At 43.4% G+C, this 144,179-nt stretch overlaps 1 pseudogene; it reads right to left on the bottom strand.

Moving 5' to 3' along the window:
• Nucleotides 1-134,057: 134,057 nt before the first annotated feature.
• Nucleotides 134,058-134,531, bottom strand: LOC101045205 (large ribosomal subunit protein eL29-like; annotated as a pseudogene).
• Nucleotides 134,532-144,179: the final 9,648 nt, after the last annotated feature.

The raw sequence follows: 144,179 nt of genomic DNA, 5'->3' as shown, positions 1-144,179 counted from the left end.
CTGGTCTCTACCAAAAATACAATAATTAGCTGGGTATGGTGGCATGTGCTTGTAGTCCCAGCTAGTCAGGAGGCTGAGGTAAAAGGATTACTTACTTGAGCCCGGGAAGTTGACGCTGCATGAGCTGTGATGATGCCATCATGCCACTGCACACTCCAGCCTGGGTGACAGCAAGACCCTGTCTCAAAAAAAATTACCAATCTAATTCAGACAAAAGTATGATAGTATGTGATGCTAAAACCAGGTGGGAATTTTTTTTTTTTTTTTTTTTTTTTTTTGAAAAAGGATCTTACCATGTTTCACCCAGGCTCACTGCAGCCTGGACCTCCCAGGCTGAAAGGATCCTCCCTGCTGCAGCCACCTGAGTAGCTGGGACTACAGGCACATGCCATGACGCCTGGCTAGTTTTTGTATTATTTTTTTCAGAGAAGGGGTTTTGCCATGTTACCCAGGCTGATCCTCTTGTAGGCAAGCGATCCTCCTGCCTCAGCCTCCCAAAGTGCTGGGATTATAGGCCTGCCACCTTGCCCAGTCAGGATACTCTTCTCTTCTTTTCTTTTTTTTTTGAGACAGAGTTTTGCTCTTGTCGCCCAGGCTGGAATGCAATGGCGCAAACTAGGCTCACTGAAACCTCTACCTCCTGGGTTCAAACAATTCTCCTGCTTCAGCCTCTGGAGTAACTGGGATTACAGGCATGCGCCACCACGCTTGGCTAATTTATTTTTAGTAGAGACGGGGTTTCTCCATGTTGGTCAGGCTGGTCTCAAACTCCCAACCTCGGTGATCTGCCCACCTTGGCCTCTCAAAGTGCTGTGATTACAGGTGTTAGCCACGGTGCCTGGCAGGATACTCTTTTCAAGAAAAAATTGGCCTGGGAAGATGAAGTCTGGTTTGTACCCCTATTTCTGTCAAGCTCAATTCAGTGTCGAGAATGTTTATGGAAAATTAATGAGTATTCTGTCTGATGTTAAGTTCCCTATATCACCAAGACCTCAGTAAATAATCTATGTAGTGTCCCCAGCTAAAAAGGGGTGAGATTAAAGTGTAACGGGAAGTGTACAAATACAGTATATGCAAATACAGTAAATCCTCACTTAACATGCTCATGGAGAGGATCTTGGAAACCTACATTGTCTGTGAAGCCTCAAATCAATCAGGAGCAGAATCAGTAGTTGCCTGCAGGTGAGTTGCTGCCTTTTTGAGAACATAGTGAAAAAATATGTGACAAAGCTGCTAAATGTAGGAGTTACAGTTTGACAGTCTGAGAAATCTGTACAGTTCTATGAGGTGACATTCAACAATGGATCCCAAGATTCTCTTACTCCTGGAGAAATGAGAGAAGTGTCACTTAACCTGGACCATTCTCAGACAGCTATAGCTGTTTTTGTTGAAGTACTTGTAGGCCAAAAATAAAAATAATGAAATGGGGTTATAGGTCTGCTGTAATAGTCAGTTTGGGCTGCTGTAACAAAGTACCATGATCTGGGAGGCTTAAACATTTATTTCTCACATTATTGGAGGCTGGAAGTCTGAAACCAGGGTGTCAGCATGGTTTAGGTTCTGGCAAAGACCCTCTTCAGGGTTGCAGATGGGTGACTTCTTCCTGTACTCTCTTGCGAAGGAAAAAATAAGGCTAGAGAGGTTTCTGGGGTATCTTTTTTTTTGGAGATTGAGCTTCACTCTTGTTGCCCAGGCTGGAGTACAATGGCGTGATCTCAGCTCACTGCAATCTCTGCCTTCCAGGTTCAAGCAATTCTTCTGCCACAGACTCTTGAGTACCTGGGATTACAGGCATGTGCCACCACACCTGGCTGATTTTTGTGTTTATTTAGTAGAGACTATGTTTTACCATGTTGGCTAGGTTGGTCTCGATCTCCTGACCTCGTGATCCGCCCGCCTCAGCCTCCCAAAGTGCTGGGATTACTGGCATGAGCCACTGCGCCCAGCCTCTGGAATCTCTTTTACAAGAGCACTAATCTCATTCATGAGGATTCGACCCTCATGATCTACTGATCTCCCAAAGGCCATACCTCCTAATACCATCACATTAGGGTTTAGGATTTCAACATGCTAATTTTCAGGAGACACAAACATTCAGTCCATTGCAATATATAAGGAGCAAAATAGAGTAGGGAAACTAAAGTTGGTACCCGTGGGTTGAAAAGATATGCCATTTCTTTCTTTCTTTCTTTCTTTCTTTTTTTTTTTTTTTTTTTTTGAGACAGAGTTTCACTCTTGCTGCCCAGGCTGGAATGCAACGGCACTATCACAGCTCAGCAACCTCTGCCTCCTGGTTCAAGCAATTCTCCTGCCTCAGCCCCCCAAGTAGCTGGGATTACTCCACCACGTCTGGCTAACTTTGTATTTTTTGTAGAGATGGGGCATGCTCCACCACGTCTGGCTAATTTTGTATTTTTTGTAGAGATGGGGTTTTTCCATGTTAGTCAGGCTGGTGTTGAACTCCCAACCTCAGGTGATCTGCTTGCTTTGGCCTCCCAAAGTGCTGGGATCACAGGCGTGAGCCACCATGCCTGGCCATTGCAATTCTTTCTCACTCAAAAACATTTCATGATGGGCCAGGCAGGGTGGCTCATGCCTGTAATCTGAGCACTTTGGGAGGCAGCAGTGGAAGGATCACTTAGGGCCAGGAGTTTGAGATTAGCCTGGGCAACAAAGTGAGAGCACCCCCACCATGTCTCAGAAAAAAATAAAATAATTACCCCAAAAAATTGTATTATGTATTAGGTGATAAGAAACAGAAAAGGAAATAAAGGGAGTGAAGAAGTGCCATGAATTTAGTCGTTCAACAAATATCAAGACCCCATTATTTCCTGATTATTGTTCTAAGTTCTGAGGATTCAAGGGGGAACAAATCCAACAAAAATCCTTGCTTTCATTGAACTTTGAGTTTAATGGAGGACAAAAGTCAATAGTGTAAATAAGTCAGAGAATTCATATGTTGCACAGTGGTTAAGTGCTATGGTTAGAAATGAGCTGGGTGCGGTGGCTCATGCCTGTAATCCCAGCACTTCGGAAGGCTGAGGCGGGCAAATTATTTGAGGTCAGGAGTTTGAGACCAGCCTGGCCAACATCGTGAAACCTGGACTCTGCAAAAATACAAAAAATTAGGCCAGGTGCACTGGCTCATGCCTGTAATCCCAGCAATTTGGGAGCCCGAGGCGGGTAGATCACCTCAAGTCAGGAATTCAAGAACAGCCTGACCAACATAGTAGAGCTGGGGTTTGTCTCTACTAAAAATATAAAATTAGCCTGGCGTGGTGGCACATGCCTGTAATCCCAGCTACTCCAGAGGCTGAGGCAGGAGAATTGCTTGAACCAGGGAGGCAGTGGTTGCGGTGAGCCAAGATTGCGCCATTGCACTCCAGCCTGGGCAATGCCTCAGCCTCCTGAGTAGCTGGGAATACAGGTGCACACCACCATGCCCCACTAATTTTCTTTTTTTGTATTTTAGTAGAGACAGGGTTTCATTATGTTGTCCAGGATGGTCTCGATCTCCTGACCTCATGATCCGTCTGCCTCAGCCTCCCAAATTGCTGGGATTATGGGTTTGAGCCACCACGCCAGGCCTATATATATATATATATATATATATATATATATATATATATATGTTAAATATACATATATACACACACACACACGTATGTATTATTTTTTTTTAGAGGCGAGGTCTCACTGTGTTGCCCAGGCTGAAGTGCAGTGGCTATTCACAGGCACAATCTCAACACTGATCACCACGGGAGTTTTGACCTGCTCTGTTTCTGACCTGGGCAGGTTCACCCCTCCTTAGGCAACCTGGTGGTCCCCCACTCCTGGGAGGTCACCATATTGATGCCATACTTAGTGTGGACACCCGATTGGCATAGTGCACTACAGTCCAGAGCTCTTGGGCTCAAGGGATCCTCACACCTCAGCCTCCTGAGTAGCTGGGACTACATGCATGTGCTAGCCGCCTGGCTATTTATATATATATTTTTTCAAAGATGGGGTTTCACCATTATGGCCAGGCTGGTCTTGAACTCCTGACCTCAGGTGATCCACCCACCTAGGTCTCCCAAAGTGCTAGGATTACAGGCATGAGCCACTGCGCTCGGCCTCTTTTTTTTTTTTTAGCTCTTACACAGAAGAATATTTTTGTATATTTTTGTGGCAGGGGCTTGCTCTGTCACCCAGGCTGGAGTACAGTGGCGTGATTGTGATTCACTGAAGCCTCAACCTCCCTGGCTCCAAGTAGTCCTCCTGCCTCAGCCTCCTGAGTAGCTGAGATTACAGGTGTGCATGAATGCACCCAGCCAACTTGTTTTATTTTTTGTAGCAACAGGATCTCACCATGTTGCTGAGGCTGGTCTCAAACCCCTGGGCTCAAGCAGTCCTCCAGCCTTGGCCTTCCAAAGTACTGGGATTATAGGCATGAGCCCCAGTGCCCAGCCCTCAGAGATGTTTTAAAGTGTATTTCTAGAGCAGAAGAAATTCCTCTCTGAAGAGATCAAATTGTCATCATAAACGCATTAGTAGAAAATTCTCAGTACTTCCCCTGCTTTCAGTTGGGATTATGTTTAAACCATTTCAAGCTGGTATCTACTTGCTTACTGAGAATGTCAGATCAAACAGCAGATAGACCATAAGCCCAGACAGATGAGAAGGTGAAGGTAATTACGAAAACAGCAAGCATAATAATGGGTAACATTTATTGGGCACTTACTTTGTGCTAGGAACTTTTCTAAACATGTTATGGTATCTATTCATTTAATTTTCACAACATTCCAATGAGATAGTCATTATTATTGCCATTTTAAGATGGGGAAATAAATACAGAAAGTTAAGATATTTGAAAAGAAAATGAAAATTAAAAAGTAATTAATTAATGACAATTGAATGAATGAAATGTCAGCTGACTCCATTTTTGGACTTAGCCCACCTGCACCCACGTGAATTAAAAAAAAAAAAAAGAAAAAGAAGTGTCAAGAAGTTTCCTAGAGGAATAAACTCTTTTAGCTTTTTTTCTTTCCCTTTCTATTTGAATATAAATCAGAATATTGAATAAAAGAAAAAAATATTATCCCCTACTACTTATTTATTTAATATTATTTAACCATTCTATTGTCTTTCTATTTAATTATTTATTTATTTATTAGTAGAGATGGAGTTTCACCATGTTAGCCAGGATGGTCTTGATCTCCTGACATCGTGATCCACCCACCTTGGCATCCCAAAGGGCTGGGATTACAGGTGTGAGCCAGCATGTCTGGCAGGTTATGTGGTTTTTTTTGTTTTTTTTTTGAGACAGAGTTTCACGCTTGCCACTCAGGCTGGAGTGCGATGGCACAGTCTCAGCTCACTCCAGCCTCCACCTCCTGGGTTCAAGTGATCATCCTGTCTCAACATCACGAGTAGCTGGGATTATAGGTGAGCACCACCACATCCTGATAATTTTTGCATTTTTAGTTGAGACGGGGTTTTCTCCAAGTTGGAGAGGCTGGTCTCGAACTCCTGACCTCAGGTGATCCTCCCCATTTGGCCTCCCAAAGTGCTAGGATTACAGCGTGAGCCACCAAGCCCAGCCTTATTATGTGTATTAAATACATTTTTGACTTACAATAGTTTCAGCTCCTATGTTGAAATGGGTTTATTGAGATGTAACCCATCGTTTAAGTCCAGGAGCATCTGTGTAAGCATAAGGTCATAATATCCTTCACTACCAGCTCCTTTTTTTTTTCTTTTTTAAAGAACAGTGTCTCGCTATATTGCCCAGGCAGGTCTCGAACTCCTGGGCTCAAGCTGTCCTCCCGCCTCTGCCTCCCTAAGAGGTGGGATTACAGGCGTGAGCTACAGCATCCAGCTACCAGCTCCTTTTATAATAATTATTCAATTTCATGGGTGTGTAAAAATTTTTTTGTTTATACATACATACATTCATTCCTCTTCTCCCTTTCTTTTTTTGAGACCAAGTCTTGTTCTGTAGCCCTGACTGGAGTGCAGTGGCATGATCTCAGCTCGCGACAACCTCCGCCTCCTGGGTTCAAATTATTCTTGTGCCTCAGCCTCCAGAGTAGCTGGGATTACAAGTGTTTACCACCATGCCCAGCTAATTTTTGTATTTTTAGTAGAGATGGGGTTTCAGCACGTTGCCTAGGCTGGTCTCAAACTCCTGGCCTCAAGTGATCCACTTACCTCATCCTCCCAAAGTGCTGGAATTACAGGTGTGAGTCACTGCACCCAGCCTCCCTTTTTATTTTCACTTTGGAAGTATTAAAATGAAAAAAAGGAAGTCTCTTGGAATTGAAATCAAGGAAAATTATCTTCTCACTCAACATTTTCCCCAAAAAAACTTTTGAAGATTGTCAAAGGGGCTTTTTTTTTTAAAAAAAACTAGGCTTTGAATCTTGGATACTTACTCTTTTCTAGATGGATACAATAATCTGCTGGATATCAAGTAGTAGTACTTGTTGCTTATAAGAAAACAACTAAACTGGGGCTGGGTGTGGTGGCTCATGCCTATAATCCCAGCACTTTGGGAGACTGAGGTGGGAGGATCTTGAGGTCAGGAGATCGAGACCATCCTGGCCAACATAGTGAAACGCGTCTTTATTAAAATACAAAAAACTAGCTGGGCATAATGGCACACACCTATAGTCCCGGCTACTCAGGAGGCTGAGGCAGGGGAATTGCTTGAACATAGGAGGTGAAGGTTGCAGTGAGCCGAGATCGAGCCACTGCACTCTAGTCTAGTGACAGAGTGAGACACCGTCTTAAAAAAAAAAAAAAAAAAAAAAAGAGGCTGGGCTCGGTGGCTCAAGCCTGTAATCCTGGCACTTTGGGAGGCTGAGGCGGGTGGATCACGAGGTCAAGAGATCGAGACCATCCTGATCAACATGGTGAAACCCTGTCTCTACTAAAAATACAAAAAAAATTAGCTGGGCATGGTGGCATGTGCCTGTAATCCCAGCTACTCAGGAGGCTGAGGCAGGAGAATTGCCTGAACCCAGGAGGTGGAGGTTTCGGCGAGCCGAGATCTCGCCATTGCACTCCAGCCTGGGTAACAAGAGTGAAACTCCGTCTCAAAAAAAAAAAAAGAAAAAGAAAAAGAAAAAGAAAAGAAAACAACTGAATTTGCCATTTATTAGTATCTACTACTTGCAGATGCTTTATATATATGTGTGTGTGTGTGTGTGTATATATATATATGTTTGTGTGTGTATATATGTATATATATATGTGTGTACGTATATGTATATAGAGAGAGAGTCAGAAATAGGGCCAAAGTAATTTTAAATTTCTAGACGTTTGAATATCTAATAAAATAAAAAGTGAGATTTAAAAAAATCTTGTATACAGTGAAATCTTGCTTATGCCGTACACCATGAATCCAAAGAATGTATGATTTTATAAATTTAAACTAAAATGAAATTTTTCTGATTTATCCAGATAAGTTTTTCATGACACTTTTTTTTTGAGGCAGAGTCTTGCTCTGTTGCCCATGTTGGAGTACAATGGCAAGGTCTCACTCAGCTCACTGCAACCTCTGTCTCCGAGGTTCAAGCCATTCTCCTACCCTCAGCGTCCCAAGTAGCTGGGATTACAGGTGTGTGTCACCATACCTGGCTAGTTTTGGTATTTTTTTTTTTTTGAAAGGGAGTTTCCCTCTTGTTTCCCAGGCTGGAGTGCAATGGTGTGATCTCAGCTCACTGCAACCTTCGCCTTCCAGGTTCAAGCAATTCTCCTGCCTCTGCCTCCAAGTAGCTGGGATTACAGGCATGCACCACCACACTGGCTAATTTTTTATTTTCAGTAGAGACGAGGTTTCTACATGTTGATCAGGCTGGTCTCGAACTCCTGACCTCAGGTGATCCACTCACCTTGGTCTTCCAAAGTGCTGCTGGGATTACAGGAATGAGCCACTGAGCCCAGCCTTTTTTTTTTTTTTTTTTTTTTTTAGACAGTGCCTCGAATTGTCACTATTGTCACTCAGGCTGGAGTGCATTGGTGCAAACATGGCTAACTGCAGCCTCAACCTCCCTGGGCTCAGGTAATCCTCCCACCTCAGCTTCCCAAGTAGCTGGGACTACAGGAATGCAACACCATGGCCAGCTCATTTTTGTATTTCTTGTAGAGATGGGGTTTCACTATGTTGCCCAGGCTAGTCTCAGATTTCTTCTTGTTAGAGACAGGATCTCACCACCATATTGCCCAGACTTGTCTCAGAACTCCTGAGCTCAACTAATCTGCCCAATTTGGCCTCCCAAAGTAGTAGGATTACAGGTGTGAGCCACCACACCCAGGCTCATGACACTTTTCTTTGCCTACCAAGATTCAGTCCATTGGACCCTTAAAAAAGTATTTAAATATATTTTCATTCTTTTTTTTTTTTTTTTTTTTTTGAGACGGAGTTTCACTCTTGTTACCCAGGCTGGAGTGCAATGGCGCAATCTCGGCTCACCGCAACCTCCGCCTCCTGGGTTCAGGCAATTCTCCTGCCTCAGCCTCCTGAGTAGCTGGGATTACAGGCATGCGCCACCATGCCCAGCTAATTTTTTGTATTTTTAGTAGAGACGGGGTTTTACCATGTTGACCAGGTTGGTCTCGATCTCTCGACCTTGTGATCCACCTGCCTCGGCCTCCCAAAGTGCTGGGATTACAGGCTTGAGCCACCGCGCCCGGCTATTTTCATTCTTTTTAAACCTACTCTGAGATTGATGAAAGCTGAAATATTTGAAAATATTTAAGTCTTTCCTACATAAATCAAATTATACCAAAGAACACATTGAAAGTAATTTGCCTAATAATTTAACTGTAAGTTTTCTGTAGAACCTAAATATAATTGGTAATGTACTACACAGTCTTTTCTTTCCAGATTGTGTTTACACCATGACAAGCAGCACTTCTATTTACTAGGTAACAACAGAATTCCCCAACAAGGGTTTGACAGTGAATTTGGGGAAAGCAGAGCACAAAATGAGCAAATAAGATGGGCAAGGGTGCATGAAGCTGAGGCCAAGGCAGAATGGCAACACTGAACAACTGGGCCACCTCTGAGGCTGGAGAGGCTGTGCAGTCGCAGGCTGGGCGACTCAGGCTTAGTGGAAGCCATATGCTATCCAGAAGGCTGAGTCAAAACAAGCCTGCTGACTCGCCAGGCTGAGGAAATAGAAAACAGCTCAGGGTTGGCCTACAGAGGCAGTTAAGTGGGAGACAATGAAGATCACAGACTTAATTACCCAGGTGGTATTTGCATTCCTGTGATAGACAAGTGGACTCAACTCAAGAAAGCTATGGAGAAGAACTAAGATTTTATGAGGATAGCCAGTATAAACAGTTTCAGCCTCTTCCTCCCTCACCAGAATGCAAACCTCCCCAGCACATGCAAACTTTTCAGGTTTCTGGTTGAAAATAGAGCAGCCAGGAGGCCAAGAAACCCCTGCTATACACAGATTAGTCCAAAGGTTTAGAGAGCTCCCATCCACTGACTTTCTAGCATTTTCAAAATCCACAGTGGTCCACAATGACCTGTGTTCTTTTCTTTCCTTCTTTCTTTCTTTTTTTAAAATAAAGATGGGGTTTCACCATGATGCCCAGGCTGGTTTTGAACTCCTGACCTCAGGTGATCCACCCACCTAAGCCTCCAAAGTATTAGGATTACATGCGTGACAATGCCCGGCTCTGACCTGTTTTCTAAGTTGATGCTTCCACTCCATGGCTAGAAAAGACTGGAGGCAAGTCAATGGAGTTGTCACTCAGTCGTGTCATGAAAATTTGTACAATTTTTTTTTTAGACCAAGCTTCACTCTTACTGCCCAGGCTGGTGTGCAGTGACACAATTTCGGCTCACTGCAAACTTCACCTCCCAGGTTCAAGTGATTCTCCTGTCTCAGCCTCCCGAGTAGCTGGGATTAGAGGCATACGCCACCATGCCGGCTAATTTTTTATTTTTAGTAGAGACAAGGTTTCTCCATGTTGGTCAGGCTGGTCTCAAACTCCTGACCTCAGGTAATCTGCCCACCTCAGACTCCCAAATGTTCTGGAATTATAGGTATGAGCCACCATGCCTGGCCACAATCTTTTTTTTTTTTTTTTTTTTTTGAGACGGAGTTTTGCTCTTGTTACCCAGGCTGGAGTGCAATAATGGCGCGATCTCGGCTCACCACAACCTCCGCCTCCTGGGTTCAGGCAATTCTCCTGCCTCAGCCTCCTGAGTAGCTGGGATTACAGGCACGCACCACCATGCCCAGCTAATTTTTTGTATTTTTAGTAGAGACGGGGTTTCACCATGTTGACCAGGATGGTCTAGATCTCTCGATCTCATGATCCGCCCGCCTCGGCCTCCCAAAGTGCTGGGATTACAAGCTTGAGCCACTGCGCCCAGCCTAATCTTATCTTCTAGTAGGGTCAGCTCTGATGCTAGAGAAAGATACAAAGATAGAAAAGGTAGTCCTTGAAGTAAGTAAGCCTGAGACAGATCAGCAAGGGACAGTTGGAAGTTTAAACAGCTCCTCATCACCTTTCCATCAAAAGAGTTTATTTGTTCCTAATACCCCATTGAAAATGTAAAATGTGGCCTGTTGGGGCTTCCAGCCTCCTATTAACTTGTTACAGAGCTCAGCACAGCTATCTGGATGCTCTGGCTGAATCCTCATCATGAGAGATGTGAGTGCCCTTCCATAGACTGGAACCAGAAGGGAAGAACAAGCCTTCCCTTTCCTTTCAACCATGGTCTTTTCATACTCCAAAGCGGTTCTCTCCAGAGAGGACCCAGAGGACTGCAGGCAGCCCTAAGACCATTTGGGGCAACTCCTAGAAGAATTATCTTCTGGTCTCTTCCTTGAGGGAAGCAAAATTGAGGATTAAGTCAGTGTCATTTCTCCCTTACTGTTTTTCTCCCAGATGAATGATGTGGGTAAGAAGAGTGCTTTCAGGCATTTAAGCTTTAATGGGAGTGAAAGATTTGCAAGTGAAAGATATATTGCCACGTGAGGGTGGGGGCTGGGGGAAAGGTAGCTAAGGGAGGAAAAGAGGACCAATAAAGGACCCTAAAGGGCCAAAAAGAGAGCCAGTAACAGGGATAGAGTCAATGGAGCTTCCAAGACAAACTCTGCCTGTGCTGGAATCTAGAGAAAGAAGAAGAATCACATGCAGATCTAAAAAGGCAATCAGCCGGACGTCATAATGAGCTTCTCAGTAGGAGAGCATGAGAGAATTTGCTTTTATTGGCCTCAGCAAACATGAAACCCCCAGGGTCTTATGCATAACTTCATTGGTTGTTGAAGGCTGCCACCAAACAATTAATACTGTGGAAATAACTGGCATACAGAAAAACAAACAATATTTACTCAGGGGACAAGAACACCTTTATTTTTGAATTCCACATTTATATTTCAAATTCTGTTCCTACAGGAGACGTATGACTCTGCAATAACTTCACAAGGTGGAGAGATAGGTTTCAGCTCTACCAAAAAAAAAAAAAAAAATTCCACAGGACCAAACAATATTTTTATAAATGTTGCCACATAAAAAAAAAAAAATTGGAGTAGTAAAATGGGACAGAGAAACATGTTCGGAATCAGAAGTTCTGGATTTCCTCCCAGTTGTGCCCTTAATAGATGGAGCTCTTTGCCATTTATGATCAAACTACTAGAAGGTTCCTAATATCTTTCCTGGATCAATGATAATACTTAACTTCCGTATATTCTTTTCTTCTTGAAGATAAAAGCAGATAAAGAGAAGTGCAGAAATATTTTTTTGATAAGGAATTTTGTGAATGTGAAGTTTAAGAAAGTTTAAGGAAGCATTATCCATACTAATTCAGTCATTTATTCACATAAATAAATTTTTTTTTGAGTGCCACCATGTTTTATGTGCTGTACTGGGGCTGGGAAGTCAATGATTATTTCCATAGGCAGAAAAGGACTGAACAAAAACAATGTTTTTTTAATAATTGGACCCATAATAGTTTTAATCACACATTGTTTCATAAATTTAATGTTTAGGTTTGTTAAAATTTAATTGTTTAAATTTAAAAGTTTTATCCTTAACAAGTGGGGAGTTCATTTAGTTGTATTGTTGGATCTTTTTTGTTGTTAAATACCAGGGAGTTGTTATTTATTTATTTATTGAGATTCTGTCTCCTAGCTGGAGTGCAGTAGCATGGTCTCAGCTCACTGCAATCTCCACCTCCTGGGTTCAAGCGATTCTCGTGCCTTAGCCTCTCATAGCTGGGATTGCAGATGTGTGCCACCACACCTGGCTAATTTAATTTTTAGTGGAGACAGGGTCTCACCATGTTGGCCAGGTTGGTCACAAACTCCTGACTTCAAGTGATCCACTGGCCTTGGCCAGGCTGGTCCCAAACTCCTGACCTCAACTGATCCACCCACCTTGGCTTCCCAAAGTGCTGGGATTACAGGCATGAGCCACCACACCTGGCCTGGTTTTTGTTGTTGTTGTTTAAACATGGTTTAGCTTGGTCTCCCAAGCTGGAGTGCAGTGGTATGATCATGGCTCACTGCAGCCTTGACCATCTGGGCTCAAGCTATCTCACAGCCTCAGCTTCATAAGTAGCTAGGACCACAAACGTTCACCACCATGCCTGGCTAATTTTAAAAATTATGGGTGGAGACGGCCGGGCGCGGTGGCTCAAGTCTGTAATCCCAGCACTTTGGGAGGCCAAGGCGGGTGGATCGTGAGGTCAAGAGATCGAGACCATGGTCAACAGGGTGAAACCACGTCTCTACTAAAAATAAAAAAAAATTAGCTGGGCATGGTGGCATGTGCCTGTAATCCCAGCTACTCAGGAGGCTGAGGCAGGAGAATTGCCTAAACCCAGGAGGCAGAAGTTGCGGTGAGCTGAGATCGCGCCATTGCACTCCGGCCTGGGTAACAAGAGCGAAACTCTGTCTCAAAAAAAAAAAAAAAAAAAAAAAAAAATTATGGGTAGAGACAAGATCTCATCATGTTACCCAAGTTGGTCTTGAAATTCTGAGCTTAAAGGAGACTTCCACCTTGACCTCCCAATGTACTGGGATTATAGTCACCAGCCACCATTCCTAGCAATCAGGGAGTTTTTTCATTGAATAATCTTAGAAGAAGTCTTTGAAGAGTGTTCAGAATCACTTGGTTAAAAAAGTTTATTGATAGACCAGGTGCAGTGGCTCACACCTGTAATCCCAGCACTTTGGCAAGCAGAGGTGGGCAGCTCACCTGAGGTCAGGAGTTCGAGACCAGCCTGACCAACATGGAGAAACCCTGTCTCTACTAAAAATACAAAATTAGCCAGGTGTGGTGGCATATGCCTGTAATCCCAGCTACTTGGGAGGCTGAGGCAGAAGAATTGCTTGAACCCGAGATGTGGAAGTTGGAATGAGCTGAGATCACATCATTGCACTCCAGCCTGGGCAACAGGAGCAAAACTCTGTCTCAAAAAAAAAAAAAAAAAAAAAATTATGTATTGATAATCTGCTCCATGCCATGCTCTGTTGTAGGTGGTGAGGATAGGGTAGGAAATAAGTCAGTCAGAGCCCCTGCCCTCCAAGAACTCATACTTCTGGGTCCATTAAAATATGATAATTTTCAACTAGTATGCATTTATGCAATTAAAATTCTGGAGCATGCTTGTCAAGCTTCATAAGATGGGCCTGAAATTTTAAAAGTGATTTTTAAAAATAATTTAAGACTTTTCTTATTTAAACATTTTTTGACAAATTGCCACTTTTTCTAGCACTGCTGTTAGTGTTCATTTCAAGAAAATGAATGTGAGGTCGGGCACAGTGGCTCACGCCTGTAATTCTAGCATTTGGGAGGCTGAGGTGGGTGGATCACCTGAGGTCAGGAGTTCAAGACCAGCCTGGCCGTAATGGTGAAACCCATCTTTAAAAAGAAAAGAAAAAAAATGTGACCATGCCACTTTCTCTTCTCCTTCCCAGCTCTTTATCCCTCCCTCCCACCTCACACTCCAAAAAAATCCTTCCAGGCATGGTGGCTCATGCCTGTAATCCAGCACTTTGGGAGGCTGAGGTAGGAGGATCACTTGAGACCAGGAGTTTAAGACCAGCCTGGGCAACATAGCAAGACCCGCCATTTCTACAGAAAATACAAAAACTAGCTGGATGTAATGGTGTGCCTGAGCCAGCTACTGGAGAGGCTCAGGCAGGAGGATCACTTGAGCCCAGGAATCCCAGGAGGCTACAGTGAGCTATGATGGTGCCACTGCACTCCAGCCTGGGCAACAGAGTGAGACCCTGTCTTAAAAAAAAAATTCCTTCAGTGGCTACACATTACCTTACAAGAAAAGAAACCCCAACTCCCTAGCAAATCAGACAAGGTGCTTGGTGACTGGGCCCTCTCTCTCCTAGTCCTGTTCATGATGTCCACGTAGGCCACACTGATTGCTGTTTCTCAGAGTAACATGCTCTCCAGCTCTGGGTCTTTATGCATTCTGCTCCCTTGATCCAGAATGCTCTTCACCCCATCCCTCCAGGGTCTTTGCTGATTCCCTGGACTTGGTTCTTCCATGCCTTCCACAGTTACTGTGCCTACATCCATCCTGGGACTTGCCTGCTGCAGTGCAATGGCCCACTTAAACATCTATCTTCTGACCACAGGGAAAAGTTCCAGGGTGGTGTATGGGAACCAACATGTAGACAGCTTTAATAAAAGATATTTTGAGGAAATAAATGAAGTAATACATATATCTCTTAAGATAACACTCCAAGTAGGGTGAACAGCATGAGAGAAGGCAAGCAAGGTGAATTGAGGACTCTAAAAGGAATTCAGAATGGCTGAGCACATTCAGAGATGGGACAAAAAAGGAGAAGCAAGGATACTTTCAACCAGTGAGACAATTTAGACTTCATCCTGAGGACAATGGTGATTTATTAAAGGGCTTTAGAAAAGGGAGAAATTAGATTAGTATTTTAGAAAGAACATTCTGGGCCTGGTGTGGTGGTGTGCAACTGTAGTCCCAGCTACTTGGGAGTCTGAGGTGGAAGGATTGCTTGAGTCCGGGAGGTCCAGGGTGCAGTGAGCTGTGATCATAACAATGCACTCCAGCCTGGGTGACAGAGCTAGACCCTGTCTCAAGTTAGTGAAAACCAAAAACCAAAACCCAAAACAAAAACCATTCTGAAGAATACATTTGAAGCAAAAAAAGACTGAGGACAAGGAGCTATGTTATAGTGACTATTGCAGAAAACCAAGGGAGAGCTGGGGCTGGCTTGAAGTAATGGAGCAGCCTTGAGGATGGCAGGAAGTGGAAAAATTCAGGAAATGTTAAGGGATCAGAATTGTCAGAACTTGGTGGTTAATTGGCTGTGCATCTTCCCTCCCCAGTTGAGTGATAAACTTCTGAAGAGCAGAAATTCTGTAGTTTATGTCTTTGTATTCTATTGAGTTACCTATATTGCCTACCTATAGATGAGGTATTCAATAAATATTTGTTGAATTACTGAAAGAATGAATGAAACTTTATGGCTACTTGCAAAACAGCTGATAAATTCTTATTCTTAAAAATAAAACTGGGGCCCAGTGTGGTGGCTCATGCCTGTAATCCCAGTGCTTTGGGAGGTCGAGGCAGGTGGATCATGAGGTCAAGAGATCAAGACTGGCCGGGCACGGTGGCTCAAGCCTGTAATCCCAGCACTTTGGGAGGCTGAGGCGGGTGGATCACGAGGTCAAGAGATCGAGACCATCCTGGTCAACATGGTGAAACCCCGTCTCTACTAAAAACACAAAAAATTAGCTGGGCATGGTGGCGCATGCTTGTAATCCCAGCTACTCAGGAGGCTGAGGCAGGAGAATTGCCTGAACCCAGGAGGCGGAGGTTGCGGTGAGCCGAGATTGTGCCATTGTTCTCCAGCCTGGGTAACAAGAGTGAAACTCCGTCTCAAAAAAAAAAAAAAAAAAAAAAGATGGTGAAACCCTGTCTCTACTAAAAATACAAAAATTAGCTGGGTGTGGTGGTGGGCACCTGTAATCCTAGCTACTAGGAGGCTGAGGCAAGAGAATCGCTTGAACCCGGGAGGCGGAGGTTGTGGTGAGCCGAGATTGTGCCACTGCACTCCAGCCTGGTGACAGAGCAAGGCTCTGTCTCAAAAAAATAAAATAAAATAAAATAAAATAAAATAAAATAAAATAAATAAAAGTGGCTGGGCATGATGGCTCACAGCTATAATCCAAGCATTTAGGGAGGCTGAGGTGGGCAGATTACCTGAGGTCAGGAGTTCGAGACCAGCCTGGCAACATAATAAGACCCTCATCTCTACCAAAACATAAAAATTATTAGCCAGCCATGGTGGTGTGCAACTATACTCCTGGTTACTTGGGAGGCCGAGGCAGGAAGGAGGATCCTTTGAGCCTAGAAATTCAAGGTTACAGTGAGCTATAATCATGTCATTGCACTTTAGCCTGGGCAACAGAGCAAGGCCCTGTCTCTTAAAAAAACAACTTAAAAATACTTTTTTTCAGGCCAAGCATGGTATTTTCAGGCCAAGCACGGTATTTCAGGTCAAGCTCATGTCTATAATCCCAGGACTTTGGGAGGCTGAGGTGGGCAAATCACTTGTGGTCAGGAGTTTGAGACCAGTCTGGCCAACATGGTAAAACACTCTTTCTACTAAAAATACAAAAATTAGCCCAGCGTGGTGGTGCATGCCTGTAGTCCTAGCTACTCGGGAGGCTGAGGCAGGAAAATCACTTGAACCTGGGAGCAGGAGGTTGCAGTGAGCCAAGATCGTGCCACTGCACTCCAGCCTGGGCAACAGAGAGCAGCTCTGTCTCAAAAAAGGAAAAGAAAAAGAAAATATATATATATATATATATTTAAACTATATATATGGCCAGGTGCGGTGGCTCAAGCCTGAGGTGGGTGGATCACAAGGTCAAAAGATCGAGACCATCCTGGTCAACATGGTGAAACCCCGTCTCTACTAAAAATACAAAAAATTAGCTGGGCATGGTGGCACGTGCCTGTAATTCCAGCTACTCAGGAGGCTGAGGCAGGAGAATTGCCTGAACCCAGGAGGCGGAGGTTGCGGTGAGCCGAGGTCGCGCCATTGCACTCCAGCCTGGGTAACAAGAGCGAAACTCCGTCTCAAAAACAAACAAACAGGCCAACACACTATATCTATATCTATATCTATATCTATACATATATATATGTATATATATATATGGAAGAAAGGAGACTTATTCTAAAGCAAATGCTTAAACAGATCCCATTTCACACAATTTGTACAAAGAGAAAAAGTTTGTACCACCAGTCACTTAGAATGATATTATGTAAAGATCTCCTGTCCAATCAAATATAAAAGTATATGTATATTTAAAATATATTTAAATATGTATTCAAAATGTATTATAAATGTAGAAAAGTAGGCCGGGCGCAATGGCTCACGTCTGTAATCCCAGCACTTTGGGAGGCCCAGGTGGGTGGATCATGAGGTCAAGAGATCGAGACCATCCTGGCCAACATGGTGAAACCCTGTCTTTACTAAAAATACAAAAAATTAGCTGCACTCCTGTAGTCCCAGCTACTCGAGAGGCTGAGGCAGGAGAATTGCTTGAACCTGGGAGGCGGAGGTTGCAGTGAGCTGAGGTCTCGCCACTGCACTTCAGCCTGGCACCTGGTGATGGAGTGAGACTCTGTCTCAAAAAATAAATAAATAAATAAATATAGAAAGGTATATATTTACAAGTATATATATTAAAATACATATATATATTTGGAGACAGTGTCTTACTCTGTCACCCTGGCTGGAGTGCAGTGGTGCGATCTTGGCTCACTGCAACCCCGGCCTCCTGGGTTCAGGCGATTATCATGCCTCAGCTTCCTGAGTAGCTGGGATTACAGGCATGCACCACCACGCCTGGCAATTTTTTTCTACTTTTAGTAGAGATGGGGTTTTACTTTGTTGGCCAGGCTGGTCTTGATCCACCTGCCTGGGGCTTCCCAAAGGGCTGGGATTATAGCCATGAGCCATCATAGCTGGCCTGCAATATAAAAGTATATTATAGGTACATATGTTTTGAGAAATCTTGTTGCTTAGATATGTCAGAAATGTCAGAAGCAGTGTTCTGTGCTTTCTGTACAGAAAAAATTTGTATACTTTTCAGATTCCCTCTGCAAATCTTGTAACTCATAAAATATATATATATATATATATATATTTTTTTTTTTTTGAGACGGAGTTTCGCCCAGGCTGGAGTGCAATGGCGTGATCTCGGCTCACCGCAACCTCCGCCTCCTGGCTCAGGCAATTCTCCTGCCTCAGCCTCCTGAGTAGCTGGGATTACAGGCACGCGCCACCATGCCCAGCTACTTTTTTGTATTTTTAGTAGAGACGGGGTTTCACCATGTTGACCAGGATGGTCTCGATCTCTCAACCTCGTGATCCACCCACCTCGGCCTCCCAAAGTGCTGGGATTACAGGCTTGAGCCACCGCGCCCGGCCGTAACTCATAAAATATTGAACTATAATTCCTGAAGTTATAGGGCAAACCAACTCACAAAAAGATGTGCCAGGTATGGTGGAGGAGGTCATTACAGATAATCAATAACCCATTAATGGAAATCAGCAATAATCTTAACAGTTAACATAACAAACACATTTAGCCTATATAATGAATGCTTTGATTCATTCTTCAACTTTTACTTACTTATTTCCATAATCAAAAAAGTGATGGCAAAATCTTAAATTTTGAAGTTCAATATCCTGTCAAAACATTTTCAAACAAGGTCTTAATTAATCATATACACAAAAAAGAAACAAAATCAGGAAGACTAATTTGTCTTCAATTTGCATACCTCTTGGTAGTAAACTGGGAAAGGAATATCATTATAATTATTATTGTTGTTGTTATTGCCTAGAGACAGGGTTTTGTGCTGGAGTGCAGTGGCTCAATCACAGTTCACTGTAGCCTTGAACTCCTGGAAGCAAGTGATCCTCCCACCTCAGCCTCTCAAAGAGCTGGGACTACATGCATGCATGCACCACCATGCCTGGCCATTATTATTATTTTTTTGAGACAGGGTCTGGCTCTGTTGTCCTGACTGGAGTGCAGTGGCACAAACATGGTGGTTCACTGCAGCCTCGATCTCCTGGGCTCAAGGGATCCTCCTGCTTCAGCCTCTCATGTAGCTAGGACCATAGGTACCAGCCATCACACCCAGCTAATTTTTAATTTTTGTAGAGACGGGGTCTCACTTTGAATCCCAGGCTGATCTTGGACTCCTGGTCTCAAGCAGTCCTCCCACCTGGGCCTCACACAGTGCTGAAGTGCACGGGTGTGCCACTGATCTTGGCCTGTGCTTTCTTGAAAATATTGAAAGGCACAAGAAGAACCAAAGATGGAAACAATTTTAAACTATGACATTCAAATTTTAATTTTTTTTTTTTCTGAAACAGAGTCTCACTCTGTCACCCAGGCTGGAGTGCAATGGCACGATCTTGGCTCACTGCAATCTCTGCCTCCTGGGTTCAAATAATTATCCTGCCTCAGTCTCCCGAGTAGCTGGGATTACTCGGCACCTGGCACCATGCCCAGCTAATTTTTGTATTTTTAGTAGAGACAGTTTCACCATGTTGGCCAGACTGGTCTCAAACTCCTGACCTCAAGTGATTTGCCCACGTTGGCCTTCCAAAGTGCTGGGATTACAGGCATGAGCTACCATGCCTGGCCAATTTTATTTTATTTTTAATTTACACATAATTATACCTATTTGTGGAGAACAATATGATGTTTTGATACATATATACATTGTATAATGATCAAATCGGGGTAATTGGCATATCTCTCACCTCAAACATTTATTATTTCTTTGTGGTGAGAACATTCAAAATCCTCCCAAGAACTCGGGAGACTGAGGTGGGAGTATCACTTTATTTATTTATTTATTTTTAAAGACTAGTCAAGTGCAGTAGTGAGAAGGGGAGAAAGAGTAGAACCAGGAGTTCGATCTGTAACTGACTGTGAACAATCAATTGAGATAACTCACTACCTTTAGACCAGCCGGGAGTATCACTTTAATCCAGGAATTTGAGAACAGCCTGAGCAACATAGTGAGATAGCATATATTTCTTTTTTTTCTTTCTCTTTTTTGTTTTAGACAGGGTACTGGCCTATTGCCCAGTCTGGAGTATAGTGGCTTGATCAGAGCTCACTGCAACCTTGACTTCCTGGGATCCAGCTCTTGAGTAGCTGGAACCACAGACATGCGCTGCTATGCCTGGCTAATTTATTTTTTATTTTTTGTAGAGACAGGGTCTCCCTATGTCACCCAGGTTGGGCAAGATAACATTTCAAGGCTGGGCATGGTGGCTCGTGCCTATAATCTCTGCACTTTGGGAGACTGAGGCGGGTGGATCACAAGGTCAGGAGTTCAAGACCAGCCTGGCCAAGATGATGAAACCCTGTCCCTACTAAAAATGCAAAAAATTAGCTGGGCATGGTAGCATGTGTCGTAGTCCTAGCTACTCAGGACGCTGAGGCAGAGAATTGCTTGAACCTGGGAGGTGGAGGTTGCAGTGAGCTGAGATTGTGCCACTGCCCTCCAGCCTGGGCAACAGAGCGAGACTCCGAGGAAAAAAAACATTTCAAGAAGCAGCAGCATTGTGATTTAAAACTGTGGATGTCAGTGTGTGATTTTGAGTCCCAGCTCCTCTATTCCTCGCTCTGTAACCTTGTGCAAATTACCCACCCTCTTTGTGGCCCAGCCTCCCCATCTAAAATGAGGATAACAACAGGACCTATTTTGTTGTTGTTTTTTAATTCTTTTTTTTGTTGTTGCCAATCCCTCTCAAACACTGTTCAGAACAGGACCTACTTCAAAGGATCGTTGTGAGGATTGTTATTTAACATACGTAATACTGGTATTGCTTATATGAAGCTGCCTACCGCTTGGTAAGCACCCAATATTAAGTATTGTCATTAATACTATTTATCAGTCACTAAGTGTTTTCTGGTTGTCTATGTACAGTCCATGGTACCAGGCACTCTCAGGCATTCCAAAGACATGCTGCTTTCATGATTTGGTTTTTATTTGACTGATAAATAATAACCATGACAAGTGGTATTCAGATATTAACAAGATATTATATTTGTCACTTGACCAATATGCACAGTGTTTTCCTTGGTTTAAAAACAAAACAAAACAAAAATCTGTGAACAGAAGGGAACATTAGATGTTACTAGTGACCAGTGGTTAAAAAAAAAAAGGGGGGGGAATCAAAACAAAAAACAAACAAAAAAGAAAATTAAGTTCAATATAATTACCGAATAGGTAAGGCATGGTGGCTACGCCTGTAATCTCAATACTTTGGGAGGCTGAGGCAGGTGCATTGCTTGAGCCCAGGAGTTCGAGACCAGTCTGGGCAACATGGCACAACCTTGTCTCTACAAAAATATAAAAATTAGCTGGGTGTGGTAGTAGGTACCTGTAGTCCTAAGCTATTCAGGAGGCTGAGGTGGGAGGATCACCTCCTGCGTCCAGGAGGTTAAGGCTGCAGTGAACCATGATTGTGCCACTGCACTCTTGGCTGGGTGATAGTGAGACTTTGTCTCAAAAAAAAAAAAAAATTTTTTAGGCTGCGCGAGGTGGCTCACACCTGTAATCCCAGTACTTTGGGACGGTGGGTGGGTGGATCATGAGGACAAAAGTTCATGACCAGCCTGACCAATATGGTGAAACTCTGTTTCTACTAAAGATATTATTTAAAAAAAAAAAAAAAGGTAGCTGGGCATGGTGGCACACACCTGTAATCCCAGCTACCCAGGGGGCTGAGACAGGAAAATTGGAGAATCACTTGAACCCGGGAGGTGGAGGTTGTGATGAGCTGAGATCTCACCACTGCACTCCAGCCGGGGCAGCAGAGTGAGACTCTGTCTCAAAAAAAAAAAAAAAAAAAAAAAAAAAAATTATAAAAGATTACCAAATAATTATCCCTCAAGGTCAAAGAATAATTTTGTCATAGGGAGTGATTATCAGTCTCATCAAGTCACTCTGAAAGGAGATCCCAGCATTTGGGATTCATTTTCAGATGGTGTTTACAGTCTCTCCCTCTGGTGAGGAAATGTGTTTTAGGAAGACATTAAAAATCTTGAACATTATCTTTATAATTTTTATTCATTCAGATTTACACAGCTTGAAGTGCCACATTTGATATCTACAGCAATAATTATAAAACAATGTCTTTCTCTTTTTTAGAATGTCATGAGAAGGAAAAAAAAAGTATTTTCCCACTGAAGTCATAACCTTCTAATCAGAGATTCAGAACTTTATTACTCAGCACCTGTATCAGCAATAATGTTAAATTCTTTTTTTAAAAAATAAATAATTAATTAATTTTGAGATGGAGTCTCACTCTGTAGCCCAGGCTGGAGTGTGATTGCTTGGTCTGGGCTCACTGAAACCTCTGCCTCCTGGGTTCAAGTGATTCTCCTGCCTCAGCTTCCCAAGTAGCTGGAACTACAGGTGCATGCCACCAGTCCTGGCTAATTTTTATGGTTTTAGTAGAGATAGGGTTTCACCATATTGGCCAGGCTGGTCTTGAACTCCTGACCTTATGATCCATCTGCCTTGGCCTTCCAAAGTGCTGGGATTACAGGCGTGAGCCACCTCGCCCAATAAATAATGTTAAATTCTTTACAAGATGAAGAACAGACTAAAAGTAATTTCAGAGTTTTAAGCTGTATATTTGTATTGTTATTTTTATTTTGGAAAGACAACAAAATCTGTTGCTATATCATTTCATTTATTTATTTATTTATTTTTGTAGAGATGAGGTCTCCCTGTGTTGCCCAGGCTAGTCACTAACTCCTGGCTTCAAGCAATCCTCAAAGTGCTAGGATTATCTGCTTGAGCCATTTCACCTGGCCTATCATTATAATTCTCTTAACTTTGGCCAACAATATTAAATAGCTATTGAAGGACTAGAAACTCCCTAATGATATTATAATTCCAGAGTACCTTAAGGCAGGCAAAGAGCTACAGTTGTAATAACACTAATTAGGATAAAAACTATGTCAGTCTGCATCCCAGGAATAAAAAATAAATAAATAAAAACAAAGATAAAACCAAGATTTATTCTGATATTCCCCAGTTTCCGTATTTGCATTTGTTCCTCTGCCAGAACCACATGCTTGGATTTTTTTTTTGTAAAATTCTTCGAGGTCTCTCCTAAGTAGAGTAATTAGGTGATGTTTGAGCAGTGAGCCATGTTGCAGCAGTTGGGGTAGGGTGGAATGAAGACCGTGTGGTCTACCTGCATATGCATGACAGAGAAGACTCTCCAGAGCTTCAGGAGCTGATTATCCTCACAGCATAATGATATCTATAGGCAATTGAATCTAATTATCCTAAAAATAGTTAATAATCTGTAGCTAACGAGACCTGTAAATTCCCAGATCTAAAATAAAAATTCCTAGATCTAAAGTAAAGAGAATATAGTCTCAGGGAAATATAAAGGAGTGTGCCAACTAAGTAAATTTGTATTACAGACTGCTTGATAATTGGTGATGAATTATTTGGGGTTCATCTATTCACCATCATTATCTGAAACTTATACAAAAGCCTCCTAACCTTTCTAGAGCAGCTAGAAAGATTTTCTTTTCTATTCTTCTTCTTCTTCCCCTTTTTTTTTGAGACAGGGTCTTGCTCTATTGCCAAGGCTGGAGTGCAATGGCACAATCATAGCTCACTGCAGCCTCAACCTCCCAGGTTCTCCCACCTCAGCCTTCCAAGTATCTGGGACTACAGACACATGTCACCACACCAGGCTAATTTTTTTTTTTAGAAACGGGATCTCACTGTATTACCCAGGATGGTCTCAAACTCTTGAAATCAAGGAATCCTCTTGCCTTTGCCTCCCGAAGTGCTGGGATTACAGGCATGAGCCAACACACCAGGCTCAAAAAGATTTTAAGAAATCCAAATCTCAGCAATCGGAAATGCTCTGGATTGAGAGTTTCACAGCAAGCACAGCTGAACCCGGGATGGTCCAGCTCTGTGGGGAAGGGGCATCTGCCATTACCGAGGCAGTCCACCACTACGGAGGTAGTTTGCCTTTGCTGAGGCAGTCTGCCATTACAGAGAGAGTCTGCCATTATAGCGGTGAGCCACCATTGCTGAGGCGGTTCTAACTACACTTATATAAACAGGGCTACAGGGAAGATCACATGGCAGCTGGGCAGAGCCCACAGCAGCTCAGCAAAGCCTCTGCAGGCAGACAGTGACTAGGCTGTCTCCTCGCTGGGCAGGGCAGCCCCGAAAAAAAGGCAGCAGCACAACAGAAACTCATAAATAAAGCTCTAACTCCCTGGGACAGAGTACCTCGGAAAAAAAGGGGGGAGAGGATTTATGAGTTCTGCTTCAGCAGACCTAAACATACCTGCCCAGCAGCTCTGAATGAACACTGGAGCTCACAGCTCAGCACTTGAGCTCCTATAAAGGACAGACTGTCTCCTCAAGCAGCTCCCTGACCCCCATATATCCAGAGTCACCTCATAAAGGACAGCTCAGACTGACATCTGGCGGGTATCCTTCTGAAACAAAGATAGCAGCAGAAGAAACTGGCAGCAACCCTTACTGTTCTGCAGCTGCTGTAGGTGATCCCCAGGCGAGCAGGGCCTGGAGTGGATCTCAGCAGTCCTACAGCAGAGGGGCCAGACTGTTAGAAGGAAAACCAAGAAACAGAAAGAAATAACTTCGTCATCAACAAACTGGATGTCCACTCAGAGACCCAATCTGAAAGTCAACAACTACAAAGATGACAGTGGATAAATCCACAAAGATGGGAAGAAACCAGCACAAAAAGGATAAAAACACCCAAAACCAGAATGCCTCTCTTCCTACAAGGGAACACAACTCCTCACCAGCAAGGGAACAAGGCTGGATAGAGAATGAGTGTGATGAAATGACAGAATCAGGCTTCAGAAGGTAAATAATAAGAAACTTCTGTGAGCTAAAAGAACATGTTCTAACCCAATGCAAAGAAACTAAGAACCTTAAAAAAAGATTTCATGAAATGCTAATGAGAATAAACAACTTAGAGAGGAATATAAGTGAATTGATGGAGCTGAAAAACACAACATGAGAAATTTGTGAAGCATACACAAGTTTCAACAGCCAAAGTGACCAAGCAAAAGAAAGGATATCAGAGGTCAAAGATCAACTAAATGAAATAAAATGAGAAGGCAAGATTAGAGAAAAAAGGGTAAAAAGGAATGAACAAAGTCAACAAGAAATGTGGGACTATGTGAAAAGACCTAATCTATGTTTGATAGGTGTACCTGAATGTGACAGAGAGAATGAATCCAAGCTGGAAAATACTCCTCAGGATATTGTCCAGGAAAACTTCCCCAACCTAGCAAGGCAGGTCAATATTCAAGTCCAGGAAATACAGAGACCACCACAATGATATTCCTCAAGAAAGTAATCCCAAGGCACATAATCGTCAGATTCACCAGGGTTGAAATGAAGGAGAAAATGCTAAGGGCAGCCAGAGAGAAAGGTCGGGTTACTCACAAAGGGAAGAAGCCCATCAGACTCACAGCAGTTCTCTCAGCAGAAACCCTACAAGCCAGAAGAGAGTGGGGGTCAATAGTCAACATCCTTAAAGAAAAGAACTTTCAGGCCATGCCTGGTGGCTTATGCCTGTAATCCAAGCACTTTGGAGGCCAATGTGGGCAGATCACCTGAGGTCGGGAGTTCAAGACCAGCCTAACCAACATGGTAAAACCCCGTCTTAAAAAAAAATTATAAAAAGAAAAGAACTTTCAACCCAGAATTTCATATCCAGAATTTCATATCCTTCATAAGTGACGGAAAAATAAAATCGAACAAGCAAGTACTCAGATAGTTTATCACCACCAGGCCTGCTTTGCAAGACTCCTGAAAGAGGCACTAAACACAGAAAGGAACAACCAATACCAGCCACTCCAAAAACATACCAAATGGTAAAGAGCATCAACACAATGAAGAAACTGCATCAACTAATGGGCAAAACCACCAGCTAGCATCAAAATGACAGGATCAAATTCACACATAACAATATTAACCCTAAATGTAAATGGGCTAAATGCCCCAATCAGAAGACACAGACTGGCAAATTGGATAAAAAGCCAAAATCCATCGGTGTGCTGTATCCGCGAAACCCATTTCACATGGAAGGATACACAAAGGCTCAAAATAAAGGGATGGAGGAAGATTGAGATAGTCTTTTTTTTTTTTTTTTTCTGAGACGGAGTTTCGCTCTTGTTACCCAGGCTGGAGTGCAATGGCGCGATCTCGGCTCACCGCAACCTCCGCCTCCTGGGTTCAGGCAATTCTCCTGCCTCAGCCTCCTGAGTAGCTCGGATTACAGGCATGTGCCACCATGCCCAGCTACTTTTTTTTTTGTATTTTTAGTAGAGACGGGGTTTCACCATATTGACCAGGATGGTCTCGATCTCTTGACCTCGTGATCCACCCGCCTCGGCCTCCCAAAGTGCTGGGATTACAGGCTTGAGCCACCGCGCCCGGCTTTTTTTTTTTTTTTTTTTTGAGACAGAGTTTCGCTCTTGTTACCCAGGCTGGAGTGCAATGGCGCGATCTCGGCTCACCGCAACCTCCGCCTCCTGGGTTCAGGCAATTCTCCTGCCTCAGCCTCCTGAGTAGCTGGGATTACAGGCATGTGCCACCATGCCCAGCTAATTTTTTGTATTTTGAGTAGAGACGGGGTTTCACTATGTTGACCGGGATGGTCTCGATCTCTTGACCTCGTGAACCACCTGCCTCGGCCTCCCAAAGTGCTGGGATTACAGGCTTGAGCCACCGCGCCCGGCTGATGGAGGAAGATTTACCAAGAAAATGGAGAGGAAAAAAAGCAGGAGTTGCAATTCTCATCTCTAATAAAATAGACTTTAAACAAACAAAGATCAAAAGAGACAAAGAAGGACATTACATAATGGTAAAAGGATCAATGCAACAAGAAGAGCTAATGATCCTAAATATATAGGCACCCAATACAGGAGCACCCAGATATATAAGGCAAGTTCTTAATGACTTACAAAGAGACTTAGACTCCCACACAATAATAGTGGGAGACTTTAACACCCCATTGTCAATATTAGATAGATCAATGAGACAGAAAATTAACAAGGATATCCAGGACTTGAACTCAGACCTGGACCAAGCAAACCTAATAGACATTTACAGAACTCTCCACCCCAAATCCACAGAATATACATTCTTCTCAGTACCACATCACGCCTACTCTAAAACTGACCACATAATTTGAAGTAAATCACTCCTCAGCAAATGCAAAAGAATGGAAATCCTAACAGTCTCTCAGACCACAGTGCAATCAAGTTAGAACTCAGAATTGAGAAACTAACTCAGAACCGCACAGCTTCATGGAAACTGAACAACTGGCTCTTGAATGTTGACTGGATAAACAATGAAATGAAGGCAGAAGCTGGGTGCAGTGGCTCACGCCTGTAATCCCAGCACTTTGGGAGGCTGAGGCGGGTGGATCACGAGGTCAAGAGATCGAGACCATCCTGGTCAACATGGTGAAACCCCGTCTCTACTAAAAATACTAAAAATTAGCTGGGCATGGTGGCGTGTGCCTGTAATCCCAGCTACTCAGGAGGCTGAGGCAGGAGAATTGCCTGAACCCAGGAGGCAGAGGTTGCAGTGAGCTGAGATTGTGCCATTGCACTCCAGCCTGGGTAACAAGAGCGAAACTCCATCTCAGAAAAAAAAAGAAGTAAGGAAAGATCTAAAATCGACACCCTATCATCAAAATTGAAAGAGCTACAGGAGAAAGATCAGAAAAACTCAAAACCTAGCAGAAGACAAGAAATAACTAAGATCAGAACAGAACTGAAGGAGATAGAGACACAAAAACTCTTAAAAAATCAGTAAATCCAGGTGCTGGTTTTTTGAAAAGATCAACAAAAGAGACAGATCACTAGCCAGATTAATAAAAAAGAAAAGAGAATAATCAAATAGATGCAATAAAAAAACAATAAAGGGGATATCACCACAGATTCCACAGAAATACAAACCATCATCAGAGATTATTACAAACAACTCTATGCACATAAACTAGTAAACCTGGAAGAAATGGATAAATTCCTGGACACTTGCATTCTTCCAAGCCTAAACCAGGAAGAAGTCGAAACCCTGAATCAAGCGTCCCCAAACTACGGCCTGTGGGCCGCATGCGGCCCCCTGAGGCCATTTATCCGGCCCCCTGCCGCACTTCAGGAAGGGGCACCTCTTTCATTGATGGTCAGTGAGAGGAGCACAGTATGTGGCGGCCCTCCAACGGTCTGAGGGACCGTGAAAAAAGTTTGGGGACGCCTGCCCTGAATAGACCAATAACAAGGTCTGAAATTGAGGCAGCAATTAAGAGCCTACCAACCAAAAAAAGCCCAGGTCCAGATGGGTTCACAGCCAAATTCTACCAGACATACAAACAGGAGCTGGTACAATTCCTTCAGAAACTAGTCCAAACAATCCAAAAAGAGGGAATCCTTTCCAAATCATTTTATGAGACCAATATCATCCTGATACTAAAACCCGGCAGAGACACGGCAAGAAAAAAAAACTTCAGGCCAATATCCATGATGAACATAGATGCAAAAATCTTCAATAAAATACTGGCAAACCGATTGCAACGTCACATCAAAAAGCTTATCTACCATCATCAAGTAGGCTTCATCCCGTGGAAGCAAGGCTGGTTCAACATATGCAAGTCTATAAAAGTAATTCACCACCTAAACAGAACCAAATACAAAAACCGCATGATTATCTCAATAGATGCAGAGAAGGCCTTTGACAAAATTCAACAGCCCTTTATGTTAAAAACCCTCAATAAACTAGGTATTGATGGAACATATCTCAAAATAATAAAAGCTATGACAAACCAACAGCCAACATCATACTGAATGGGCAAAAACTGGAAGCATTCCCTTTGAAATCTGGCACTAGACAAGGATGCCCTCTCTCACCACTCCTATTCAATATAGTATTGGAAGTTCTAGCCAGAGCAATCAGGCAAAAAACAAACAAACAAACAAACAAACAAACAAAAAACAAAAAAAATCCAAAAAAACAAATAAAGGGTATTCAAATAGGAAAGGAGGAAGTCAAATGGTTTTTATTTGCAGACGACATGATTGTATATTTAGAAGACCCCATTGTCTCAGCCCAAAATCTCCTGAAACTGATAAGCGACTTCAGCAAAGTCTCAGGATACAAAATCAATGTGCAAAAATCACAAGTATTCCTATACACCAATAACAGACTTAAAGAGAGCCACATCAAGAACGAACTGCCATTCACAATTGCTACAAAGAGAATAAAGTACCTAGGAATACAGCTAACAAGGAACATAAAGGACCTCTTCAAGGAGAACTACAAGCCACTGCTCAATGAAATAAGAGAGGACACAAACAGATGGAGAAACATTCCATGTTCATGGTTAGGAAGAATCAATATTGTGAAAATGGCCATACTGCCCAAAGTAATTTACAGATTCAATGATATCCCCATCAAGCTACCAATGACCTTCTTCACAGAACTGGAAAAAAACCACCTTAAACTTCATATGGAACCAAAAGAGAGCCCATATAGCCAAGTCAATTCTAAGCAAAAAGAACAAAGTGGGAGGCATCACACTACCAGATTTCAAACTATACTACAAGGCTACAGTAATCAAAACAGCATGGTACTGGTACCAAAACAGAGATATAGACCAATGGAACAGAACAGAGGCCTCGGAGGCAACACAACACATCTACAACCATCTGATCTTTGACAAACCTGACAAAAACAAGCAATGGGGAAAGGAGTCCCTGTTTAATAAATGGTGTTGGGAAAACTGGCTAGCCATATGCAGAAAGCAGAAACTGGACCCCTTCCTGACACCTTACACTAAAATTAACTCCAGATGGATTAAAGACTTAAACATAAAACCTAACACCATAAAAACCCTAGAAGAAAATCTAGGCAAAACCTTTCAGGACATAGGCGTAGGCAAGGACTTCATGACCAAAACACCAAAAGCGTTGGCAACAAAAGCCAAAATAGACAAATGGGACCTAATCAAACTCCACAGCTTCTGCACAGCAAAAGAAACAGTCATTAGAGTGAATCGGCAACAGAATGGGAAAAAATTTTTGCAATCTACCCATCTGACATAGGGCTGATATCCAGAATCTACAAAGAACTAAAACAGATTTACAAGAAAAAAAACAAACAAGCCCATTCAAAAGTGGGCGAAGGATATGAACAGACACTTTACAAAAGAAGACATACGCCAGGCACGGTGGCTCAAGCCTGTAATCCCAGCACTTTGGGAGGCCGAGGCAGGCGGATCACAAGGTCAAGAGATCGAGACCATCCTGGCCAACATGGTGAAACCCCGTCTCTACTAAAAATACAAAAAAATAGCTGGGCGTGGCGGTGTGCACCTGTAGTCTCAGCTACTTGGGAGGTTGAGGCAAGAGAATTGCTTGAACCCAGGAGGCAGAGGTTGCAGTGAGCCAAGATTGTGTCACTGCACTCCAGCCTAGTGCCTGGTGACAGAGTGAGACTCTGTCTCAAAAAAAAAAAAAAAAAAAAAAAAAAAGAAGACATACATGAGGCCAACAAACATGAAAAAATGCTCATCATCACTGGTCATTAGAGAAATGCAAATAAAAACTACATTGAGATACCATCTCACGCCAGTTAGAATGGCGATCATTAAAAAATCTGGAGACAACAGATGCTGGAGAGGATGTGGAGAAATAGGAACACTTTTACACTGTTGGTGGGAGTGCAAATTAGTTCAACCATTGTGGAAGATAGTGTGGCGATTCCTCAAGAATCTAGAAATAGAAATTCCATTTGACCCAGCAATCCCATTACTGGGTATATATCCAAAGGATTATAAATCATTCTGCTACAAGGACACATACACACGAATGTTCATTGCAGCACTGTTTACAATAGCAAAGACCCGGAACCAACCCAAATGCCCATTGATGATAGACTGGACAGGGAAAATGCGGCACATATACACCATGAAATATTATGCAGCCATCAAAAACGATGAGTTAGTGTCCTTTGTAGGGACATGGATGAACCTGGAAACCATCATTCTCAGCAAACTGACACAAGAACAGAAAATCAAACACCACGTGTTCTCACTCATAGGTGGGTGCTGAACAATGAGAACACATGGACACAGGGAGGGGAGTATCACACACTGGGGTCTGTTGGGGGGAAATAAGGGAGGGATAGCGGGGGGTGGGGAGTTGGGGAGAGAGAGCATGGGGCGAAATGCCAGATATAGGTGAAGGGGAGGAAGGCAGCAAATCACACTGCCATGTGTGTACCTATGCAACAATCTTGCATGTTCTTCACATGTACCACAAAACCTAAAATGCAATAAAAATAAATAAATAAAAGAAATCCAAATCTAATCAATAATTTATCCTACCTAAAAACCTTCAGTGGAAACCCATTGTTCTTATTAAGCCCACGCATCTTAACAAATTTTGTCAAGTCAGCCTTCAAACTGCAGAGGTTTGTCCCCTCATTCCTAGGGGTCAGCCATGTGGGCCTTGTGGCTCCCCAAAGGTATGGAGCCTGTTGTTTGGGTAGGCAGTTGTCTCTGCCTGTAACACTTTCTTCATAATCTTGGCTACAGTAATTTTGCTTACCTTCAATTCTCACTTTAAAAGCCACTTCCCAAGAGAGACTCTCCCAGATTATCACCTCTACAGCGTCTCACACTTTAGTATTTCTTCATTCATCCCACTGCAGTCAAGTCTGTCAATGTCTTATCTCTTCTAGATTGTTTGTTTGTTTGCTTTTTTTTTTTTTTTTTTTGAGACGGAGTTTCGCTCTTGTTGCCCAGGCTGGAGTGCAATGGCGCGATCTTGGCTCACTGCAACCTCCGCCTCCTGGGTTCAGGCAATTCTCCTGCCTCAGCCTCCTGAGTAGCTGGGATTACAGGCACCCGACACCATGCCCAGCTAATTTTTAGTATTTTTAGTAGAGACGGGGTTTCACCATGTTGACCAGGATGGTCTCGATCTCTTGACCTCGTGATCCACCCGCCTCGGCCTCCCAAAGTGCTGGGATTACAGGCTTGAGCCACCGCGTCCGGCCAATCTCTTCTAGATTGTTAATAATGGCTATGTGTTTCTTCAATGTGCAATCCCAAGCAGAGTACCTGACCAAATAGTAGGTGCTCAGTTAATCTTTTGCGGAATGAATGAATGCATTTATTATGCACCCACTACATTCTACTACATGCCAGACATCTGTGCTAGGCATTGTGGGTGGGGGTAAGAGAGGAGCAAGACAGAGTGTTGCCTTCACAGGGATCCGACTTGCACACTACTATCACAGAGCAGAAGGGCTTGGAAGGCAAGTGGGCACCAGGTGCCTCGGGAAGAGGGAGGAGCAAAGTGCCAAGTCTCAGAAAACACAAAAACAAGCATTTCCAATTACAACGTATGAGTCTCCGAACAAAAACCTGCATAACATTATCTCCCTTGTTCCATCTCCTGACTGCCTCTGGTGGTTGGTATTCTTTTAGGGTTGGTAAAGGAACTTGCCCAAGGCCACAGCCAGAATTTGAATCCAGTTTATCCAGGTCTTCAAGCTCCAAAGCAGAAAGCAGACACACTTTGTCATGCACTGTTAACAATTTCAAAGGAGATCAAAATGGCCAAAAACATGTTTTTCCCATTTCTTTTTTTATAGGCCATTTAATATATTTTATTTCTGCCTTTTTTTTTTTTTTTTTTTTTTTGAGATGGAGTTTCGCTCTTGTTACCCAGGCTGGAGTGCAATGGCGCGATCTCGGCTCACCGCAACCTCCGCCTCCTGGGTTCAGACAATTCTCCTGTCTCAGCCTCCTGAGTAGCTGGGATTACAGGCACGGGCCACCATGCCCAGCTAATTTTTTTGTATTTTTAGTAGAGACGGGGTTTCACCATGTTGACCGGGATGGTCTCGATCTCTTGACCTCGTGATCCACCCGCCTCGGCCTCCCAAAGTGCTGGGATTACAGGCTTGAGCCACTGCGCCCGGCCTGCCTTTTTTTTTTTTTTTTTTTTTTTTGAGACAGGGTCTCACTCTCTCACTCAGGCTGGAGTGCAGTGGCACAATTTCAGCTAACTGCAGCCTTGACCTCTCAGGTTCAAGTGATCCTCCCACCTTACCACCCTACCTGGCCTGCTGCCCCAGTAGTTGGGACAACAGGTGTGCATCACTATGCCCAGCTAATTTTTAAAAAATGGCTTTGTAGAGAAGGGGTCTCACTGTTGCCTAGGCTGATCTCAAACTCCTGGGCTCAAGGAATCCTCCTGCTTCCACCTCCCAAAGTGCCTGGGTGACAGAGTGAGACCCTGACTCAATCTATTTTTTTTTTTTTTTTGAGACGGAGTTTCGTTCTTGTTACCCAGGCTGGAGTGCAATGGCACGATCTCGGCTCACCGCAACCTCCGCCTCCTGGGCTCAGGCAATTCTCCTGCCTCAGCCTCCTGAGTAGCTGGGATTACAGGCACGTGCCACCATGCCCAGCTAATTTTTGTATTTTTAGTAGAGACGGGGTTTCACCATGTTGACCAGGATGGTCTCGATCTCTCGACCTCGTGATCCACCCGCCTCGGCATCCCAAAGTGCTGGGATTACAGGCTTGAGCCACCGCGCCCGGCCCCCTGACTCAATTTAAAAAAACAACATACAAACAAAATCTATCTGTTCCTCTACATTCTTATTTTGCCTCATTTTTTCACACAAAAGGTAGCATACCATACACAATGTTCTGTACCTTGTTTTTTCCAGTTAGTGATATATCTTGAAGATCTTTCTTTTCTCTTTTTTTCTTGAAGATCTTTATCAGCACATCATTTTTTTTTTTTTTTTTTGAGACTGCAAACTCCACCTCCCAGGTTCAAGCCATTCTCCCTGACTCAGCCTCTCGGGTAGCTGGGATTACAAGCCCCCACCATTATACCTGGCTATTTTAAAATTTATTTTATTTTTAAAAAATTAATTAATTAATTTTTTGAGATAGAGTTTCACTCTTGTTGCCCAGGCTGGAGTGCAGTGTCATGATCTCCGCTCACCACAACCTCCGCCTCCCTGGTTCAAGGTATTCTTCTGCCTCAGTCTCCCAAGTAGCTAGGATTACAGGCATGTCATCACTCCTGGCTAATTCTGTATTTTTAGTAGAGACAGGGTTTCTCCATGTTGGTCAGGCTGGTCTTGAACTCCTGACCTCATGTTCCACCTGTCTCAGCCTCCCAAAGTGCTGGGATTATAGGCGTGAGCCACCATGCCCGGCCTACATTGTTATTTTTTGGGGCATAGTATTCTACTTGATGGATATACTGCAGTTTATTTAACCAGTTCCTCCTGAGGAACGTTTGGAATGCTTCCAATTTTTTGCTATTACAAACAATGCTGGAATTAATAGCCTTGTACGTAGGTCAATTAACATGTGTGCAATAAATCCACAGGATACATTTCTAGGAGTGATATTGCTGGATCAAAGGCTATATGCATTTGTGATTTTTTTTTTTTTTTCGGAGACAGATTCTTGTTGTCACCCAGGCTGGAGTGCAATGGCGCAATCTTGAATCCCTGCAACCTCCGCCTCCCAGGTTCAAGAGATTCTCCTGTCTCAGCTTCCTGAGTAGCTGGGATTACAGGCACCCAACACCACACCGGACTAATTTTTTTGTTTTTAGTACAGATGGGGTTTCACCATGTTGGCCAGGCTGTTCTCAAACTCGTGACCTCAGGTGATCCACCCACCTTGGCCTCCCAAAGTGCTGGGATTACAGGCATGCGCCACTGCAACCTGCCACATTTGTAATTTTGACAGACATTGCCAAATGTCCTCCATAAGGATTAACTCAATGTACATTCCTGACACCAGTGGATGAGAGCACTTGTTTTCCCAGAGCCTCTCAACACAGGGTTAACAAACATCTGGTTATTTGCCAATGTGATGAATTAAAAATGGCACCACAGCATTTTTCACATTATTAGTCAGGTTGAACATTTTTTTTTCATGTTTAAGAGTTTGTATTTCTTCTCTCTGAACTGTCTGTTCATATCTGGTGTTCATTTTTCTCTTTTTAAGTGTTTTTCTATGGGTTTGGTAGGAGCTTTTTCTATATCAGGAAGATTAGCTTTTGCTTGTGAGGTAAGGAGCAGCTACTTTCCTATAATACTGTTTTAAAAAATCTTTTATTTATTTTTTTTTAAAGATGGGGTTTCACTATAATGGCCAGACTGGTCTTGAACTCCTGACCTCAGGTGATCCAACCACCTCGGCCTCCCAAAGTGTTAGGATTACAGGCGTGAGCCACCGTGCCCAGCTGTTTTAGAAATTCTAATCAATGCAACAAGGCATGTATTAAATATGATGTAAAAATACTCAAAAGGATAAAGTTCCTGGTCAACAGAGTGGAAGGCAAAAAAACAAAACAACAAAACAAAAACAAAAAAACAAACAAACAAAAAACCCAGACTAGGTGCAGTGGCTTACACCTGTCATTCTAACATTTTTGGAGACTGAGGTGAGATCTCTTGAGCTTAGAAGTTCAAGACCAGCCTGGGCAACATGGCAAAACCCCATCTCTATTTTTTTTAAAAAAGAAAGAATTAAATTAAATTTTTAAAAATTGAAGTAAAGAAAAGGGCAATAATATCATTATTCGAACCTGATTATATAGCTAGTTTAAAATTGATTCAACTTAATAGAATTAATTTAATACCTCTAGGTAAAAGAAATGAAAAATACTGGTGGGTCCAATAAGAAGATGTAAGATAATACACTCTTTTTTTTTTTTTTTTTTTTCCCCAAGAGGGGGTTTCACAGTGCTGGTCAGGCTGGAGTTGAACTCCCGACCTCAGGTGATCCGCCCACCTTGGCCTCCAAAGCGCTTGGATTATAGACGTGAGCCACCACACCCGGCTGATAATACACTTTTTAACACCATTTTGATATTAGCAATTAAAAATATGATGAAAAATAGGGGGGGCACAGTGGCTCACGCCTGTAATCCCAGCACTTTGAGAGGCCAAGGTGAGTGGATCCCTTGAGGTCAGGAGTTTGAGACCAGCCTGGCTAGCATGGCAAAACCCTGTCTCTACAAAAAATACAAAAATTTTAGCTCAGTGTGGTGGTACATGCCTGCAGTCCCAGCTACTCCGGAGGCTGAGGCAGGGAGAATTACTTGATCCCAGGAGACGGAGGTTGCAGTGAGCTGAGATCACGCCACTGCGCTCTAGCCTGGGCAACAGAACAGGACTCTGGAGAAAAACAAACAGAAAGCCGGGCGTGGTGGCTCAAGCCTGTAATCCCAGCACTTTGGGAGGCCGAGGCGGGTGGATCACGAGGTCGAGAGATCGAGACCAACCTGGTCAACATGGTGAAACCCTGTCTCTACTAAAAATACAAAAAATTAGCTGGGCATGGTGGCGTGTGCCTGTAATCCCAGCTACTCAGGAGGCTGAGGCAGGAGAATTGCCTGAACCCAGGAGGCGGAGGTTGCGGTGAGCCGAGATCGCGCCATTGCACTCCAGCCTGGGTAACAAGAGCGAAACTCTGTCTCAAAAAAAAAAACAAAAACAAAAACAAAAACAAAAAACCCAGAAAAACAAATATGCATCCTTGTAGTATTCTTTTCCTGTGTTCTTACTTTTTTTCTTTTTACACATTGTAACTAGTTGTTCTAATTACAGATCATTATGACTACAGACCCAGTGGTTGATTTTAAGCCCTGCTGTGTTACTGCCCTGTCTCTACAAAAACAAATAAATTAATGAATAATAAATAAAATAAATACAAAAATTATCTGGGCATGGTGGTGCAGGTCTGTAATCCCAGCTACTCAGAAGGCTGAAGTGAGAGGACAGCTTGAGCATGGGAGGTGGAAGTTGCAGTGAGCTGAGATTGTGCCAGTGCACTCCAGCCTGGGACACAGAGTAAGACCCTGTCTCAAAAACAAAAATGAATAAACAAAAACCTCCAGCATGGGCCTAGACAGTACAGTAGGTATAGTTAATACTAAAATCTGAAATGAAAAAGATATCCAATACATTTATTCAGTTGTGGGACAGAAATTTCTCTTAATTTCTTTTCTTTTTTTTAGCACGTCAGCGATATAAAATTTTTTAATTTTTAATTTTAATTTTGTCTCTTTTTTTTTTTTTTTGAGACAGAGTCTTGCTCTGTCACCCAGGCTGGAGTACAGTGGCATGATCTCACTGCAACTTCCACTTCCTGGGCTCAAGTGATTCTCCTGCCTCAGCCTCCTGAGTAGCTGGGACTACAGGTACACACCACCATGCCTGGCTAATTTTTGTATTTTGTATTTTTTTTCGTTTTCTGAGATGGAGTCTCACTTTGGTGCCCAGGTTGGAGTGCAGTGGCACAATCTCAGCTTACTGCAACCTCTGGCTCCCAGGTTCAACTGATTCTTGTGTCTCAGCCTCTCAAAGTGCTGGGATTACAGGCTTCAGCCACCGCGCCCGGACCTTATTTTTTTTATTTTTAGTAGAGACAGGGTTTTGCCATGTTGGTCATGTTGTTATGGATTTCCTGGCCTCAAGTGATCCACCTGCCTTGGTCTCCCAAAGTGCTGGAATTACAAGCATGAGCCACTACACCTGGCCAATTTTTCCTTTTCGCTCTTTCTTTCTTTCCTTCTCCCTTTCTTCCTTTCTTCCTTTCTTTCTTTCTCTCTCTTTCTTCCTTTCTTTTATTATTATTGCTATTATTTTGAGATAGAGTCTTGCTCTTGTCACCCAGGCTGGAGTGCAGTGACACGATCTCGGCTTACTGCAACCTCTGCCTCCTGGGTTCAAGTGATTCTCTTGCCTCAACCTCCCAAGTAGCTGGGATTATAGGCACCCGTCACAGCGCCCGGCTAATTTTTGTATTTTTAGTAGAGATGGGGTTCCGCCATGTTGCCAGGCTGGTCTTGAACTCCTGACCTCATGATCCACCTGCCTTGGCCTCCCAAAGTGCTGGGATTACAGGCGTGAGCCACTTCGTCCAGCCAATTTTTTCTTTTTTAGTCTTTAGAGACAGGGTCTGCTTGGTCATCCCAGCAGGAGTACAGTGGCACGATCACAGCTTAGTCGAGACCAGGAGCCTCGAACTCCTGGTCTCAAGCAGTCCGTCCACATCAGCCTCCCAAGTAGCTTGGACTACAGGTGCAGGTCACCATGCCAGGCTGTTTTTAAAAACTTTTTGTAGAGACAGGGTCTCAGTTGTTGCCCAGGGTGACCTTAAACTCCTGGCCTCAATCATTTCTCCTGCCTCAGTCTCCCAAAGTGCTGGGGTTACAGGCTTGACCTTCTCTCTTTTAAAACACAAATCTCGGGCCGGGCGCGGTGGCTCACGCCTGTAATCCCAGCACTTTGGGAGGCCGAGGCGGGTGGTTCACGAGGTCAAGAAATCGAGACCATCCTGGTGAACATGGTGAAACCCCGTCTCTACTAAAAATACAAAAAATTAGCTGGGCATGGTGGCGCATGCCTGTAATCCCAGCTACTCAGGAGGCTGAGGCAGGAGAATTGCCTGAACCCAGGAGGCGGAGGTTGCAGTGAGCCGAGATCGCGCCATTGCACTCCAGCCTGGGTAACAAGAGTGAAACTCCGTCTCAAAAAAATAAAAAATAAAAAATAAAAATAAAAAATAAAACACAAATCTCACTTGCCTTCCAGTACATCATTCATGCCTGGGTTTCCTCCTACTCTGGTTTTCTTTTCCAGATCCTTCTCTTTTCCTAGACTGCTAAAAATCAGTTTTGAGGCTACTCTTCTAGCTCTACTCTTGTTTCCTTGGTGATTGGATGAAAGCCCCATGCTGATGAGTCCTAGGCTCTTCGTGACTCTTTTGAATGGCTCTCTGATTTAATCTCCTGCTGAACTGCTCTCCCACTCTCTCATTTCTAGACCTACTGCCAATCTCAGAGCATTTTCGCTGTTCCTCCTTCCATGGTTCCTCCCTTACTTCACTCAAATGTCTGCTAAAGCTCAAATGTTGTCTCTTCAGAGAGTCTTCCATTGATCATATTATCTAAAATGACACACACCACTCCAGACCTCCTCTCACCCCTTATCCTGCTTCACTGTTTACTTATCTATTATCAGTCCCCCTAGGAGGGCACAGACTTTTCTGTCTTGTTCACTACTACATCCCCAGGGCCTAGAACACTGACTGGCACATGATAAGCACTGTAAATGTTGGAATGAATGAATGCTGCTTCCTCTGGCTAGAATGCCATCCCATCTGCCTAATTCCTACTGCAAAAATAAAACTACTTGTCTTAATAGTCTTTTTTGTGCAGAGCATACAGCTTGATTACATTTAATTTTTTAGTTGACATTGACATACCTAGACCTCAGGATAAAAAATTTCTGTTTAAGCATTTTCTTTTCTTTCTTTTTTTTTTTTTTTTTTTTTTTTTGAGACAGAGTTTCGCTCTTGTTGCCCAGGCTGGAGTGCAATGGCGCGATCTTGGCTCACCGCAACCTCCGCCTCCTGGGTTCAGGCAATTCTCCTGCCTCAGCCTCCTGAGTAGCTGGGATTACAGGCACACACCACCATGCCCAGCTAATTTTTTGTATTTTTTTTTTTTTAGTAGAGACGGGGGTTTCACCATGTTGACCAGGATGGTCTCGATCTCTTGACCTTGTGATCCACCCGTCTCGGCCTCCCAAAGTGCTGGGATTACAGGCTTGAGCCACCGCGCCCGGCTAGCATTTTCTTAATTTTGTATGTAAAATGTATTTTTATACAGAGACATATTTACACATTATATATGTATATATCTGTGAATATATATAAAGTAAATATAACACAATGTTAACAACTGGTGACTGTCTGTGAAAGACATATTATTATTCAGTGTATGGTTCTTGCAACTTTTCCATAGATTTGAATTTTTTTCTTTTTTTTTTTTTTTGAGATGGAGTTTTGCTCTTGTTGGCCAGGCTGGAGTGCAAAGGCACAATTTTGGCTCACCACAACTTCTGCCGCTTGGGATCGAAGGATCCTCCTGCCTCCGCCTCCCAAATAGCTGGGATTAAAGGCATGTACCACTACGCCCAGCTAATTTTGTATTTTCAGTAGAGATGGGGTTTCTCCATGTTGGTCAGGTTGGTCTCAAACTCCCAACTTCAAGTGATCTGCCCGCCTTGGCTTCCCAAAGTGCTGCGATTACAGGTGTAAGCCACTGTGCCCAGCCTCAAAATTTTTTTAAAGTTAAAATATATGTCGGTCATGGTGGCTTTGCAGGGGTTGGGGGGACAGGTGTGAGAACTATTTGAAGCCAGGAGCTTGAGACCAGCCCATGCAAACTAGTGAGACTCTATCTCTACAAAAAAAAATATTTAAAAATTAGCCAGGGCCAGGCGCAGTGGCTCATGCTTGTAATTTCATCACTTTGGAAGGCTGAGGTGGGCGTATCACGTGGTCAGGAGTTCAAGACCAGCCTGGCCAAGATGGTGAAACTCTGTCTCTACTGAAAATACAAAAATTAGGCCAGGTGCAATGGTTCACTCCTGTAATCTTAGTACTTTGGGAGGCCGAGGCAGGTGGATCACCTGAGGTTGGGAGTTTGAGACCAGCCTGAATAACATGGAGAAACCCTGTCTCTATTCAAAATACAAAATTAACTGGGTGTGGTGGCACATGCCTGTAATCCCAGCTATTCAGGAGGCTGAGGCAGGAGAATCGCTTGAACCCAGGAGGCAGAGGTTGCCGTAAGCCAAGATCGCATCATAGTACTCCAGCCTGGGCAACAAGAGTGCAACTTTGCATCAAAAAATAAATTAATTGCCGGGCGCGGTGGCTCAAGCCTGTAATCCCAGCACTTTGGGAGGCCGAGGCGGGTGGATCATGAGGTCAAGAGATCGAGACCATCCTGGTCAACATGGTGAAACCCCGTCTCTACTAAAAATACAAAAAAATTAGCTGGGCATGGTGGCGCGTGCCTGTAATCCCAGCTACTCAGGAGGCTGAGGCAGGAGAATTGGCTGAACCCAGGAGGCGGAGGTTGCGGTGAGCCGAGATCGCGCCATTGCACTCCAGCCTGGGTAACAAGAGCGAAACTCCGTCTCAAAAAAAAAAAAAAAAAAAAAAAAAAAAAATAAATAAATAAATTAATTAATTAATTAAAAAAAATCTTTGTGTAGTCTGCAACTAAAACAAAAAAGAAAAAAGAGTGCAACTTTGTCTCAAATAATAAATAAATAAACAAATAAATAAATTAGCTGGGTGTGGTGGTATGAACCTGTAGTCCCAGCTACTTGGGAGGCTGAGGCAGGAGGGTTGCTTGAACCCAGGAGGCTGAGGTTGCAGTGAGCTGAGATTGCATCACTGAACTCCAGCCTGGCAACAGAGACTTTGTCTAAAAAAAAAAAAAAATTAGCCAGGTATGGCAGCCCCACACTTGTAATGCTGACTACTTGGGAGGCTGAGACAGGAAGACCGCCTGAGCACAAAAGTTCAAGGCTACAGTGAGCTATAATCTTACCACTGCACTCCAGCCTGGGCAACAAAGGTGATCCTGTCACAAAACAACAACAAAAGACAAAGCATATGTGTATTTTTATTTTAATATAATTTTTCTGTTGTTTTGTTTTGTTGAGAAGGAGTTTCACTCTTGTTTCCTAGACTGGAATGCAATGGCACAAATCTCAGCTCACTGCAATCTCCACCTCCTGGGTTCAAGCGATTCTCCTGCTTCAGCCACCTGAGTAGCTGGGATTACAGGCATGCACCATCATACTCAGCTAATTTTCATATTTTTAGTAGAGACTGGGTTTCTTTTTTTTTCTTTTTTTTTTTTGAGACAGAGTTTCACTCTGTCACCCAGGCTGGAGTGAAGTGGTGTGATCTTGGCTTAACGCAACTTCTACCTCCCAGGTTCAAGCAATTGTCCTGCCTCAGTCTCCCGAGTAGCTGGGATTACAGGCATGCACCACCACGTCCAGCTAAGGCGACTGGGTTTCTCTATGTTGGTCAGGGTGGGACTCCCTTAATTTTTCTATTTTATAGATGTTAGATTATTTTTAGAAGGCTCTAGTAATACACACACACACACACTCACTTAATAAATTTTAGAGTTCCCATTTCTGAAATTCTCTTTCCAGCATGGGTTGTTATTTTAAGGTTATTTTAGTTTTTATTTTCCTGACTACTATTTTCATATATGTGTTGATCACTTGAATTTCCTCTTTTGTGGCTATGTTTCCTCTTCTGTTCATATTCTTTGCCTCTTTTGCTTGCTTTACTTGTCTTTGTCCCTCCCTGTCTCCCTCTCTCCCTGCCTCCCTCTTTTCCTCCTCCCTCCCTCTCTCCCTCCCTCCCTCCCTCCCTTCCTTCCTCTCTCTCCCTTTCTCTTGCTCTCTCTCTCTTTTTTTAAAATGAAGTCTTGCTTTGTCACACAGGCTGGAGTCCAGGAACCAGATCTCGGCTCACTACAACCTCCGCCTCCCAGGTTCAAGGGATTTTCCTGCCTCAGCCTCCTGAGTAGCTGGGATTACAGGCAGATGCCACTATGTTTAGCTAATTTTTTGTATTTTTAGTAGAGACGGGGTTTCACCATGTTGGCCAGGCCGGTCTTGAACTCTTGACTTCAGGCGATCCACCCACTTGGGCCTCCCAAAGTGCAGGGATTACAGGCATAAGCCACCTCACCCAGCCACTTGTCTTTTTCTTATCAATTTGTAATATTATTAACTCTTTCCTGGTCATATATACTGCAAATATTTTTACCAGTCTTTTGATTTTGATGATAGTTTTTGCACTTTTTCGTTGTCATTGCTTGTCCCTCTGTGTAGTCAGATATATCTTTTTCCTTCTGTTTGTTTTCTGCAAATATACTCTATTAAATCTTTAAAAAAATTTTTTTAAGAGATGGAGTCTTGTTGCCCACCAACTCCTGGCCTAAAGCAATCTTCCTGCCTCAGCCTCCCAAATAGGTGGGACAGCAGCTACTGCTGTACTCTTAATGTAATATAAAGAGACAAGACAGAGGCCAGGCGTGGTGGCTCAAGCCTGTAATCCCAGCACTTTGGGAGGCCGAGGCGGGTGGATCACGAGGTCAAGAGATCGAGACCATCCTGGTCAACATGGTGAAATCCCGTCTCTACTAAAAATACAAAACATTGGCTGGGCATGGTGGTGCATGCCTGTAATCCCAGCTACTCAGGAGGCTGAGTCAGGAGAATTGCCTGAACCCAGGAGGTGGAGGTTGCAGTGAGCTGAGATCGCGCCATTGCACTCCAGCCTGGGTAACAAGAGCAAAACTCCACCTCAAAAAAAAAAAAAAAAAAAAAAGAGAGACAAGACAGAAAACTTACTTTTGTTCTGGGACTGTGCACCACCACACCCAACAGTCTTTTTCTTGTTGGGCTTCTGAGTTGGGCAGCTGCTTAGGCCTCTCTAACCATAAATTGATACAATTTTTTTTCCTATAACCCAAGCACTTTGTGAGGGTAAGGGGTGAAGATTGCTTCAGGCCAGGAGTTCAAGACCAGCCTGGGCAACAGACTGAGACCCCATTTCTTTCTTTCTTCTTTTTCTTTTTCTTTTTTTGTTTTTCAGAGACAGCGTCTTGCTCTGTCACCCAGACTGGAGGGCAGTGGCATAGCCGTGACTTACTACAGCCTCAAAGTCTCGGGCTTCAGTGATCCTCTGCTTTAGTCTCCTGAGTAGCTGGGATTACAGGTGTGAGTTGCTGTGCTTGGCCTAAATTTCTTTATGTTTTGTAGAGATGAGCGTTTTGCTACGCTACCCCTGGCTGGCCTCAAACTCCTGGGCTCAAGCAATCTCGTCTTGGCCTCCAAAGTGCTGAGATTACAGGTGTGAGCCACTGCTGACTATCATGCTTCTTTTTAACAACAAGGCTGGGTGCGATGGCTCACGCCTGTAATCCAAGCACTTTGGAGGCCAAGGCGGGCAGATCACCTGAGGTCGGGAGTTCAAGACCAGACTGACCAACATGGTGAAACCCCGTCTTATAAAACAACAACAACAACAACAAAAAACAAATATATGTGTGTGTGTGTGTGTGTGTGTGTGTGTGTGTGTGTATGCGCACACGCGCATATAAATATATGTTTTTGTTGTTATATTTGTTATATATATTCTTAAATATACATACATACATATATATGCATAGTGGTATATTATAACAAATATAACAAATTTGTTATATTTGTTGTATGTGTGCATATATAGAGATGTATGTGTATATATATGTGTGTGTGCGCATATATGTATATATATATGTGTAAATTAAAAATAAAAAGGCTTGAAAACTACGATCTGTAGATAAAACCAATGTTTAAATGCAAGATTACAAAATTGTGGGTGGGGCCAGGCACATTGGCTCACGCCTGTAATTTCAGTACTTTGGGAGGCTGAGGCAGGTAGATCTCTTGAGGCCAAAAGTTCGAGACCAGCCTGGGCAACATGGCAAAACCCCATTTCTACTAAAAATTAAAACAATTAGGCCGGGCGCGGTGGCTCAAGCCTGTAATCCCAGCACTTTGGGAGGCCGAGGCGGGTGGATCACGAGGTCAAGAGATCGAGACCATCCTGGTCAACATGGTGAAACCCCGTCTCTACTAAAAATACAAAAAAAAAAAATTAGCTGGGCATGGTGGCTCGTGCCTGTAATCCCAGCTACTCAGGAGGCTGAGACAGGAGAATTGCCTGAACCCAGGAGGTGGAGGTTGCGGTGAGCCGAGATCGCGCCATTGCACTCCAGCCTGGGTAAAAAGAGCGAGACTCCGTCTCAAAAAAAAAAAAAACAACAAAACAACAAAAAACAATTAGCCAGGTGTGGTGGCACATGCCTGTAATCCCAGCCTCCCTGGCTGAGGCATGAGAATCGCTTGAATTGGGGAGGCAGAGGTTGCAATGAGCTGAGATTGTGCCACTGCACTCCAGCCTGGGTGCCAAAGCAAGGCTCTGTCTCAAAAAAAAAAGAAAGAAAAATTAAAAACAAATAAAAAAACAAAACTGTGGCCAGGGATAGTGACTCATGCCTGTGATCCCAGTACATTGGGAGGCTGAGGTGGGAGGAGCACTTGAGCCTAGGAGTTTGAGACCAACCTTGAGCAACATAGTGATACCCCATCTCTACAAAAAAATACAAAAATTAGGTCAGGGATGGTGGCTCATGCCTGTAATCCCAAAACTTTGGGAGGCTGGGGCGGGCGGATCACTTACGATCAGGAGTTCAAGACCAGCCTGGCCAACATGGTGGAACTCTGTCTCTATTAAAAATACAAAAATTAGCCGGGCATGGTGGCACATGCCTGTAGTCCCAACTAATCAGAAGGCTAAGGCAGGAGAATCACTTCAACCTGGGAGGCAGAGGTTACAGTGAGCCGAGATGACGCCACTGTACTCTAGCCTGGGCGACAGAGCAAGACTCTGTCTCAAAAAAAAAAAAAAAAAATGAAAAATACAAAAATTAGCCAAGCATGGTGGCATAGGTAAGCCTGTAGTCCTGGCTACTCAGGAGGCTGAGGTGGGAGGATCACCTGAGCCTGGGGAGGTCAAGGCTGTGGTGAGCTGTGATCATGCCACTGCACTCCAGCCTGGGCAATAGCAAGAGACCCTGTCCCACAAAAAAAGAAAAAAAAAAGCTGTATATTTAATTTTGTTTTAAACTGATATTGTTTGTTGAACTTAAAATGATAAGGAGAATTTGGACATACCACTCTTTGCCCAAACTTTTCTCCTCCTCTGGTCTTTCCTCAATTGCTCCTTGTACTTGGGTGTTTGGGCCCTTCTCTTTTCTCCCTTTGGAGTCCCTTCTGGCTTCATCTCTTCATTCTTCATCCTGTAGCTCTTGGCCCATCACCTTGCTCATTCCTTTGCCTTTTCACCTGTAAGGGTGCCCAGGCTAAGCCAGTGCTTCCCATTATCCACAATAGCCGTTTAAAATCTCCACAAACCTCTGACCCACCCTTCCCTCCCTCCAAGAATGACCTCACCTCCAACTTTAGAGAAAACAGAGTCTTTGAAAGGAACTCCCCCGACTTCCTGCCTCCAAAATAACACCCTTTCACCTATTAAGGCTATTTTTTTTCTACCTATGCTGTGGATCACACTCTCCCCACTCCCATCCTCTTGGGCTTTGTGCAATTAATCATTCTCTCTTTCAGAATCTTGAACCTCTCTGGCTCACTAAACAGTCAGTTTATAACCCAACAGTTGGATCAGCTCAGCACAAAAGCTCCTGTTTGTCTATACCTAGGCACTTCTGTGATGCTCCTATACTCATGACCCAGCTGTTTTTCTTGTTGTCCTGGCTCCTCTTTGGCAAGAAGATTAAGTTTACTGAATAAGCAGTGACAAATAGCTAGAAGAAGCTTCTAGGCATATACTTCTTTGCAAGCTTTTTTTTTTTTTTTTTTTTTAAATCATCATGGAGTTGATGCTTTGGGCCATATTTGTGGAATGGAAGTTAGAAAAAATTCTTGAGAATTTTTCAACCAGTGGTTTTGGTTACACAGAGAAAGGTGGGGAGGGAAAAAGTGGAAAGACTTAACCAAGTCACTGAAAATAATATTGGAATAATTGTCAAGTATATACCAGGACAACAATAGAGAGGATGGTTTTACTTTCTGGATTTGTCAATGAGTCATAGGCATCTCTCTAGAAGCTTGTAATTATTAAGACCAGTTGGCAAGAACGAACAATTTGCAGAGACCCAAGGATCCAAAGAACCTACCAAATGACAGGGCTCAGAAACTGAACTTGCAGTTATCAACATCTCATAGACAAAGAAAAGATGATACATTATGTACAATGAGGACATCGATGTCCTTAATCTTTTTGAGAAGGCATTCAAACTAGAATCCATAAACATCGACTTAGCACCGGTGCCTGGTAATTTTTTTTCTTCTCTTCTCAACTCCTTTTTCCAAAATTTAAAAGATAAATGAAAACATTTAAGGCCTTTGTGGCCTTTAAGTTCCCCAGGTTTCATTCTCTACATTGCTTATATTGCCAAACTATTCACATTCATTTGCCCTGTCCTCCATTAAGTGCACTGAAGATTTGTCTTTCTAACTATTCCTTGACACCCTGGTAATAAGTAATGTTAGAAGGCAAGATACCTTGTTGATATTGAAATAGCCTCCTGCCAAAAACCTTTGCTAAATTAAGATTTAATCTTATGCCCTTAGCTTCTATACAAAGGTGATTATAAAAAAAAAATGTGCTTAGGCTGGGCATGGTGGCTCATGCCTGTAATCCCAACACTTTGGGAGGCTGAGACAGTGGACCACAAGGTCAGGAGTTTGAAACCAGCCTGGCCAACATGGTGAAAATTCATCTCTATTAAAAATAGCAACAATTAGCTGGATGTGGTGGCGGTATAGCAGGAGCAGCCGTGGGAAACGATCTCCCGGACACCGAATATTGGAGGAAGGAGTTTATTGCGCCGGGAGCAAGGTGGCGTATTTGCCTAATATCCAAGCTCACCTAACAAAGGAAGGTTCCTTCTTTATATAGGCTTACACTTTAGATGTTACAAGTGGAGGAATCTTAGGTTTATAGCTTAACATATGAAAAGGGTCTCAGTTTACAGTCTTAGGAATTACATATGAAAAGGGTTTCAGTTTACAGTTTTAGGAATTACATATGAAAAGGGCTTCGGTTTATAGTCTTAGGAATGAAAGGGGGAAGTTGATCTGAGATGCCTGGGTTTCCGTCTTCAGTGGGTACCTGTAATCCCAGTGATGTGGGAGGCTGAGGCAGGAGAATCACTTGAACCCAGGAGGCAGAGGTCACAGTGAGCTGAGATTGCGCCATTGTACTCCAGCCTGGGCAACAAGAACAAAACTCCATCTCAAAAAAAAAAAAAAAAGTCTTTTCAAATAAATGTTTCCTGTATCTTTTGCAAAGTCAAATCAAAGACATCCATTTATTCATTCACTTAACAAATATTGAATCCTGATCACATCCCCAGCCAGGCTGGGGATACAAACATGAATGAAACTTAGCTCTTGCCCTGAAGGAGAACACAACCTGGTAAGAAGCAGACACCTAAATAAATCTTGATATAGTGTTAGAGTGTCTGTAATTAGGAGAATACATAAAGTGCTATGGGAGCAAAAGAAGAGGGAATGAGTAGTTTTGCCTCAGGATAGAGGATGCTTCTCATAGGACTCATAAAAAGGTTGGATGGCCAGGCCTGGTGGCTCCTGCCTGTAATCCCAGCACTTTGGGAGGCCAAGGCGGGTGGATCACTTGAGGTCAGGATTTCGAGACCAGCCTGGCCAATATGGTGAAATCCTATCTCTACTAAAAATGCAAAAATTAAAAAAAAAAAAATTAGCCATGTGTGGTGGTGCACGCTTGTAATCCCAGCTACTCAGGAGGTTGAGACAGGAAAATCACTTGAACCTGGAAGTTGCAGTGAGCCAAGATCACACCACTGTACTCTAGCCTGAGTGACGGAGTAAGATTCCATCTCAAAAAAACAAACAAAAAAATTAGCCAAGTGTGGTGGTGTGTGCCTATAGTCCCAGCTACTTGGGAGGCTGAGGCAGGAGGATGGCTTGAGACCAGGAGGTTGAGGTCGAGGCTGCAGTGAGCCGTGATAGCACCACTGCACTCCAGCCTAGGTGACAGAATCAGACCCTGTCTCAAAAAAAAAAAAAAAAAAAAAAAGAAAAGTAGGTTAGGGCATGATATGATTTTAAAGAGCCTTGAGGTTTCATGGATAATGTTTGTAGGCCCTGGAGACACACTGTCCTGTGTAACCTCTTAACCATTTACTAGCTATGAAATCTTGGGTAACCTAATGTCCTAAGCCACATTTCCCAACTCTAAAAGAGGAATGCACTCATTCAATAGTATTCATCAAGCATCTACTACAGGCTAAGCACAGAATGATAATAATGCCACTTTATACGGTTGTTGTGAGGACAAGTCAATAAATGAAAAGCATCTTTTTTTTGTTTGAGATGAAGTCTCACTCTGTCGCCAGGCTGGAGTGCAGTGGCACAATCTTGGCTCACTGCAATCTCCATTTCCCGTGTTCAAGCAATTCTCCTTCCTCAACCTCCCAAGTGGCTGGGACTATAGGCAAGTGGCACCATGCCCAGCTAATTTTTGTATTTTTAATAGAGATGGGGTTTCTCCATATTGGTCAGGCTGGTCTTGAACTCCTGACATCAGGTGATCCACCTGCCTCAGCCTCCTAAAGTGCTGGGATTACAGGCATGAGCCACTGAGACTGATCATGCAAATCATCTTGAATGCTATCTGACCCACAGTAAGTGCTGGCTAAATCTTAGTTACTAGTATTGTTTGTTAAAATGTTAAATACCTTCATCTATGAGAAAGGGTATGCTTTTTATCCTGAAAACAATAGGGAGCCATTTAGGATTTCTAGGGAAGGAACACAATTGGATTTCATTCTAGAAAGATGATTGGCTACAGAACAGGATAGAGGGGGGAAGTCAGAGAAGAGAAATTGAAGATGAGAAGAATAATTCAAAGGTAATCTGGGCATGGTGGCTTGTGCTTGTAGTCTCAGCACTTTGGGAGGAGGAGTTTGTGAAGGAGGATCACTTTAAGGCCAAGAGTTTGAGACTAGCCTGGCAACAAAGTGAGACCCCATCTCTACAAAAAATTTAAAAATTACCTAAGGATGGTGGTGTGTACACCTGTGGTCACAGCTACTCTGGAGACTGAGGTGGGAGGATTGCTTGAGCCTAGGAGGTTGAGACTGCAGTGACCTGTGATTGTGCCACTGTACTCCTGCCTGGGTGACAGAGTGAGGCCCTGTCTCAAAAAGAAAAAGAAAAAGAAAGAAAAGGAAGGTGATTCCAATAGTGAGGGTTTGAGGACCTAACATATATTAGTGGTGATAGGATTGGAGATGAAGGTAGAGAACCGAACCGAGAAATGTTTGGATGAGAGAATTTACAAATGGATTTGGTAGTAGAGATGAAGATACAGAATCAAAGGTGATGCTCCCATTCTGGTTTGGATGATGGGATTAATGGTGCCATTAGCTGAGATAGGTAATGCAAAAAACTGAGCAGAGGTTGAAGTAAAGAATGATGACAGGGCTGGGTGTGGTGGCTCAAGCCTGTGATCCCAACACTTTGGGAGGCCAAGGCAGTTGATCACAAGGTCAGGAGTTTGAGACCAGCCTGGCCAAAATGGTGAAACCCTGTCTCTACCAAAAATACAAAAATCAGCCAGGTGTTAATTCAAGAACATGTAAAGTTTAAAAAAAAAAAAAAAATTAGCCGAGCATGGTGGTGTGCACCTGTAGTCCCAGCTACTCAGGAGGCTGAGGCAGAAGAGTCGCTTGAACCCGGGAGATGGAGGTTGCAGTGAGCTGAGATCGAGCCACTACACTCCAACCTGGGTGACAGAGCGAGACTTTATCTCAAAAGACAAAAATAATCCAAGTCATGGCACCAAAAAAAAAAAAAAAAAAAAAAAAAAAAAATTAAAAATAACAACAACAACAATGAAAGAATGATGACAAAGTGCCTACCTTGAACAATAGGAAAGAAATGTAGATTGATAGGTGAGAATAATAACTTTAATATGGCCTTCAATGTGAAAATAGAAAGAAGGAAAGAAAGAAAAAAGAACAGAAACAAGTCTGAACTTCAACAGACAGGGTGCTGTAGTCAGAGATTTGCAATTCATTTGGTGTATATGGGAATTGAATCAGGGAGTGAATGAGATCTTGCTTAGACAGGCTTGAAAAATACTAAGGTTTATACACATATGTATGCCTGTGTATATATAAAATGTTCGTCTCTATTTTACAGATAAGGAGATGAGGCACAGAGAAGATCAGTAACTCACCCAGCGCCAGGGTGGCGTGGCTAGTAGTTTGCCTCCCAGCGCTGGGCTTCTAAATGACCACTAAATCTGACCTCTATATGGCCAGATTGTTGGTTTTCTCCTTTAAAAAAAAAAAAAAATCAGAGACAAAGATGGGCGTGATGGCTCACACCTGTAGCCTCAGCACTTTGGGAGGTCAAGGCAGATGGATTGCTTGAGCTCATGAGTTCGAGACCAGCCTGGGCAACATAGTGAGTCCCCTGTCTCTACAAAAAATACAAAAATTAGCCAGGCGGCCGGGTGTGGTGACACACACCTGTAATCCCAGCACTTTGGGAGGCTGAGGCGGGTGGATTACCTGAGGTCAGGAGTTCCAGACCAGCCTGGCCAACGTGGTAAAGCACCATCCCCAAAAAACCTGTCTCCAAAAAAAAACTAAACCAGAAAAAAAAAAACAAAAAAAAACAAAGGACCAGGCACAGTGGCTCATGTCTGTAATCCCAGCACTTTGAGAGTCTGAGGCGGGCAGATCACAAGGTCAGGAGATCAAGACCATAGTGGCTAACACAGTGAAACCCTATCTCTACTAAAAATACAAAAAATTAGCTGGAGGTGGTGGCATGAACCTGTAGTCCCAGCAACTTGGGAGGCTAAGGCAGGAGGATCTCTCGAACCCGGGAGGTGGAGTTTGCAGTGAACCGAGGTCATGCTACTATACTCCAGCCTGGGCAACAGAGCCCATCCCCCCTGCCCCCCCCCCAACAAAAAAGAAACAAAAACAAAAAACAAAGAAAAATTGGCATGGTGGTGCACATCTGTAGTCTCAGCTACTCTGGAGGTTGAGTACTATATATACAGATACGTGTGTGTGTGAATATATATATATGTATATATAAATGTTTTTAACATAGTCATCACAGCTGAAGAAATCCTTAAAGATAATAGCAGAGTTTCCAAAAGCACTTCATAGTACATTTAGGCCCTTGAGGGAGATCTGTCTCCTCTAGGACAGTCTTTCTTCTAAGAGGATATTTCTTCTTGTTGTTTTTTTTTTTTTGAGACGGAGTTTCGCTCTTGTTACCCAGGCTGGAGTGCAATGGCGCGATCTCGGCTCACCGCAACCTCCGCCTCCTGGGTTCAGGCAATTCTCCTGCCTCAGCCTCCTGAGTAGCTGGGATTACAGGCACGCGCCACCATGCCCAGCTAATTTTTTGTATTTTTTTAGTAGAGACGGGGTTTCACCATGTAGACCAGGATGGTCTCGATCTCTTGACCTCGTGATCCACCCGCCTCGGCCTCCCAAAGTGCTGGGATTACAGGCTTGAGCCACCGCGCCCGGCCTCTAAGAGGATATTTCTAGGAATTAGGAGCAGGAATTTGGCCAACCTGGGTTCCCGATATTTCTATTGCCTGTAATGGAGTAAAGGGGAGAAGGAAAACATTTAGAAAGGGTGATAACAGGGAGCTGTTCTATTTTATTTTATTTTTGAGACAGGGTCTCACTCTGTTGCCTAGGCTGGAGTGCAGCAGCTACTTCTATTTTAGAAAGTTTGAATTTGAAGTGATGGAAGTACATCTGAGTGGAGATATACTTTTGGCTGCAGAAATTATTTTATGTACATATCTGAAGACTTGTATACATACATGTTCAAACCCTTTGACCTTGTAATTATTCTGTTAGAAGTTTTTCATACGGAACTTACTGAAAAGAGAAGGAAAACTGGAAAAGCACAATAATGAAAAAAGGAAACAATCTAATTGTTAATAACATGAAAACAGTTAAGTAAATTATCCGCTTGATATGATATAATAGATTATTATATGACTATTAAAATATAGTTAGGGGCTAGGCACAGTGGCTTGTGCCTGTAATCCCATCTCTTTGCAAATTCCAGCCCTTGGCTAAATCTGGAAGGCTGAGGGGGGTGGATCACCTGAGGCCAGAAGTTGGAGACCAGCCTGGACAACATGGCACAATCCCATCTCTACAAAAAGGTACAAAAATTAGCCAGGCCTTGTGGCATTTGCCTGTAGTCTCAGCTACTCAGGAAGCTGAGATGGGGGAATCAGTTGAGCCCTAGAGGTAGAGGTTGCATCGAGCTGTGATTGTACCACTGCACTCTAGCCTGGACGACAAAGTGAGGCTCTGTCTCAAAGGAAAAATAATAAATAAAATATAAATAAAGTAATTATACCAGCTTAACTCCCACTGGCAGTGTATAACATATCCTTTTTTTTTTTTTTTTTGAGACAGAGTTTTGCTCTTGTTGCCCAGGCTGGAGTGCAATGGCGCAATCTCGTCTCACTGCAACCTTCGCCTCCCAGGTTCAAGGAATTCTCCTGCCTCAGCCTCCTGAGTAGCTGGGACTACAGGCGCACGCCACCTCTCCCGGCTAATTTTTGTATTTTTAGGAGAGACAGGGTTTCATCATGTTGGTCAGGCTGGTCTCAAACTTATTTTTTAATTTAATAAACCTCTCCCCGCCCCTGGTCTCAAACTTCTGACCTTGTGATCCACCTTCCTCGGCCTCCCAAAGTGCTGGGATTACAGGTGTGAGCCACAGCTCCTGGCCTAACATTCTTATCAGCATGTGTTATTATATGATTATTTTTCCTTTTTGACCATCTTAAGGTTATAAAGTGTGTCTCCTTTTGGTTTACATTTTCAGTTCTGTGATTCCTAATAAAGTTGTGTGCATTTTTTCTTTTTCTTTTCTTTTTTCTTTTTTTTTTTTTTTTGAGACGGAGTTTCACTCTTGTTACCCAGGCTGGAGTGCAATGGCGCGATCTCGGCTCACCGCAACCTCCGCCTCCTGGGTTCAGGCAATTCTCCTGCCTCAGCCTCCTGAGTAGCTGGGATTACAGGCACGTGCCACCATGCCCAGCTAATTTTTTGTATTTTTAGTAGAGACGGGGTTTCACCATGTTGACCAGGATGGTCTCGATCTCTCGACCTCGTGATCCACCCGCCTTGGCCTCCCAAAGTGCTGGGATTACAAGCTTGAGCCACCGCGCCCGTCCTTCGTTTCTTTTTTTTAGGGGGGGATGGGGAAGAGTCTTGCTCTTGTTACCCAGGCTGGACTGAAATGGAGTGATCTGCAATCTCCGCCTGCAACCTCCGCCTCCTTGGTTTGAACGATTCTCCTTGCCTCAGCCTCCCAAACAGCTGGGATTACAAGTGCCCGCCATGCCCAGCTAATTTTTGGCATTTTTAGTAGAGACGGGGTTTCACTGTGTTGGCCAGGCTTGTCTTGAACTCCTGACCAAAGTACTGTAATCCCAGCACTTTGGAAGGGTAAGGCAGGTGGATTGCCTTACCCTCCCAAAGTGCTGGGATTTCAGGCGTGAGCCACCACGCTAGGCCTGGTGGGATTTTTTCATATGTTTATTGACTGTTCAAGTCCCTTCTATGAAATGCCTCTTTATATCTTTTGCCTTGGTTGGTTATATATCTTTTGTTTAAGCCTTTTGTAAGTACTGGGAGTGGAGGCTAAAAGGTTTTGCATAGGTTATGTTATGAATCCTTGCAATCTACTGCCTTGACTCCTGTTTTAGAGCAAGATATTTATATATGTTAATGAATCTTTGCTACTGTAAGCTACCTATCTATAGATTTCAAGAAGAAGAAACACATTTCTAAGTTTCCTAACCTTTAGCAAAGTGTAATGCCTCCACACCCAACACATTTATTTTAGGAAGGACCTTAATTCTGACTTTATTTCACAAATGTTATTTGAAAGCAGCATTAGATTTATCAGCTAAGGAGTTTTTTAAAAATCAAAAATAGCATGCATTTGAAAAAGAAGACAGTGGGCTGCTAGTAGTTTAGCCCCCTTGCTACTGTAAGTGTGAAACACAGACCAGCAGCATAACATCAACTGGGAACTCATTAGAAATGGAGAATCTTGAGCCTTACCCTAGATCTACTGAATCAGAATGTGCATTTTAAAAAGGTCTCCAGGTGACTCACTGGCACTTTTCAATTGCAAAAGCCTGGTTAGCTAAATGGTGGTAGACACTACATGTAGGATATGGTTGGCACTGGGGCTGAAAGAATGTCTTTGTTTTTTCAGTGTATATGGAGCCTGGCATTGTTAGGTATAAACGCTTGAATCTCTGAGGGGCCCATCTAGGTGAAATGGATCTGAGAACAAGCAAGTTACCTTGATCCGTCAGGCAGTGTTCTGGTCTTACAGCCCCAGAAAAATAAAATAGACTAAACAATGTGGCCAGAAATATATCTAATTGAGGTCTAACTCATTTTTTATTTTTTTCTAGAATGATCTATAATTGATCCAACTCTTCATTTTGAATGTATGATTCAGGCTGACAGTCTTACATTAACTAGATGGGTTTAACTAATAGGTTTTTGAGCCCTAGAAACTTAGAAATCATTTGTACCAACAATCTCACTTTACAGATGAGGCAAATGAAGAAGTGAGAGATCACACAGCCTTCAGTGGCAGGATGACAGTCCCAGTCTTGAGCTTTTGTCATTTAATCAGAGGCCCAGATTAGGAATTTCCCAATTCCCTAAATACATCTGGCCTGAGGTGGGTAAAATTCAGTATTTTTTTTTTTTTAATGATTAAAGGAATTAATATCTGTGAAAATAGCCTGGTAATTTAAACAACATAAACGGCAACTTTTTTTGGTTTTGAGACACAGTCTTGCTGTCACCCAGGCTGGAACAGAGTGGCGCCATAACAATCCACTGCAACCTCAACCTCCTCGGCTCAAACCATCCTCCCACCTCAGCCTTCCCAGGAGCTGGGACTCCAGGTGTGCAACACCACACCCAGCTAGTTTTTGTATTTTTTGTAAAGGCAGGGCTTTGTTATGTTTCCTGGGCTGGTGTTGAATTTCTGGGCTCCAGCAATCTGCCTACCTTGGCCTCCCAAAGTGCTGGGATTACAGGCATGGGCCACTGAGTCTGGCATAAAGCAACTTTCTTAGTGAAAAGATTCTATAACAAGCCAGGTGTGGTGGTTTATGCTTATTTATTTATTTATTTATTTATTTTTTTGAGATGAAGTTTTGCCTTTGTTACCCAGGCTGGAGTGCAATGGTGCGATCTTGGCTCACCGCAACCTCTGCCTCCTGGGTTCAGGCAATTCTCCTGCCTCAGCCTACTGAGTAGCTAGGATTACAGGCACGAGCCATCATGCCCAGCTAATTTTTTGTATTTTTAGTAGAGACAAGGTTTTCACACAAGGGTTTCACCAAGTTGACCAGGATGATCTCGATCTCTTGACCTCGTGATCCACCCGCCTCGGCCTCCCAAAGTGCTGGGATTACAGGCTTGAGCCACCATACCCGGCTTATTTATTTATTGTTAAGATGGGGTTTCGGCCGGGCGTGGTGGCTCAAGCCTGTAATCCCAGCACTTTGGGAGGCCGAGGCGGGTGATTCACAAGGTCGAGAGATCGAGACCAACCTGGTGAACATGGTGAAACCCCATCTCTACTAAAAATACAAAAAATTAGCTGGGCATGGTGGTGCGTGCCTATAATCCCAGCTACTCAGGAGGCTGAGGCAGGAGAATTGCCTGAACCCAGGAGGTGGAGGTTGCAGTGAGCCAAGATCGCGCCATTGCACTCCAGCCTGGGTAACGAGCGAAACTCCGTCTCAAAAAAAAAAAAAAAAAAAAAAAATGGGGTTTCACCATGATGGCCAGGCTGGTCTTGAACTCCTGACCTCAGGTGATCCACCCACCTCAGCATCCCAAAATGCTAGGATTACAGGCATGAGCAACCACGCCTGGCCGGTTTATGCTTATAAACCCATCTTTTGAGGAGGCCAAAGTGGGAGGATTGCTTGAGGCTAGGAGTTCCAGATCACACTGAGGAACATAATGAGACCCTGTTTCTACAAATTAACAGACAAAAAAGATTATATAACATTCAGCCAATCTCGATTGTTAAGCAGCAAAATAACTTTAATACCACCATCTTCAGTGCTCCTTTCTAAGTCCAGGGCAGTTAGAAAGTTTGGATCTAGGCCAGGTGTGGTGGCTCAAGTCTGTAATATTCCAGCACTTTGGGAGGCCAAGGTGGATGGATCACATGAGGTCGGAAGTTTGAGACCAGCCTGACCAACATGGAGAAACCCCATCTCTACTAAAAATACAAAATTAGCTGGGCGTGGTGGTGCATGCCTGTAATTCCAGCTACTTGGGAGGCTGAGGCAGGAGAATCCCTTGAACTCGGGAGGCAGAGGTTGCAGTGAGCTGAGATTGCGCCATTGCACTCCAGCCTGGGCAACAAGAGCAAAACTCTAAAAGGAAGTTTGGATCTAAAGAAGCATCTGGTAGGCTGGGTGTGGTGACTCACGTCTGTAAGCCTAACACTTTGGGAGGCCAAGGAGGGCAGGGATGGATCACTTGAGGCCAGGAGTTTGAGACCAGCCTGACCAACATGCCAAAACCCTGTCTCTACTAAAAATGAAAAAAAAAAAAAAAAAAAAAAAGCTGGAAGTGGTGGTGCAAGCTTGTAGTTCCAACTGCTTGTTGCAAGGGTGAGGCAGGAGAATTGCTTGAACCTGGGAGGCAGAGGCTGCAGTGAGCCAAGATCATGCCACTGCACTCTAGCCTGGGTGACAGAGCAAGACTCTGTCTAAAAACATAAATAATAAAATAAAATAGAAGCATGTGTGGCTCGGCGAGGTGGCTCACGCCTGTAATCCCAACACTGGGAGGCCGAGGCAGGTGTATCACAAGATCAGGAGTTCGAGACAAGCCTGATTAACATGGTGAAACCCCGTTTCTACTAAAAATACAAAAATTAAAACAAAACAAAACAAATAAATAAATACAAAAATTAGCCAGGCAAGGTGGCATGCACCGCTAGTCCCAACTACCTGGGAGGTTGAGGCAGGAGAATCACTTGAACCCAGGAGATGACAGAGGGTGTGGTGAGCCGAGATTGCTCCATTGCACTCCAGCCTGGGCCACAGAGCAAGGCTCCGTCTCAAAAATAAAAATATAAATAAATAAGCATCTGACACTCAGACTTCCCCACTATTCTTACCATATTCTATCCTAGAATAAAAAAAGAGTCCGGGCATGGTGGCTCATGTCTATAATCCTAGCACTTTGGGTGGCTGAGGTGGGTAGATCACCTGAGGTTGGGAGTTTGAGGTGAGCCTGGCCAACATGATGAAACCCTGTTTCTATTTAAAAAAAAACAAAAAAAACCAAACAGCTGGGCGCCTTGGCTCACGCCTGTAATCCCAGCACTTTGGGAGGCTGAGGCAGGTGGATCACCTGAGGTCAGGAGTTTGAGACTAGCCTGACCAGCATGATGAAACCCCGTCTTTAAAAAAAAAAAAAAATTAGCTGGGCATAGTGGTACATGCCTGTAATTCCAGCTGCTCGGTAGGCTGAGGCAAGAGAATAACTTGAACCCAGGAGGCAGAGATTGCAGTGAGCTGAGATTGCACCATTGCACTCTAGCCTGGGCAACAAAAGCAAAACTCGCCGGGCACGGTGGTTCAAGCCTGTAATCCCAGCACTTTGGGAGGCCGAGGTGGGTGGATCACGAGGTCAAGAGATCGAGATCATCCTGGTCAACATGGTGAAACCACGTCTCTACTAAAAAATACAAAAAAATTAGCTGGGCATGGTGGTGTGTGCCTGTAATCCCAGCTACTCAGGAGGCTGAGGCAGGAGAATTGTCTGAACCCAGGAGGTGGAGGTTGCGGTGAGCCGAGATCGCGCCATTGCACTCCAGCCTGGGTAACAAGAGCGAAACTCCGTCTCAAAAAAAACAAAAACAAAAACAAAAAAAACCCAAAACTCTGTCTCAAAAAAAAAAAAAAGGTAATACGTAATACAAAAAATTGGGGATGATAGTAAGAGGAGTAAAGGATTACATGCCTGTAATCCTAGCACTTTGGGAGGCCAAGGCGGGAGGATCCCTTGAGCCTAGGAGCTGGAGACCAGCCTTGGGCAACAGGGCATGGTGGTGAAACCCTGTAGCTACTTGGGAGACTGAGGCAGGACTGCCTGAGCCCAGGAGGTCAAGGCTGTAGTGAGCTGTGATTGGGAGTGAGACCCCATCTCAAAAAAAAAAAAAAAAAAAAAAAAGAAAAAAGAGTAAAAAATAAAATAAAAGAGTTCAAAGTAAAGATTTAAAAGTTTAACTCTGTAAAAAAAAAAAAAAATTAAAATATGTATTCACAAGGAATGCGGGGTTGAATGGTGGGGGGAGTTTAACTCTGGTGACTTCCTAATCCCTAAATTACATTGGTTTAAACTAATTTCATGGTAACGGCAGCGGCCCCACCTCCATCCAGAAAGGCAGACATGGAAGGACCCTATTGTTCTGGGTTTCCTTTCTTTGTCCACTCCCGGTCTCTGAACAGTCACATTAAGCCATCCTTCTCCTGATCTTTGGGATCTAAAAAAGACCTGGGGTCAAGTTTATGACAAATATTGTTGCTCCCCTGTTTTAAAACTTCCCTTTCCCCATAAGGAGTGTTACTGTGGTCAGTGGGGACTTCTACAACTAATAATAAACACAGATTCAAGCAGCTCAAAGGGATTCACACATACTTTTTAACAATGATGAAAGATACAAATAAACTGTCAGCAGTGGTCATCTCCCTGGAAAGGAGTGGGACTGGGTGGAGGGAGGTCAAGGGCAATTTAATCTTATCTGAATTGTTAGAATATTTTGCAAAGTGGTGGGGCATTTTGGCTTACACCTGTAATCTCAGAACTTTGGGCGGGTATGGCAGGAGGGTCCCTTGAGCCCAGGAGTTGCCTTGGGCAACAGGACAAGACCTCATCTATACAACAAACAAAACAAAAAATTTCGCTGGCTGGGAGTGGTGGCTCATGCCTGTAATCCCAGCATTTTGGGAGGCAGATGCGGGCAGATTGTCTGAGCTCAGGAGTTGGCGACCAGCCTGGACAACACAGTGAAACCATCTCTACTAAAATTAAAAAAATTAGCTGGAAGTGGCGTTTTCGGCCTGTAGTTCCAGCCTCTTGGGAGGCTGAGGCAGAATTGCTTGAACCCGAAACCAGAGGCGGAGGTTGAAGTGAGCCGAGATCTCTCCACTGAACTCCAGTATGGGTGAGAGATTGTGACTCTGTCTCAAACAAAATAAATAAAATAAAATAAAAACAAAAACAAACAAATTTAGCCACGCGTGGTGGCACACGCCTGCAGTCATCCCAGCTACTTGGGAGGCTGAGGCATGCGGACCTCCTGATCTCAGGAGATCAAGTCTGCAGTGAGCCATGATCGCGCCACTGTGCTCCAGCCTGGGCAACAGAGCAAGACTCTGGCTCAAGAAAAGGAAAAAAGAGGCAGGTTGCAGTGGCTCACGTTTGTAATCCCAGCACTTTGGGGAAGCCGAGGTGGGCAGATCACGAGGTCAGGAGTTCAAGACTAGCCTGGTTAACACAGTGAAACTCCATCTCTACTAAAAATACAAAAATTAGCTGGGTGTGGTGCCAGGCGCCTGTAATCCGAGCTACTCAGAAGGCTGAGGCAGGAGAATTTCTTGAACCTGGGAGGCGGAGGTTGTGGTGAGCCGAGACATTGTAGAGCAGCCTAGGCAACAAGAGGGAAACTCTGTCTCAGAACAAAACAAAACAAACAAACAAACAAACAAACAAAACCCTAGAAGAGTCTGGGCACAGTGGCTCATGCCTGTAATCCCAGCACTTTGGGAGGCTGAGGCAGGTGGATCACCTGAGGTCGGGAGTTTAAGACCAGCCTGACCAACATGGAGAAACCCTGTCTACTAAAAATACAAAAATTAGCCAGGTGTGGTGGCACATGCCTGTAATCCCAGCTGCACTGGAGACTGAGGCAGGAAAATCACCTGAACCCAGGAGGCAGAGGTTGCAGTTAGCTGAGATTGCACCATTGTACTCCAGCCTGGACAACAAGAGTGAAATTCCATCTCAAAAACAAAACAAAACAAAACAAAACAACCCTGGAAGAAAACCTAGGCAATACCATTCAGGACATAGGCATGGGCAAAAACTTCATGACTAAAACACCAAAAGCATTGCAACAAAAGCCAAAATTGACAAATCGGGTCTAATTAAACTAAAGAGCTTCTGTACAACAAAAGAAACTATCATCAGCTGTGAACAGGCAATCTTACAGAATGGGAGAAAATCTTTGCAATCTACCCATCTGACAAAGGTCCAACATCCAGACTCTACAAGGAACTTAAACAAATTTACAAGAAAAAAACAAACAATCTCATCAAAAAGTGGGCAAAGGACATGAACAGACATGTCTCAAAAGAAGACGTTTGTGGCCAACAAATATATGAAAAAAAGCTCATCATCGCCGGGCGCGGTGGCTCAAGCCTGTAATCCCAGCACTTTGGGAGGCCGAGGTGGGTGGATCACAAGGTCAAGAGATCGAGACCATCCTGGTCAACAAGGTGAAACCCCATCTCTACTAAAAATACAAAAAATTAGCTGAGCATGGTGGTGTGTGCCTGTAATCCCAGCTACTCAGGAGGCTGAGGCAGGAGAATTGCTTGAATCCAGGAGGCGGAGGTTGCGGTGAGCTGAGATCGCGCCATTGCACTCCAGCCTGGGTAACAAGAGCGAAACTCCGTCTCCAAAAAAAAAAAAAAAAAAAAAGCTCATCATCACTGGTCATTAGAGAAATGCAAATTAAAATGATAATACGATACTATATTGTGTCAGTTAGAATGGTGACTATTAAAAAGTCAGGAAACAACAGATTAAAAAGTCAGGAAACAACAACAATAAACAACAGACTATTAAAAAGTCAGGAAACAACGAGGCTATGGAGAAATAAAAGTGCTTTTACACTGTTGCTGGGAGTGTAAATTAGTTCAACCATTGTGGAAGACAGTGTGGTGATTCCTCAAGGATCTAGAACCAGAAATATCCTTTGACTCAGCAATCCCATTATTGGGTATATATCCAAAGAATTATAAATCATTCTATTATAAAGACACATGCACATGTATGTTTATTACAGCACTATTTACAATAGCAAAGACTTGGAACCGACCCAAATCCCCATCAATGATAGACTGGATAAAGAAAATGTGGCACACATATACCATAGAATACTATACAGCCATAAAAGAGAATAATTTCACATCCTTTGCAGGGACATGGATGAATCTGGAAGCCATTCATTCTCAGAAAACTAACACAGGAGCAGAAAACCAAACACCACATGTTCTCATTCATAAGTGGGAGCTGAACAATGAGAACACATGGACACAGGGAGGGGAACATCACACACTGAGGCCTGTTGAGGGGTGGGAGGCAAGGGGAGGGAGAGCATTAGGACAAATATTGAATGCATGCAAAGCTTAAAACCTAGATGACGGGTTGATAGGTGCAGCAAACCATCATGTCACATGTATACCTGTGTAACAAACCTGCACATTCTGCTCTTGTATCCCAGAACTAAAAGTAAAATAAGGAAAAAAAAGTAATCATATAATTTCTCATCCAAACATTTAAAAAGCAGGCATAACACGTAACAGGGTCTTTCCCAAACAAAACAGGACTTGTGGTTACCTTATATGTAAAATGGTTTTTTAAATGAGGTTTCTCCATGATGGTCAGGCTCGTCTTGAACTCCCGACCTCAGGTGATCCACCCACCTCGGCCTCCCAAAGTGCTATGATTACAGGTGTAAGCCACCGTGCCCGGCCGGCATTTTTTTTTTTTTTTTTTTTTTTTTTAAGAGACAAGAGGCTGGGCGCGGTGGCTCAAGCCTGTAATCCCAGCACTTTGGGAGGCCGAGGTGGGTGGATCACGAGGTCGAGAGATCGAGACCATCCTGATCAACAAGGTGAAACCCCATCTCTACTAAAAATACAAAAAATTAGCTGGGCATAGTGGTGTGTGCCTGTAATCCCAGCTACTCAGGAGGCCGAGGCAGGAGAATTGCTTGAACCCAGGAGGCGGAGGTTGCGGTGAGCCGAGATCGCGCCATTGCACTCCAGCCTGGGTAACAAGAGCGAAACTCCGTCTCCAAAAAAAAAAAAAAAAAAAAAAAAGAGACAAGATCTTGTTCTGTCACCCAGACTGGAATGCAGTGACACAATCACAGCTCACTGCATCCTCCTACCTCAGTCTCCTGAGTAAGTGGGACTCAGGCGTGTACCACCACATCTGGATAATTTTTCTTACTTTCAAAGAGACAGGGTCTTGCCATGTTGTGTGGGCTGATCTTGAACTTCTAGGCTCAATCAATCCTCCTGCCTCAGCTTCCCAAAGTGCTGGGATTACAATCTTGAGCCACTGCACCTGGCTCAGTATATATTTTTATGAGAAAAAAGAAGCAAAGTTCCAAACTTTTTAAGATGGTACTTCTGTGTAAAAATGAGAAAAATTTTGCCTACATAGGCATAAAGGGACGGTGGAAGCACACTCTGGAGAAACAAGGTAGAGTGAGAAACAGTGGGAAATCTTGTGTGTGTGTTTGTGTGTGTGTGTGTGTGTGTGTGTGTGTGTTTTTGAGACAGAGTCACCCTCTGTTGCCCAAGTGGGAGTGCAGTGGTGCAATCTCAGCCCACTGCAACCTCTGCTTCCTGGGTTCAAGCAATTCTCCTGCTTCAGCCTCCTGAGTGGCTGGGACTATAGACGCCGGCCACCATGCCCAGCTAATTTTTTGTATTTTAGTAGAGACGGGGTTCTCACCAAGTTGCCCAGGCTGGCATTGAACTCCTGCACTCAAGCAATCTGAACGCTTTGGCCTCCCAGAGTTCTGGGATTACAGGCCCTGTTGGAAATTTATGTATTTTATTTATTTTTATTTTTTGAGACGGAGTCTTGCTCTGTCGCCTAACCAGGCTGGAGTGCAGTGGCATGATCTTGGCTCACTGCAACCTCCTCTTACCAGGTTCAAGTGATTCTCAGGCCTCAGCCTCCCCAGTAGCTAGGATTACAGGTGTGCACTACCATGCCCAGCTGACTTCTGTATTTTTAGTCGAGACTGCGTTTCACCATATTGGCCAGGCTGGTCTCCAACTCCTGACCTCAAGTGCTCCACCCTCCTCGGCCTTCCAAAGTGCTGGGATTACAGGTGTGAGCCACCATGCCCAGCCTTATGTATTTTAGATTATGAATGTATTATATTAGATGAAAAAAACAATAGAGAAACTCTACAAATACAGGGTTGAGGGGGACATCGAGGAATGACCGCTTAAAAAATAGCGGAGCCTGGTAGTGCACACCTATAATCCCAGCTACTCGGGAGCCTGAGGTGGGAAGATAGCTTGAGCTAATGAGTTTGAGGCTGCAGTGAGCTATGATACTGTCTCTGCACTCCAGCCTGGTTGACAGAGTGAGACCTCATCTGTTAAAAAAAATTTAAAAATAGCCAGGCGCGGTGGCTCAAGCCTGTAATCCCAGCATTTTGGGAGGCCGAGGTGGGTGGATCACGAGGTCAAGAGATCGAGACCATCCTGGTCAACATAGTGAAACCCCGTCTCTACTAAAGGTGCAAAAAATTAGCTGGGCATGGTGGCGCGTGCCTGTAATCCCAGCTACACCAGAGGCTGAGGCAGGAGAATAGCCTGAACCCAGGAGACGGAGGTTGCGGTGAGCCGAGATCGTGCCATTGCACTCCAGACTTGGTAACAAGAGCGAAACTCAGTCTCAAAAATAAATAAATAAATAAATAAATAAAAATAAAAAATAAAAAATAAAAATAAGCAACAAAAAAATGAGTACCGGCCGGGCGCGGTGGCTCACGCCTGTAATCCCAGCACTTTGGGAGGCCGAGGCGGGTGGATCACAAGGTCAAGAGATAGAGACCATCCTGATCAACGTGATGAAACCCTGTCTCTACTAAAAATACAAAAATTAGCTGGGCATGGTGGCGCACGCCTGTAGTCCCAGCTACTAGGGAGGCTGAGGCAGGAGAATTGCTTGAACCCAGGAGGCGGAGGTTGCGGTGAGCCGAGATTGTGCCATTGCACTCTAGCCTGGGTAACAAGAGCGAAACTCCGTCTCAAAAAAAAAAAAAAAAAAAAAAAAAAGAGTACCAGGCTTCTAGTTGGGGTGATAAAAAATGTTCTGGAACTAGATAGTGCTGGTTAGACAACATTATATTTAAAGCCCCTGGGCTGTACACTTTAAAATGGTAAACTCTATTTTATGTACATTTTTCCATAAGAATAAGAATAATAAAGAGTACCAGGCTTCTAGTTGGGGTGATAAAAAATGTTCTGGAACTAGATAGTGCTGGTTGGACAACATTATATTTAAAGCCCCTGGGCTGTACACTTTAAAATGGTAAACTCTATTTTATGTACATTTTTCCATAAGAATAATAACTAAAAATTAATGCACAAAGGGCTGGGCGCAGTGGCTCACACCTGTAATCCCAGCACTTTGAGAGGCCAAGGCAGGCAGATCACTTGAGGCCAGGAGCTCAAGACCTGTCTGGCCAACATGGTGAAACCCTGTCTTTGCTAAAAATACAAAGATTAGGTTGCGCATGGTGGCTCACGCCTGTAATCCCAGCACTTTGGGAGGCTGTGGCAGGTGGCTCACCTGAGGTCGGGAGTTTGAGATTTGAGACTAGCCTGACCAACATGGAGAAACCCCATCTCTACTAAAAAATACAAAATTAGCCAGGTGTGGCGGTGCATGCCTGTAATCCCAGCTACTCAGGAGGCTGAGGCAAGATAATTGTTTGAACCCAGGAGATGGAGGTTGTGGTGAGCCGCGATCACACCATTGCACTCCAGCCTGGGCAACAAGAGCGAAACTCCGTCTCAAGAAAAAAAAAAATAGCCAGTCCTGGTGGTGCATGCCTGTGATCCCAGCTACTTGGGAGGCTGAGGTATGAGAATTATTTGAGCCTGGGAGGCAGAGGCTGCAGTGAGCAGAGATCACACCATTCACTCCAGCCAGGGCGACAGAGGGACACTCTGTCTGAAAAAACAATAAAAAGTACGGTGGCTCAAGCCTGTAATCCCAGCACTTTGGGAGGCCGAGGTGGGTGGATCACGAGGTTGAGAGATCGAGACCATCCTGGTCAACATGGTGAAACCCCGTCTCTACTAAAAATACAAAAAATTAGCTGGGCATGGTGGCACGTGCCTGTAATCCCAGCTACTCAGGAGGCTGAGGCAGGAGAATTGCCTAAACCCAGGAGGCGGAGGTTGCGGTGAGCTGAGATTGCGCCATTGCACTCCAGCCTGGGTAACAAGAGCGAAACTCCGTCTCAAAAAAAAAAAATAAATAAATAAATAAAATAAAATTAAAAAGAAAGAAAAATAAGTGCACCAAACATACATACACTTACACAAATATGGATTTGTTATCTTCAGACTGAAAGAACCCAACTTAAGGCTCCAGGCTGAGGTGATCTCAAAAAAAAAAAAAAAAAAAGGGAACCCAACTTAGCCTAACCTATTATTTTGTAAATATCTCATTAATAGATTACAATGTGTCCACAAACCTCTTCAGAGAGCAGCCAGGTTAAATTAGCTATTATAGATAAAACTTAGTATCAGAAACATTCATAAAGGCTGTGCATGGTGGCTGATGCCTGTAATCCCAGCACTTCGGGAGGCTGAGGCTAGAGGATCACTTAAACCCAGGAGGTCTAAGGCTGCAGTGAGCCACTGTACACTAGCTTGGGCAACAAATGGAGAGCCTGCCTTGTCCGCCATTCCCCGCCCCCTCAAAAAGAAAAAAAAAATCCAGAGGTAAATGACAAATGTAAACAAAAGTTTCAAGGTTTATAAAGAACCTTAAAAAAATAAAGACCATGAAAGAGTCAGAATTTTTTTTTTTTTTTTAATTCACTTCTGTGCAGGTGGGCTAATGCTGAAAAGGGTGTTAGCCCAGAATTTTTTTTTTTTTTTAGAGATGGGGGTTCACCTTGTTGGTCAGGGTGGTTTCAAACTCCTGACCTCAGGTGATCCACCCACCTCGTCCTCCCAAAGTACTGGGATTACAGGTGTGAGCCACCGCGCCCAGCCTAAAAGAGTCAGAATTTACCAGTGCTATTTGTACAGAAGATGAAACAAGTCATCTAAATAGAAAGATCCTGACTGGGTCTGGTGGCTCACACCAGTAATCTCAGCACTTTGGGAGGCTAAGGCAGGTGGATGACTTGAGGCCAGGAGTTTGAGACCATCACGTCCAACATGGCAAAACCCTGTCTCTACTAAAAATTCAAAAAACAAAAGCAGATCCTGGTAGAAAAAGTAAAACAGTAGGCTATATTTATATGACAGGATAGTTTTTTGAGATGCTAATTATTATTTTTTGAGATAAAGTCTCGCTCTGTTGCCAGGCTGGAGTGCCGAGGTACTATCTCGGCTCACTACAACCTCCGCCTCCTGGGTTCAAGCGATTCTCCTGCCTCAGCCTCCCAAGTAGCTGGGACTACAGCTGTGCGTCACCACGCCCAGCTAATTTCCATGGCCAGCTAATTATCGTATTTTTAGTAGAGACAGGCGTTTCACCATGTTGGCCTGGATAGTCTTGGTCTCTTGACCTTGTGATCTGCCTGCCTCGGCCTTCCAAACTGCTGGTATTACAGGCCTGAGCCACTGCGGCCAGTTGTGATGTTAATTTATTAACTGTAGCAGTGTGTTTTGCTCACTACAGTATTTCTCACTCCCCACACAACCCCACTCACCTCACTCTACACAGGTCCTTTGTGTCTAGGTCTTTTGTTATTCCCTTCCTAGGAAGTATGCAAGAGGGAAAGCCAATAGCCGCTTAAAGTCTAGTGCTCTTCCGGTCTTTTGTCGAACTGTAAAACCAGTGGAAGAAGGGAGGAAAGAGAGAGAGAGGAACCGGCCTGGGAAAGGAATGGAGTAGGAGTGGGGAAGACAAGGAAGGGTCCTGAAGTCTCATGAACTTTATTACTATTTTGGGGTCCAAGGTAGGGGTAAAGACTTCAGAGTAGATTGGGGTTTCTAGGACCTCAAGGTGTCCTGCTTGGGCAAAAATGTCCACACTCCTCAGAGTAGAGTGCTGTTGCATGATAGGGGACCACATGGCCTGAGGCTGAGATTTTTTGGGGGCATTACAGGCTAGAAATTCGAGCTCCTCTCGTGATACCCCAGGTACCACATAAGGTACTCTCAACAGTGATTATTAATTTCCTATCACTTTAGTTGGATGGGAGCCCAAATATGGGAATAAAAGTAATATTTTCTTATTTTACATATGTGCTAAAATTCATACTCAACATATTAGCTTTCTATAAATACCTTTTTTTTTTTTTTTTTTTTTTTTTGAGACTGAGTCTCTCTCTGTCTCCCAGGCTGGAGTGCAGTGGCACGATCTTGGCTCACTGCAACCTCTGACTCCTGGGTTCAAGCGATTCTCCTGCCTCATCCTCCTGAGTAGCTGGGATTACAGGAGCCAACCACCACGCCCACCTAATTTTGTATTTTTAGTAGAGATGGGGTTTCACCATGTTGGTCAGGCTGGTCTCAAACTCCTGATTTCCTGATCCACCCGCCTTGGCCTCCCAAAGTGCTGGCATTACAGGTGTGAGCTACCACGCCCGGCCTATATATACCTTTTTGGAAATTAAATTGTAGTAGGCAGAATAATGGCTTCCCAAAGATGTTACTAGAATCTGTAGATATGCTACTTTACATGGTAAAGAGACTTTGCAGATGTGATTAAGAACCTTCAGGGTCTTAATGGGGAGATATGGTTCAAAGTGTCCAAAGCTGCAGCTATGTGGCATGAATAAATCTAGAGATCTAATATACAGCAGGAAGACTGTAGTAAATAATATTTTATACTGAAAGCTGCTAAGCAAAAGATTTTAGGTGACCTTACCACAAAAAAAAGATAAGTATGTGAGATGATGAATATGTTCATCAGCTTGTCTGTTGTAATCATTTTATTATGCATATGTATATAGAAACATCATGTTGTACATCATAAATACATACAATAAAAATACATAAATATTAACAGCCAGGTGTGGTGGCTCATCCCAGCACTTTGGGAGGCTGAGTGGGGACGACCACTTGAGCTCAGGAAGTTCAAGACCAGTCTGGGCAAAATAGCGAAATCTTGTCTCTACTAAAAAATTTAAAAATTAGCTGGGTGTGTTGGTGTGTGCCTATAGTCCCAGCTATTCTGAAAGTTGAGGTAGGAGGAATGTTTGAGAGCCCAGGAGATTGAGGCTACAGTGAGCTATGATGGTGCCATTGCACTCCAGCCTAGACAACAGAGTTAGACCCTGCTTTTCTACTCCCCCACCACCTGCCAAATATACATATGAACAAAAACAGGCCTAATGCGGTGGCTCATGCTTGTAATCCCAGCACTTTGGGAAGTAGAGACAAGTGGATCACCTGAGGTCAGGAGTTCAAGACCAGCCTGGCCAACATGGTGAAACCGCTGTCTCTACTAAAAACACAAAAAATTTTGCATTGGAAGCAAATTATTTTCTGTGTGAAAAAAAGGAAAAAAAATTAACTGGACTTGGTGGTGTGCACCTATAATCTCAGCTACTCGGGAGGCTGAGGCACCATAATGGCTTGAACCCAGGAGGCAGAAGTTGCAGTGGGCTGAGATCGTGCCATTGCACTCTAGCCTGGGCAACAAAGTGAGACTTTGTCTTAAAAAAACAAAAATAAAGTAAAATAATAAATAAGAGCAGTGGCTTAAGCCTGCAATTCCAGCTACTTGAGAGGCAGGAGCAGGAGAATTCCCTAGAGCCAGGAGTTTGAGACTAGCCTGGGCAACATAATAAGACTCGGTGTCTAAAAAAAAATTAAAGTTAATAAAGGCAAGTATGTGTATGGATTCATATATATATATGATTCATATGTGTTTGGATTCACATATATATGATTCATATATGTGTGAATTCATATCTATATCTACACACACACACACACACACACACACACACACACGAATTCCAGATGGGGAGGGGATTATCCTAGATCATTCCAATAAGAATAATTTAATAACAAGAGTTTTGGTTGTTTTTGTTTGTTTGTTTGTTTGTTTTTTGAGGCAGAGTTTCGCTCTTGTTACCCAGGCTGGAGTGCAATGGCGCGATCTCGGCTCACCGCAACCTCTGCCTCCTGGGTTCAGGCAATTCTCCTGCCTCAGCCTCCTGAGTAGCTGGGATTACAGACACGCGCCACCATGCCCAGCTAATTTTTTGTATTTTTAGTAGAGACAGGGTTTCACCATGTTGACCAGGATGGTCTCGATCTCTTGACCTCATGATCCACCGCCTTGGTCTTCCAAAGTGCTGGGATTATAGGCGTGAGCCACCGCGCCCAGCTGGTTGTTTATTTTAGGACAGGGTCTTGTTCTGTCGCTCAGGCTGGAATGCAGTGGTGAGATCTGGGCTCACTGCAACCTCTGCCTCCTGGGTTCAAGTGATTCTCCTGCCTCCGCCTCCCAAGTAGCTGGGACTACAGGCGTGTGCCACCACACCCAGCTAATTTTTGTATTTTTAGTAGGGACACGGTTTCATCACGTTGGCCAGGTTGGTCTTGAACTCCTGAACTCAAGTAATCTGCCCTCCCTTTGGGATTACAGGGCTGGGATTACAGGCATGAGCCACCGTGCCTGGCTATAACAAGGATTTTTAAAAGCAGGTGAGCCAGGCTCAGTGGCTCACACCTGTAATCCCAGCCCTTTGGAAGGCCGACGGGGGCAGATCACGAGGTCCAGAGTTTGAGACCAGCCTGGCCAACATGGTGAAACCCAGTCTCTACAAAAAATACAAAAATTAGCCAGGCCTGGTGGTGTGTGCCTGTAGTCCCAGCTACTTGGAAGGCTGAGGCAGAATTGCTTGAACATGGGAGGCGGAGGCGGAAGGAGCGGAGAACGTGCCACTGCACTCCAGCCTGGGCGACATTGCGAGACTCTGTCTCAAAAAAAAAAAAAAAAAAAAAAAAGTGGGCGAATTAAGTAAGAGCAGAGATTGGAGTGATGTTATGTATAATAAGGACTCAAGGCTGGCTTTGAAGATAGGGGAAGAGGCCAGGAGTTAGGGGCTGGGCCTGAGAACCCGGGAAAGGAAAGAAGGTGAAAGCCTCCAGAAAGGAGCACAACCCTGCCAACATCTTGATTTTAGTCCAGTGAGTTTAAAATCAGACTTCTAAGGCCGGGCGCGGTGGCTCAAGCCTGTAATCCCAGCACTTTGGGAGGCCGAGGCGGGTGGATCACGAGGTCGAGAGATTGAGACCAACCTGGTCAACATGGTGAAACCCCGTCTCTACTAAAAATACAAAAAATTAGCTGGGCATGGTGGTGCGTGCCTATAATCCCAGCTACTCAGGAGGCTGAGGCAGGAGAATTGCCTGAACCCAGGAGGCGGAGGTTGCGGTGAGCCAAGATCGCGCCATTGCACTCCAGCCTGGGTAACAAGAGCGAAACTCCGTCTCAAAAAAAAAAAATAAAAATAAAAATCAGACTTCTAAGCTACTCAGCTATAAGAGAGTAAATTTATTCAGCCTTGTGAGGTCTGAGGAAAAACAGAAGAAAAAACAAGTAAATTTGTTTGTTGTTAGCCACTAAGATTATAGTAATTTGTCACAGCAGCAATAGATCACAAGCACATGGTTATGGAGCCAACTTCTTTTATCTTCTTGTCTCTGCTAACTAGAAAAGTCTTTACCTGTAATTTGGTTTTTTTATTGGAAGGATAGTAGCCTATATAAATGGCCACTCCCACTGCAAAATAAGAACATATTCTGGTTTATAAATAATTCTTGGGAGGTTTGGTTAACATGATTCAGTCCCTTGCAGTCTGAGCATGGTGTTATTTCTGGAAATTGTAAGACGCCACTCAGGTAATGGGAATGTACCAAAGAGAATTTCTGACCTTGCCTGGTGGTATATTGACTCATCTTGTGACAGTCAGGTGGCTGGTTTGTTCCACCTTCAGCGATGACATTTTGTGCTTGCGAATACCAAATACCAGATGAACACACATAAAGGATATTAACAGTGTAAACCAGAAAAACGGTAAGGGCCAAAGAAAGGTGCAAAGAGTAAAATCTATTCAGAGAAATTTGAAGGAGGGCTCCCAAAGTCTTCTGATAGGGAGGACCTGAGGAGTCTGCAAGGGAAGGAGGGCTTGAATTGGGAATTAATATCAATAAAATACTAGAGGCAAATGAAGTTAAAACAGAAGAGATTGGCTGGGCATGGTGGCTCATGCCTGTAATCCTAGCACTTTGGGAGGCTGAGGTGAGTGGATCATGAGGTCAGGAGATTGAGACCATCCTGGCCAACATGGTGAAATCCTGTCTCTACTAAAATACAAAAAATTAGCTGAGTGTGGTGGTGCATGCCTGTAGTCCCAGTGACTCGGAAAGCTGAAGCAGGGGAAGTGCTTGAACCCGGGAGGCGGAGATTGCAGTGAGTGGAGATCACTCCACTGCACTCCAGCCTGGCAACAAAGGGAGACTGTCTCAAAAAAAAAAAAAGCAAAAAAAAAAAAAAAAAAAAAAAAGCAGAAGATATAAAAGATGAGATTAGAAGTATAAAAGATAAGATTAGAAGGGTAGATTGAAATAGCTTCTGTAGGAATGTGATGGTTGAGGAATTTGGATTGGGCAACCAGGAGCTAACAAAGGTTTTAGGGAAGGATCAAAAACATAGTTTGGGGAGAGATTCACCTAGATTTACGGGGTTATAGTTCTGTGAACTAGGCTAGCACTTAAATACATTCTGAATTCAAACATGAAATGTAAACATGAAATTCAAAAAGACAACAGGGATTAGCTGGGGGAATGAAAAGACACACTTTTGGTCTTTACTTCTCAAACCATGTCATGGCTAGATGTTCCTCTCAATTCGTGTTGAATAGATAGCATTTCTGTTGTATTAGAGTATGAAGAGCATGAGAGCAAACTGTGTCCTCTGAAAAGGAAAATCTTTTAGCTTGAGCCAATTTTTTTTTTTTAAATTTAAAAATTAAGTATGTGCCCTTGACATAGTCTCAGGAGGTCCTGATGACATGTGCTGAGCCAATTTTAATAGGAACTGAAATTCTGAGGCCTGCAGGTTTACTTATTCCAGTGCTTCAGAGGCTAAAGTCCCTCTGGATTTTTAGCTTTACAAAAATATTTATTTTGAAATTGAGCAAATCTGTAGAAAAATCTTGTGCTGAGTACTAGTCTCTAAATTATTTATGACTCCAAATTTTCTGCCAGTCTTTTTTTTTTTTTTTTTTTTTCTTTGAGACAGAGTCTTGCTCTGTCACCAGTCTGGAGTACAGTGGCAAGATCTTGGCTTACTGCAACCTCCGCTTCCTGGGTTCAAGTGATTCCCCTGTCTCAGCCTCCTGAGTAGCTGGGACTACGGATGTGTGCCACCACACTCGGCTAATTTTTTGTATTTTAGTAGAGACAGGGTTTCACCAAGTTGGCCAGCATGGTCTTGATCTCCTGACTTTGTGACCCGCCCACCTCGGCCTCCCAAAGTGCTGGGATTACAGGGGCGAGCCACCGCACTCATCTTTCTGCCAGTCTTGATTGTGGTCTGACCATAGATTTTATTTTTTTTACTTATTATTTATTTATTTTTTGGAGACAGAGTTTCAGTCTTGTCACCCAGGCTGGAGTGCAATGGCACAATCTTGGCTCACTGTAACCTCCACCTCCCAGGATTAAGGGATTCTCCTGCCTCAGCCTGCCAAGTGGCTGGGATTACAAGCATGCACCACCAGGCCCAGCTAATTTTTGTATTATTTGCAGAGACAGGATTTCACCATTTTGGCCAGGCTGGTATTGAACTCCTGACCTTAGGCGATCCACCTGCCTCAACCTCCCAAAGTGCTGGGATTCTAGGCGTGAGTCACTGCACCTGACCAAAATTTCTATGCATTAAGAAAATATGTATACTTTAAAAAAAAATAGATATGTAGTGTCCCACATAGCTGAGGTACCACAGTTTGCTTAGTTGTCCCTTATTGTAGGCCATTTTGTTTGTTGGTTCATTCATTCATTCATTCTTTTATTCATTCATGGTAAAACTACCCAGGCTTTGTGCTCATTCTCAGCATGTGGACATAAAAGTCACAGCTCTTGCTCTCAAGGAATATATAGTCTAGGAGAGACAGATGTGGAAAACAAGTATAGTACAGTTATATATAATCGAGATGAACCTCAGTGTTCAGGAATATCTACCATGCCCCAGTTCTTCCTGAGAGATTACACATTCCTCACCTCACTGACAATGGCAGTGAGCCTGGGACTAGGTTCCTTTCCCAGGGACTGTGCGCATCAGGGCTATGGGGAGGAGCACTGGCACTGTTAGGCAGAGGCTGCATTTGACACTTCTGGAGGATAACCAAGGATGATGGGTGCTAAGTCTCCTATAACCAGGGGTCTCCTGTGCACTGACACTGCTGAACTCAGGGGCAGCTGGAATTTGGCTGACTAGTAAATAGGTGCTGAGTTCTGAGACGGAGGCTCTAATAATCCCCTAGGCCAGCCTCCAATCAGCTGTGAAGGTGGTGGGGAGAAAAGGAGGCCAGATCGTGTCAGTCTCAAACAGGGCTGTCAAGGGCAGCAGGAGATATGGTATGGCAGGCATGATAGATATCTTCTGGGTGGCTAAGTGATAAGTAGTTGGAGGTGGGGATGAAGGTGGTTTTTAGTATTTTCTTAAGATAAAGGACAACTGAGAATCTACATATATAGGGTTGCCTAAAATACAAGACACTTGGTTATATTTGAATTCCAGATAAATGCAAATAATTTTTTTAGGCTGGGTGCAGTAGCTCACTCCTGTAATCCTAGCACGTTGGGAGGCCGAGACGCGCAGATCACTTGAGGCCAGGAGTTCAAGACCAGCCTGGCCAGCATGGTAGTACATGCTATAATTCCAGCTACTTTGAAGGCTGAGGCACAAGTATTGCTTGAACCTGGGAGGTGGAGGTTGTAGTGAGCTGAGATCATGCTACTGCACTCCAGCCTGGGCAAAATAGTGAGACTGTCTCAAACAACAACAAAACAAACAGAAAACCAGGCTAGGCATGGTGGCTCACGCCTGTAAACCCAGCACTTTGGGAGGCTGAGGCAAGTGGATTGCCTGAGCTCAGGAGTTTGAGACCAGCCTGGGCAACATGGTAAAACCCTGTCTCTACTAAAAAGTACAAAAAATTAGCTAGGTGTGGTGGTTGTGCACCTGTAGTCCCAGCTACTTGGGAGACTGAGGCAGAAGAATTGCAAGAACCCAGGAGGCAGAGGTTGCTGAGATTACGCCACCACACTCCAGCCTGGGCAACAGAGTGAGACTTCATCTCAAAAAAAACCAAAAACCAAAAACCAAATAATTATTTCAGTATACTTATGTCTCAAACATTGCAATTGATATAGGGTTGCTAAATCTGGCATTCTTGTTTAGATGCAGACAAAAAGATAGGAAAAAGGCATGTTGTGGACATGGGGGTGAGTGAATAAGGAGGGTACTTAGGTCTGAAGAATTAACTTTAAACAGAAGTACCCAATTTTATTTCTATTTATTTTATTTTTTTATTTTTTGAGATAGGGTCTTGTTCTGTTGCCTGGGCTGAAGTGCAATGGTACCATCATGGCTCTTTGCAGCCTCAACCTCCTGGGTTTAAGCAATTCTCCCAGCTCAGCCTCCCAAGTGGCACCACCATGCCCAGCTAATTTTTTAATTTAATTTAATTTTGACATAGGGTTTCACTTTGTCACCCAGGCTGGAGTGTAGTGGTGAGATTTTGGCTCACTGCAGCGTTGACCTCCTGGGCTTAAGTGATCCTCCTGCCTCAGCTCCCCAAGTAGCTGGGACTACAGGCACACGCCATCACACCAAGCTATTTTTGCATTTTTTGGTAGAAGAGTTTTTGCCATGTTGCCCAGACTGGTCTTGAACCCTTGAGCTCAAGCCATCCACCCACCTCAGCCTCCCAAAATGCTGGAATACCTCTCTTTAAAAATAGAAGAGATGGGGCCAGGCACGGTGGCTCATGCCTATAATTCCAGCACTTTGGCTGGAATGGGTAGAGGCTGAGGTGGGTAGATCATCTCAGGTCAGGAGTTCAAGACCAACCTAGGCAACATGGTGAAACCCCATCTCTACTAAAAATACAAAAGTTAGCTGGGCATGGTGGCTTGCACCTGTAATCCCAGCTACTGGGGAGTCTGAGGAAGGAGAATCGTTTGAACCCGGGAAGCAGAGGCTACAGTGAGCTGAGATTGAGCCACTGCACTTCAGCCTGGGTGACAAGAGCGAAATTCCATTTTGAAAGAAAAAAAAAGAAGAAGAAAAAAAAATTTTTTTTTTTTTTTTTTGAGGCGGAGTTTCACTCTTGTTATCCAGGCTGGAGTGCAATGGCGCGATCTCGGCTCACCGCAACCTCCGCCTCCTGGGTTCAGGCAATTCTCCTGCCTCAGCCTCCTTAGTACCTTGGATTACAGGCACGTGCCACCATGCCCAGCTAATTTTTTGTATTTTTAGTAGAGATGGGGTTTCACCATATTGACCAGGATGGTCTCGATCTCTTGACCTCGTGATCCACCCGTCTCGGCCTCCCAAAGTGCTGGGATTACAGGTGTGAGCCACTGTGCCCGGCCGAGAAAGATGTGGAGAGCTCAGAAAAGCCAGAATGATTGAACAGGTGCTAAACTGGTAAATGAGAGAAGGTTAAAGGTTGAGGCTGTTTCATTGGTTAAAAGGGAAGGCCGGGAGCCAGAGGTCAGGGTGAGGGAGGGTGGGCAGTGGTCACAAATGACTTCAAGCATTTGGAAGGTTAAAAAAAGATCCCTAACCACTTTTTGCTTGTTTTTTAGAGACAGGGTTTCACTGTGTTGCCCGGCTGGAATGCAGTGGCTATTCACAGGCATGGTCATAGTGTGCAGCTCCAAATTCCTGGGCTCAAGCACTCCTCCTGCCTTAGCCTCCGAAGTTTTTGCTGGGATTAAAGGTATGAGCCATTGGGCCCAGCCTAATGTTATGAATTTCTAGTGTTTCTTTTCAGAGATAGTCTATCAATATACAAGCAAATATACATATATTTTTCTTCCCCTCTCCTCCTACCCTCTACCTCCCACCTGTTTTTTACACAATTGCATGCCTTTATACTTTCCAATAGATCATGGCAATTTTTCCTGTCAGTGTAAGTATCTTCCCTTTCCTTTTCCTTTAAATTATACTCGCCAATATTTCATCGTATAGTGGAGTGTAATTTATTTCACTGGCCTCCTTCTGATGGACATGCGAGTCTAACTTCTTGTCAATATAAAAAATATTAGAGCTGGGCGCAGTGGCTTATACCTGTAATCCCAGCACTTTGGGAGGCTGAGGCAGGTGGATCACTTGAGGTCAAGAGTTCGAGACCAGCCAGACCAACAATGATGAAACCCCGTCTCTACTAAGAAAAAAATACAAAACTTAGCCGGGCGTAATACCAGCTACTCAGGATGCTGAGGCAGGAGAATTGCTAGAATCCAGAAGGTGGAGGTTGCAGTGAGCCAAGACTGCACCATTGTACTCCAGCCAGGGGGACAGAGGGAGACTCTGTCTCAAAAAAAAAAAAAAAAAAAAGGGCTGGGCGCGGTGGCTCAAGACTGTAATCCCAGCACTTTGGGAGGCTGAGGCGGGTGGATCACGAGGTCAAGAGATCGAGACCATCCTGGTCAACATGGTGAAACCCCGTCTCTACTAAAAATACACAAAATCAGCTGGTCATGGTGGTGTGTGCCTGTAATCCCAGCTACTCAGGAAGCTGAGGCAGGAGAATTGCCTGAACCCAGGAGGCAGAGGTTGCGGAGAGCTGAGATCACGCTATTGCACTCCAGCCTGGGTAACAAGAGTGAAACTCTGTCTCAAAAAAAAAAAAAAAAAAAAAGATACATTGCAATGAATATTCTTTATACACACACACACACACACACATATATATATATATATATATATATTTTTTTTTTTTTTTAAATAAAGATGGGGTTTCACCATGTTGGTCAGGCTGGTTTGGAACTCCGGACCTCAGGTGATCTGCCCGTCTTGGCCTCCAAAGTGCTTGGATTACAGGCGTGAGCCACCACGCCTGGCCCTTTTTTTAATATTTTTATATTTTTTAATTAAAAATATTTTTTATAAGAAACCTCAACTGGAACAATGAATATTCTTGAAGACATATCATTTTCCACACATGTGAATATTAATAGGATATATAGTTACAATGTTGTGTCAAAGGGTATATCTGTATGTCATTTAAAAAATGATTTGTGTGCTGGGCATGGTGGCTAATGCCTGTAATCCCAGTACTTTGGGAGGCCGAAGTGGGCAGATCACCTGAGGTTGGGAGTTTGAGACCAGCCTGACCAACATGGAGAAACCCCATTTCTACTGAAAATACAAAGTTAGCTGGGCATGGTGGTGCATGCCTGTAATCCCAGCTATTCAGGAGACTGAGGCAGGAGAATTGCTTGAACCTGGGAGACAGAAGTTGTGCTGAGCAGAGATCACGCCACTACACTACAGCCTGGGCAACAAGGGCGAAACTCTATCTAAAAAAAAAATAATTTGTTTTAAATTGTGGTTAAAAAAACACATACCATAACATTTACTATCTTAACCATTTTTACATGTACATTTTAGTATTAAGTGCATTTATATTGTGAATGTATATACATGCAATGGAATGTTATTTAGCCTAAAAAAAAGCAGGCTGGGCAAGTTGGCTCACACCTGTAATCCTAGCACTTTGGGGGGCAGAGGTGGGAGGATTGCTTGAGGCCAGAGTTCAAGACCAACCTGACCAACAAGGTGAGATGCTGTCTCTATTTTTGAAAAAAGGCTGACACGATGGCTCACACCTGTAATCCCAGCACTTTGGGAGGGCGAGGCAGGTGGATTGCCTGAGGTTGGGAGTTTGAGATCAGCCTGTCCAACATGGAGAAACTGCATCTCTACTAAAAATACAAAAATTAGCTGGGCATGGTGGGGTATGCCTGTAATCCTAGCTACTTGGGAGGCTGAGGCAGGAGAATTGCTTGAACCCAGGAGGTGGAGGTTGCAGTGAGCTGAGATCATGCCATTGCACTCCAGTCTGGGCAGCAAGAGTGAAAGTCCATCTCAAAAAAATGAAATAAAATAAAATATAAATAAATAAATTATCAGCCTGTGCTCAGTGGTTCACCCTGTAATCCCAGCACTTTGGGAGGCTGAGGTGGGCTGATCACTTGAGGTCAGGAGTTTGAGAACCAGCCTAGCCAACATGGTGAAACCCCGTCTGTACTAAAAAATACAAAAATTAGCCGGGGTGGTGGCATGCACCTATAATCCCAGCTACTTGGGAGGCTGAGGCAGGAGACTCGCTTGAACCTGGGAGGCCGAAGTTGTAGTGAGCTGAGATTGCACCACTGCACTCCAGCCTGGGTGACAGAGCCAGATTCTGTCTCAAAAAGAAGGAAAGACAAAAAAAAAAAAAAAAAAAAAAAAAAAAAAAAGACAGATCCCACACATGTCCTTACATGGGGATTAAAAAAAAAAAGCAAAATGAAGCCTGAAAAACATAGGGAAACCCCATTTCTTTTTCTTTTTTTTTTTTTTTTTTTTTGAGATGGAGTTTCGCTCTTGCTACCCAGGCTGAGTGCAATGGCGCAGTCTCGGCTCACCGCAACCTCTGCCTCCTGGGTTCAGGCAATTCTCCTGCCTCAGCCTCCTGAGTAGCTGGGATTACAGGCACACGCCACCATGCCCAGCTAATTTTTTGTATTTTTAGTAGAGACGGGGTTTCACCATGTTGACCAGGATGGTCTCGATCTCTTGACCTCGTGATCCACCCACCTCGGCCTCCCAAAGTGCTGGGATTACAGGCTTGAGCCACCGTGCCCGGCCGGGAAACCCCATTTCTAAACAAATAAACAAACAAAATATTAGCCAGGTATGGTGGTGCATGCCTGTAGTTCTAGGCTAGGGCAGGAGGATTGCTTGAGCCCAGGAGTTCAAGGCTTCAGTGAGCTACGATTGCCCCACTGTACTTTAGACTGGATGACAAAGCAAAACTCTTATCTCTAAAGAAAAATAAAATAAAAAATAAAAAGAATAATATGTATTTGCTGATAAGCACAGGCATAAAGAAACTCGGGAAGGTTACATAAGAACAAATAATAAAGGCTAGTTATTAGGGATGAGTTATTGGTGATTGGAGACATGGATGAGAATTTTTTAGTATATTTTTTAAGTAATTCGGAACCATATGACAATTTCTTTTTTTTTTTTTTTGAGGCGGAGTTTCGCTCTTGTTACCCAGGCTGGAGTGCAATGGCGCGATCTTGGCTCACTGCAACCTCCGCCTCCTGGGTTCAGGCAATTCTCCTGCCTCAGCCTCCTGAGTAGCTGGGATTACAGGCACGTGCCACCATGCCCAGCTAATTTTTTTTTTTTTTTTTTTTGTATTTTTTTAGTAGAGACAGGGTTTCACCATGTTGACCAGGATGGTCTCGATCTCTCGACCTCGTGATCCACCCGCCTTGGCCTCCCAAAGTGCTGGGATTACAGGCTTGAGCCACCGCGCCCGGCCTGGTCTGGATCTCTTGACCTCGTGATCCACCCGCCTCGGCCTCCCAAAGTGCTGGGATTACAGGCGTGAGCCACCGCGCCCGGCCGCATGTGACAATTTCTTACATGAAAATTAGATTTGACCAGGTATGGTGGCTCACACCTGTATCCCAGCACTTTGGGAGGCCAAGGTGGGTGGATCACTTGAGGCCAGGAGTTTGAGACCAGCCTTGCCAACATTGGAAACCTCATCTCTTATTTTTTCTTTTGAGACAGTCTCACTGTACCTTCAGGTGATTCTCCCACCTCAGCCTCTGGAGTAGCTGGGATTACCAAGGCGTGCCACCACAACCAGCTAATTTTTGCATTTTTAGTAGAGATAGTGTTGGCCATGTTGGCCAGGCTGGTATCGAACACCTGATCTCAAGTGATCTGCCTGCCTTGGCCTCCCAAAGTGCTGGAATTAAAAGCATGAGCCCTCAAGCCCAGCCTAACTTTTAATTTTGAAAGAATTTTAGACTTCGATCAATGTTGCAAGAATAGTATAAAGAATTCCCAGCCAAGTGTGGTGGCTCCCAGAACTTTGGGAAGCTGAGGTAGAAGGATTGCTTGAACCCAGGAGTTTGAGACCAGCCTGGACAACATAGGGAGTCCTCATCTCTAAAAAATATACAAAGTTTGCCGAGCATGGTGGCATGGGCCTGTGGTCCCAGCTACCTGAGAGTCTGAAGTGGGAAGGTCACTTGAGCCTGGGAGGTTGGGCCTGCAGTGAGCTGTGATAGTGCCACTGTATCCAGCTTGCGTGACTGAGTGAGACTCTGTCTCAAAAACAGAAAAAAAAAAATCTCTTCACCCGTATTCTCCAGAAGTTAGTATTTGCTGCATTTGCCTTGTTTTTTTTCTCTCTTCATATATGTATACATAATTCTTTTCTGAACAATTTGACACATATGACAAATGATTCCCCTTTACTCCTAACCACTTTAGTATGTAGTACCTAAAAAGCAAGGTTGTTCTCTAACACAATCAGAGTTGTATTTTTAAAAACGGAAATGTGACATTTATACACTAATATTATTTTAATCAAGAGTTTATTAAAATTTCATCAAGGATCTTTTTTTTTTTTTTTCTTGAGAAAGAATTTTGCTCTTGTGGCCTAGGCTGGAGTGCAATGGCATGGTCTCTGGTCACCACAACCTCCACTTCCCATGTTCAAGCCATTTTCCTGTCTCATCCTCCCAAGTAGCTGAGACTACAGGTGCCCACCACCATACCCATCTAATTTTTGTATTTTTCAGTAGAGATGAGATTTCACCACATTGGCCAAGCTAGTCTCAAACTCCTGACTTCAGGCAATCTGCCCACCTCTGCCTCCCAAAGTGCTGGGATTACAGGCGTGAGCCACTGTGCCCAGCCAAGGATCTTAATATAGTTATTTATGGCAAAAGAAAAATAACATTTTTGGGCTGGATGCAGTGGCTCACACCTATAATCCCAGCACTTTGGGAGGCCGAGGCAGGCAGATGGCTCAAGTCCAAGAGTTCAAGACCAGCCTGGCCAATATGGCGAGATCCCCGTCTCTACAAAAAAATAGAAAAATTAGCTGAGTGTGGCAGCATCCACCTGTATTCCCAGCTACTTGGGAGGCTGAGGTGGGAGGATCACCTAAGCTCAGGAAGAGGAAGTAGCAGTGACCTGAGGTAGCACCACTGCACCCCAGCCTGGGTGACACAGACTGTTGTCTCAAAAAAATGTTTTAAAAACCACAAAACATCTTTTGGGAGTAAAAGTGTCTACCCCCACTGCTTGACTTAACTAGCCTTAAAAAATAAATAAAAGAAGGGCTGTGTGTGGTGGCTCATGCCTGTAATCCCAGCACTTTGGGAGGCAGAGGTGGGCAGACCATGAGGTCAATAGATCAAGTGGAGATCATCCTGGCCAACATGGTGAAACCCCGTCCCTACTGAAAAATACGAAAGTTAGCTGGGCATGGTGGCACACACCTGTAGTCCCAGATACTCGGGAGGCTGAGGCAGGAGAATTGCTTGAACCTGGGAGGCAGAGGTTGCGGTGAGCTGAGATCTCACCACTGCACTCCAGCCTGTGACAGAGCAAGACCTCATCTCAAAATAATAATAATAATAATAATAATAATGATAATAAAAAATAATAATAAATAAGATGATTTGTCTGATCACATAAATTTATAGTTACCCAAACGAAATATTTTATTTACAAATCAAAAATAAAAACAGGCCGGGTGCGGTGGCTCACGCCTGTAATCCCAGCACTTTGGGAGGCCGAGGCGGGTGGATCATGAGGTCAAGAGATCGAGACCATCCTGGTCAACATGGTGAAACCCCGTCTCTACTAAAAATACAAAAAATCAGCTGGTCATGGTGCTGTGTGCCTGTAATCCCAGCTACTCAGGAGGCTGAGGCAGGAGAATTGCCTGAACCCAGGAGGTGGAGGTTGCGGGGAGCCAAGATCGCGCCATTGCACTCCAGCCTGGGTAACAAGAGCAAAAACTCCGTCTCAAAACAAACAAACAAACAAACAAACAAAAAACAAAAAACAAAGGCTGAGGCAGGCAAATCACTTAAGGTCAGGAGTTCGAGACCAGCCTAGCCAATATGGTGAAACCCGAACTCTACTAAAAAATACAAAAATTAGCTGGGTATGGTTGTGTACACCTGTAAACCCAGCTACTTGGGAGGCTGATGCACAAGAATTGCTTGGGCCTGGAAGGTGAAGGTTACAGTGAGCCAAGAGCACGCTACTACATTCCAGCCTGGACGCCAGAGAGAGGCTCAGTTCAGAAACAAACAAAACAAAATAAAAACAATATACACATTCAAATATACAACATATAAAATTCATACTGGATTATAGGTGGATTACAGGCATGAGCCACTGTGCCCAGCCATTTAAAATAATTTTAAATGTCATTATTTGCGGAAAGTTTTTTTTATATGGCAAGTGAAGGGTAGTGGTATTTCATTGTGGGAAATATTTTGTATTTTGGTAGCGAAAGGGTCTTGCTATGTTGACTAGGCTGGTCTCTATCTCCCGGCCTCAAGCAAGTCTTTCTTTCAGCTTGGCCTCCCAAAGTGCTGGAGTTACAGGTGAGAGCCACTGCATCTGGTATAGAAATCTTTTTTTGGAGTTTTGCTCTCGTTGCCTAGGCTGAAGTGTAATGGCACAATTTCAGCTCACTGCAACCCCCAGTTTAAAAAAAAAAAAAAAAAAGACGTCCTCTGGCTTCAAGGAGGGTTTAGAGTTAACGCATTCATTAAAAAATTCAAGAGATTCTCCTAATTTTATGTTTTAAGTAGAGTTGGGGTTTTTCCATGTTGGTCAGGCTGGTCTCAAACTCCCGACTTCAGGTGATCCGCCTGCTTCAGCCTCTCAAAATGCTGGGATTACAGGCATGAGCCACCACAGGGCCAGAAGCCATTTTTTAATGAATGAGTTAACCCTAAACCCTCCTTGAAGTGAGAGGACGTCCTTTTTTTTTTTTTTTTTTTTTTTTTAAACTGTCTTCCATTTCAGCTTTTTTTTTTTTCTCTTTTTTCTTTTTTAAAGTCCGAGTTTCACCATGTTGATCAGGATGGTTTTGAACTCCTGACCTCAAGTGATCCGCCCACCTTGGTCTCAAAGTGCTTGGATTACAGGCATGAGCCACTATGCCTAGCCTCCAGCTTTTTTTTTAAACTGGCTTCTCCCATTCCAGCTGTCAGGAAGTAAAAACAACATCCCACTAGCAAATCAGTTACCAGGGCTCTAACTCTTTGGGGGAGGGCTACATGGATTAAATGAAGTTGAAGATAAAAATTCTCTTTTCATGTCTGACATTGAATCTTTCTGATTTTTCTTCTGTCTGCAGCCCATCTAGGGTCTATGAAATCATTCTACTCCCAGGGCTCTGCAAGGTTATTTTGCTTCCACAAGTAAAGCAAAGGACCATCTTGGAACTGATCTGTTCACCCCTGGCAGGCAGGCTGCTTGCTTGTTCTCAGACTGTGATTTCCTAGATATCTGGAACCAAGTGTCACTTATTTTTGAATATCCAAATCTTTTCTTTTTTCTTTTTTTTTTTTTTTTGAGACAGAGTCTTGCTCTGTTGCCCAAGCTGGAGGGCAATGGTGCAATCTTGGCTCACTGCAACCTCTGCCCCCCAGGTTCAAGCAATTCTTCTGTCTCATCCTCCTAAGTATCTGGGACTACAGGCACACACCACTGCACCCAGCTAATTTTTGTATTTTTGGTAGAGACAGGGTTTTGCCATGTTGGATAGACTGTTCTTGAACTCCTGACGTCAGGTGATCCACCCGCTTCAGTCTCCCAAAGTGTTGGGATTACAGGTGTGAGCCCCCATGCCTGGCCCAAGTATCCAAATCTTAACACAGCACCTTACACATATCAGGTGCTCAAAAACATTTGTTGCATTGAATTGACGCATTTATTGCATTTTCAAAGTTTAAAGGTGATTCATTTAAACTTTTGGTTCTGTCAATGGAAGATGTCAATGGAAGATGTCAATGGAAGGATATAATGTTTGTTCAAAAAATTTTGTTCAGTACCTATTAGCCAACTATGTTACAATCGATGTGATTTAATGCAAGTCTGTGACCATTGCTTGAAAGAAAAACCACTCAAAACATACATCTTGCTGATGGCGCAAGAGAAACAACTACTTTTCATGAACGGTAGTAGCAGTCTTCTAACTGGTCTCCAGCTTCCAGTCTTATCCTCCAACCCTACCTCCATCTACTTCTCACATTGGCCAAAGTAAGCCATGATACTTTAAAAATATAAAACTGATTAAGTCTCAGGTATAAAAGAGAAAAAAATAAAAATATAAACCTAGGTTAGGCCTGGTGGCTCATGCCTGTAATCGCAGCACCTTGGGAGGCCAAGGTGGGTGGATTACTTCAGGAGTTTGAGAGCAGCCTGGCAATACGGTGACTCCTTGTCTCTACAAAAACATACAAAAATTAGCCGGGTGTTGTGGCACGAACCTTTAGTTCCAGCTACTTGGGAGGCTGAGGTGGAAGGATCTCCTGAGCCCAGGAGGCAGAGGTTGCAATGAGCCAAGTTTGAGCCACTGCACTCCAACCTGGGTGACAAAAACAAACCCTGTCTCAAAAAAAAAAAAAAAAAAAGGAAGAAGAAGAAGAAAAATACAAACCTAATTATGTCACTCCCTTGGCAAAATCATTACAGCTGGGAAGGCTATAAGGCCTTGTGTGATCTGCCCTTTGCCTACCTCTCCAGCTCCATTCTGACCTAGGGCTTCTGCAGTTGCTATTCCCTCTACCTGTATCTTCTACTCCAGGCTCTTTGCATGGCTGGCTCCTTTATAGCTTCTAAATCTCAGCTTGAATGTTGCTCCTCAGAAAGGCCTTCTCACAATATTGTTCTGTAATTTCTTTTTTTTCCTCCCCCACAGCTTCTGCACTACTCAGAGAACAATTCTGAGATTTGTTCTGAGCAGGCTCTCAAGTGGTCCCTCCCTTCTTAGTTCATGTTCTGTGCTTTCTCAGATTGTGTTTTTATCTATTTGGCATCCATTAATCACAGGGCCAAACAAAGTGGTTTACATCTCCTCTGTAACCCACTTTCACAGATGAAAAAAAAAAAAAAATCACATAACAAACTTACCAACCAGGCCAGATGTGGGGGTTCACTCTTATAATACCAACACTTTGGGATACTGAGGCAGGAGGATTACTTGAGATCACTTGAAACTGGGGGTTCAAGACCAGAACACCTTCTCTAACAAACAAACCCTTCAACCAGTCCAAATGTCCAACCACCTTCTTTCTCTAATTCTCACACACCAGGCCGATATTTTCCACTCCCTAAACCAGCCCAGGGCCAGGTTCTGGACAACTAGAGACCATCCCTACAGCCCAGAGCTCACTGACATTATTCAAACTAACAATGCTAAGCTGTTTAGCCTTCTCTGTCTTGCCTTTTTTTTTTCTTTTTTCTTTTTTTTTTTTTTAGAGATGGGGTTTCTCCATCTTGGTCAGGCTGGTCTTGAACTCCCGACCTCAGGTGATCTGCCCACCTCGGCCTCCCAAAGTGCTGGGATTACAGGCGTGAGCCATCGTGCCTGGCCATCTTGCCTTTTTCTTGGTAAACAAGATAAAGGCTCTCTCCTCCTTTCCATTTCTCCCTCCTGACCAAACCTGGTGCTTCCCCGTGTGGCCCTGCACGGTGGCACACCCCCTTCTCTCAGGAACTGTTAGTAATAAATTCTTCTTTCAGTGGCATTAGCCTCTCTCCCATGTTGTCACCAGTCACCTTTATAAATTAAGACATGAAGGCCAGGCACAGTGGCTCACATCTGTAGTCTCAGCACTTTGAGAAGCTGAAGTGGAAGGATAATTTGATGCCTGATTTCAAGATCAGCCTGGGCAACATAGCAAGACCCCATCTATACACACACACACACACACACACACACACACACACACACACTCACTCAATCAAGATGTGGGTTGGGCACAGTGGCATGCATCTTGTAATCCCAGCTACTTGGGAGGTTGAGGCAAGGGGATTGCATGAGACCAGGAGTTCAAGGCTGTAGCATGCTATGATTGCTTCTGTGAATAGTGACTGCACTCTAGCCTTGACAACATAGTGAGATCCTGTCTCAAAAAATCCATTAATTAAGGTCTAGGCACAAATCAAACACCCAACCTAAAGTGACCTCTCTTAGTTGCTCATTCATGACCTCTGCTTATTTTTTTCAAAGCATTTCTCCTTATCTATTTTCCATCTATCTATCATCTATCTATCCATCTATCTGTTTATTTACTATTTGAGAGTCTCACTCTGTCACCAGGCTGGAGTGCAGTGGTGCAATCTCAGCTCACTGCAACTTCCACCTCCCGGGTTCAAGTGATTCTCCTGCGTCAGCCTCCCAAGTAGCTAAGACTACAGGTGTGCACCACAACGCCCAGCTAATTTTTGTATTTTTAGTAGAGATGGGGTTTCACCATGTTGGCCAGGATGGTATCAATCTCCTGATCTCATGATCCGCCTGCTTCGGCCTCCCAAAGTGCTGGGATTATAGGCGTAAGCCACGGCACCTGGCCCCTTATCTATTTATTTACTTGTTTATTATCTATGTCCCTAAAACTGAATATAGGTGCCAGGAAGGCAAGAACCTTGTCTATCTTGATCACTATTTTTTAAAAAAATTTGAGACAGCGTCTTTCTGTTGCCCAGGCTGGAGTGCAATGGCGTGATTATGACTCACTACAGCCTCAACCTCTCAGGTTCAAGCATATCTTGATCACTCTTGTATCCCCAGTATTTGGTTGACAATAAGCACTCAATCAGTATTTACTAAATGTGTGAATAAATACATAGAAAAATTACTGTTATTTAGTAAGGGGTGTGTTAGATGCTATAGGCAGAACAGTGGTCACAGATTTTAAAATAGAACATTTTGTTAAAGAATTTACAATTACAAAAAATGCCTCATATAAATAATATTTCCCAAGAAGCTTGGACTATTATTTTTCCATAGTCATGTCTTTTCATTTTTAAATAGTTCCATGAGGTGGAGGTGGCGGATGGGGGTGGTAAACACAATGATATTTATTTTGGAAACATAGACATGAAAATTACTTTTATTTTACATGCTGAGAGTAGAAATATGACCCCTATGCAATGCAAGATTTGCCCTAAAGCTGAAAATGGACAAGACATTTGCATTCCCATCTATTATAACTGGACCAGAACTTCAATCACCAGCTGAAAAAATAAACACAGAATCAGCAGGCATTTGCCCTGCACCCGGAGTGCATTCCAAAGTGAAAACTGTGTGCAAATGACCTAAAGATCTAATGCCTCATGATTTTGAAGTAATAGTTATGCAGTAACAGAGAGTATAGGGCAGTGTGTCTTTGAAATTAATACCCATGTGGGAGAAGGCTCAGGAGACAGGGGAATCACATTTGGGCCAAAAGAAAACCATGTAAGATTTCCTTCTTCTTCCTTTCTAATGATAAAACCATTAGGGCCACTAGAATAGAGATGGTTTTACTGTAGGTGGGATGAAACAGTGGGTCCCAGGATTTGCAGCAGTTGCCTGGCTTTCATCAGAAGCATAATGGGGCAGGTGCTCTGGTTTGCACCTATAATCCCAGCACTTTGGGAGGCCAAGATAGGAACATTGGTTGAGTCCAGGAGTTCAAGACCAACCTGAGCAATATGGTGAAACCCCTATTTCTACAAAAATACAAAAAGTAGCCAGGCGTGGTGGTGTGTGCCTGTAAACCCAGTTAGGAGACTGAGTCATGAGAATTGCTTGAACCTGGGGAGGCGGAGGTTGCAGTGAGCCAAGATTGTACCACTTCATTCTAGCCTGGGCAACAGAGCAAGACCCTGACTCAAACAATAAACAGATAAAATAAAATATAATAAAATAAGAAGCATAACAGGACATGTGGAGGGCCAGTCTCAATGTCTCCCGGATTGTTGCTCAAGGCGAAGTGAGAGTTGCCTTGATTGGCCCTGCTGTGTAAGGAAGCCTGACACAAAGCAAGCCTGGGGAAGGACCAGAGATCTCCGTATAGATCTCTACAGTGCATACAAAAGACAGAAAGCCAGTTTGTACTCTGCTTGGTTTAGGGATTATACAGAGGTGCAAGCCACATCTTCATAATTTTCCCAATCACAGCGGTCTCAGATGATCTTGTTTTTTTCTTCTTTATCTTAATTTTGATTTCCAATGGTAGAAATGGTGGTTACCTCAAGTATACAGTAGTAGCATACTTTTATCTGCCATACCACCTTTTTTTGGTTCTTTGAATGTGTCATGATTCCTATTCTGGTTTCTATTGCTGTATATGAAATGACTTCAAATTTAGTGGTGTAAACAAATACTCTCTTTTTATACTTAAACCCTGTGGGTTAGGAATTCATGAAGGGTACAGTGGAGGTATCTTGCCTCTGCTCCCTGGTGTCGTGCCTGGGGCCTCAGCTGGGAAGACTCAAATGCTGGAGGTGGTTTGACTGGCTGGGAGCTGTGATAGTCTGAATGCTTCATGACTCATCTGCACACAGGCTGACCTCAGCTGGAACTGTTGACCAGAGCACCTACTTACAGCTTCTCCATGTGCCTTGAGGGCTTCTTCTTTCTTCTTTCTTCTTTCTTCTTCTTTCTTTCTTTTTTTTTTTTTGAGACGGAGTTTCGCTCTTGTTACCCAGGCTGGAGTGCAATGGCGCGATCTCGGCTCACCGCAACCTCCGCCTCCTGGGTTCAGGCAATTCTCCTGCCTCAGCCTCCTGAGTAGCTGGGATTACAGGCACGCGCCACCACGCCCAGCTAAATTTTTGTATTTTTAGTAGAGATGGGGTTTCACCATGTTGACCAGGATGGTCTCGATCTCTTGACCTCGTGATCCACCCGCCTCGGCCTCCCAAAGTGCTGGGATTACAGGCTTGAGCCACCGCGCCCAGCTTTTTTTTTTTTTTTTTTTGAGACGGAGTTTCACTCTTGTTACCCAGGCTGGAGTGCAATGGCCCGATCTCGGCTCACCGCAACCTCCGCCTCCTGGATTCAGGCAATTCTCCTGCCTCAGCCTCCTGAGTAGCTGGGATTACAGGCACGCGCCACCATGCCCAGCTAATTTTTTGTATTTTTAGTAGAGACGGGGTTTCACCATGTTCACCGGGATGGTCTCGATCTCTCGACCTCGTGATCCACCCGCCTCGGCCTCCCAAAGTGCTGGGATTACAGGCTTGAGCCACCGCGCCCGGCTTTTTTTTTTTTTTTAATAAAGATGGGGTTTCACCATGATGGCCAGGCTGGTCTTGAACTCCTGACCTCAGGTGATCCACCCACCTCGGCCTCCCAAAGTACTAGGATTACAGGCATGAGCCACCATGCCTAGCCAATTGAGGGCTTCTTATACCATGATTCTTCCAGCTTCCACCTGCCATCTAGTCCCAAAGCTAATGCTACATATTTTAGGCTTTTCTTATAACAATGCCCCATTTCTTTTCTTTTTTTTTTTTTTTTGAGACGGAGTTTTGCTCTTGTTACCCAGGCTGGAGTGCAATGGCACGATCTCGGCTTACCTCAACCTCCGCCTCCTGGGTTCAGGCAATTCTCCTGCCTCAGCCTCCTGAGTAGCTGGGATTATAGGCACGCGCCACCATGCCCAGCTTATTTTTTGTATTTTTAGTAGAGACAGGGTTTCACCATGTTGACCAGGTTGGTCTCGATCTCTCGACCTTGTGATCCACCCGCCTCGGCCTCCCAAAGTGCTGGGATTATAGGCTTGAGCCACCGCGCCCGGCGTAACAATGCCCCATTTCTAGGTAATAAAATTATGATTGGTGCATCACAAACCACCTCAAAGTTAGTGGTATTTAGCAATATCCATTTTACTTAATTTATGTGAATAGAGTACAACAGGGAAGGTTTGTCACTGCTCCACAGTGTTTGAGTCCTCAGAGGAGAAGACTCAAACATAGAGAATGAGTCATTTGGCTAGTGGATGAAGTCATCTGGAGACTTCTCCATTATGTATCCAGTGCCTGAACCAGAATGTCTCAGACACTAGGCTCAGCTGGATCTGTAACTGGAGCACCCACAAGTGGTTTGGGCTTCTCACAGAAAGGCTGCTGGGTCTGAGACAGAGTCTCCTGAAGGCAAGCTTTCTAATAGAACCAGGTGGGTACTCCCTGGCTTTTTCTGACCTAGCATCAGAAGTCATGCAGCATCAGGCCGGCCCAATAGCTCACATTTGTAATCCCAGCAGTTTGAGAGGCTGAGGTGAGTAGATTGCTTGAGGTCAGGAGCTCAAGACCACCCTGGCCAACGTGATGAAATCCTTTCTCTACTAAAAATACAAAAATTAGCCAGGTATGGTGGTATGCATCTGCGATCCCAGCTATTTGGTAGGCTGAAGCAGAAGAATCACTTGAATCCAGGAGGCAGAGGTTGCAGTGAGCCAAGATCGCACCATTGCACTCCAGCCTGGGTGACAAAAGTGAAACTCCATCTCAAAAAAAAAAAAAAAAACAAAAAAAAAAACCTACAAAATTAGCCAGGTGTGGTGACAAGCACCTATAATCCATTACTCGAGGGACTGAGGCAGGCAAATCCCTTGAAGCCGGGAGGCGGGATTGCAGTGAACCAAGATCCTGCCATTGCATTCCAGCCTGGGTGAAGGAGCAAGAGTCAGTCACAAAAAGTAAAAAATAAAATAAAAAAATAAAGTGTGCAATTTGGTTGGATGCAGTGGCTCATTCCTGTAATTCTAGCACTTTGGCAGCCCAGGAGTTTGAGACCCGCTTGGGCAAGATGGCAAAACTTCGTTTCTATTAAAAATAAAAAAATTAGCCAGACATGGTGGCAAGTGCCTGTAGTTCCAGCTACTCAGGAAGCTGAAGTGGGAAGATCCCTTGAGCCTGGGAGTTTGAGGCTACAGTGAGCTGAGATTGCACCACTGCTCTCCAGCCTGGGTGACAGAGCAAGACCCTGTCTCAAAAATAAATAAATAAATAAATAAATAAATAAAGTACACAATTCAATAGCTTTTAGTATATTTACAGAGTTGTGCACCCATTACCATCATCAATTTTAGAACATTTTATTATCCTACAGAGAAACACTTATCTACTATCCATCGATCTACTCATCATTCCCTCAGCCCTAGGCAACCATTAATCTACTTTTTGTCGCTATAGATTTGCCTATTCTGAACATTTCATATGAAGTGAATCACATACTATGTGGTCCTTTGTGATGGCTTCTATCACTTAGCATCAGGTTTTCAAGGTTCAACCATGTTGATTCTAGATACCTCCCTTTCTCTCATCAAATTATTATGTTCCAGCCTTACTGAAGCAGCCATGCTTTTTCTTACATCGCATCCTTGGAAATGTTCTCCCCACAGGTACTACTGATTGGCTCTGCCAATATTAATTACAATCCCCTTCTAGTGTGTCTTACTCTATGGCAAAAACTGGAACACTAACCAGTGCATTTTCCAGAGCTCCTTTCAGCTAGATGAAAAATAGAACGTAGGTTCTGCCAAGCAGATGCTCCCATATGAGATTTGAATTCAGAATTGAGTAAAATTGGGGGTTGGGGAGCCATCTGCCTTATCGGCGTGGCTTGCAGAAGAGGAGAGAATGTGCTCATGGTCAGCAGCTTCCTGTGGGGCAGCTATGATGCTCCCCTACAGAAGAAACTGTGGGATTCTGGGGTTGGGGATTGCTCCTAGAAGCTCCACCTAGAACCTGCTCCTCCAGCTCTTCCTACATTAATTTTGAACACCTGCTAATATCTGATCATAAGTGCATTCTATTGTCCCTGGAAGATTCTTTAAGAGCCTCTATGGTTGTTCTCTTTCCTATCTCCAATGAGATGAAATTCTTGTTATTCAAGATCAGTGACTGGTCCAAGTGTGGTGGTTCATGCCTGTAATCCCAGCACTTTGGGAGGCCGAGGCAGGTGGATCACTGAGGTCAGGAGTTTGAGGCCAACCTGGCCAAGATGGTGAAATCCTGTCTCTACTGAAAATACCAAAAAAAAAAAAAAAAAAAGGGCGCGGTGGTGCATGCCTGTAATCTCAGCTATTCAAAAAGCTGAGGCAGGAGAATCACTTGAACCTGCAAGGTAGAGGTTGCAGTGAGCCAAGATCACATCACTGCACTCCAGCCTGGGTGAAGGAGTAAGACTCTGTTAAAAAAAAAAAAAAAAAAAAAAAAAAAAAATTCGATGACTGGCTAGCCGTTCTGTTTTAAAAGATCTCCAGGGACTGAAATCTTGACATCTCCCCTCCTCAGTTACAGATTCTCCCTCATAGTCAAGTAGCTTTTCTTGATATCAGAGCAAACACTTTAGAGCAGTGCTATCCAATAGAAATAGAATGCAGGCCACACAGGGAATTCCAGATCTAGTAGCCATATTAAAAAAGTAAAAAGTAAATTAGTGAAATTAATTTTAATCATATATTTTAATTAATTAATTAATTAATTATTTTCGAGATGGAGCCTTGCTTTGTTACCCAGGCTGGAGTGCAGTGGCAAAATCTTGGCTCATTGCAACCTTCCTCTCCTGAGTTCAAGCAATTATCCCGCCTCAGCCTCCTGAGTAGCTGGGATTACAGGCATTCGCCACCACACCTGGCTACATTTTGTATTTTTAGTAGAGACGGGGTTTCACCATGTTGGCCAGGCTGGTCTTGAACTCCTGACCTTGTGATCTGCCTGCCTCGGCCTCCCAAAGTGCTGGGATTACAGGTGTGAGCCACTGCACCTGGCCTTGTTTTTGTTTTGTGAGACTCTTACTCAGCCTGAAGTGTAGTGGTGCCATCATGGCTCACTGCAGCCTTGATCTTCTGGGAAATCCTCCCACCTTAGCCTCCTGAGTACCTGGGACTGCAGGTGTATGCCACCACACTCGGCTATTTTTCCTGTTTTATTTTTGTTTTGTTTTAGGAGATGGGGTCTCACCATGTTTCCCAGGTTGGTCTGGAACACCTGGGCTCAAGCAATCTTCATGCTTTGGCCTTTCAATGTGTTGGGATTATAGGCGTGAGCCACCGTACCCAGTGGCAAAGCTAATTGAATGAGGAGGGCAAAGGGGCCAGCCTTCTGGTCAGGAGCTGTTGTTGATCTGATATGAGGCCCCTCCTCACTTTCCCTACACTGCCTGCGCCCTTCCCTGTGCCCAAACTTGCTATTTATTCAGGCCCACCACAGCAGCCTGCAGTAGCACCCAGTCTCCTTCCTTCCTTCTTTTCTTCCATCCTTCTTTCCCTCCCTCCTTCCTTTTCTTTTCCTTTCTTTCTCTCTCTCTTTCCCTCTCTTCCCAACTTTGTTTTTTCAACAGGGTCTTGCCATGGCATCATCTTGGCTCACTGCAACCTCTGCCTTCCGGGTGCAAGTGATTCTCCTGCCTCAGCCTTCCAAGTAGCTGGGACTACAGGCATGCACCACCAAGCCTGGCTAATTTTTGTATTTTTAGTAGAGATGGAATTTAACCATGTTGGCCAGGCTGGTCTTGAACTCCTGACCTCAAGTGATCCACCTGCCTCAACCTCCCAAAGTGCTGGGATTCTAGGTGTGAGCCACCATGCTTGGCTAGCACTGATATTTTTAATACCATACCATTTGCTGGTTCATGTTACCCAAGTAGCAGGGCTGCTTTTGATTGTCCTTTTGATTTCTTGCCTAGACTGAGAGGCCTCTGCATTATTTTAAGCAGGTGGGGAACACTCACCCTTAATAGGAGCAGTAGGTCTCTTCTGTAGGCCCATATGCTTTAGAGCAGGTGTCCCCAAACTTTTTACACAGGGGGCCAGTTCACTGTCCCTCAGACTGTTGGACGGCCGCCACATACTGTGCTCCTCTCACTGACCACCAATGAAAGAGGTGCCCCTTCTTGAAGTGCGGCGGGGGGCCGGATAAATTGCCTCAGGGGGCCGCATGTGGCCTGCAGGCTGTAGTTTGGGGATGCCTGCTTTAGAGGCATCTATAGTCTCAAGGTTTTTAAGTGCATCAATCCAAATATCTCTGTCCCAAGTCTCAGGATTTCACTTCTTCCTAGTCAGGACCTTGACCTTGATGTAGCAGACTTGCTAAGGCTAAGAATTCAAATTCCTCTGGAGTTCAGCCACCTTTACAAGTAAGTGCAGGGCCCCATCTCAAGGCTTTTCTGCCCTCTGGCTGTGGGAGATGTGAGTCTCTAAGGGCTGCCATGCAGCCCCTCTTGGTTTTCACACTTGGCCTTCAGTTGGTGATCCGTCACCTTCTCTCTTTTGATGTCTTTTTAAAATACATCAAAGATCCTCAGAAAGAGTCATCTGGTTCCATTGTCCTTTAAGGTTAGTAATTTTTCCAATCTCTCAAAACCTTAGATATAACAGTGGCTGGTGCATTCCCTTCCAGGAGTATTTCATCCAAGTTCACCACTAGTGAAAGTTTAACAACTGCACTGCATGCCAGGAGCTGGCAGTGCAACTCCTTCCGCCAATGACGGGGCCTGCATTGCCAGCTGGCAGATAGGTAATCTAATTCCAAATCCCATTGCAGAGTCTGTTTCCACAAACCACTCCTGGCCCTGGCTTACGTTGGGTTCTCCAGGAAACAGACTCTGAGATGAAGGTTTTTGTGCAGGTGGTTTACTAAGGAATGTTCTTAGAGTCAACACTTGAGTTTGGGAGGCTGAGGCGGGCAGATCATATGAGGTCAGGAGTTTAAGACGAGGCTGGCCGACATGGTGAAACCCCATCTCTGCTAAAAATACAAAAATTAGCTGGGCATGGTGAGGCACGCCTGTAGTTCCAGCTACTCAGGAGGCTGAGGCAGAAGAATAGCTTGAACCTGGGAGGCGGAAATTGCAGTGAGCTGAGATCATGCCACCACACTCCAGCCTGGGCAACAGAGTGAGACTCCATCTCAAAACAAACAAACAAAAAACACCCATAGAACTGGGCAGAAGGAGGCAATGCTGTCACAGCGAACACCAGGGTCATTCTGGAGCAGTTGTGAACCTTCAGGGTTATCCCACTGTGGGAAATCAAAGTGTACCATCCCCAAATATACTTTTTTTTTTTTTTTTTGAGACAGAGTCTTGCTCTGTCGTCCAGGCTGGAGTGCAACGGCATGATCTCGGCTCACTGCAACCTCCGCCTCCCAGGTTCAAGCAATTCTCCTGCCTCAGCCTCCTGTGTAGCTGGGATTACAGGCACATGCCACCACACCCAGCTAATTTTTGTATTTTTAGTAGAGATGGGGTTTCACCATGTTGGTCAGGCTGGTCTTGAACTCCTGACCTCATGATCCACCTGCCTCAGCCTTCCAAAGTGTTGGGATTACAGGCATGAGCCACCGAGCCCAGACCAAATACACTTCTTTGGCATATTTCAAGGTGGCTCCTCAGAGGGCTGCAGACACAGGAATAGCTCTGTAAAGCTGTCCTTTGTGGGAGAGATTTGTACCTCTAGAGAAAATCTGTATTAGTGAAGTAAGCAAGAGATGCCAACAAAGGCTCTCTCTGAGACGCCCTTATCAAGATCTAGGGAAGATTAAGTCACAGGAAAAGGAGACTAAATCTCTGGCATTTTAAAAAGATCTGACAGCAAAACTTTACCACAGGTTCATCTATTCTCTCTGAGGGCTGCTACTTGAGAGGATTCATCCATATAACAAGACAGCCTTTGCTCACCCCTGATTTTCTTCCTCTCATCCCCCAATAAACCTGTTGCCACCTCCCACCAGGAGCTCCAAGCCTCTCTTCCTTTCTGTATAGTATAAAAACACCAGTCATTTGGTCCTTCTTTTAATCTTGCATTTTGTGTGGCTCCTGTGCATATCATAAATTTGTATGCCTTTTCTCCTGTCAATGCCTGCTGCCAGTTTATTTCAGCAGATTTTAAGACTCAAACTAGGGCCGGGCGCGGTGGCTCAAGCCTGTAATCCCAGCACTTTGGGAGGCTGAGGCGGGTGGATCACAAGGTCAAGAGATCGAGACCATCCTGGTCAACATGGTGAAACCCCGTCTCTACTAAAAATACAAAAAATTAGCTGGGCATGGTGGCACGTACCTGTAATCCCAGCTACTCAGGAGGCTGAGGCAGGAGAATTGCCTGAACCGAGGAGGCGGAGGTTGCGGTGAGCTGAGATCGCGCCATTGCACTCCAGCCTGGGTAAGAAGAGCGAAACTCCGTCTCAAAAAAAAAAAAAAAAAAAAAAAAAAAAAAAAGACTCAAACTAAATTTAAAAAAGAGTCAGGCATGGTGGCTCACACCTGTAATCCCAGCACTTTGGTTGATGTGAGTAGATCACCTGAGGTCAGGAGTTCGAGACCAGCCTGGCCAACATGGTGAAATCCCATCTCTACCAAAAATAAGAAACTAAGCCAGGTATGGTGGCACACACCTGTGGTCCCAGCTGCTTGCGGGGGCTGAGGTGGGAGGATCCCTTGAGCCGGGAGGCAGAGGATGCAGTGAGCTGAGATCGAGCCACTGCATTCCAGCCTGGGCAAAAGAGTGAGACCCTGTCTCAAAAAAAAAAAAAAAAAAAAAAATTAATTAATTAAAATACATAAATAAATAGATAAAAGCCTAGGTGTGGCGGTTCATGCCTGTAATCTCAGCACTTTGGGAGGCGGAGGCAGGAGGATCATTTGAGCCCAGGAGTTTGAGACCAGCCTGGCAACATAATCTGTAGCTACAAAATAATTTTTTAAATGTTTTTTCTTTTCTTCTTTTTTTCTTATTATATATAATATCTGCAACCCAGCTACAAAAGATTTTTTTAAATAATAAAAATGAAATTTAAAAGACTCAAACCTTCAGAGCAGGAGGGAGAAATTCTCTTTGCCCCTACACCACTCTGAGGCAAGGGAGCTGGCCCCTGTCATTCTACACTGAGGGATGGCTGGATGTGGGCTCTCCCCAGGAGGGGCTGTGACTGACCTTAGCTGAGGTGGTTGTGTTTGCAGAGGGCAATTTCCTCAGAGAACTCAGCTTAGAGCTGTCATCCTCCAGCCATCCCAGCAGCTGAGGTGAGGAAAGCCTCAGGGCTGAAACAGGGGTCTGGGTGATGCCCCAGTGTCCACCTCAGAGATTATAAGTAAAATTGAGTAAAGGATTAGTGAGAAAAGGGATCAAAAACAGTTCACTGGAGAAAATTCTGCATGTATGTCACAATAGGAAGAAGAATTGTCAGAAAAGAGATGCCAGAGAGAGAACAATTTTTTTTGAAACTTATTACAAAGCTGTGATAACCAAGACGGTGTGATGCAGGCATAAAGATAGACCTATAGAACAATGGAATAGAACTGAGAGTCCAGAAATAAACCTATACATCTGTGTTCAATTGATTTTCAACGAGGGAGTCAACACCATTCGACGAGAGAACAGTCTCTTCAACAAATGGTGCCAGGACAATTGGAAATCCACATGCAAAAGAAAGTTGGTCCCTTAACTCACACGATAGGCAAAAATTAACTCCAAATAGATCAAAGACCTAAATATAAGAGCTAGAACCATAAAACTCTGATTAGAAAACTTAGGAATAAATCTTCATGATCCTGGACTTGACAGTAGTCTCTTAGACACCAAAGCTTAAGCAGCAAAATAATAGATAAATTGTACTTCATCAAAATTTAAAACTTTCATACATCAAAGGATACTATCAAAAGAGTCAAAAGACAAACCACAAGATTGAAGAAAATATTTGCAAAACATGTATCCAATAAGGATCTAGTATCCTTCCTAAAGAAATGTTACAACTCAACAGTGAAAACAGGCAACTCAATTTTAAAATGGGGCCAGGAGTGGTGGCTCACAACTGTAGTCTCAGCATTTTGGGAGGCCCAGGTGGGTGGATCACTTGAGGCCAGACTGGCCAACATGGTGAAACCCCATCTCTACAAAAAATACAAAAATTAGCTGGGTGTGTTGGTGCACACTTGTAATTCCAACTACTCAGGAGGCTGAGGCACAAGAATTGCTTGAACCCAGGAGGCAGAGGTGGCAGTGAGCTGAGACTGCACCATTGCACTCCATCCTGGGCAACACAGTGAGACCCTGTCTCCAAATAAATAAATAAGTAAATAAAATAAAATACATAAAAATGGGCAAAGTTATTTTATATCTTTTATGGGTTTAAAAAAAATGGTCTAAGGATTTGAATAGACATTAAAAAAAATCCAAATCACCAACAAACACACGAAAAAATGTTCAATATTATTAGTCACTAGGCAAATGCAAACCAAAACCACAACGTTAAGGTACCACTGTATACCCACTAGGATGACAATAATTTAAGACAAAGAAAAATAGCTGGGCGCGGTGGTGCGTGCCTGTGGTACCAGCTACTCAGGAGGCTGAGGTGGGAGGATCGCTTGAGCCCAGGAGCTCTGGACTGTAGTGCACTATGCTGATCAGGTGTCCACACTAAGTTTGGCATCAATATGGTGACCTCACGGGAGTGGGGGACCACCAGGTTGCCTAAGGAGGGGTGAACCAGCCCAGGTTGGAAATGGAGCAGGTAAAAACTCCCATGCTGATCAGTGGTGGGACTGCGCCTATGAATAGCCACTGCACTCCAGCCTCAGCAACATAGCGAGACCCCGTCTCTTAAAACAAAACAAAAAAAAGAAAGAGAAAAAGAAAATGAAAATCAACAAGTGTTGGTGAGGATGTGGAAACAATGTAACTTTCGTACACTGCTTGTGGAAATGTAAAACAGCATAGCCAGTGCCTCAAACAGTTAAAAATAGAATTACCGTAATATCCAGCAATTCCACCAAAGAATTAAAAACAGCCATCCAAACAAAAACTTACACATGAATATTTATGGCAGCAGCATTCACAATAGCCAAAAGGTAGAAATAACCCAGTGTATCGTATCTGATGAATGGGTAAACAAAATGTGGTGTGTGACACACACACACACACACACACAAACACACACACACAATGGGATGTTATTCTGCCATAAACGGAATGAAGTACTAATGCATACTATAATGTGGATAAACCTTGAAAACATGATGCTGAGTGAAAATGACCAGACATAAAAGGCCACATATTATATGATTTCATTTATATAAAATACCCAGGCTGGGTGTGGTGATTCATGCCTGTAATCCCAGCATTTTGGGAGGCCAAGGCAGGAAGATCACTAGAGCCCAGGAGTTCAAGACTAGCCTGGGCAACATGGTAAAACCCTGTCTCTACCAAAAAATAGAAAAAATTAGCCATGGTAGCATGTACCTGTAGTCCTGGCTTCTTGGGAGGCTGAGGCGGAGAATCACCTGAACCCAGGCAGTCAAGGCTGTAGTGAGCCATGATTGCACCACTGTAGTCCAGCCTGGGCCACAGAGTGGGACCCTGTCTCAATAAATAAATACATACATACATATATAAAAAATAAAAATATCCAGAACAGGTACATCTATAGCAACAGAAAGCAGATTATTGGTTGCCAGAAGGAGGAGGAAATGGGTGTGGGGAGTGACTTTGTTTGCACAGTGGCTTTAAGGATAATGAATATGTTCTGTTTGGCATGAAGTACAGCAAAAATAAACAACTAAATAAATACAAATGAAAATGAAAAAGAAAATGTTTTGAGATTAGTGATCATGGTTGATAGGGATATACTTAACATAAAATGTGCAACACTTATACACTGAAATCTATAAAATACTGCTGAGAGAAATTAAAGAACTAAACAGACTTATACCATACACCATACATATTTATCAAAAGGCTTCATATATTTAAGATGTCATTTCTCTTCAAAATGATCTGTACATTCAATGTCAGATTTCTCAGCAGCAGCACAAGTGACATTTTGGGATGGATGGTTCTTTTCTTTGTTGTGAAAGGCTGCCCCGTGCATTGTAGGATGTTGAGCAGCATCTGTGGCCTCTACCCACTAGATGCCAGTAGCAACCCCCAGTTGTAAAAATTGGAAATTTCTCCATATATTGCCTAATATCTCCTAACGCATAATATTATGCTTAGTTAAAAACTGCTGGTTGACTGGGCTCATGGTACACGCCTGTAATTCCAGAACTTTGAGAGTCCAAGGCAGGTGGATCACTTGAGTTTATGAGTTCAAGACCAGCCTGGCCAACATGGTGAAATCCTGTCTCTATAAAAAATACAGAAGTTAGCCGGGAGTGGTGGCATATGTCTGTAGTCCCAGCTACTTGAGAGGCTAAGGCAGGAGGACTGTTTGAGCCCAAGAGTTTGAGGCTGCAGTGAGCCATGATTTCACCACTGCACTCTAGCCTGGGCAAACAGTGAGAGACTGTATCTCAAAAGAAAAAGGAAAATAAAAGCTAGAATTACAAAACTTCAAGAGAAAAGAAATAATCCTAGTGACTTTGTTTAAGGCAATATTTGGTAGAGACGGGGTTTCACCATGTTGGCCAGGCTGCAAAATAAAATGCAAAAACCAAGAATTATAAAAGAAAAAAAAAGATAAATTGAACTGTATTCGTTTCCTAGGGCTACAGCAACAAATTACTCCAAAATGGTTTTTTTCTTTCCTTTAAAAAAATTTTTTTTGAAACAGAGTCTTGCTCTATCGCCAGGCGTCAGGCTGGAGTGCAGTGGCTTGATCTCGGCTCACTGCAACTTCCACCTCCCAGGTTCAAGCAATTCTCCTGCCTCAGCCTCCCAAGTAGCTGGGACTACAGGTGCATGCTACCATGCCCAGCTAATTTTTGTATTTTTAGTAGAGATTTCACCATGTTGGCCAAGATGGTCTCAATCTCTTGACCTCATAATTTGCCTGCCTTGGCCTCCCAAAGTGCTGGGATTACAGGTGTGAGCCACCATGCCCGGCCAACACAGGGTATTCTAAAGCAACAGATATATGTTCTCTCAGAGTTACAGAAGGCAGAGGTTCAAAATCAAGGTGTGGACAAGGCCACATCCTCTTTGAAGGCTCTAGGGGAGGATCCTTCCTTGCTTCTTCCAGCTTCTGGTGGCTCCTGGTGTCCCTTGGCTTGTGACAGCAGAATTGCAATCTCTGCCTCTGTCTTCAAGTTACAGGCATTAGAACCAGAGTGACTCCATCTCGAATGGGTGAGCCAGGAATGGTCAGGATTGGCTTTGCAAGGTACAGGACACAAAGACCTCACTGATAAAATGGAATGTAGTAAAGAAGCCAGCCAAAGCCCACCAAAACCAAGATGGCCATGAAAGTGATCTCTGGTCATTTTCACTGCTCATTAAATGTTAATTATAATACATTAACACGCTAAAAGACACTCCCACCAGCACCATGACAGTTTACAAATGCCAGGGCAACATTGGGAAGTGACCCTACAAGGTCTAAAAAAGGGGAGAAACTCTCAGTTCTGGAAACTCCCCACCACTTTCCCAGAATACTCATGAATAATCCACCCCTTGTTTAGCACATAATCAAGAAAAAAATAGGCCAGATTTGGTGGCTCACACCTCCCAGCATTTTGGGAGCCTAAGGTGCAAGGATCACTTGAGCCCAGGAGTTTGAGACCAACCTGAGCAAAAATAGCAAGACCCTATCTCTACAAAAAAATTAAAAAAGGCTAGGCTTGGTTGGTCACTCCTGTAATTCCAGCACTTTGGAAGGCCGAGACAGGTGGATCACGAGGTCAGGAGTTTAAGACCACCTGGCCAACATGTTGAAACCCTGTCTCTACTAAAAATAGAAAAATTAGGTGGTTATGGTGATGGGTGCCTGTAACCTCAGCTACTCAGGAAGCTGAGGCAGGAGAATCATTTAAACCTGGGAGGTGGAAGTTGCAATGAGCCGAGACTGTGTCATTGCACTCCAGCCTGGGCGACGGGGAGAGACTCCATCACACATAAAAAAAGAAGCCAGCATGTGCTTGTGGTCCCAGCTGCTTGGGAGGCTGAGGTGGATCACTTGAGCCTGGGAGGTAGAGGCTGCAATGAACCAGGATCACACCACTGCATTTTAGCCTGGCTGACAGAGCAAAGCCTTGTGCCCCGACAACCCCTCAAAAGTAGACATTAAATATTAATTTAATTAAAAACAGTAATATAGGGTAGGAATTTTAGCACTTTGCCTAAAATAGTTCCATCTGTTAGCTTTAGGACTGCTTTATGTAGATTTTTGGTTCTTCGTTGCTATTAGATCGTTGGTTATGAATTTTTAGTAGTCATTATGTTTGTCCATGGTGGAAGTGTCCTCCTTCCCACATCTAGTTTTCTCCTTCTATTCTGCTTTGAATGTGGAAATCAGATGATCAGGCTTATTTTATTGTTTAAAATTGTTTAGCGGTGGAGAAATTCTACCTCCATTCTCTTGGGTCCCAGTTGGGCCTAATAATTATGTTTGTGTTTATTTTATTTTTGAGATAGGTTCTTGCTCTATCACTCAGGCTGGAGTGTAGTGGCATGATCACAGCTCACTGCAGTCTCAGCCTCCTGGGCTGAAGCAATCCTCTCACCTCAGCCTCTCAAGTAGCTGGAACCACAGGCATGTACCACACCTAGATAATTTTTTGATTTTTTGTAAAGACAAAGTCTTGCTATGTTGCCCAGGCTGGTCTTGAACTCCTGAGCTCAAGTGATCCTCCTGCCTTGATCTCCCAAAGTGCTGAGATTACAGGTGTAAGCCACCATGCCTGGCCTGGGCCCAAGAATTAAGCTGACATAACATAGATTAATAGGAGAAAGCATAACACTGTTTAAGTTTTACATGGCATGGGGGCCCTCATAAAGAAACAAAGATCCAAAGAAACAAGTCAGTTACTTATATGCTGAGTTGGACGAAGAGTAGTGAACTATGAAAATGTGATAAGGCAAAGGGGCTTGGGCTAGAGTAGTTAATTGGGGAGAGAAGTAGCCAGGAAGATAAGGGTTCGTTTAACAAGTCTTTTTTGTTCGGAATTCCTTCGGACTCAACTTTCTCATCCTTAATGATGTTGCATCTTTCTAGTATAGAGAGGGTGTCTTTCCCATGGGAATTTTATCTTCTGCTTTTAAGAAAGAGCACAAAGGTCAAGGTTATCTTCTTATACCTTTTGTTTTTATTATTATTATTATTTGAGATGGAGTTTGCTCTTGTTGCCCAGGCTGGAGTGCAATGGCGCATTCTCGGCTCACCACAACCTCTGCCTCCTGGGTTCAAGCGATTCTCCTGTCTCAGCCTCCCAAGTAGCTGGGATTACAGGCATGTGCCACCATGCCCGGCTAATTTTTTGTATTTAGTAGAGACAGGGTTTCACCATGTTGGCCAGGATGGTCTCGATCTCTTGACCTCGTGATCCGCCCACCTCGGCCACCCAGAGTGCTGGGATTACAGGTGTGAGCCACCGCACCCGGCCTATTTTATTTTTCAATAAAGAAAAGAGGTTTTCATCAGAATGGAGCCTTTCAGATTATTAATTTGAAAAAAAAAAGGAAAGAAAAGAGGTTTAGGTCAGGCGTGGTGGCTCATGCCTGTAATCCAAGCACTTTGGAGGCCAAGGCGGGCAGATTACCTGAGGTTGGGAGTTCAAGACTAGCCTGACCAACGTGGTGAAACCCCGTCCTAAAAAAAAAAAGAGAGAGGTTTAATTGGCTCACATTTCTGAGGCTGTATAGGAAACATGGTGCTGACATCTGCTCAGCTTCTGGGGAGGCCTCATAAAAGTTATAGTCATGATGGAAGGCCAAGGGGGAGCAGGGAAATCACATGGCAAAGCAAGAGCGAGAGAAACCTGTTGTTTTTCTCTCTCTCCTTCCTTCCTTCCTTCCTTCTTTTCTTCCTTCCTTCCTTCCTTCCCTCCTGTCCTTCCTCCCTCCCTCCCTCCCTCCCTCCTTCCTTCCTTCTTTTCTTTTCTTTCCTTTCTTTTTTTAAGATGGGGTTTCACCATGATGGCCAGGCTTGTTTTGAACTCCTGACCTCAGGTGATCCACCCACTTCAGCCTCCCAAAGTGCTAGGATTACAGGCATGAGCCACCGCGCCTGGCCAACGTGTTGTTTTTCCAGTGTCTTTAACTTACAGAATCAGTACTCCAGGATAGCATATCTCAATCCTCTCAGTTCCCCAATCCAGGACTTCCCTGGAAGTGGTTCTGTGGCCCCAGCTACTTGGGAGGCTGAGATAGGAGAATCACTTAATCTGGGGAGCTCAAGTCTGCATGTAGAAAGCTGTCATGGCACCACTGCACTCCAGCCTCGGTGACAGAGCAAGACCCTGTCTCAAAAAAAAAAAAAAAAAAAAAAAAAGTGATAGTCTAGTAAAAGCTTTGGTAATATAACCAATGTTTTAAATTGTGTCCTTTTATAAAGAGGACAGATTCTTGTTGAATTTATACAGATAACCATTTTGCCATGAAAATAAGAATACTCACTGATAGTTTCTAAATTCTGGAAAGATCAAGCAGGGAGAAAAAAATACATGTTTCAGTTCTGCTTACAATATTATATTTTGCCAAATTGCTTCAAACTATATATAGTTTGAGAGAAATGAAAAAAGATTTCCTAAATCTGGAAAACAAAATGTTTAAAGAATCAGCAATGGTTCAGACAAATAATTTTGTTTAAAAAAATAATTTTTAAAATAAATTCATTCAATTCCATGTAATTAATTCTTGTTTTGCTTGATCTCGAATGAACAGTTTTATGAATCCGATTTTTCCATTAGAATTCTGAATGTTCTTATCCAGTCCAATCGTGTGATCTCAACGTTATCACAAACCTATTTTCCAGTGGACTTCTCTGAGTCTTTTCCATGAATATTTTTGAAGATAAACAATTTTAGGCTGGGCGCGATTTGCTTGTGCCTGTAATTCCAGCATTTTGGGAGGTTAGTGTGGGAGAATCGCTTGAAGCCAGGAGTCTGAGAATGGCCTGGGCAATATAATGAGACCCTGTCTTTACAACTAAAAAGAAAAAAAAAGAAAAAAAAATGAAGATAAACAATTTTGGATTGTTGATGTTAAGGGTTTTTGGGAAGAATCAAAATAAACAATTGCTGTCTGCAAATGACAAAAGACTTAAAGTAGCCATGGTTAAAGATCTGATGAGAGTTTTCTAGAATAATAACTCAACTGGCAGGGAAATTTGCCTATTTTCTGTGTCATACAACAATTTAAGATTATAACTAGAATTACGACTGATAATGCTATATTAAGACGTATCACTTTTTAGGAATTTCAGACAACTTCTGGGACACTTTTATTATATTTATTTATTTATGAGATGGAGTCTTGCTCTGGCCCACAAGCTGGAATGCAGTGGCACAATCTTGGCTCATTGCAACCTCTGCCTCCTGTGTTCAAGTGATTCTCCTACCTCTGTCTCCGAGTAGTTGGGACTACAGGCATGTGCCACCATGCCTGGCTAATTTTTATATTTTTAGTAAAGATGGGGGTTTCACCAGGTTAGTCAGGCTGGTCTCAGACTCCTGACTTCAGGTGATCCACCTGCCTTGGCCTCCCAAAGTGCTGGGATTACAGGCATGAGCCACTGTGCCTGGCTTGGAACAACTTTATTTTATTATTCTTTTGAGTTGGAATCTTCCTCTGTTGGCCAGGCTGGAGTGCAGTGGCTTGATCTCCACTCACCGCAGCCTCTGCCTCCCGGGATCAAGCAATTCTCTGCCTCAGCCTCCCGAGTAGCTGGGACTACAGGCACATGCCACCACGCCCAGTTAATTTTTGTATTTTTAGTAGAGACGGGGTTTCACCATATTGGTCAGGCTGGTCTCGAACTCCTGACCCTGTGATCCACACACCTCGGTTTCCCAAAGTGCTGGGATTAGGGGCATGACCCACCGCGTCCAGCCAGAACACTTTTATATTAATGATATATATCCAAATATAACATAAGGAAAGTTAAATACTACCTTTGACAATGCTACCCATGTGAATTTTCCATATCAAATAAGCCTAATTACTATCTCCCTCTCTCTTTTTTTATTTTTTTGAGATGGTATCTTGCTCTGTTTTCCAGGCTGGAGTGCAGTAGCGTGATCTTGGCTCATTGCAACCTCTGTCTCCTGAGAATATGGGACTACAGGAACACATCACCAACCCCAGCTAGTTTTTGGATTTTTACTAAAGATGGGGTTTCCCCTTGTTGCCAGGGCTGTTCTCAAACTCCCAACCTCAAGTGATCTGCCCACCTGTCTTGAACTCCCAAAGTGCTGGGATTACAGGTATGAGTCACCACATGCCGCAGCTTTAGTATCTCTTTTTCATTTTTTGTTTTTGAGATAGAGTCTTGCTCTTGTTGCCCAGGCTGGAGTGCAGCAGCATAATCTCAGCTCACTGCAACCTCCATCTCCCAGGTTTAAGCTAGAATTACGACTCCTGCCCCAGCCTCCCCAGTAGCTGGGATTACAGGCACCCGCCACCAAGCCCGGCTAATTTTTTTTGTAATTTTAGTAGAGATGGGGTTTCACTGTGTTGGCCAGGCTGGTCTCAAACTCCCGAGCTCATGCATGATCTGCTTGCTTTGGCTTCCCAAAGTGCTGGGATTACAGATGTGAGCCACTGTGCCCAGCCATACTATCTCTTTACATATAGAGGAGAAAAAGTCTTTTGAGAACTTCCGTGGGCACATCTGGAAATTCCAGAAGTTAATTTGGGGTAAAAAAAACGCAATTCAGAATTTGCATATGGAAGTTTGTCAAAAATGTCAAAAGGTTTAAGATATTTGATTACAATAGAATCACAGATCATTATGAAATAAAACCAAAGTAACAAAGATTTAAGAGGTAAGCTGGGCACAGTGGCACATACCTGTGGTTTCAAGCTACTTGGGAAGCTGAGTTGGGAGGAGGATACTTTGAGCCCAGGAAGGTATTTGAGTTCAACCTGGGCAGCAAAGTGAGACCCTCTCTCTACAAAATGAAAATAAAAATATAAAAATAAAGACTTCAGAGAAAAATACAGAAAAGTTACATAGTTGTGGGAAAAAAACATCTTAAATCTCTCATTTATTTTTATTTTTATTTATTTATTTTTTTTAGTCAGTTTAGCTCTGTCACCCAGGCTGGAGTGCAGTGGCAAGAACTTAGCTCACTGCAACCTCTGCCTCCCTGGCCCAAAACATCCTCCCACTTCAGCCTATTGAGTAGCCAGGACGGTGCCTCCATCCCTGGAAAATTTTTTAGTTTTTTTTTGGTAGAGATGGGGTTTTGCTATGTTGCCCAAGCTGGTCTCGAACTACTGGACTCAAGCCATCCTCCTGCCTCAGACTCCCAAAGTGCTGGGATTACAAGGGTGAGCCACTGTGCCCAGCCAGATCATTAATTATTGAGAAGATTTACTTTTCTTAAATAATTGAAGACTTAATAAGAGTAAATAGGCCAGCCGGGCCCGGTGGCTCATGCCTGTAATCCCAGCACTTTGGGAGGCCAAGGTGGGTGGATCACGAGGTCAAGAGATCAAGACCATCCTGGTCAACATGGTGAAACCCCATCTCTACTAAAAATACAAAAAATTAGCTGGGCATGGTAGCATGTGCCTGTAATCCCAGCTACTCAGGAGGCTGAGGCAGGAGAATTGCCTGAACCCAGGAGGCGGAGGTTGCAGTGAGCCGAGATTACGCCATTGCACCACTCCAGCCTGGGTAAAAAGAGCAAAACTCCGTCTCAAAAAAAAAAAAAAAAAAAAAAAAAAAAAAAAAAAAAAAAAAGAATAAATAGGCTAGGCGCAGTGGCACACGCCTGCAATTCCAGCACTTTGGGAGGCCAAGGTGGCTGGAGCACCTAAGGTTCGGAGTTCGAGACCAGCCTGACCAATATGGTGAAACCCTGACTCTAAAAAAAAAAAAAAGAATAAATAAAGCACAGGACATTATTTTGATCAAACACAAAATATTTGTTTCTTAATTAAAAGGGAAAGTACAATAAAATACTTATCTCTATCAAAAGCAGATATATACTCCAATAAAATGTTGTCCTTTTTTTTGGAGACAGAGTCTCACTGTTGTCATCCAGGCTGGCATGAATGGTGCCATCTCAGCTCACTGCAACCTCTGCTTCCTGAGTTCAAGTGATTCTCCTGCCTCAGCCTCCTGAGTAGCTGGGATTATAGGTACCCACCACTATGCCTGGCTAGTTTTTGTATTTTTGGTAAAGACGGGGTTTCACCATGTTGGCCAGGCTGGTCTTGAGCTCCTAACCTCAGGTGATCTGCTTGCCTCAGCCTCCCAAAGAAAGCAAAGACCTTCGGTGTTTATTTTTTAAATAATTTTTTATTTTGAGACAGTCTTGTTCTGTCACCAAGACTGGAGTGCAGTGGCACAAATATAGCTCACTATAACCTCAATCTTCTGGGCTTAAGTGATCCTTCCACTTCAGCTTCCCAAGTAGCTGGGACCACAGGTGTGCACCACCACCCTGGCTAATTTTTAAATTTTCTTTTTGTAGGCCGGGTGCAGTGGCTCACGCCTGTAATCCTAGCACTTCGGGAGGCTGAGGTGAGTGGATCGCCTGAAGCCAGGAGTTCAATACCAGCCTGGCTGTCATGGTGAAACCCCATCTTAAAAAAAAAAAAAAAATTTTTTTTTATAGAGCCTGGGTCTTGCTCTGTGGCCCAGGCTGATCTCAAACTCCTGACCTCCAGGGATTCTTCTGCTCTGGACTCCCAAAGTGCTGGGATTACAGGCATGAGCCACTGCAACTGGCCAGACCCTCACGGTTAGCCAAGCTCTCAAATCATAAAACAATTTAAAAGGAGAATCACACAAAAGACACAGACAAGGAAAACAAGGACTATTCCAGGGAGGCTGTGGATCAATAACCAATGGGTAGCCAGAACTAAATTCACAAGAATCACACTTCAAAGAGCCAATTCTTACAAATGATATTCTCCTGCCAATCCAGATTTAGAAAAGGGACCAGGAAAATGTTCACTGTTCTCTCTCAACTGCATTCTACAGAGATCCAGGAGAGCTGACTTTGATAAGAATTCTACCAGTTTTTGTGAGGTCTCTTGGGATCTAATCTGCAGGCTCTAGAGTGAGTTGGGGTAGCTCCAGCATTTGAGGATTACAGCCTTGTTGCCTGAAAGTGTAGGAGTGGAAAAATTCCACCTCCATCCTCTTAGGGTTCCAGCTGGGTTCAAGAATTGAATCAACATGAAACAGAAGAAAAACATGATACTGTACTTTTACATGTACTTCTTTATAGGAGCCCTCATAAAGAAATAAAGACCTGAAGAAACAGTCAGTTACAGGTCAGGCATGGTGGCTCAGACCTGTAATCCCAACACGTTAGGAGGCCAAGGCAGGTGGATCACTTGAGCCCAGGAGTTTGAGACCAGCCTGGACAACATGCTGAATCCCTCGTCTCTACAAAAATAAAAAAAGCAAAAATTAGCCAGGCGTGGTGGTTGTACACACCTGTAGTCCCAGCTACTAGGAAGGCTAAGGTGGAAGGATTGCTTGAGTCCAGGAGGTCAAAGCTGCAGTGAGCTGTATTTGTGCCTCTCCACTCCAGCCTGGGTGACAGAATGAGACTTTGTCACGAAAATAAATATTAAAAAAGAAAAAGAAACAGCCAGTTATTTATATAGTGTGAAAATGTCACAAGACAAAGGGGTTTCAGTTAGGGTAGTTAATTGGGTAGAAAAGTAGTTAGGAAGATAAGGGTTAGTTTAACAAGTCTTGTTTGTATAGAATTCCTTCAGCCTCAACTTTCCTGTCTTTGATGATGAGGCTGTTGCATCTTTCTAGTACAGGGAGGATGTCTTCCCTGTGGGAATTTATTTTCTGCTTTTAAGATCACAAAAGTTGGGCCGGGCACAGTGGCTCACACCTGTAATCTTAACACTTTGGGAGGCTGAGGCGGGCGGATCACCTGAGGTCAGGAATTTGAGACCAGCCTGACCAACATGGAGAAACCCCGTCTTTAAAGAAAAAAAATCACAAAAGTCAAGGTGATCTTCTTACATCTTTTGTTTTTTAAGTGTGTTTAACTTATATAATCAATATGTTAGAATAGCATTCGTTTGAAGACCACTGGGGTAGACTTAAAAAATGGCTAACCATGCCTTAAGAATATATATATATATTTTTAAAGATGGGGTTTCGGCCGGGCGCGGTGGCTCAAGCCTGTAATCCCAGCACTTTGGGAGGCCGAGGCGGGTGGATCACGAGGTCGAGAGATTGAGACCATCCTGGTCAACATGGTGAAACCCCGTCTCTACTAAAAATACAAAACATTAGCTGGGCATGGTGGCACGTGCCTGTAATCCCAGCTACTCAGGAGGCTGAGGCAGGAGAATTGCTTGAACCCAGGAGGCGGAGGTTGCGGTGAGCCGAGATCGTGCCATTGCACTCCAGCCTGGGTAACAAGAGCGAAACTCCGTCTCAAAAAAAAAAAAAAAAAAAAAAAAAAAGATGGGGTTTCACCACGTTGGACAGGCTGGTTTTGAACTCCTGACCTCAAGTGATCCACCCGTCTCGGCCCCCCAAAGAGCTGGGATTACAGGCATGAGCCACTGCATCCGGCCAGAAAATATTGTTTTAACCACTTCAATTGGAATATATAAAGTGTAACTTAGCCGGGTGCGGTGGCTCAAGCCTGTAATCCCAGCACTTTGGGAGGCCGAGGCGGGTGGATCACGAGGTCAAGAGATCGAGACCATCCTGGCCAACATGGTGAAACCCCGTCTCTACTAAAAATACAAAAAAAAATTAGCTGGGCATGGTGACTCGTGCCTGTAATCCCAGCTACTCAGGAGGCTGAGGCAGGAGAATTGCCTGAACCCAGGAGGCGGAGGTTGCGGTGAGCCGAGATCGTGCCATTGCACTCCAACCTGGGTAACAAGAGCGAAACTCCGTCTCAAAACAAAACAAAACAAAACAAAACAAAACAAAACAAAACAAACAAAAAAAAAGTGTAACTTGCTTAAGACTTGCTTATACACTTTACATATGTGATCTTTTTTGTGATATCTATATTGACCTGTGCAAAGGGTTTTTCTTTCTTTTTTTTTTTTTTTCTTTTGTACCTATGGATAAATTACCTAACTCTCTGTGTGGGAAATAGCCACACAGACAGTTAGGCCAAATTCTGTAATGAGTAAACTCTGTAATGAGTAGCCAAATTATAAACTATAGAGGAAGGAATATAGTACAAATAATGATATACCTTCAGTAAAATACATCTATATGCAAGTATCAAACTTTGAGGAAATCAGATATAGAACCATTAATTTAATCTAATTTAATTTTATCTTGAGACAAGACCTTGCTTTGTCACCTGGGTTGGAGTGCAGTGGTTCGATCATAGCTCACTGCAGCCTCAATCTCCTGGCCTCCAGTGATCCTCCTCCCTCAGCTTCCCAACTAGCTGGGACTATAGGTGAGTGCTCAACTAACTTCTAAATGTTTTTCTGTAGAGACATGCATGATATTACTATGTTGTCCTCGACTCAAGCGATCCTCCCACCTTGGCTCCCCAAAAGTGCTGGGATTATAGGCATGGGCTACCTCGCCCAGCGAGTTTCATTAGATATCGTGAGAAAACTTTTCTTATGGATTTAATGAAAACATATAAGTGTAAACATGAATTGACCTGTCAAGTAACGTGGAGTTATGTTTTTGTTAGTGAGAAATAGACAATATTAAATAAAATGAGATTATAAATAATTGACTAATATTGGAATGTTTTAAAAATTTTATTTTGTTCTGCAAATGGAGTCTGAATAACTTATCATATGATTTGATACAAATATTTTATAACTACCTTGTTGAAAAACACACCAAATTTGAAAGAAGTCATGTAAAAGTTTTATTGGTTTGTTTTAGCTAGCATGTCATGGAAAGTTTGGTGATCCTAAAAATGTATTTTAGTTACATTTAAGATAATCAGTGGGATGTGGTGGCTCACGCCTGTAATCACAGCACTTTGGGAGACCAAGGTGGGAGGATGACTTGAGCCCAAAAGTTTGAGAGCAGCCTGGGCAACATGGTGAATCCCCATCTCTACAAAAAAATAGAAAAATTAGCCTGGCATGGTGGGGCATCCCTGTAGTCTTACCAACTAGGGAGGCTGAGGTGGGAGAATTGCTTCAGCCTGGGACGTCAATGCTGCAGTGAGCTTTGATCGTGCCACTGCACTCCAGCCTGGGTGACAGAGTGAGATCCTGTCTCAAAAATAAATAAGTAGGCCAGGTGTGATGGCTCACACCAGTAACCCCAGCACTTTGGAAGGCCAAGGTGTGTGGATTGCTTGAGGCCAGGAGTTCCAGATCAGCCTGGCCAACATGGTGAAAACCTCATCTCTAAAAATAAATAAATAAAGTAAATAAACTAATTAAAATAATCAACTTCTTTGGCCATTCCAATGCATTTCTTTCCTGCTAATGACGTGAGTTTGAGATGAGTATTGAGAATAGCTGAAAATTATCATATTTACATATGTGAAAAAGCTATTTTTTAGCATTTTTTAAACAGATGCTGTCTTTGCTTTGCTTCCTTAAGATCAAGGCATTTGCCGATAATTCTTAGAGGATGGAAAAGATCTTATTCCCACCACCCTGCTGTACCATGTATTTTATTCAGAGCATAACAACAAGAGCCAAAATAGCCCATTCTTCAAGCCAAGTGTCACTCTTAACAGAAGTATGTGAACGACAGAAAAATATTGGTTCCTTGTTGATTGTTGACAATTTCCCGTTCGTCTGATGCCTTGGTGGATATTTATCTGATGGTGCCATAAAATAAGATTTCGGGTGAATAACAGGTGTGCTTTCCTTTTTGAAAAGCCGGAGATGAGCTACTGTGAACATGGGTGCTTTCCCAAGCAGGTTGATTTTAGGAAAGAGAACACATTGAAATTGAGGATCAGATTTCCACAAAGCTATCCATAATTGAGCATCTCCTGGAAAGCATTTTGTATTCCCAACACTGGGAGCCCCCAGTTTGAAGACCACTGGGGTAGACTCAAAAATGGCTAAATATGCCTTAAGAAAATATTGCCATCTAGTGGCAACTACTCAAGTCATAGGCACAAAGACCTAAAGGTTCCCTTGACCCTTTCTTTGAAGGACACCTCTGTGTGATTCAGCCACAAGTAGCAAAATATCTTGTGTTTATATTGTATGTTTACTTAACATTACTCTTTCTATACACACTGTGTTATCTACTATTCCAAGCAAGCCCTTAAGATGCGCACGCTCTTTTATAGATGGGGCATGTGAGGAACAGAAAGGGCAATTTATCCAAGATCATATTTCCATTTATTTATTCAGGATCCATTTATCAGGCACTGTTACATGACTGGCATTATTCTAGGCTTGGACAAGGGGCATGGGTTATGGGTGAACTGAAAGATGACTAAGACACATGTCCTCCCGTCATTCACAACCCAGTGGGGAATCAGGACTTGTATCTAGGTCTACTAATGTATATCAGCATCCTTCTCGCTATACCATGCTACAGTAAACATAAATGTTGGCAAGGTGTTCGAGTGATCCCGGGAGTCCTTGCAGTCATATAAAGTCAGTCATGGAGGGTGGTTTCCAAGCAAAATGACTCACTGAATTAAAATGTCATTTGAACAGAGTGCCTGCCCTTCTCTCCCCTTCTAATCTGCTGCGGGCTTGGAAACCCACTAAGGAAATTTATTTTTTATTTATTTATTTATTTATTTTGAGACGGAGTTTCGCTCTTGTTACCCAGGCTGGAGTGCAATGGCGCGATCTCGGCTCACCGCAACCTCCGCCTCCTGGGTTCAGGCAATTCTCCTGCCTCAGCCTCCTGAGTAGCTGGGATTATAGGCACACGCCACCATGCCCAGCTAATTTTTTTTTTGTATTTTTAGTAGAGACGGGGTTTCACCATGTTGACCAGGTTGGTCTCGATCTCTCGACCTCGTGATCCACCCGCTTCGGCCTCCCAAAGTGCTGGGATTATAGGCTTGAGCCACCGCGCCCGGCCTAGGAAATTTATTAAAAGAGTATTTAACATATAAATAAATGATCTGAATGAAAATCCTGGAAGCTTCCCAAGGAGTGTCATGTATGAGCTTCGGAACATAACCTTGACTTCTGCTTTGGCCATTCTTGGGACTTTCTTAAGATGGCTCTCTCTGAGCTGAGGCCAGGCAGCTGAGTTAGGCAGTGAACTGTAAGTGGGCAGTGTTACAGTTGAACCGATAATTGTGCTGTAATGAGCACAACGTGTTAGGAAAGACCCACATTCTCATGGCATGCCCGCTTCCCCCAGCCTCATGTTCAGGATTTTCCCCAACTCAGTGCAGAAATTGATGCACTTTATGTTTTCTGAATATTCCAAGTTCTTGCCCAACTCAGGCCTTTGTAATATTTCTCCCTCTCCTGAACTCTTCACATGTCTGGCTCTTTATCTTTCAGGATTCAGCTTAAATGTCACTTTTAGAAAGCCCTTCACCAACTGCTCTACCAAATGAATACAGGGTCCTCCACCTTACCAATGCGCTCTGCCAATACCTTGTTGTGTCCTAAAAATGCCCTATTGACATTTTTCGATGCTAACTTAAACTGAAGCACTATCACCTTTTAACTAACACAATTTTTTTTTTTTTTTTTTTTTTTTTGAGATCAAGTCTTGCTCTGCTGCCAGGCTGGAGTGCAGTGGCACGTATTCAGCTCACTGCAATCTCCGCCTCCCAGGTTCAAATGATTCTCCTACCTCAGCCTCCTGAGTAGTACAGGCACATGCCACCACACCCAGCTAACTTTGGTATTTTCAGTAGAGACAGGGTTTCACCGTGTTGGCCAGGATGGTTTCTATCTCCCGATCTCATAATCCACCAGCCTCAGCCTCCCAAAGTGCTGGGATTACAGGAGTGAACCACTGCACCTGGCCACTAATACTATTTTGTCTACATTTTTATTGGTCTATCTCCCTCCACTAGAAAGTAAGCTTTGTGAGGACAGGAGTTGTGTCTATTTGGCTCATTTCTGTATCCCTACCACCTAGAATGGAGTTGGCACGTGGTAGGCCCTCAGTAAGTATCAGTGAATGAATTGAATGAGCACTCTTTCCCTCTTTGTCTCAGATGGACATTCTCAGTAAGTGCAGCCAGACTGCCAGACTGGCCTGGTTTTCTTAAATAGATTCTGACAGTTTCAGTTGGCAGCTCATGAAGCAGGACTGCTGTGTGCCTTTGTTCCAGCAAATGGACTTCAAGTCACCTTCCCAGGACCTAAGCTTCTTTGGGACAGGAAATCAGCCATTGATTAGGTACATAAAGTCGGGGCTTCCTAAGTCTGTGCCGCCCTATCATTGTTTAACTATGGGTAAGAGGTTACAGTTCTGTCCTGATATCAGGTTAGCGCTCCTCCATTCCTAACCACAACTGCACCTCTGTTAGAAGCTGGCTCTCTAGCCTGGGTGCCACAGATCACTGCAGCAGGGTGGCCCTGGGGCGAGGGGAGCTTCCCTCACTCATCCTTCCCTGCTTCTGTATAAACAACGCCAACTTTATCCCCTGCTGGTATTAAGAGTAGATGTCTTGTAAAAACAACCATATGTCTTCTGTGAAGGGCTGAAAGTGGACTGTTGAGAACCAATTTCCAGTGAGACCCATGGGACCCAGGAAGAACCAAGGTCCTGAGCTCAGTGACTTTGGGAGACATCCATGAAGGTCCAGTTTGTATACACTACTACTCTTTTTTTTTTTTTTTTTTTTTGAGGCGGAGGCGGAGTTTCGCTCTTGTTACCCAGGCTGGAGTGCAATGGCGCGATCTCGGCTCACTGCAACCTCCGCCTCCTGGGTTCAGGCAATTCTCCTGCCTCAGCCTCCTGAGTAGCTGGGATTACAGGCACGCGCCACCACGCCCAGCTAATTTTTTGTATTTTAGGTAGAGACGGGGTTTCACTATGCTGACCAGGATGGTCTCGATCTCTTGACCTCGTGATCCACCCGCCTCGGCCTCCCAAAGTGCTGGGATTACAGGCTTGAGCCACCGCGCCCAGCCTTACAGTACTACTCTTAACATTGCTATGAAGAATCCCTGTTCTCCTAGGAGGGGTAGGGCTGAATCCTTCTGTTGCAAGGAGCTATCAGCCAGTACCTTATCCCTGCCTCCAGAGCAGCCAGTCCTGCTGGGAGTATGGCCTTGCAGCCTCCAGTCCCTACTGCCTCACTTTGTTTGCTTCTTCTAAACTCACTACCTGGAAAAATTCCATACATACCCTCTCTTCCTCACCTACTGCAGTCCACTTTTGAGTTCCTTGGATGGGATAAGTATTTCCCATCTTTGCACACCTTGAATGCAATAAAAGTATTTCCCATGTCTTTGCACACGCTGTTCTGTCTCTACCTCCATAAAAGGCCACTTCCTCTCAACTAACATTGTTCTATTGCCTTGTGGCTTCTGTTTTCACCTGTTAAGCAACCCAACCTGCATTTGCCAATGTAATCAAAGATGTATCTGTTTCTAAATGTGTGGATGTGTGTAGGGAGAACTAACGTTTTGTGAATGTCATCCTATCCAAGAGCATGGGAGACCTTCCCATTTGTTCCAAGTCTTTGCTGTGTTCCTGAGAAACATTTTAAAGTTTTCATCATATAGATCTTGTACAATTCTTGGCAAGTCTATTCCTGGGAATTTAAAATTTTTTATTTTTGGGACAAGGTGGAGAAGTGGCATAATCATGGCTCACTGCAGCCTCAACCTGCTGGGCTTACATGATCCTCCCACCTCAGCCTCCTGAGTAGCTGGGACTACAAGCACGCACCACCCTGCCCAGCTAATTTTTGTATTTTTTTGTAGAGACAGGGTTTCACTATGTTGCCCAGGTTGATCTTGAACTCTGGGCTCAAGCAATCTGGCCACCTAAACCTTGCAAAATGTTGGGATTATAGCCATGAGTCACCATGCCTGGTCTGGGAATTTATGTTTTTTGTTGCTATTCTAAATAGTATCTTTTCCCCACTATACCTAATTGATTGCTATACCACTATACCATAAAGATAATTGGTTTATAGACATTAATTGAATTTTTGTTTTTAGTGGATTTTCTGATTCTGTTGGGTTTTCTGCATATATAATGATAGAATCTACATGGTGATACTTTATAACTTTTTTCCAGTTTTGATACCATGAGTTACCTTCTCTTGTCTAACTGCATTGACTAATACATCTAGAAAGATGTTAAAGAACATGGTGATAGTGGGTATCCTTGTCTTGTTCCTGAGTTTAGTGGGAATGCTTCTCTTGCTTCTCCCTTAAGCATCTGGCTATTTTTGGTTGTGCATAAATCTCTTGAATCTGTCCATGTCTATCTTCACTGCTGTCATCTTAGTTCAACACAACATGATCTTTCACCCGGACTACTGTAAGAGCTCCCTAATTTTCATTTTCATTTTTTTTTTTTTTTTTTTTGAGACAGGGTCTTGGTGCTATATCAGCTCGCCACAGCCTTGATCTTCTGGGTTCAAGCAATCTTTCCTCTTTAGCCTCCCACGTAGCTGGGACCACAGATGCATACCACCATGCCTGGCTAATTTTTGTGTTTTTTGTAGAGATGGGACCTTGCCAAGTTGCCCAGGCTGGTCATGAACTCCTGGGCTCAAACAATCTGTCCGTGTTGGCCTCCCAAACTTCTGTGATTACAGGTATGAACCACTGTGCCTGGCCTCATTTTCATTCTTGTTCTTTCCAGTTTATTCTCCACATAACAGCTGGAACGTTTTCACAAAAATGAAACTTTGATCATGTTGTTTCTCTCTGAAAACCTTCCAGTGGCTTTTCATTTCTTTTGGGAGAAAGTCTAAAATCCTTAATGTGATTCACAGGCCCTGCGTAATTTGGCCTCCACATGCGTTTCCAGCATCATTGTGTACCCACTCTTGCTCACTTCCCACAGTCCAGCTCACAAAGGCCTTTCAGTTCCTTGGGCGTGATAAGTTTCTCCTACCTCCAGACTTGGCACATGCAAAGGTTCTTTATCTCTCTGCTTAGCTAATCTCATCCTACTTACCCTTTGCATTTCAGCTTCTCACTCACTTCCTCAAGAAGATCTTCCCTAACACCTCAGCCTAGGGGTTATATACAGGTATTGATCGACTTATGACCTATGCAACTTATGACCATTTGACTTTACGACCACAACCCCTAGCCACGACTACTCAGCATCTGGTAGCGCAAACGTTGCCCAGCTGGGCATACGACAGTGCGGACCAGCTTCCGGCAGCACTACCATCTCCGCGTGCACCATTTCAACTGTTATCCCAGACTCGGTACAGCAATTTGTGTTTTGTGTCTTGGATATTTTTCATCAAACCCCTCCCAAGATGTCTACCAAGAGGAAACTGTCTTTGTCTACGCCTCAGCCTGCCAAGAAGGACAGAAAGGCCATCGATCTCGACATGAAAATGAAGGTAATTAAGCAGTGCGAAGGAGGAAAGAAAGTGAATGTGATTGCACGTGATACGAAGTTATCACACTCGACTGCAAGGATTGAACAGATGGCGCACGATGTGTTTCGTCTGTATCGTGAAATTTATGAAAAAAAGAAACATACAATTCAGACAAAGCTCACCGTGTTTATGAAAAAACCAACTCCAGTAACCCCAACTGCCGCCTCAGATGACGATATCAATGATCCGCAGCCAAGTACCAGCGGCCAATAAAAGGTTTCGTATGTGTTTATATATTTTGATATGTTTTGCAATTGGGAAAATGTTTCCTATGGCATTTTTTACACCTGTATTTTGTATTTTTGTATGCACCTGTATTTTGTGATTTTGTATGTTTTGCAAATATTAAACCAGTTGTACTGGTAATGCAGTGTTTTACTTAAACCTGACAAATGTAAAAATAAGAAACAAAATGGTGTAGAGATGATACAATGGCATAAAGTGAACAAAGAAAATTATGATATATAACAATAATGAAAGAAAATTATGATAAAATATGACTTAAATATTTTTATAACATCATTTCACAGTACTGTACATATAGCCTATTCAACTTACGACCAAATCGTGTTACGACCAGTCTGTTGGAACCAATCATGGTCGTAAGTCGAGGACTAGCTGTATGCTCATTGCACCTTCTCCTTTTCTTTTATAGTCCTTTTCACCATAGCATGCTTAAATATAACCATTTATATCATTTTTTTTTCTTTGTTCTATGAAAAACATTTATATCACTTAAAAAAACTGTCTTTCCTGCTGGATTGTGAATTGTTCTAGTATCTGGTATATAGTCAATTCTCAGTAACTACTTGTTAAATAAATGAATATAAATTATTCATAATATATTGAAGACAGAAGAACTGCATTCCTGAGGTTTTTTGTTGTTGGTTTTTTAAAATTTATTTTTCTAAGATGGAGTCTTGCTCTGTGGCCCAGGCTGGAGAGCAGTGGTGCAAGCTTGGCTCACTGCAACCTCCACCTCCCTGGTTCAAGCAATTCTCCTGCCTCAGCCTCCTGAGTAGCTGGGATTACAGATGCCTGCCACCATGCCTGGCTAATTTTTGTATTTTTAGTAGAGACGGGATTTCACCATGTTGGCAAGGCTGGTCTCAAACACCTGACCTCAGGTGATCCACCCACCTCAGTCTCCCAAAGTGCTGGGATTACAAGTTTGAGCCACCACATCCAGCCTGTTTTATTTATTTTTTTCTGGTGGAGTCTTGCTCTGTTGCCCAGGCTGGAGTGCAACAGCACGATATTGGCTCACCACAACCTCCACCTCCCTGTTTCAAGCAATTCTCCTGTCTCGGACTACCGAGTAGCTGGGATTACAGGTACGTGCCACCATGCCTGGCTAATTTTTGAATTTTTATTAGAGACAGGGTTTCTCCATGTTGGCCAGACTGTCTTGAACTCCTTACCTTAAGTGATCCACCCACCTTGGCTTCCCAAAGTGCTGGGATTACAGGTGTGAGCCACCGCACCCAGCCACATTCCCGAGTTTTTATATAAAAAAATCTTAAGTTCTGTGACTCTGCAATCATGAGTGTGTGGTGTCTTTGCAGGGGAAATATGAAATAATACCAAAGCAAAGAGATTAGAAAATGGCACATATTATTACAACAGATAATAAGGTATTTGACATTCCCTACTGAGGTCATGTCAAAAGGACTCCAGAGCTAACCTGAAGATGCTCCCATTGGCCAAAGATGGAACAATCTGTGTAATAATTGCAATCAATTGAGACACATCAAATATGTTTATCTCATGATGATATCAAGCAAATAAAAACCCAGAGTTAACCTTCTGGAGGATGGTGGGGAACCACCTTATTCTTTTGAAAACTGGCAATAAAGAGAAAAAAAATCAAGCATTTGTTTTGCCTTTCCTACATTAACTTTACCTCTGTGTAACTGAATAGTAAATGAGGGAAAGTGACTTTTTAAAGGGTGCATTCCAGGTAATAAATGAAGAAAAATGATAGAATTAAATCATCACAGTTTTGCAACCTAGATTGCAATAGATCTAGGCAACGATTATCAATGACTGATGATGACATCATTATCTGGTACTTTAACTGAATAGAAGTATACAACACAATGATAAAGTGTCTTGTAAGAAAAGAAAAAGCCAAACCTGAATCTGATCAAGACTCCAGGTCTAACTCCCATTTACAGAAAATAAAGGAGACAGAGGAACAGGTTGTATTATACCACAGGGATGTAATGAACGAAGTCTAGAGTCTGGGAAACTGTAAGACAGAAGACTTGGTTTCTTCTACAAAAAGCTGGGGGGAATAAAAAGAGATATAGAAGAGGATGCAAAGATTTGAAGACTTAAAAGGATGTGTCAACCATTTGCATTGTATGAACCTAGGTTTTTTTTTTTTTTTTTTTTTTTTTTTTTTTGAGATGGAGTTTTACTCTTGTTTCCTGGGCTGGAGTGCAACCGTGTGATTTTGGCTTGCTGCAACCTCCGCCTCCTGGGTTCAAATGACTTTTCTGTCTCGGCCTCCCAAGTAGCTGGGATTACAGGTGCCTGCCATCACGCACAGCTAATTTTTTGTATTTTTAGTAGAGACAGGGTTTCACTATGTTGGCTAGGCTGATCTTGAACTCCTGACTTCAGGAGATCCATCTGCCTCAGCCTCCCAAAATGCTGGGATTACAGATGTGAACCACCATGCATGACTAGACCTAGTTTTTAAATTTTTACATTAAAAAAATCTGTATTTTTTAGGGATGGGGTCTCTTAACTATCACTCAGGCTGAAGTACAGTGGCACTATCATAGCTCAATATAGCCTCAAACTCTAGGGCTCAAGTGATCCTCCCAACTAGCTGGGAATAGATGTCTGGGCCACTATGCCCTGCTAAGTTTTGGAGACAGGATTTCCTACATTCCCCAGTGTGGTCTCGAACTCCTGGGCTCCAGTGATCCTTTTGCTTCAACCTCCCCAGCAGCTGGGATTATAGGTGCAAGCCACTGTGTCCAGCGTGTATGGACCTTATTTGGATGTCTGGATTTTTGAAAATACTAAGGAATTATTGGGTTTTTAAGCTGTTATTATGCTTAATATTATTTTTAAAGAGCATCCCTATCTTTTAGAGATACACAGAGAAATATTTACAAATAAAATGATGTGATATTTGGAATTTGGGTCTAGTTAATCCTGGGTGGAGAGTGTGGGTAGGGGAGACAAAGAAGGCTAGATAGCCTATGAACTGAAAATTGTTGGCCAGGCGTGGTTGCTCACACCTGTAATCCCAGTTCTTTGGGAGGCTAAGATGGGCAGATCACCTGAGGTTGGGAGTTTGAGACCAGCTTGACCAACATGGAGAAACCCCCTCTCTACTAAAAATGCAAAATTAGCCAGGTGTGGTGGCACATGCGTGTAGTCCCAGCTACTTGGGAGGCTGAGGCAGGAGAATCGCTTGAACCTGGGAGGCGGAGGTTGCGGTGAGCCGAGATTGTACCATTGCACTCCAGCCTGGGCAACAAGAGGGAAACTCTGTCTCAAAAAAATAAAAGAAAAAAGAAAATTATTAAGACTGCTTGATGAGTTCTTGGGAATTCATTTCTATGAATCTGCTTCTTTTACATAAGTATAACAGGTCAAAACTTTAAAAAAATTAATAGAAGCAGGACAGTGGCCATGAACATCGGAATCCACTAAGGACTGTGTAACAACTCACCTGCTGAAAAAAAAAATTATTAGGAAAGGGAAAGACAGCATTTCTTCTGGCCTTCAATATATCAGACTCAAAGCTAATTCCAGGAAGCATTCTTAAAAGCAACACAAATCTGGTGTTGAACGTCTAAATCCTGACAGTTTGAGACTTGAAGGAGCAGTTGTTCCTTACCAATGGCGAGGCCACAGGCAGAGCTTTAGAATCTCAGGGTGTTAGCAGCTGTGGTGGTGGCTCACACCTATAATCCTAGCACTTTGGGAGGCTGAGGCGGGTGGATCATGAGGTCAGGAGATCAAGACCATCCCTGGCCAACATGGTGAAACCCGGTCTCTAAAAAAAAATATCTATCTATCTATCTATATATGTATATATATAAAATAAAATAAATTTAAAATTAGAAAAAATTTTTTAAAAAGAAACGGCTGAGGGCATTTTGTCCTGGTTGCATCCAGACAATCCAGACAGGACAGGACAAAACAAAATGACAACGAAGACTTATTCCAGTTGAGGTATTGTCCTGTACTACTTGGATTTCCAAGAAGAAAGCTGGATTCAGGGCAATCCTTTTTGCCCAAGCCTTTTTAATTTTTGGCTCTCGTTCCAGCACTCTCACAATAATGAACAGCACAATTCGTGAGAGTAAATTGGATTTTTATTGAATGAAAGTAAAGAATACAACGATTCAGTGTAGACCAGAGCTCTTCAATAGAACTCTCTGTGATGATGGAAAAGTTTTATCTGCACTATAATATGGTAGCCATATATAGCTACTGAGGACTTGAAATACGCCTAGTGTGATTAAGAAACTGAATTTTAAATTTTATTTAATTTTAACTATTTTAAATCAAAGTCTCCTGTGGTAAGTGGCTATTGCATTGGACAGCACAGTTTGACGGTATGTAATATATATAGTAATTGCTTCCTTAATACTTTCTACTGTTAAGTCCACCGCAAAGAATGCTTTATTCTTGCTAGCTGAACAAGTCAGTCAACATTAATTTTAGTAGACATTCTTCTTCTATTCTTATTATTCCTATTACAACTCCTATATTTAAAAACCGCCCAACACCCCTAAAACAAAAACCAAAAAAACTAAAGATTTTTATTTTTCCTTTCCCATATATCCTCCAGGAGACAAATAGGTATATGCAATAGTGCTAAAAAGGGCTAGTTATTTATTTAACAATTTGCAAATCTGGCAGCCCCCAGAATGAGAAGAGGGTTTTGTTTTGTTTTGTTTTGTTTTAGGCAGTCTTGGTCTTGTTGCTCAGGCTAGAGTGCAATGGCATGATCTCGGCTCATGGCAACCTCTACCTGCTGGGTTCAAGTGATTCTCGTGCCTCAGCCTCCTGAGTAGCTGGGATTACAGGCACACGCCACCAAACCCAGCTAATTTTTGTATTTTTAGTAGAGATGGGGTTTCACCACGTTGGCCAGGATGGTCCTGATCTCCTGACCTCATGATCTGCCTGCCTCAGCTTCCTAAAGTGTGGTGATTACAGGCGTGAGCCACCACGCCTGGCTGAGAAGAGGTTCTGAGTAACTCCTAAAAGGGTCTAATCCACATTTTCTATCTTATATAACATATTAATTTAACAAATATTTAACGAGCACCTACCTTCCCAGCCACTGTGTCTATTGACTGTAATGGATGCTGTAGTATGCTGTCCAGATATCCTCCTTCAGGAGGAAGGCACTTATTTTCCCAGCAGCTGGGTATACTGACCCTAACACCTCCTGTTAGGCCCCACCTTCAACTATGAGGATCATATTTCAACACGAAGTTTGGAGGGGACAAACATCCAAACCACAGCAGGGTTATAAAAGCCAGACCCACTTGCTGAAATTTGTGTCAACCCTGAAAGGCCATCCGAGGTCCAGAGCTCCCTGGATGGCTGAGGCCTTTGTTGCAACTGTATTTTCAACTTGTCCTTTTGCCCATCCAAGCTCCTTGAGTTATTACCAAATGCAAACGTCCATTACAGACAGGCTGGGTTCTAACCCTCAAGGAAATTATAGTGTTCTGGAAGGGGTGAAGAAATGGAAACCCAGAGAAGTTTAAGGACTAGCCCAAAGTCGTGCTACTTATTCATGGTGGTCAGGACCAGAATCCATTTTTCTGGCATTTGGTGTAGTGCTCTTCCTAGTGTACCATGTGGCCTTATTAATAAAGCACATTGCATCAGGGAATTTCAATCTGCTGTGGAACCTGTATTAAGGGAATAAGATACCTTTCTAAAATGTTAAATTGGGCAATAGACAAATTGATTCCACTGGGAGCAGTACTTCTCTTTTCTCTCCTCTCCTTTTAGGCAAATGCTTTCCTCTTCCTGTAGACACAGGACCCTCATGGAAGTTTCTGTCTTCTTTTTTTTTTTTAATTAAAAAAATCTAAATACTTTTTAAATTTAATTAATTTTTTTTTTTTTTTTTTTTTTTTTTTTTTTTTTTTTTTTGAGAAATAGGGTTTCTGTTACCCAGGCTGGAGTGCAGTGGCACAATCATGGCTCACTACAGCCTCGTCTTCCTAAGCTCAGGAAGATCCTCCCACTTCAGCTACTCTTGAGTAGCTGGGACTACAGGCATGCACCACTATGTTTGGCTAATTTTTGTAAAGACAGAGTTTCACTACATTGCCCAGGCTGGTTTTGAACTTGTGAGCTCAAGAGAACTGCCCACCTCAGCCTCTCAAAGTGGGATTACAGGCGTGAGCCTCTGCAGCCAGTCAACTTTCTTCTTAGATGGCCCAGATCCCTTGACCACAGGGGTTGGTTGTGAGGTGCCTACCAATCCTAGTAGCCTGGCCATCGATGGTCCAGAGATGGACACATGACCCAAACCAGGTCAATCAGTACCTTTCCTAGAGTTATTCTTAAACTAGAGCTAAAACTTAAGTAGGTGCTGTCATCCTGGTTGAAAGATATGATAATGAGTTTAGTGGATAAATTGTCATCTTGGGAAGAAGCTGGGTTGAGAGAAAGAGACTTCCCTGGAGAGGGTAGTGAAGATAGAGAGGGATGGGAAATCCTGATGGCAATGTGTCTCTCTTTGGAGACATACCCAAGGCCAGTGCCTCCTTTGCCCTACCTAAGAACTTGGTTACCTGAGCAAATGAATTTTCTCCTTTTTGCTTAATCCAGTTCAATGTGGGTTTCTGTCCTGTTGTCCTACCACCCTAGCAAATTGATTCCAATTTTCTTTCTTTTTTTTTTTTTTTTTTTTTTTTTGAGACCTGAGTTTTGCTCTTGTTTCCCAGGCTGGAGTGCAATGGCACGATCTCGGCTCACCGCAACCTCCGCCTCCTGGGTTCAGGCAATTCTCCTGCCTCAGCCTCCTGAGTAGCTGGGATTACAGACACGCGCCACCATGCCCAGCTAATTTTTTGTATTTTTAGTAGAGACGGGGTTTCACCGTGTTGACCAGGATGGTCTTGATCTCTTGACCTCGTGATCCACCCGCCTCAGCCTCCCAAAGTGCTGGGATTACAGGCTTGAGCCACCGTGCCCGGCCTTGATTCCAATTTTCTGTTTTGCTTTGTCATCTGTGTTTTGTGAACTCTGTTTTACATAGCTTGCATCATTGACATAGAATTTTGTATTCTTCTTCATGTGCTCTTACTTCACTCATATTTTCCCACAGGTGACCATGGCCATAAATTAGTAATCCTGACGAATTAATACACCACGATCTACTTGTTTCCCAAGTATAGAATATTTAGCCTTTTTGCTTTTTTTCCTTGTTATGCTTAACACTGGAATGACCAACTCGGTGTACATAGCTTTATTCTTCTGCTGAATTAATTCTTAAATGTCTAAGAGTAGAATTGCTGAGTTCAAGCGTACAAATGCTTTCATGGTTTTTGACAGAAAAGTGAATATTTTTTACGTTTGGACATTTGAAAAAAGTTTGTTCAGATGTCCATTTAGAGAAATCCTTAGGTTTTTGTTTGTTTGTTTGTTTGTTTTAACAGGGTCTTGCTCTGTCACCCAGGCTGAAGTGCAGTGGTATGATGACAACTCACTGCAGCGTTGACCTACTGGGCTCAAGGGATCCTCTTGCTGCAGCCTCCCAAGTAGCTGGGACCACAGATGTGCGCCATCACACCTGGCTAGTTTTTTTTTTGTAAGATGGAGTCTAGCCATGTTGACCAGGTTGGTCTCAAACTCTTGGCCTTAAGAAATCCTCCGCCTCAGCCTCCCAAAGTGCTGAGATTATAGATGTGAACTGTCGTGCCTGGCCAGAACTCTGCATTTAAAGTTGAGAGCCTTGAGTCATGCTCTCCTGCCCTGATTCTGGCCCTAGAGTAATTGCTGCTGTTGCTCATCCAGAACACGCATCTGGGTGGGAAGCAGCACCCGAAGGCCACAGTAACTGCTGTACTTGGTTTTTGCTTTGCTCAGGAGTGGAGCTCCAGAGTGTGGTGTAGGGTTGTCACAAAGGAAAAGGAGGCCGGGAGGGGCCAGATGCACCAGAAGGGGGTTTCAAAATACCAAGTTCTCCCTATCCACAGCCAGACTCAGAATCTCATTAAAGTGAGTAACCCCTCCACAAGGGATTCTAGTAACAAGTCTCTAGTAAATCTTATTATCTTACCATCACACCTTGGATTTTTCCTTCATAGCACTTATTATTGCAAATAATTAATTATGCAATTTTTTGTCCAGTTTTTTGGTATTTAAGGATTCTTTTTTTTTTTTTTTTTAAGACAGGGTTTCACCAGGTTGGTCAGGCTGGTCTTGGACTCCCGACCTCAGGTGATCAGCCCACCTTGGTCTACAAAGTGCTTGGATCACAGGCGGGAGCCACCACGCCCGGCCTAAGAATTAATTCTTAAGGGGATGTTAATTTAAGGATTACTTCAACAGAAGGCAAAATCTATCCACATTATGCTGTCTGTAAACTCCATGAGAGCAGGGATTTGTGTCATTTTTGTTCACCCCTGCATCCTAAGTACCTAAAACAGTGCTTGACACACAGTAGGCCCTGAATAAATATTTGTTGAAATGAAGAAATAAGTAAATTAACATAATAAAAGTAATGAGATTAACTATTAGTAGCTGGGACCACAGATATGCACCACCATGCCTGGCTAGTTTTTGTATTTTCAGTAGAGATGGGGTTTTACCATGTTACCTAGGCTGGTCTCAAACTCCTGAACTCAAGGGATCACCTCAGCTTCTCAAAGTGCTGAGATTACAGGTGTGAGCTACCATGTCCGGCCTTAAAATGCTTCTTAAGGAAGTTTGTGAGCATTTACCAAGTGCTGACATATATTGATGTTAAATCAGCCTTTTGCATATTTTATAATAGAAGACCAACATATCCAAATAGAAGGTTAATTCACAGACTTTCTCTGACTGTGAGAAATTATTCTGGCTTTTAGTCAGCTAGATTAGAAAGAGCTCTGGATTATGAGTCTAGATTAGTTAAGACACCTGGTTCTTATTCTAGCTCTGCCCTCAAACAACCTGCTAGATCATTAGGAGCCTCTCTGAGCCTCTGGGACTCCTTTTTTTTGAGATGGAGTTTCACTCTTGGGTTCAAGTGATTCTCCTGCCTCAGCCTCGGGAGTAGCTGCAATTACAGGAACCCGCCAGCATGCCCGGCTAATTTTTTGTATTTTTAGTAGAGACGGAGTTTCACCATGTTGGCCAGGCTGGTCTCAAACTCCTGACCTCAGGTGATCTACCTGCCTCAGCCTCCCAAAGTGCTTGGATTACAGGTGTGAGCCTCCATACCTTGTCAACCTATGGACTCCTTCTACTGGGCGAGAAGATTGAATTTAAAAGACTACTAATAATTTCTATCAGTGGGATAGCCAATGGTGCTTTTCTGAAAGCACATTTAGTATCTAAGCATGGCATTAGTAATTATGAACATGAAGAACTGGTTAAAACATTTGTTGCTGTGGCTAGTACAGTCTTAAGATCATTACAGGGAAGTGGATGCTAAAATACAAAGTTCACATTTCATGAACTTGAATCATGATTGCTCTTCGGCCAAGCAATTCAAAAAGCTCTCTCAGAACAGGTTCAGTAAAGCCCACTTATATTTAATGCTGCTGGAGAAGGAAAGTGAAATGTGATGAAAGATACACTGAAATTAACCCAAGGCAGACCCTTTGCTATTTGCAGGTCTGTAGTAGGACCATTTTACTTACTAGCTTTGTTCTGTGACCTTATAAGTGTCTCTTGAGCTTCCGGCACTCGATATTTCCCTCAGATACATTTCCTCTGTACTGCTTATCTTGTAAAATTAACTACTGTGTAACAGATGTATGAGCCAAAGGTAATTTTATGAGAAACTTGAGTGAAAAGCAATCAATCTTTCAAGGTCCCTGAAGTCCTGAGATCATAAAGAAAAAGCTAAATAAGTAGTTTCTGGCTTTTTGCCTTTGATTTCCTTCTTAGTTTCAGTTTTCTTTTTCTGAATCTCTCCCCCCAGAACTTCCATGGCATATATGGATGCTCAAAAACAAAACAATGACAAATACTGGGCTGTTAAAAGGTCACAGCCCTGGCTGCCAAAAGACACAGCCAGGCTGGCCTATTAGTGGAAATTTACAAATGATAATAGGCTGACACTTTTGCTTTAAGAGCTACTCCCACTTGGGGACCTGAAACTGTAGTCACTGACACAGCAAAAATTGATTAATTATTTGATTTACTGGGAGGAGCCCTATCGATCAAGTTCATTTACAGTTATTAGTTATTCTACACACGATCACAGTTTACTTTTGGCAACCACAGACACTTCAGTACTTACAAGGGGTAAAAATTAAATTATTGTTAAGTTACAAAATCATGGGCTATCCTCATTACCGTAAACCCAATCTTAACTCATGTTCGAGTTTAAAATTCTAAATTGTTTTCAGTTTTCCTCCTGGTTATAAGATTGTGTGTGTGTGTGTGTGTGTGTGTGTGTGTGTGTGTGTGTTATGTAAAACACAAATCTAATGACTGTTTTGAAAAGATCTAGGCAAAGGGTCATGACAACAATTCAGCTATTTAGCACAACTCTCTGTAAACAAATCACCAGAGAAAGGCTTAAAGTGAAGTAATAATTCCGGCTCATTGTCAGTGAATAAACATCAGGCAGCTATAGACATGTTTAATACATTCCTGCACTCTCTTAAAATACAAATTAATACAAAATAGCATTTTGTGACTTGAGGTAATTGCCCACATGACTGAGCTGTGTATCTCCAGGAGGTGCATAATTAAAGTATGGATTTGTGTATGGAACATGCAATGCTCGGAATAAATATTTTGAAATGAACATTTATTTCACAGAAAAGGCAAGGGAAGTGGATAATAAATGCTGGCAATGGAGAAACCAGACACAAGTAACAAACTCTGCTCTGCTAGAGGTGTAAACAAACTACCTCCTCGGCACCAAGGAGGAACAATTTAATCCAGATGGGAGCACAGGCATCCCAGAGAAAGGGAAGTCATGCCTGGGCTGCCTGGGAAGATGAGTATTATTTTGATTAATACAGGAGGAGGGAAGGCATTCCAGTGGGAGGAACAGTGGAGGGAGTGAAATAGGGAGAACAAAAAGCATCACCTAGGATAATTCTGGGTGAGGGAGAGGTGGATGGGAATGGCAGAGGTGACATTGTGGGGCTAGTTTCTCATTTTGATGGGCCTTGAATGTTGACCTAAAAAATGTGAATCCATTAAAGAAAAAAAATTTGTGAATCCATTAAAAAAAAAAAGATACGGGCCGGGCGTGTTGGCTCATGCCTGTAATCCCAGCACTTTGGGAGACTGAGACAGGCAGATCAGTGAGGTTGCAGTGAGCCGAGATTGTGCCATTGCACTCCAGCCTGGGTAACAAGAGCGAAACTCCGTCTCAAAAGAAAAAAAAAAAAATTAAAAAAAAACAAAAAAACATTTAAATACTATGAAAAGTTGTAAAAAATGCCGGGAGAAGGAAAATGTTCATTTTTTTTCTTTTTCTCTTTTTGCTTTATTTATTTTTGCCTTCAAGATTCCTAGCAATATACAACAGTAAAAACTGTTCTATTAAAAAATATAATAATTCCAGGCCTGGTGCAGTGGCTCACACATGTAATCCTAGCACTTTGGGAGGCCAAGGTTGGCAGATCACCTTAGGTCAGGAGTTCAAGACCAACCTGGCCAACATGGCAAAACCCCATCTCCACTAAAAATATAAATAATTAGCCAGATATGGGGGTACACACCTGTAATCCCAGCTACTTGGGAGGCTGAGGCACAAGAATCGCTTGAGCCTGGGAGGCGGAGGTTACAGTGAGCTGAGATTGTGCCACTGCACTCCAGCCTGGGAGACAGAGTGAGATTCTGTCTCAGAAAAAAATAGTAAATACACACACATATACATACATATATATATATATATGAATTCCACAACTCCAGAGATAACTATAGTTAGGGCAAATGAGTATTACTAAAACTTTATTATTATTTTTTAGACAAAGTCTGGTTCTGTCACCCAGGCTGGAGTGCAGTGGCATGACTTGGCTCACTGCAAACTCTACCTCCTGGGCTCAAGCCACTTCAGCCTCCCAAGTAGCTGGGCCTACAGGCACACACCACCACACCCAGCTAATTTTTGTATTTTTTGTAGAGATGGGGTTTCACCGTGTTGGCCGGGCTGGTCTCTAATTCCTGACTTCAAGCGATCTGCCCACCTCAGCCTCCCAAAGTGCTGAGATTACAGGAGTGAGCCACTGTGCCTGGCCTTAGAATTTTAATAATTATTGTTACATTGCCTTGCAAAAAGTTTATGTCTATTATTACTCTCATCAATAGTGGATGAGGTTGTTTGTTTGTTTTCCCACATATTTGCCAGCATTGGGCATTTTCATTCTTTTAAATCTTTGCTGGCCAAGTGTGGTGGCTCATGCTCGTAATCCCAGCACTCTGGGAGGCCGAGGTGGGCAGATCACCTGAGATCAGGTGTTTCAGACCAGCCTGGCCAACACAGTGAAACCCTGTCTCTACTAAAAATACAAAAATTAGCTGGGCATGGTGGCACATGCCCATAGTCTTAGCTACTCAGGAGGCTGAGGCAGGAGAATCACTCAATCCTGGACATCGAGCACCATTTTGTGATGACCATTTGATTATTTGCTGCTAGTTTGAAATGTTCCCTTTATCTTAACTCACCAGTGCATCTCCAGCAGCTAGCACATAGGAAGCGCTCAATAAATGAAGGAATGTGATAGGAATGATCTATTGCTTTTTTGTTTTTTTTTTTTTCCTTTTTGTGGAGAACAGGATCTTGCTATATTGCCCAGGCAGGTCTCAAACTCCTGTGCTCAAGCTATCCTCCCACCTCTGCCTCCATTAAGAGCTGGGATTACAGATGTGAGCCACAGTGCCCTGTGATCTATTGCTTTTTTGAAGAAAAAAATGACATGATCACATCTGTGTTTTAGGACCACAGTTCTAATGACAGAATAGAGAAAAGGCTGCGAGAACAGAAAACCACTGAATTCTTGATTTAATGTTGAAAGAAAAACTTTAGGCAAATTCAATTTAATAGAGCATAATTGAGTAAAAAATGATTCACAAATTGGGCAGCACATCCCACCCCCAACTATAATAGGTTTAGAGAGACTTCTAGGGTGCCGCATGTTCAGGCAAGATTTATGGGCAGAAAGAGGAAAGTGACACAGAAAACAGAAGTGTGGTACAGAAACAGCTGGACTGCTTACAGCCTGGTGCTTGTCTTGAGCACTGTTTGAACCGCTGGCCACCTGTGATTGGCTGAAGTATAGCTTCTGTGATTGGTTGAGACTCGGCTCTTTGTTACAAGCGTAGTTTACGGTCTATTTACACATCCAGTTAGGTTATAGTTTACTGTATGGTAAAAACTTTAGGCCAAACTTAAAATATTTAAGGAGCTTTAGGCTAAATTTAATCTATCATAGTCAGAAAATAATTAAAATATTTCAGGAAAGAAATGGCAAATGCCTTAGGGTAGTACCAGTGGGGATAAAAAATCGGAGTGGCTATGGAGCATGACAGGTGTGGAATTGAGAAAGGTTGGTGCCCATTTAAGCAGGCAAGAAGAGGAAAGTTAAGGACACCATTAAAGAAGACTGGGGTTTCTAGCATCAAGGGACAACAGTATAACAAAGTTAAAGATCTTAGTTGGCTTTGAGATTCTAGAATCAGGCAATATCTTATTCCATAAAATAGAGTAGGTGTTTGGATTGAAACTGGCCTAATTGTTCCATAAAACTGATGTTTATGATTTCTTTTGAATAAACTTAAAAATTGATCCTCACAGTCTTAAAACTTGAGAAAGTTGCATTTGTCTTATCTGAGTTCCTTTCTCAGGAAACCAACCATCAGGCCTCTCAAATAGTACCAAGGAGCTGAAAGTTAACAGATCATTGCATCTGAACAGAGACTCAAGACTTCTTAACCCATCATGATTGCCTAAATGATCACCTGCTTACTGTTGACCAATTTATTTTCCTTACCTCTGCCTAATTCCTGTTTTTTCTGCATATAGTTACATTTCTTCCCTGCTACAGAAACCTCTGATTTTAGTTGGTCAGGGAGATGGATTGGAGACCGATCTCCCATCTCTTCAACTGCAGGACTTGATTTAAAACCTTCTTCTCTGGCAATATTCAATGTCTCAATGATTGGTTTTCTGTGCACCAAGCAGCAGCACCTAGCCCAAACCCCTGGAGTTTTAGTAACATGATGAGCTGAGCAGAAGAGGTTGGCTTTATAGACAGACAAGGGCTGAAGAAAGCAGAAGCAAAGAACAGAGCATATTAGTTACTTCAAAGCAACTTTTCTTCTAAGGTGGGAACAGAAGGCTAAAACAATAGAAAAACAACTAGTTAATGTCAGATTACTTCAGGCCCCTTCTTTTGTGTAAGGATTAAAGCAGAGGGAACTTCATTATCATGTGGATTGAAGATTGAAACTGTAAGTCTTTCTCCTGCCTTCTAGGAAGGTGAGATAAGAATTTAGCGTGGGTTTGGAGACTTAGAACTTTAATACAGATGACTATATATATTTTTTCCTGCCTCAGGTTTATTTGTACAAATAGCACAGGAGGACCCCAGCTCCATGCAGATGGCAGTCCCAGGGGGGGTCACACCAGTCCTTCTGTCCTCACATTGGCAGACAGAGATATCTACTCTGAAGCCTTTGTAGGGACCTGGGCACCTTTGGGAGCCTGAGCTGGAAGTGAAGCTGGAGCTGCAGCCTGGGCCTTGGTTTGATCCTTGGACTTGGCCTTGACCTTCGGCTGGAAGAGCCTCAGCCCCTTGGCAGTGTGTGCACGAGCACGCTTCCCAAACTTGGGGTGGGCAATGTAGGCAAGTCAATTGAGCTTGTGGCTGACACCCTTTGGGATCTTGGGCTTAACCTCCTTGGGCTTTAAGAGGGCCTTGATGGCCTTAGCAGGTGCACTCCTGGCCTTGGCACTGTTGGCCTGCGTCTCCTTTAGGCCCTTCTGGTTGTGCTTCTTGTCAAAGCACATGTTCCTCAGGAACTTGGGGTCCACCCCCTTAAGAGATTCGTATCTTTGTGATTGGGGTTTCTTGATACCATTTCTGTGCCATTTTCGGGACTGGTTGTGTGTGATGTGGTTCTTGGACTTGGCCATGTCTGCACCTAAGCCACGGTTCCCGAAGCGCCTAGGACCAGAAGCAATGACTATTTTTTTTTTAGCCTGGTCTGTTGGCGCCTAGTAAAGAAGCTGAGTCCAAAACAATGGCTTCCAGTAATTGTTTTGTTTTGTTTTTTTTTTCTTTTTTCTATTTCCAGTAATGGGTATAAGCAACTAATAATTTTTATTTATACTAGCTTGGGTGGCTGCGTGGATTTTGATATAGTTAATGGAAATATGAAACCCATAATGAGACCCACCTTCTCCTCTCCTTCTACTTGTGACATTGTTCTCATTTCCTCTTGCTTTAATTATGATAGTGTTCCATCAGTTTCCCTATTCTGCATCTTTGGTGTCTAATTTTCCACTGGAGTCCTCCGTCTAGAAGTGTGTTCAAGTTGCCCTTTTCCTCAACTACACTATTACTGTAGACTTTCCTTTGTTACCCCCATTGCCTCACCTTTTAAAAACCATCACTCACCACACATTAATTCATCCACTTGTTTAATATTTATGGAGAGCTTTCAATATACTAGTTTTTTTTTTTTTTTTCAAAAAAATGTTTTTTAAAATAAAGACGGGGTTTCAGCATGTTGGTCAGGCTGCTCTTGAACTCCCAACCTCAGGCAATCCGCCCACCTTGGCCTCCAAAGTGCTTGGATTACAGGCATGAGCCACCATGCCCAGCCAATGTGCTAGCATTAAATTAAGTTTAGCCTAAAGTTGTCTCTTTACATATTTTATTTATTTTTTGAAACGGTCTCACTCTGTCACCCAGGATGGAGTACAGTAGCACCAACATGGCTCACTGCAGTTTTGACCTCCCAGGCTCAGATAATCCTTCCACCTCAGCCTCCCAGGTAACTGGGACCACAGGTGCATGCCACTGCTCCTGGCTAACTTTTTGTAGAGATGGGGTTTTGCCATGTTGCCCAGGCTGGTCTCAAACTCCTGGGCTCAAGGGATCCACCACCTCAGCCTCCCAAAATGCTGGGGTTATAGGCATGAGCCACCACACCCAGCCATATTTACATATAAGGTTTCTCTGTACATAGTGAACTATAACCTGACTGGATGTGTAAACAGACAGTAACTGAAACTGTCTTTGCAAAGATTATGACAGTGAGAGAAATCTAACATAGATGACTTCATCTTGGCTTTAGCCTCAGGCTGGCTGTCTCTGCTCATTCCTGGACATAGGCCAAGCTAACCATCAGAATAATTTAGCATATTCATTTATTTATTTTTGAGATAGGGTCTTACTCTGTTGCTTAGGCTGGAATGTGACTTCTCCAGTTGCTTCTCGAGATAACGTCACTATTGTGAACCTAAGATTGGTCTTTTGAGATGTATTTCAGACTTTTGCATTCTGACCCCACCCCAACTCACGACTCTTGACCCAACTGATCCTGTGGCCCCCACCCAGAGATGGACTCAGGGCACAAGGACTCTTTTCCACAGCCCTGTGATTACATTCCTAGCCAATCAGCAGCACCCATTCCCTACCCCCTTGCTCACCAACCTATTCTTGAAAGACCCTACTTCAAAGCCTCTGGGGAGACTGATTTGAGTAGTAACCACGTGGCTGGCCTGGCATTAATTAAACTCTTTCTCTACTGCAATACATGGCCTCAGTGAACTGGTGATGCCTGTGTAATGGGCAGGAAGAACCCACCAGGCGATTATATAACCTACTCTGGTGCCAATCACCAAGTGTTGGCCAATCAAAGGTGGCTAGCTTTTCAAACTGGGTTCAAATAAGGCAAATGCCAAGCTGTAACCAATATATTTCTGTACCTCATCAGTACCTCACCTTCCTTTTTCTGTCCATAAAACTTCTTTGTCCAAGCAGTAGCACCAAACCTTCTTTGAACCTATTCTGGTTTGGAGGCCTCCCAATTCATGAGGGGTTCTTTGCTCAATTAAATTCTGCTAAATTTAATTGTCAAAGGATTCTTTTTTTTTTTTTAACACTAGTTATGGTTACTAGGGTTACCAGCAAATAAGAGACAATAATCTCTGCTTCACTGGAACTGACATACTCTTCTACTTACTCCTTATTTCCTTTTATGTGCTGCCACCATTTTCCTGGAATTTTTATTCTGAAGGTTGATGATGACTTCAAGATTGTTAAATTCAAGAGTCATTTCTTGGTCTCTTTGACATTGTTAACTGTAAGGCTGGTTGCCTTCCCTGGAGGCCAGACACACCCACCTCTGCACCCGGCACCAGGCTCTGCACTCAGCACCTAGCTGTGCCACATGGCTCCCCGGGAAGGCTCCAGCTAATGCAACCCTGGCCAGTTCTTGCACTGGAAAACCCGCCCAACAACCCGCCAACCAATAGCGGCCTGCCCTGTCTCAATCCTGCTCTCCTGGACCCAATTAGAGCACCCAGCTGTTGCTTGTTCCTCCTAGCCATAAAAACCCCACGCCCCAGGAACTCAGCCCAACTTCTCTGGCCCTCTTTCCCTGGGACCATAGAACCTTGCCCGGGCAACTGAATAAATTGGCATTTTATTTTCTTATACTGGCCTCAGTTTCCTCATTTTAAACTCAGCAGTGACCCTTACATTGACCCACTCTCTTTTCCTTTAGCTTCTTTAACTCTTCTCTCTGCCTCTTCTGCTATTCTTTCTATTCCCTGGATGGTTTATTTATGTTTCCTTCTCTGCCTTTCCTTTGTTTCCCTCATCTTCCTACTCATGTTTTAAGGACTGAAGCTATGCTCACAGGGTTAACAAAAATTCTGGACAGAAATACAATTTTTATTAAGCACGAATCAGCCTGCACTTTGACAAACTTCCTTGTAGGTGAAAGTCTGTAGACACTGACGACACTAGATGCCGACTGTTTGCATTCCCATTGTTCCTATAGACAGGATTTCTGAAGTTAGATAGATAAGATCTCTAATGTTAGAATCATAAGACTTTGTTTAGGAATTGCTTAAGCAGATCTTGAATTCCAGTAGACCAGCTGATGCCAAACAATTTAAAGACCCCCAAAGAAAAAACAAATCAGCACTAGAATATCATTTCCTCATCTTTCTCTCCCATGATTCCTGCCCCCTCCATCACTTTTCAGCCAATCAACAATCTCTACACTTCAGCTCACTCCAAAGCCCTTAAAATTCCTAGCCTCAGACTCCTCAGGAAGATGGATTTGAGGTTTTGTCCTGTTTCCTTGCTAGGCGTTACAAGTAAACACCTGTCTCTGCTGCAATACAGTGTCTCCGTGTATTGACTTGCAGTGCACATTGAGCAATGGACCTATTAGGGTCATAGGACTAGCTCTCAGTTATGACATTTGACTTGCGCTGTAACTATGTGGGTATGTTTTATCTAGTCCACAGTTTCCTGAAGTATTTTCCATTGAATAGGAGTTTTTTAGGTTGTTAATAGATGCTATGTAACAAAAGGGTTTGATGATCACGTACTTTTGGGAAATTCTGAGCTTCTCTATGGCAGAACTTCTTAGAGTAATAAACATACTAATGAGAATTATGAACCACCTACAGAAGAAATTATATACGATACTATGTTCCCTTCATGTCTTTCCTATTTTTGAGTTGCATTTTGTAGGACTTCTGTTCTGAAGAACACACTTCAGAAGGCATTATACTAGCTTTTTGAGAGCCAAGACCTTACTCTGTTTATTTATTCTCTAGAGAACTCTGAGGAATATTTTGGTTATAGTAGGGATTCAATACATTTCAATAAGTAGAGACTAAGTTGAAGGGATTTCAGGTACAAAAGTGAAAGGGCAGGAAAGCATGGGGTCATATTTAGGAGCATTTGATTCAGTGGGGCAATAAATGATGAGGAGAAATCCTATAAACAATTGTGTACCAACAAATTAGATAATTTATTCCTAGAAAGACACAGGCCAGGCATGGTGGCTCAAGCCTGTAATTTCAGCATTTTGGGAGGCTGAGGCAGGTGGATCGCCTGAGATCAGGAGTTTGAGACCAGCCTGGCCAACATGGTGAAACCCCATCTCTCCTAAAAATTAGCTGGGCATGGTGGTACATGCCTGTAATCCCAGCTACTTGGGAGGCTGAGGCAGGCGAATCACTTGAACCTGAGAGGCAGAGGTTGCAGTGAGTCAAAATCGTGCCATGCACTCTAGCCTGGGTGGCAGAGAGAGACTACTCTGTCTCAAAAAAAAAAAAAAAAAAAAAAAAAAAAAAAAAAAAAAAAAAAGACAAACCTATAAAAAAGTAACTCAAGAAGAAATAGGCAGTTTGAATAGATCTATAACAAGTAAATACATTTAATTAATGATTTTTTTAAAAATCACAAAGAAAATCCTGAGCCCAAATGGCTTCACCACTGATTTCTAACAAATATAGGTACAATAGGTACCATTAAGCCTGTGGATGGAGGAATGGGGACTTTACTCATCAGTAATGGACTGCTGAAGCTTAGAAGAGGAGAACGACACACTCAGGGCAGGTCAAATTCCTCTTTCCAAATGGAGATGCTGCTGACCCGCCTGGATCATCAACACTCCTAAACTGGGCTGGACCAGGCTGGTTCTGGATGTACAGGGCACAGGTTCTGTGACTTGCACTGTTTGATCAGACATGGAACTTAAGGCTGTGAGATAGTCTCATAGTTCTGAGCAGGAATGTGGTATCGGAAATAGTCATAAATATCCTAAATCCCCAAATCGCCAGCAACAGGGCCTTAATGTCACCCACCTGTCTAGAAATTAGTCTGAAAGTAGGTTAATGCTGGTATGAAATGGACAGCTTCCTGTTGCTTCAGGAAATTGATGTCACTTTGGCTAAATCAGGTTAAGTTTGGCTTTCATAATTTTTAGCAAGGAATCAAAGCTTCTCAGAAAAATGTGATCAAAGTTCATCTCAAACTGTAGCCATAAGCCTCACCCAAAATTGTCTTAAATATTACAAAATCCCCAAATGAGCTTTCTCCCTATACCTCTCCTTTTTAAAAATTTTTTAAATTTTTTGAGGTGGAGTCTCGCACGTTGCTCAGGCGGGAGTGCAATGGTGTAATCTCAGCTCACTGCAAACTCTGCCTCCTGGGTTCACACGATTCTCCTGCCTCAGCCTTCTGAGTAGCTGGCATTACAGTTGCACACCACCACACCCGGCTATTTTTTTGTATTTTTAGTAGAGACGGCGTTTCACTATGTTGGTCAGACTGGTCTTGAACTCCTGACTTCATGATCCACCCGCCTTGGCCTCCCAAAATGCTGGGATTACAGGTGTGAGCCATGGTGACTGGCCTCTATTTTTAACACTATATTTGATTAAAATAGGAACACAGGTACTTTGTCTCACGAAATTATCTTCTGCAAATTGTCTTACTTCTATTCCTGATCTTCAGTAAAACAGGAATGTGACCTCTGGTACCGAGTTTGTTTACTTTGAGGCATTCAATGAATATCAGTATGACTTTTCTTTCATGTTCTTCTCACTTCCATCTTTCTGTTCGGCAATCTCTGTGGCAAATGTAATGCTTAATTTCCCTTACTATCTGAATTTATTCATTTGCCAAATGTTTATTGATCATTTTCTTTCTTTCTTTCTTTTTTGCGATGGAGTCCTGCTCTGTCGCCCAGGCTGGAGTGCAGTGGAACGATCTCAGTTCACTGCAACCTCTGCCTCCTGGGTTCAAGCAGTTCTCCTGCCTCAGCCTCCTGAGTAGTTGGGATTACAGGCACATATCAACATGCCTGGCTAATTTTTTTGTGCTTTTTTTTTGAGATGGAGTTTCGCTCTTGTTACCCAGGCTGGAGTGCAATGGCGCGATCTCGGCTCACCGCAACCTCCGCCTCCTGGGTTCAGGCAATTCTTCTGTCTCAGCCTCCTGAGTAGCTGGGATTATAGGCACGCGCCACCATGCCCAGCTAATTTTTGTATTTTTAGTAGAGACGGGGTTTCACCATGTTGACCAGGATGGTCTCCATCTCTTGATCTCGTGATCCACCCGCCTCGGCCTCCCAAAGTGCTGGGATTACAGGCGTGAGCCATCACGCCCGGCTTTTTTGTGCTTTTAGTAGAGATGGGGTTTCACCATGTTGGCCAAGCTGCTCTCAAACTCCTGACCTCAGGTGATCTGCCTGCCTTGGCCTCCCGAAGTGCTGAGATTACAGGCATGAGCCACCCCACCCGGCCTATAATCATTTTCTGTGCTGTAAATGCTGACCTAGGCTCTGGGGATTGAGCAGTAAAGTCCTGCTTTCATGGAACCTATGTTCTAGAGAAGGAAACAGATAATGAGCAAATAGATATGGAATAGTGGTGGCAGATGCTTTATAGAGAAAAAGTCAAGGGCTAGAGAGTGATAGTGCTGTTACTGTAGATGGGATGTCTAGGCAACCAGGTTTCCCAGAAGCCATCACATTTTATTAAAGATCTGAAAGCAAGAGGAAACTTTGCAAATATCTAGAGGAGTGGTGTTCTGAACAGAGGGAACCACAAGTACAAAGACTCTAAGATGTGAACGTGATTTAGGTATGAAAAAAAAGGTAAGGAAGCCAGAATGCAGCTCAGTGTACCAGGGGTGCCTAGTAGGAGATGAGGCCGGAGGAAAGGTGGGTGCTATGATCTGAATATTTGTCTTCCCCAACCCCCAAATTCATATCTTGAATCCTAACCCCTAAGGTGCTGGTATTAAGAAATGGGCCTTTGAGGGCTGGAAAGGTGCAGTTACTACTTTTTTTTTTTTTTTTTTTTTTACTTTTTATTTTATTTTAATGACCTTTTAAAAACACATCTCACCAAAACTATTTTTTTAAACAGTTATATAATATTGTCAGCTTCTCTCACTTATCTAGACAGCAAATTTTAGACTTTCTAAAAAATTAAACTTTTGCTCAGCTTGGTGGTACACACCTGTACTGGCGGTATATACCAGTCTCAGCTGCTTGAGAGGTTGAGGCAGGAGCTTCACTTGAGCCCAGGAGTTCCAGACTGGGAACATAGTGATACCTTGTTTCTTACCTTTTCTTCCTTTTTTTTTTTTTTTTTTTGAGACAGAGTCTTGCTCTGTTGCCCAGGTTAGTGTGCAATGGCGTGATCTCTGCTCACTGCAACCTCTGCCTCCTGGGTTCAAGTGATTCTTGTGCCTCAGCCTTCCAAATAGCTGGGATTACAGGCACCTGCCACCATGCCTGGCTAATTTTTGTATTTTTAGTAGAGACAGGGTTACACCATGTTGGCCAGGCTGGTTTTGAACTCTTTACCTCAAATGATCTGCCTGCCTCAGCCTCCCAAAGTGCTGGGAATACAGGCTAAGACCCTAAAAAATTAAACTTTTGGCTGGGCACGGTGGCTCACACCTGTAATCCCAGCACTTTGGGAGTCCAAGGCAGGCAGATCACAACGTCAGGAAATCGAGACCATCCTGGCTAACACGGTGAAACCCTCTCTACTAAAAATACAAAAAATTAGCCAAGTGTGGTGACACACGCCTGTAGTCCCAGCTACTCGGGAGGCTGAGGCAGGAGAATTGCTTGAACCTGGGAAGTGGAGGTTGTAGTGAGCCAAGACTGCCACTGCACTCCAGCCTGAGCAACAGAGCAAGACTCTGTCTCAAAAAAAAAAAAAAAAAATTAAACTTGATATTTTATTTTATTTTTTTTAGCTTACTGATCCTTAAATCCAGGAGAAATAATTAAACTTTTAATTTTGAGATCATTGTGGATTCATATGTTGTTGTAAAAAATAATTCAGAGAGCTCTTCTATACCCTTTACCTAGTTTCCCCCACTGTTAAGATCTTGCAAAGTTACACTATAGTATCACAACCAGGATACAGTCAAGATACATAATATTTCTATCACCACAAGGATCCCTCATGTTGCCCTTTTATAGACATACTCACTTTAATAGGCTTGAGCTGGGAGGCAGAGGTTGCAGTGAGCTGAGATCACACCACTGCACTCCAGCCTGGGCAACAGAGCAAGACCCTATCTCAAAAAAAAGGAAAAAAAAAAATAGGAGGGGTATTAGGGAGCTTGTTAGCCCCTCTTCCCTGCCACTATGTGAGGATACACAAAGCCACCATAAATGAAAAATGAGCCCTCACCAGATACCTAATCTGCTGGTGCCTTGATTTTGGACTTCCCAGCCTCCAGAACTGGGAGCAATGAATATCTGTTGTTAATAAATTACCCAGTCTAAGGTATTTTGTTATGGCAGTCCAAATGATTAAGACAATGAATAAAGCTGCTATAAACATTTGTGTACAGGGTTTAGGGTGGACATTAAGTTTTTATTTCTTGGACATGAATGCCTAGGAGTGCTATTGCTGTGTCCTATGGTTGTTGCATGTTTAGTTTTTTTTTTTTTTTTTTTTTTTTGAGACAGAGTTTCGCTCTTGTTACCCAGGCTGGAGTGCAATGGCACGATCTCGGCTCACTGCAACCTCCGCCTCCTGGGTTCAGGCAATTCTCCTGCCTCAGCCTCCTGAGTAGCTTGGATTACAGGCACGTGCCACCATGCCCAGCTACTTTTTTGTATTTGTAGTAGAGACGGGGTTTCACCATGTTGACCAGGATGGTCTCGATCTCTTGACCTTGTGATCCACCCGCCTTGGCCTCCCAAAGTGCTGGGATTACAGGCTTGAGCCACCGCGCCCGGCCTGCATGTTTAGTTTTTTAAGAAACTGTCGAACTGTTTTTCCAAAGTGGCTGCATCACTTTACATTTGCAGCATCATGTATGAGTGATAGATTTTCTCTACATCCTTGTCAGCATTGGTATTGTCACTATTTTTAAAATTTTAGCCATTCTTTTGGGTGTGTGTAGTGATATCTCTCTGTAGATTTTTTTCCTTTATTCTTTAAGAAACAGAGTTTGTCACCTAGGCTGGAGTACAGTGATGTGAAAATTCTTTATGTAGTTGAGATACTAGTACTTTGTTGAATATGTACTCTGCTGAATGTTTGCAAATATTTTCTCCCAGTCTGTAACTTGTCTTTTTTTTTTTTTTTTTTGAGACGGAGTTTTGCTCTTGTTACCCAGGCTGGAGTGCAATGGCACGATCTCAGCTCACCGCAACCTCCGCCTCCTGGGTTCAGGCAATTCTCCTGCCTCAGCCTCCTGAGTAGCTGGGATTACAGGCACGTGCCACCATGCCCAGCTAATGTTTTGTATTTTTAGTGGAGACGGGGTTTCACCATGTTGACCAGGATGGTCTCGATCTCTCGACCTCGTGATCCACCCGCCTCGGCCTCCCAAAGTGCTGGGATTACAGGCTTGAGCCACCGCGCCCGGCCCTTGTAACTTGTCTTTCCATCTTCTTTATGTTTTTTTGCAGAGTAAAAGTTTTAAATTTTAATGATTTCCAACTTACCAATTTTTCCTTTTATAGGTTGGCTTTAGAAAGCTAGGCTGGGCATAGTGGTTCACACCTATAATCCCAGCACTTCAGGAGGTCAAGGCATTCCAGCCTGGGCAATGGAGCAAGACCCTATCTCAAAAAGAAAAAACAAAAAAACAAAAGTATCTTTACCTCACTTTCGATTTTTTTTCCATTTACTTATTTATTTTTTTGAGACAGAGTCTCCTCTGTTGCCCAGATTGGAGTGCAGTGGTGTGATCTTGGCTCACTGCAACCTCAATTTCCTGGGCTCAGGCAATCCTCCCACTTCTGCCTCCCCAGTAGCTGGGAT

This window comes from Saimiri boliviensis, chromosome 1, assembly GCF_048565385.1.
Source record: "Saimiri boliviensis isolate mSaiBol1 chromosome 1, mSaiBol1.pri, whole genome shotgun sequence".
NCBI classification, from domain to species: domain Eukaryota; kingdom Metazoa; phylum Chordata; class Mammalia; order Primates; family Cebidae; genus Saimiri; species Saimiri boliviensis.
Note: the sequence above shows the minus strand (reverse complement) of the source record. Positions and strands in the feature narration are given on the sequence as shown.